The 138815-nt window shown below is 46.1% G+C and overlaps 13 protein-coding genes, 2 long non-coding RNA genes and 2 pseudogenes across 24 annotated transcripts; 8 read left to right on the top strand and 9 right to left on the bottom strand.

Moving 5' to 3' along the window:
- Window positions 1-1006: 1006 nt before the first annotated feature.
- On the bottom strand, window positions 1007-5422 carry LOC120706669 (kelch domain-containing protein 2-like). 2 transcript variants are annotated; one of them, XM_039991360.1, is made up of 9 exons: window positions 4978-5422; window positions 3454-3984; window positions 3043-3108; window positions 2792-2958; window positions 2543-2690; window positions 2371-2461; window positions 1878-2269; window positions 1675-1779; window positions 1007-1601 (listed from the first exon to the last, which is right to left on the bottom strand). In XM_039991360.1, exons 1-9 carry the CDS (start codon window positions 5089-5091, stop codon window positions 1332-1334), a joined length of 1884 nt encoding a protein of 627 aa, XP_039847294.1. In that variant the 5' UTR covers window positions 5092-5422; the 3' UTR covers window positions 1007-1331. The 2 variants fall into 2 exon arrangements, with proteins under 2 accessions (XP_039847294.1, XP_039847295.1); XM_039991361.1 differs by having other exon boundaries at window positions 1013-1601; window positions 2371-2458.
- Window positions 5423-14784: 9362 nt separating this feature from the next.
- LOC120706668 lies at window positions 14785-17338 on the top strand. The gene is made up of 2 exons (XR_005688394.1): window positions 14785-15179; window positions 16874-17338. It is a non-coding gene; the product is annotated as an uncharacterized LOC120706668 (long non-coding RNA).
- A 7278-nt stretch (window positions 17339-24616) lies between these two features.
- LOC120706667 (nodal modulator 1-like) lies at window positions 24617-39535 on the top strand. 2 transcript variants are annotated; one of them, XM_039991358.1, is made up of 27 exons: window positions 24617-24818; window positions 24925-24990; window positions 27761-27847; window positions 28247-28303; window positions 28412-28476; window positions 28566-28732; window positions 29360-29421; window positions 29495-29578; window positions 29719-29875; window positions 30206-30321; window positions 30861-30989; window positions 32337-32408; window positions 32509-32604; window positions 32687-32764; window positions 33229-33357; window positions 33465-33641; window positions 33740-33940; window positions 34027-34140; window positions 34224-34471; window positions 35700-35742; window positions 35825-36073; window positions 36459-36683; window positions 37108-37199; window positions 37738-37966; window positions 38087-38443; window positions 38903-38976; window positions 39066-39535. In XM_039991358.1, exons 1-27 carry the CDS (start codon window positions 24726-24728, stop codon window positions 39169-39171), a joined length of 3573 nt encoding a protein of 1190 aa, XP_039847292.1. In that variant the 5' UTR covers window positions 24617-24725; the 3' UTR covers window positions 39172-39535. The 2 variants fall into 2 exon arrangements, with proteins under 2 accessions (XP_039847292.1, XP_039847293.1); XM_039991359.1 differs by having other exon boundaries at window positions 24632-24818; window positions 29719-29879; window positions 30210-30321.
- Window positions 39536-63785: 24250 nt separating this feature from the next.
- On the top strand, window positions 63786-70054 carry LOC120706666 (ATP-citrate synthase beta chain protein 1). The gene is made up of 17 exons (XM_039991357.1): window positions 63786-63926; window positions 65332-65443; window positions 65523-65625; window positions 65750-65815; window positions 65889-66012; window positions 66269-66403; window positions 66975-67035; window positions 67126-67202; window positions 67580-67735; window positions 67834-67962; window positions 68066-68198; window positions 68341-68468; window positions 68618-68723; window positions 68834-68910; window positions 69004-69074; window positions 69186-69470; window positions 69614-70054. The coding sequence occupies exons 2-17, from the start codon at window positions 65344-65346 to the stop codon at window positions 69687-69689; spliced, it is 1827 nt and encodes a 608-aa protein (XP_039847291.1). The 5' UTR covers window positions 63786-63926; window positions 65332-65343; the 3' UTR covers window positions 69690-70054.
- A 439-nt stretch (window positions 70055-70493) lies between these two features.
- LOC120709745 (probable pectinesterase 29) lies at window positions 70494-71996 on the bottom strand. The gene is made up of 4 exons (XM_039995403.1): window positions 71788-71996; window positions 71305-71476; window positions 70787-71226; window positions 70494-70693 (listed from the first exon to the last, which is right to left on the bottom strand). Exons 1-4 carry the CDS (start codon window positions 71994-71996, stop codon window positions 70534-70536), a joined length of 981 nt encoding a protein of 326 aa, XP_039851337.1. The 3' UTR covers window positions 70494-70533.
- Window positions 71997-77904: 5908 nt separating this feature from the next.
- LOC120709744 lies at window positions 77905-78565 on the top strand (annotated as a pseudogene).
- A 1094-nt stretch (window positions 78566-79659) lies between these two features.
- On the bottom strand, window positions 79660-80346 carry LOC120709743. The gene has a single exon (XM_039995401.1). The coding sequence runs from the start codon at window positions 80344-80346 to the stop codon at window positions 79660-79662; it is 687 nt and encodes a 228-aa protein (XP_039851335.1).
- A 1502-nt stretch (window positions 80347-81848) lies between these two features.
- Window positions 81849-90020, top strand: LOC120706663 (2-oxoglutarate-dependent dioxygenase 11-like). Of its 6 annotated transcripts, XM_039991349.1 has the most exons (8): window positions 81849-82184; window positions 83268-83873; window positions 85517-85539; window positions 85622-85756; window positions 86975-87450; window positions 87600-87847; window positions 87948-88275; window positions 89647-90020. In XM_039991349.1, the coding sequence occupies exons 5-8, from the start codon at window positions 87205-87207 to the stop codon at window positions 89890-89892; spliced, it is 1068 nt and encodes a 355-aa protein (XP_039847283.1). In that variant the 5' UTR covers window positions 81849-82184; window positions 83268-83873; window positions 85517-85539; window positions 85622-85756; window positions 86975-87204; the 3' UTR covers window positions 89893-90020. The 6 variants fall into 6 exon arrangements, with proteins under 6 accessions (XP_039847283.1, XP_039847287.1, XP_039847289.1 ...); XM_039991353.1 differs by lacking the exons at window positions 81849-82184; window positions 83268-83873 and having other exon boundaries at window positions 85189-85539; window positions 86149-87450; XM_039991355.1 differs by lacking the exons at window positions 81849-82184; window positions 83268-83873 and having other exon boundaries at window positions 85189-85539; window positions 85622-85783.
- On the top strand, window positions 83281-83988 carry LOC120706665. The gene has a single exon (XM_039991356.1). The coding sequence runs from the start codon at window positions 83342-83344 to the stop codon at window positions 83894-83896; it is 555 nt and encodes a 184-aa protein (XP_039847290.1). The 5' UTR covers window positions 83281-83341; the 3' UTR covers window positions 83897-83988.
- Window positions 90021-91750: 1730 nt separating the features above from the next.
- On the top strand, window positions 91751-93551 carry LOC120706662 (2-oxoglutarate-dependent dioxygenase 11-like). The gene is made up of 4 exons (XM_039991348.1): window positions 91751-92169; window positions 92267-92514; window positions 92630-92957; window positions 93120-93551. The coding sequence occupies exons 1-4, from the start codon at window positions 91924-91926 to the stop codon at window positions 93369-93371; spliced, it is 1074 nt and encodes a 357-aa protein (XP_039847282.1). The 5' UTR covers window positions 91751-91923; the 3' UTR covers window positions 93372-93551.
- A 1422-nt stretch (window positions 93552-94973) lies between these two features.
- Window positions 94974-97418, bottom strand: LOC120706661. The gene is made up of 3 exons (XM_039991347.1): window positions 97260-97418; window positions 97025-97176; window positions 94974-95381 (listed from the first exon to the last, which is right to left on the bottom strand). Exons 1-3 carry the CDS (start codon window positions 97348-97350, stop codon window positions 95301-95303), a joined length of 324 nt encoding a protein of 107 aa, XP_039847281.1. The 5' UTR covers window positions 97351-97418; the 3' UTR covers window positions 94974-95300.
- Window positions 97419-98138: 720 nt separating this feature from the next.
- LOC120706660 lies at window positions 98139-105273 on the bottom strand. 2 transcript variants are annotated; one of them, XR_005688393.1, is made up of 4 exons: window positions 103591-105273; window positions 98971-99055; window positions 98798-98881; window positions 98139-98562 (listed from the first exon to the last, which is right to left on the bottom strand). It is a non-coding gene; the product is annotated as an uncharacterized LOC120706660 (long non-coding RNA). The 2 variants fall into 2 exon arrangements; XR_005688392.1 differs by having other exon boundaries at window positions 98139-98881.
- LOC120706659 (probable glycerol-3-phosphate acyltransferase 3) lies at window positions 99723-103376 on the top strand. Its single transcript, XM_039991346.1, has 2 exons — window positions 99723-100516; window positions 102230-103376. Exons 1-2 carry the CDS (start codon window positions 99800-99802, stop codon window positions 103127-103129), a joined length of 1617 nt encoding a protein of 538 aa, XP_039847280.1. The 5' UTR covers window positions 99723-99799; the 3' UTR covers window positions 103130-103376.
- Window positions 105274-110891: 5618 nt separating the features above from the next.
- LOC120706658 (putative pentatricopeptide repeat-containing protein At1g56570) lies at window positions 110892-113375 on the bottom strand. Of its 2 annotated transcripts, XM_039991345.1 has the most exons (3): window positions 112823-113375; window positions 111102-112214; window positions 110892-110978 (listed from the first exon to the last, which is right to left on the bottom strand). In XM_039991345.1, exons 1-3 carry the CDS (start codon window positions 113324-113326, stop codon window positions 110958-110960), a joined length of 1638 nt encoding a protein of 545 aa, XP_039847279.1. In that variant the 5' UTR covers window positions 113327-113375; the 3' UTR covers window positions 110892-110957. The 2 variants fall into 2 exon arrangements, with proteins under 2 accessions (XP_039847279.1, XP_039847278.1); XM_039991344.1 differs by having other exon boundaries at window positions 110960-112214; window positions 112823-113374.
- Window positions 113376-116470: 3095 nt separating this feature from the next.
- LOC120706656 (transcription factor JAMYB-like) lies at window positions 116471-117765 on the bottom strand. The gene has a single exon (XM_039991343.1). It carries the CDS (start codon window positions 117663-117665, stop codon window positions 116748-116750), a length of 918 nt encoding a protein of 305 aa, XP_039847277.1. The 5' UTR covers window positions 117666-117765; the 3' UTR covers window positions 116471-116747.
- Window positions 117766-126740: 8975 nt separating this feature from the next.
- LOC120709742 lies at window positions 126741-127697 on the bottom strand (annotated as a pseudogene).
- Window positions 127698-133298: 5601 nt separating this feature from the next.
- LOC120710567 (WAT1-related protein At1g09380-like) lies at window positions 133299-136496 on the bottom strand. The gene is made up of 5 exons (XM_039996215.1): window positions 136118-136496; window positions 135567-135629; window positions 134255-134801; window positions 134017-134168; window positions 133299-133892 (listed from the first exon to the last, which is right to left on the bottom strand). Exons 1-5 carry the CDS (start codon window positions 136291-136293, stop codon window positions 133658-133660), a joined length of 1173 nt encoding a protein of 390 aa, XP_039852149.1. The 5' UTR covers window positions 136294-136496; the 3' UTR covers window positions 133299-133657.
- Window positions 136497-138815: the final 2319 nt, after the last annotated feature.

Here is a 138815-nt window from a genome sequence, read left to right as displayed (position 1 = left end):
CCGTCCGCCTCGTCGTCTCCATTCCCGCCGCCAGTCGCGGCCTCATCCCCGCCGCCCGTCGCGGCCTCATCCTCGCCGCCAGTCGCGGCTCGTCGTTGTTGCCTGTCGCGGCCATCCTCATCCCCGTCCGTCCGCCCCTGCTCTGCTTTGCCCCTCGGTCCGTCTGTCGCGGACTGTCCGCCCGTTTTGCTGCGGCTGCTCAGCCACTGCCCTGTTTTGCTGCTGCTCTATTTTGCTCGTTGCTTGCTGCTGCTACTATCCATAGTATAATGTCATATTTCTGCTGCTATCATCCAAATCGCATTCCATCAGTGTCAAGTCTAGTGTCCAAGTCCAAGTCATGCTTCACATCGTCCAAGCTATGCAGTCCACAATTTCAATGTCAATCAACCAGTCACCCTGTTTGGTTAGCTGAGTCCCGTCGATTTAGCTAATCCTGTCATGTCCTTGATGCGATATTGCCCTCTTGGTCCCTTTCGTAGCTGTCTTGCTACACGTCATGACCAATGGCCGTCTTCGTCGTCATCAAGACCCATTGCTTGCCGTCTTGCAGCAGTGGCTTATGCATCATCCATTTGGTTCGATTTGACGCATCTCACACATTGTCAAGTTGAAAGTCTCCAAAGCAAGCTTCCCGTCGAAGAGTCGATGTACTGGTTTGTGAAGACTTGGTTGTTCACCACTTGTGGAGGAGATCGTTCTACAAGACATGTTCAGGAGCTGCACGCTTCAACGACATCCTTGTTGTTTTAGGACTTTGGATGTATTAGTCATGTTTTAGTGTTTTTCTTATTCTCTTTCAACTCATGTACTTAGTACCACTCTTCAAATGCAACGTCATTGCATTCACGTTGCATTTGAGGGGGGGTGTTAAGGGTAAAATAGTCATTAGGTCTAGTCTAGGGTTCCCCTTGTACACTCTATATATATCCCCATGGGCCTCAATACAATATATTCTTCCACTCTATTTCAAATCGTGACAGCATCATCTGTGGACGATGGCACATTAAACTGAAGTTAATCCATGACAGCAGCAGTATTTCTGCTACTATGACTCTATGAGTAACCTTGTAGACAAAAATGGTTACATGATTAAGTCCAGGGAAGCTCACAACACCAATTGCTCAAAGGAAAACTAGCTGCATTAAGCTAACACTATATTCTTATGGCAAAATCACAGATCAAAGAACCCTAAAATCACCCAGGAAAGATTACATAGAAGATGTTAGTCTTATTCTTCTCAACAGGAGTGTCTAATTTACAAACCAAGCCAAGAGACATGCATCACGCCTGGATTTTCAACTCCTCGGGGCTACTTTCAGGGAGGGGGCTCACTTGCCCCCTCCAGGCCCTCCCAGCGTGAGCACAACGTCGTGCAGGTCGCTGCTGCCTCGCTCTGGTTCGGACTTGACGCCCTTCGCCGGGAACCCTTGCCGCGCGTGGTGGGCGCAGTCTGGCAGCACGAAGCCCGTCGCCTGTGGCACCTGCCGGGGGTGGACCGGGATGGCGTGAGCCAGCAGTGGCCGCTGCTGGGGGGGCACGGCCGAGCTCGAGAGGATTTGGTGGTGCACTGCCGGTCTCGGAGCTGTCACTCCAGGTCCCTGAGATGGGAAAAACGTCAAAAACATGCAAAGCATGTGTGGAGTAGTTAGTTTCCAGGAAGGGTTTACTTACTGGAGCAAAGAGTACGCCTCTGAAGAGTTGGCCATTCACCACGGCGGTCATGAGGTACCCTGAGTCGAATGCTCCGTCAATTGTCCCATGAACCTCTGCGCCAATCTGCAGATTAAGAAAACATGTCAATAGCCATTAAGAAACAGGAATGATACCACCGAACATTTCCCTGTGTAGAAAGTGGTGTGATAAGAGTGGCATACCAGGGGTGGACCGGGAGGCCGGGGCTGCGGTTTGTGATCGGATGAAAGGAACTGCAGTTCCTGCCGATGTTGTGGTGCAATGGTGCGGAGAAGCTGATCAGTCTTCAGAGGCCTCGACGAAACAGCTCCAGGTCCAGGAGCCCTCAGTGTGCCATTGGCACCTCCAGGTCCTGGAGCCCTCAGTGTGCCATTGGCATTGAGGCGAACGAATGGTTGCAGGGCTGAAATGGACGTGTTAGGAGAGGATGAAAGCTTGTGTGCTCCATTCTGCTCCTGGTCAGACTGCGACGGTGAAGAATGTTGGGAAAGAGACAGTGAGTGCTCCTCTTGCTCTGACTCAGGCTCATTTGGACGAGCTTCACCGGTTTTTCTTCGTTTCACATGGCCATTCTCTGAAAGTGCCAATGATGTATATAACGCATACGTGTGTAAGCGTCACAAATATAACACTGACATAATAGAAGCTTTGTTTTCCTTCCCTTTTTTAACTTACCAAGGCCGCGCAGGAATGGGTTCCTTTGCTCGATTTCTGCTTCTCGAGGTTTCTGAACCATTTCTCCATTGCTCACACTTGCATCTTTCTGCTGCATTGTCTTATATGTCAAAATTGGTGCTTATAGAACAAATGAATATCAAAACTACTAATGGCAAATTAAGCTACTCACAGTTTCTGATCTCAGAAATTTCCTTTTCTCCTGGCTCCAGTGATTGCTTAGAACCTTGCACATTGAAATGTTGTAGCGGCCATTTGGATGCTCAGAGCCCAATTGCAGAATGAGAAGCTCATTCAGGGGACGCTCATCTTCACCGCACCTGTATTTTCCAAGGTACATCAAATTGTTTGTTAACTATGATGCACTGGTTTTTCTTTTCATTCCCGAATCCTACAAATGAATCTGTTCCTGCAAACTTACCCTCCATAGATTGCAATGTCAGTATTCATAGCTACCGCTGTATGAGAAAACCGTCCCTGTGGTTGCTGCCCGCATACCTCAAGCTGACTCCACGAACGGTTTGCGACATCGAGAACCCAGACATCGCTGTAGTATTGTTTATCACCAACTCCTCCAATAATATAGACCTACACAGATGTGCTCTGTTCAGGATCCAGTGAAAGAGTTCTCTTGCACAATTTGTTAATGCTGTTTCAGTAACTGATGTTAACCTTAGAACCAACGCTGATAGCTGCATGACCTGCCCTGACGCCAGGCGATGCTCCCTTTACTGGAAACTGCAAATCAATGAAATTAAGTTAGCAACACGATAATTATGCTGAGACGAGCTGCACACTGCACTGAGAAATTCCTGTCTGAGCAGAATCTTAGATAGAGTGCTCGTACTTCTCAAGCTGAAAGAAGCAAATGCATTTTGCGAAAGATGAATACGCATTTTGAAAGTCCGCATGAAAGATGAATAGGCTCCTGGGTATTTTGCGAGAACTCTAATCCTGCAAGTCACCATCACATTTTGGAAAGCGAAAGATAGCGGCAACCAGTCTACACCAGATACATGTGCATCTGGCAGCGCTGTCACATTTCAGCCACGCCACCATACATGACAAGGACGCGGCGCTTACCCTTGACCACGCCATGGTGTCGACGTCGAGCACGTCCACCTCGCCATGGTACCGGTCGCCGCAGTCCCCGCCGTAGACGAAGAGCCTGCCGCCGACGGCCACGGCGCCGTGGCTGTCCCTGGGCGCCGGCGCGTAGTCGCCCTTGACCTCCGGCGTGGACCACGTCATGGTGGGCACGTCCAGCACGTGCACGTCGCTGAGGTAGTTGCTCTCCCCCTCGCCGCTCCCGCCGAACACGACGAGGCGGTCGCCTCCGACGACGGTGACGGTGTGGCTCTCCCGCGGCGACGGCGGCGCCCCCTTGCACTGCGGGCGGGTCCACTCCCCGGTGCGCAGGTCCAGCGCGTGGAGGTCGTTCACCTTCTTGCCGCCGTTGGTGCCCCCGAAGACGAGCATCCGGTGGCCCACCAGGGCGGCGCCGTGGCTGTCCCGCGTGCCCGGGCGCTGCCCCGTCGTGGCCATGGAGCTCCACGCCATGGTCTCCACGTTCAGCGTCAGCACGTCGCTGAAGTGCAGGCCGCCGCAGCATCCCTGATGAAGATCATGCCATTGAACAATTAATTAATCTCCAGTCACATCCAACGAATTACCCCCGCTATTACTGCTACAGTACTACTAAAAAGAACAAACAGATCGCGATTGCAGATTCGATTGACTGATCCGTGATTTGAGTTGGGTGGGTCGATAGTTGAGCAGAGGAACAGCGCCTTGGTCGGTGCAGTAAGTACTCCCGATCGGACGACGTGAGGTGGTGCTCCTGTCAGCGTTGCTCGCATTTAACATTTTCTCTGTGCGTGACCACACCGCCATCACAGCATACCAATCAGGAGGAAGCTTAAACGCCGGGGTGGGGTTGTCCAAGCCCAAGCGGACGGGGGAAAGAGAAAGAAGAGCGAAAAGGCCCTGTTCTTCCCTTTTCCGCTCGTACTCCTGCTGCAGTGCATTTGCCGCTAACTTAGCAGCTCTCAGCTAAATGAGAATGACTGAATCTTTTTCTTTTCTTTTTGTTGAAAGACGAATGACTGAATCTTGGTTCGAAGAAGAAAATTTTGAGAGGTCTCAGTAATCAGAAATTGTTCGTGGGCGGTGAGATGTGAGAAACTGGCAGTAACTCAATTCAACGAAAGGCGCACCCACTTTTGCTTTACCACCACTGCCACTTTTCTCATTATCACGGAGGAATATTACAGCAAGGACCAAGGAGCCCCTCACTTTTGGTGAAAGCTGCGGAAACACTTGATAAGCTTGGTTCACTCGGTTGCTACATCGGCGGGGATCGGAGGTGCAAGCAAGAGGACAAAACGCGGCTCCAGAGAATGAACACCAGAAAAGATACAACTTTTTCTCCAAAAGAATCCCCTCCTCACCTCACCCAAAAAGAAGTAAAAAAAAAAGGTCAGAGCTCATACAGCATGCATGGTGCTGATGAATTCGTGAAAGAATTGTAGGGGCGGAGAGATCGCCGCAGAAGAAGATGGGGGTGACGAAGACGGCAGGGGAGGTTGAGGGGCGGCGGATACGTACCCCGAAGACGTAGACGACCCCCTCGAAGAAGCAGGCTGAGTGGCCCCACCTCTCCGGCGGGTTGAAGCCGACCACCTTGGGGTAGAGCCACATTGCCTTCCGCCGCCGCTCCATCCGGCCGCCGCTTCGCTTCGCTTCCGGTTCCCTCCTGTTCCTCTCTGGATATACTATCTGGACTCTGGACTCTGGAGAAGAGGAAGGAAGGAAGCAGGAGGGTGGTGGAGAGTGGAGACAGAGAGAGAGAGACCGAAGATATGGAGCAAGGTGAGAGGGACCAGGGAGGGAGGGAGGCGTCGCTGTTGGTGATGCGATTTGCCACAAACCAGCAGCAGCCAGCAGCCCTCGGCTAGTGAGGCATCACACGTCAATCAGTCGGGGGAGGTGATGTGGACATGAAAAGATAGGGCCTCTCAAATCATGTCCAAGGTTCTTTTCTCTCCTCCTCCCTCTCCAGTCCAGCGCCCTCCCAACTGTGGGGCGATCCGGGCCGGTCGGCGCACAGCGCTGGCGGTGGTGGTGGTGGAGCGGGGCGGCGGCGACGGCGAGGGGCCGAGGGGGACACGAGTGACCACGCGATGCAAAGGCAGCAGGCGCCCCTGCTCCAGTGGCTCCGCCACTGCTGCGCTATCTCTGTAGTCTCCAGTGTGGTGCCACCGCGTATGCGTGCGCAGGCAGCAGCATCTACTGAAGAAGGGCAGCAGCAAGGGGGTGCGTGCGCGTGGGGAAATGTGTGCGTGGGAATGTTGAGGAGTAAGGGTGGTGAAGGGTACAATATTTTAAAATAGAAAATCTAAGTACCGGGTCTTAAAAGAATCGGACTCTAATTTAATATAATTTTGATCTAAAAAGTTTAAAGATTTTGTTGTGCTGTGAAAAGGCCACTAAGCCCATGGCCCATTACCACTCTCAGTGAGGAGAGTATATCCAATTGCGCACCTACATCTACATGGGCTGTGTTTAGATACGAAAAGTGAAGCTGAAGAGAATTGTAGCACTTTTCGTTTGGATGTAGTAAATATTTTTTCTATCATGGACTAACTAGGCTCAAAAAATTCATCTCGCAATGTACATCCAAATTGTGTAATAAGTTGTTTTGTTTACTCACATTTAGTGTTCTATGCTTCTGTTATTTGTTATATTTAATGTTTCGATATGATTTCAATGTGACGGAAAAATTTAGAAACTTTGGAGGAGCCATGGACGGACGGAGGAGAGGAGCATGGTCAGGCCCGAGAGGGGATTTGATTTGTTTGTCCAGCCAGCCAGCTGAAAATGACGGGGAGGGAGAGAGAAGGCCGCCGGGGACGGGGCGGCATTGGGGCGTGTGGACGTGGTGCGAGTAGGGCCCTGAAACAGTTCTCGCTCCATAAATTCCGTAAACACAAAAAAAAAATCATCGCATCGAATGTTTTGACACATGCATGGAGTATTAAATGAAGTTTATTTACAAAATTTTTTCATAGATGGGTTGTAAATCGCGAGATGAATCTAATGAGCCTACTTAATTCATGATTTGCAATAGTGATGCTAAAGTAACCATCCGCTAATTATTGATTAATCATGGATTAATTAGCATTATTAGATTCGTCTCGCGATTTACAACCCATCTGTGCAAAAAGTTTTGTAAATAGACTTCATTTAGTACTTCAAATTAGTAAAATTTCAACGCAAAAAATTTTTACGCTGGAACTAAACAGCGCCTATGTGACCAGGGGGAGCGGCGTCTGATCGTGTCGCTCGCACGTCCCGCGGGCGAGGCTGCGGTTCCGTTGTTTGTGGGGGTGCGCCACCAGAGTTCACCAAACCAGTGGGAACCGGACCGGTTTGATCTTACCAGTCAAACTGGTCCGGCCCGGTTCCGGTTTGGGCCGGTATCAAACCGGCCCAAATTCAAAATTTAAATTTAAATTCAAAAAAATGAAAAATTCTCAAAAAATTACTAAATATACTTCAAGGTGCGACGAATCTAATGGTGTCAAATTTTTCAAAAATTCGTTCATTTAGTATAGTTTGCGGGAATTTGAAGTTAAACAAAAAAACGTGCATACAAAAGTATGCAAATATAATGTAAAAGTAGTACAAAAGAGGGTTAGAGGGTTCATTTAGACTAAAATATGTTATACAAATATTTATTTAGTATACTTTGCGGGCATTTGAATTTAAACCAAAAAAAAATAAAAAAATTTGATTTTGACCGGTTACCAGTCAAACCGGACGGTAAACCGGTCAAACCGACCGGTAAGCCGGTCGAAACCGGTTGAACATGCGATTTTGAATTTGATTTTGAATTTGACCGGTTTCCGGTCAAACCGGTCCGGTAAACCGTTACCGGACCGATCGGTTTACTCAACCCAGGCGCCACCGCGGCCCGGCCGGAACATGGGTTCCACAATTCATTTAGCGGAGGGTTGAATCAAACCGGCCCGGCCATGTTCGGTTACGCTGTGTATCACGACTTAGATATACGAATGGATGATGGTACCAAACATGTTTCCTGAATTACTTGAACTGCTTTTTTGAAAAGGAAATACGGTACACCAGTGAAATACTAGCAGCAGTTGTACCTGCGTGCTGCTGCGAATAGATGCGGCGCAAAAGGGCCATCAGGAGGAGCTTCCGCCGCCACCTGTTGCACCACACTACTACAGAATTCTATTTTGCGAGGCACTTAAAATAGGCCTCCGAGGTGGGCACATAAAAAAACCGCCTCGGTTAATGCCTTCAATTAACCGAGGCGGTCGTTTTTTATTAACCGAGACGGTTACAAAAAAACCACCTCTTAAAATTGATTAACCGAGGCGGACGTATTAAAATGTCAGCCTCGGTTAATACCCCTATTTCCGGAGGCGGACGTCTTATAAAATTCCGCCTCGGTTAATAGCCGAGCCCAAATGGGCCTATATGAGCCCAATTGCTGAGAACAGCTATATAAGGAAGATAACCCTCGCCTTCTCTATCTCTCCTCTCTCTCTCTCTTTCCTCGTGCTAGCACTCCCGCCGTCGCCCCATTCCCTCCTGCTGATCCTGCCTCCTGCCCCACCCTCCCCTCCTGCGCGTGGGCGCGGCACGCGGATCCTTGCGGGGAGCACGCGGCGGCGGCGCCCGTGGCCCCCTGCGGCGGCGCGGCCCCCCTGCGGCGGAGCGGCCGGGCGCGGGGGCGCGGTCCCCCGGCGGTGGCGCGGTCCTCCTGCGGCGCGACCCGGCCTCCCTCTCCCCTGCAACAGGTCCGGCACGGCTACGGCCGCCTCCCTCTCCCTGCAACATCTGGCGCGGTGGCGGCCATGGAGGCGCACGCGAGCGGCCTTGGCGCCGCCAGAACCGGGCGGCGGCATGGATCTGGTAGGGCGGGCGGTCCACGACGGGCGGGACCTCCCCGGCGGCGGCGTGACCTCCACGGCGGCATGGATCTGGGCAGGCTCGAGCGGCGGCGGATCCGGCCCCCTGGATGGGCTCGGCGGGCCCTGGATGGGCTCGGCGGGCCTGTCCAGGGGCTTCCTATTTTTTTTGTTTTTTATTTTATTAACCGAGGCGGGCAGTCCAACCACCTCGGTTAATGCTGATTAACCGTGACGGAAGCTCCGAGGCGTTTGCAAAAACCGCCTCGGTTAATGCTTTTTGCCCGCCTCGGTAAATATTTTTTGTAGTAGTGCCACTAGATTAGAGTTTAGAAGGATACCTGGATTATGGATGGAGGGTTGCCGAAGTCCGGGGCTGCCGGACCTGTAAGAGGGGGTTATCGGACCGGTGGTGTGTCGATCGAGACAACGGTGAGGCAAGGCTATGTGAGTGCTGCCCGAAAGGACGGTGGGGGATTAGCGGTCAGGTAGGGATGGTGGCGGAGGAGCATTGGAATAGGGAGCTTCAATGACGGTGGTGGATGGAAGCGGTTTTGAAAACTTTGGGGTGGATACCGGTGGAGGTGGATGAGGGAATGGGGAGCTTCGGAAACCTTGGGGTGGTTCTTGCAGGTGGTTTTGTATCTTTTTTCTAATAAAAGTAAAAAAAAGTCTAGTTAGATCTAAAAAATTAAAAGTAATTCATTCTAAATTAGAAAATATGAAACAAATACTATTTTTTAAAAAATATAACCGAATCTTAGTTATTAAAAAGTAGTAGGCGTAACTACAAGCGACAAAATATTATGAATATAAAAAAATTTAGATCCGAATATCATGCCAATAGATAGTTTGTATTTTTAGAAAACTTTTATACCCATTTTGTATTTTTTAACATAAAATGAATTAGTTATGGTTTTTTGTTCAAATTTGAATATTTTTAATTTTCACAAAATGAAAAACCATCTAAGAGGCTAAATTTGTCCGGTTTCAACAATTGGATGGTCTATATTATCCAATTTTGTAGTTGAAAGTTTAAAATAGAACTTTTGTGATAGTCTCAGGGTGCAAACGGGACTTTCCCTTAACAAAATAATAAGGTGTTCGGAAACATTTCATTCTATACTTTTATAACATTGAATTTATTCATGTGGAACCAATTTTATTAGATGGGAACACTACCAAGTATATGACTTTGCTTTTTTAGGAAATTTTTGAAATATTACATAGAAAAAATAGAAACAAAGAAACGTTCCTCGATACATATCCTGTTGACAATTGTTCGACGTATTTCAAAAAGAAACATGAAAATTAGTTTTTTCTTCTAAAATAAAATCCTTCTATCTCTTCAATCAATGGAGACTTGGAGAGATTACTCCTTAGTTTTGCATTCAGTAGTAGTAACCGGGTAAAAGGTCCCCTGATCGTTGAACTGAAACAAACGCCTGCTGACATCTCAAAGAGACGGAGTGATAAATGGAGCAGATACCGGCGCTGTTCATCCAAGCTACAGTACTTTATCCAAAGCGGTTTACAAGCCTTGTTTAGTTCCCCAAAAAGCGTTCAAAATTTTTCACTCACGCACGTCACATCAATTCTTACGATAGATGTATGGAGTATTAAATGTAGTTAAAAAATATAATTAATTGTACAGTTTGGTTGTAAATGACGAGACGAATCTTTTGAAATTAATTATTCTATTGTTTGACAATAATTGCCAAATAAAACCGAAACGTACTATAATAACTTTTTCGCGAACTTTTCGCGAACTAAACACACTCCCCCGGTTCAAGCACAACCACGACCGATCCAGCGATTCACAACGCCTCATCTCATCTGCACGCGTAAAACACCCATCTGACGGCGACAGCAGCCGAGTAAAAGGCCGGGGCGCTCGTGGATTTTTTAACCCCGCTTGCTCAGCGCTCAGAGCAGAGTGTTGTTTCTCTTGCCGGGGTCAATGCTCTGGGCTTGTTTGGTTCACACTATAAACTCCTAGTGCACACAAGCTGAGAAAAGGGCCCGTTTGGTTTTTGTAGGGCGTTAGTGAATAATAAACTTTGACGGTTTATTATGGTGTCAAATAAAGTCAGTTTACAAAACTAACTCCAGAACCCCCGCGCTAGTGACCCTGAAGAATCTAATGAGGCCTTTGACCACGCGATTAGAGTATGGTTACTGTAGCATCACTGTAGCAAATCATCGATTAATTACCGCCATTAGATTCGTCGCGAAAAGTTACGCTCATCCCTAAAAAGATTTTGCAAATAGACTTCATTTAGTGCTTCATGCATGCGAGATTCTTTTTTCGGGAGTGTGCGTGCTAGAATTCTTGCCGATCCAAACAAGGCCAAGAATCTAGCATGTATTCGGTGCTAAATGAAGTTTATTTATAAAATTTTTTCATAGATGGGTATAATTTTTCACGACGAATCTAATGATGGTAATTAATCGATAATTGGCTATTGTGATACTACAATAACCACCTCTAATTATGTGGTCAAAGATCTCATTAGATTTTTCAGAGTTCCTAGTGCAGGTATTCTGAAATTGATTTTATAAATTGACTTTGTTTATCTGTCGCCGTGAGCATAGGACGCGGCTGGCTGGATGGACGTAGGAAAGGGGTTCGTTCGTGACACGTTCGCGTCACGTCAGGGACAGGTCTAGCTAGCCCCCCTCCCGGTGCAGTGTGGTGCCCGTACGTGTCCGCGTGTGCGATCACCATCATGTCATGTGTGTGGGTGAGGGTGAGTGGCCGGCCACACGGCCGGCCGCTGGGTGATCGCGCATCACGTCAGGCTCGAGTGGAAAGGTCCAATCCTGCGACGAGAAATGCCCGGACGGGCGGAGGTAACCCCTGAGTCCCTGACGATGGAAAACAATCAAATCTTTTGAAGTTACAAAAAAAAATCCTACTCATCATATCCTAAGATTCAGCTAACAAGTACTAATTTTGTCCCATTTTTGGATCATTGAAGAATCGCAACTACTGATATCGAATTCATTCGGTCGAAAATATTTTTTAATAAACATGCTGCTGTTAAACAGGGTGGGGATTTTTTTAAAGAAAAATTGTTACCGCACAGGCAAATGTACCACAATCCTTTGTGTACAGGAGTATCAAAAATACATTTGTTAGCCATTGGCACCAGGGTAGTAGTAGTAACACACGGTAGGATAGGACGTCCTAGGACTCCTACCTTACCTTGCCGTTGAAGACACTGTCTTGCACCCGTCCTTTTCCTCGCTCGCTCTGAAAGGGAAACGGCGAGGGAAGGGTACCTTTCATGAAAGGGACCAAGACACTCACCACTGGTGCCTTGTTTAGTCGTCTAGTTGGTCATTTTGTGCAGGGACACTATTTGTTTTTGGTCGCCCAATTAGAGGTCACGTCCCTGTTGATGGAGAGACAGAATTGATAGAAAGGTGATGGCAGAGACTATGTATTGTAGTATCATTTGATGGTAGAGCCGCCTGGCAGTGTAAGGAAATTAACAAAGCACATCCAGGCGCGTTTAGTTCCCAAAAATTTTCACCTCGAAATTTGTGACTTTTCCTTTAGACACATGCATAGAGCACTAAATATAATTAAATAACAAAACTAATTACACAGTTTGGATGTACACGACGAGACGAATCTTTTGAGCCTAATTAGTGCATGATTAGTCATAAGTACTACAGTAACCCACATGTGCTAATGATGCGGTCAAATGCCTCAAAAGATTCGTCTCGCGGTTTCCAAGTGAATTCTGAAATTAGTTTTTTAATTAGTATCCGAAAAGCCCTCCCGACATCTGGTCAAACCGTTGACGTGACACCCAAAATTTTTTTGTTTGGGAACTAAACGACCCCTTATCTAACGCATTCATTATGACGCATTTAAGTCCATACAACCATTAATACAGAACTTCAATAATTGAAAGCAGAAGGTTAATTTGCTTAAAAAAACAGAAGGTTAATTTTTACTACTTCCCATGTGCTTGCCATTGTCCTAATAACCTACAGAGCTGCTGAAATTCATCTTTTTTTTATCTACAAATAACTATTCCGCCAGTATATAGTATAAGCAGCAAAAGAGCTGCTTGTAGTAAAATAAGTTCTTTTTTCTTTTGCGATCGGATATGTGTCCACTCTTTCCTTTATCTCCGTACAGTCATGTGTTGAATTGGAATGTTATGAGATGATGAGACGACATCATAACCTATTTTACTATGTTCTTGTTTATGAAAATTTTAGTCTTTCTGTAAGCAGCAAGCACTGAAACTGGATTAAACCTAGTATCTAAAAATACTGGATGATTGTCATCATTTCTATGAATACAATTTGTGACATACGTCATGGTGTAATTAAAACATTAAGTTTCTTTTTTCAAAATAAAACTAAGTTTAATATGGAGAAATAATAAAGGCAAACGGCATTATATGTTTTTTCTAAAGAGTAAAATATGTGTTTTTTCTTTGAAATAGCATAGAAATTGATATGCCGAAGAAATCTTAGCTAAACAATTCTATAGATAGTGAAAGGGTTCGTAGCCTAGTAGTTACAAGAGCTTCAGTAGCACTTGAGGTTCTGAGTTCGACTCCACATGGGAGCGAATATTTTGGGATTTAACGGCGTTATGCATTCAGTGGTAGGCGACGTTCCCGTCGACAGCGAGGCGCCTGCGGTGACTTCGTCAATCTTGAGAATTTGCCGGCTCAGTCTTCGAAAATGCTCACAAGGGTAGAGTTTACGTACGTGTGTTCATAGGGGGTGTGGAGTGCGCATGCGTTATGAGTGTCTACGCGTTGTACTGTGTAATCTAAAAAAAATCTATAGATATCTTCTTTACATAGAATGATTATTTTTCACAATGACATAATATATCTCGAGAAGCTTCTATAAAGGAATTTCAAAAAAGACTCTAGATAGAATATGTTTTTTGGATGTACTAGGTGCTTTATTCCGATTTAAAAATGCATGCAACCATTTCTTTTAATTGAAGGCTTAGAATATATTTTAGCTTTTATGCTCGGTAAATGGAGATTCTCCATGTGATACATTTATATTGATTTCTGAAGATTACGATATCGGTAAGATTCAACCTAATCCAAGCTCTACATGTTTGTGCTCTTGAAGTCATATCCACAAAATATGACGGCACAAGTAATAAGTCTACGAGATACGATAATAATCAAAATTCTAGAGGTTGTTCGGCTGACCTAGTATATAGTGTTCGGCTGGTAAAATAAATGTACTATGTGAGGAGATAAGCCGAGACAAACCGAAATTGGATCTGCCGAACAACTTGGGCCCTGTTTAGTTGAAACGCAAATTTTTGTTGCGAAAGAATCTTGCTAATTTGAAGTACTAAATGAAATCTATTTACAAAACTTTTTGCACAGATGGGTTGTAAATCGCAAGACGGATCTAATAACGCTAATTAATCCATAATTAGCGGATGGTTACTGTAGTATCACTGTTGCAGATCATAGATTGAGTAGGCTTATTAGATTCGTCTCGCGATTTATAGACCATCCATGCAAAAAGTTTTATAAATAGATTTGATTTAGTGCTTCATGCATATGTCGAAATATTTGATGTGATGCTTTTTTGTGTTTACGGGTTTACGAGGTGGGAACTGCCTTGTTAGTTCTCCCATGCTTTGCCCCCTTGGGATTTGTGGCGTTGCGCAGGAAGTTGGCAGCTCTCGAAGTCCTCACATTCATCTGGGTGCGTGCGCAGCGGCAGGGGCACCCTGGGTTTGTGGGTTTCTGTTTTGTTTACGCGTCGCCGGTTGCGGCTCCAGAGGCGGGTGATGACATCAGAATAGTTAAAACCTACTGCCCTTTGCGCTTCTCTCCGCATCCGGCGCAAAAAAGCAGACGCGTGGCGTTCAGCCGTTGCTTTGGCTACTTTGCAAAAAAACCCTTCATGTTTCTAGAAATAACAAGTAAACCCGTCTCATCCAAACAGTACAACAACCATGTTCATATATTTTTCACTTAGAACCTTGTACTAATATTTATTTTGGCATGAAGAAGAGAAAATTCGATAATGTTGCCGTCTTCACAACCCCCCCCCCCTGCAAGCCACTTTTGCAATAACCCCCTCCCGCAGCCCAAACCCTAGCCTTCTCTCTCCCCTTCCCGACTCCCCGCCGCCCTCTCCCTCTCCTACGCTCCCCGTCGCCGCCCTCTCCTGCGCTCCCCGCCGCCGCCCTCCCCTTCCCTTCTCCCTCTTCGCCTGCCTCCATTGACCCTCCCTGCCGCCGATCCTCCTGCTCTGCGCTGTCGCCTTCGGTTCTCCCGCAGGATCTAGATCCGGCGCGGGGAGCAGCTAGGAGGGAGAGGGGCGCGGGCGCGGGCCGACCTAGGGCAGCGGGCGGCTGCGCATCGCCTGTCCGCGGGCGTGGTGCTTGTGGCCGCGTTGGCTGACGGCTTCCGGCGGATGTCGGGCTCCTCGACCCGCCCTCCGGCACGACGCTGCTGGACCAGCTCGTCGTCAGCCTCGGCGCCGAGGTGAGCACACCACGCGCGCGGGTCTGAGGTGGCCGCGCACCAACTCCTCCATCTCGAGCTGCAGGTCACCACCCCGTCATCTCCGAGTGCTTCGCCCTTCACTGCAGAGCCCCGCGCCGATGTCAAAAGTCACGCCGCGGCTCTATCGGGGGAGCGAAGGTGGCGGCGGAGCGAGACATCGACGACCTGCCGCGGAACAACGGCAACCACATGCCGCTCTGGTTCCTCGAGCGTGCCGCGCTGACCCACCTGGCCAGGGCCTCTGTCGCGCACGGGCCGTGCGCTACACCTGGGCTGACACCTACGCTGCCGGCGCTGCCTCGCCTCCGCCCTCGCACGCCGGTCCGTCGGACACGGAAGCACGGTGCGGCCTCCATCCCTTCCCGTTCCTCTTCTCTGTTTGTGGCTTTCTTCATTGGTGTTCCGACTCTGCTATTTTCTATATGCCTTATCCAACTCTGAGTACATCTCTCATGTAGCTACTGGAAACTACAATTTTAGTAATAGAGGTAGTTCCTTTCTTATTTGCAATCGTAGCTAAACAAGTCAATGGCATCTTATCCTTGCTTACTTGCGTTGTCTCGATGTACTGAACCAGTTAGAGAAGGATAAAGCTTAATAGACTGCATTTTGTTTGTTCAATATATCTAAACTCCACAAATAATTTGGATGGTTAGTCAAACATATGCATGGCTTTTGTTGTGCAGGACAATTGATATACAAGTCGGTTCTTATTAGACAGGTATGTTCTAATTATTAGCACCTACAACCACAATAGATGTCTGGTCTGCAAGAATGAATTTGTATATTTTAGGAAAATACAGCAGGGGAAGTCCCTGCTGTGATAAATAAATTATAAAAGTGTTGGTGTTTTTTCTTGAATTCACAGTGATGAGCTGAGGTCATTTTCATAACATAGCTGCGGTACTCCTACTCCTACTGAGCACCTTAGTGTCTTCCAATTGACATTTTAGACAGCCCAATTGATCTATAATTAGTTGTATTTTGCTGTAAGAAATGTCTTAATAATAATGTAGTGACTTGATGAAGTAACTATCTTAAAGATCCTTTCCGGAACATGTAAAATTTGTGAATTCATTTGCTCAGATTATGCATGTACTCACTATGTTGCTGAAACTGTTGAAAAAATGTGCACTCCTTTTGGCATTCTTTTCATCCATGTTAGCTGTAAATTGAACGACTTTGTCATGCCTAAGTTTCATGATGTATGGCGCTCCTCGTGCATGGCTATGGAATGACTGAATCTTGTGAGATCATATGTTTAGAATACCCAGAAAAAGGACAAGGTCATCAATTTGGGTCAACTGGGTTACTTGTCTCAGGAGTTGAAGCAAAAATTATAGATATAGAAACATTGAAATATCTGCCACCAAATTAACTAGGAGAAATTTGTGTTCAAGTACCAAAAATAACGTAAGGTAAAATTTTGATAGTTGATTGTTTTAGTTCTTTCTCCATATCATCAACTATTAAACAGTAGCAAGCCCAGGCAAAAATATTATACTGGGTTGTAGTAATTGGTAGTATTGTTTTTAGTTGCACACTGACAATAGATCCAAAAGTCCTCCATAATATTCTTCTCTGGAGGGATATTGTGGCCAAAACATTTTCCTACTTATTGAATGTATTAATTTTAGTGTATTTCAATAATGTGCAAGCTACTGAATTTACAATCAAGCAAAGGTGGTTGCATACTGGTGATATTGGGTACTTTGATGAAGGAGGTTAGCATTTTGTAGTTGACAGACTTAACGAGCTTATTAAGTACAGAGGTTTCTAGGTAAAGAATCCCTATTGTTTCACAAACACATATTATTTGTTTTTATGAGGTTTTGCTTATAAACATGTGGGTTGGAAAGTAGTAACTGGACTGTGCTTACTCAAAGCAGATTGCCTCATTTTGGGCCTTTCTGCTGCTAATGTTTGTAGTTCAACTAAGTATTTGGATTCAGACTAATTATTATTCAGATTTAGGACATTGTTAGATTTTCCATCGAGAGTACTTGATACAGTTAAAGCTTTACAATCACTTTTCAGATATAACTAGAAAATACCATGTGTTGTGGCCACCATCTATATGTCCTACACAATATCTATTTGGAAGAATGGAAGCGAAGGACGAAGCTGGCGGCAGAGGTGGCCAAATCAGCAACAGAGATAGACCACAGAAGCAAGGGTAGATTGGACTTTGAAACCAAGTCCGTCTCGTCCCTGTGTCGAGCTGCTTCTTCCAAGACTGCAGAAGTGCTTACATGAATTTTGGATCAATTCGCATTAATGAAAGCTTCATAAATTACCTTAGGACAAAAAGGACATGAAATCTATTTCCATTTGTTTCGTTTGTGCTTGAATGAGATGAATCTTAGCTTGGGATTGTACCTTCTTTTTGAGTATTGGTGTACTTTACTACTGTTCAGAGATGTCTGTTCGTCCAATGATGATAGCAATATAAGCCTATTACCTTCTGACAATAAAGGGTAAAGAATTTGTTGTTTTAAATTTTATTTGATTCTATTCTATCGCTGGATTTGATTGTTGAAATGGTAGGGCGCGCATCGCGTGCCGAATGTTCTAGTACGTATTCAATGCCATGCCAGCGCTCGCCCCGGCTAGCTACGCTGCCAGGACTCCTGGTGTGAGCGAAACAAGATTGCAAGAGAGGCCGCCGGCCCGGCAGCGCACCGAAACACAGCCCGTTCGGTTGGCTGGCTCAGCCACTGGCTGGAGCTTGAGCGTCTGTCAGGTGGGACCGTGGGAGGTCCGCTAGCTGCGCTGGCGACCAGCCCAGCCTCCAGCCCAGCCGGAACCGTCCATCCAAATTTGCTTTTGCTTCGTTGCGTGCACGGGCGGCACAGACGCTGCAGGGGAGTTGGTGCCGGTTTGCTTTTGCTCCCTACCTACCAAATCCTCGTACACATCTCTAATCTTTGGTTGGGCTATTACCGCCTGAATCTCATCTGATTGACCTGGGGGGGGTGCTTTTTGCTGCTGTGCTTGGGGGTGGCTCCAACAAAGGTTGTTGTCGCGGGCAAAATCATCAGGGCCTGCCTGTCAAGGTTCAAATGATTCCCTTTTCGTGGCAGGAGGGACAGGTTTACTGTTGCCGGACAAGATCTGCGAAAAGTACTGTTGTTCTGATGCGAAACGGTGCATCAAACGTGGCGCTCCGTCGTCGGGCTCGGGCAGGCGTTGATTTGGTGATGCCCGTCAACAATCCGTGACAAGGTCAATAAAATACTGCTGCTCTAATACGCATCGATCGAGACAGGCAGGTAGCGAGCAGTACTACTACTGGTACTATAGGAGAAAAAAAATGTGCCATCGGTAGTGCTGTCCGACTAGCCACTCCAGGAGGAGGACGCGCGAGTCCACACGCCTTGATCGGCGCGGAGCTAGGCTACGTAGCCGGGCCTCGTTGGGCGCACGGAATGAGACGCAAGTACGTGATGGCTACGGCGAAGTGCTCCACTACCGCTGCCAGCGAGGGAGACCGGGAGAAGGGGGAGCTCGCGTTCCGATCGATCGGCCGGGGCCTCGGGCCTCGCCGCGTAGACTGCGGGCGGGGCACGCCAAACTCACCGCGCTCCCGGCGTCCGAGATGCCCATGCGGACGCGGTGCCGGCGCGGCGGCATCTTCTTGAGGCCGCCGCGGCCTCGCGCGGCGCGGCGCAGGCGCGGAGGAGAGACACGGTCCCGGACGGCGTACGCGCTCGGGTTCCGAGTGGTTGGTTCGCGGCGCCGAGCCGTTCCCCGCGCGCCCCGTCGCGTCGCGCCTATCGAGAGTGGGAACGGAGCCGCCAGGCAGCGAGCCGAGCCGAGGAACCTAGCGCGGCGGAGCAGAGCAGAACAGAAGGCGGCCCATGGGCCGCTGAGCGTGACACAGCCCACACATAGTGCCCGCGGCGACGCGCGCGGGCGGCGGTGGTCAGGCTCGGACAGCCAGGCGGCGGCCACTCCCGTCGCCCGTCGCGTCCGTAGGTCAGTCACTCAGTCAGTAGTCAGTCCATCGCGCGTCGCCGGGGACACGGGCGGAGGGCGCTGCCGCTGCCGCTGCCGCTGCCAGCGACGTTTTACTGGCCTCCGACGCGCCGCCGTCACATCCCTGCGCCCGCTGGGCCTCGGACAGACCGACGGGGAGTGGGTGGGTGCGCGGCGGCGATGCCTCATGGGCAAAAGCAGGCAGGCAGACACGCAGACACGCAGGTGCCTGTGGTGGGCTCTCCGTGTCTCCTAGGAGACCACAGTCCACAGAGCTTCAAGGCATGGATACGGACATGGTCATCTCGCTAATCTTTACGCTTTGACCGAGTTTAGTTCTTTTGGCGTAAATTTTTTAAAAGAGAATTTTATTATTTTGAAATACTAAATAAAATTTATTTGTAAAACTTTTTGTATGAATAGATTGCAAATCGCGAGATGAATCTAATGAGTTTGATTATAATTTAGGATTTTTTGTCTATAGGACACTCTCAAAACGTAATTTTGTGCGCTACACACTCCACTCCCTGAATTAGTCTGCAACACACTGTGAATGTTTGTTTTTGTGCGCTGCACATTGCCCCCTTAAACAATTCTTTTTCAGTCTAGGAGGCGAGAGAGCAGAGTAAAAGGACCAAAATGCCCCTAGCTATATTACAAGGCCTTTTTTTTAAGCACACAGGAGCACTGGGGAATCATGTAAGAACTTAATTGAACGTCCACGCTGACCGCACACTTAACGCAAATGGACTGTCGGGAAGTCCGAGGACGCGCCTGTCGAGGCTTACACACGCACACACACCACACACCTGTACACACGCGCACACACACGCACCCCGGTACCCCACTGGGGAAATCCCCGGTGCGACACCAGGTTGAACCCCGGCGGGATTCGAACCGTGGTGGGCTGCTCGGCCACTGACGGAGCTAGCCACTGGACCTTTGGTCCGTTCGCATTACAAGGCCTTCTAAAGCCATTTTGGCAGGGTTGCAGCCACAACATTCAACACAATTTATGTAGGATAATTGATAAGCATGTCACAATTGTCAACATGTCACATATTACATCAATTTGGCATGTCAAAATATGTTAACAAGTCACAAATTAGATCAATTCGACATGTCAAAAGATTTAGATAATCAGTTTACCCCACACACATCAGACATTCATGAGATGGTCCAATGCCATTCTTCCATGCACCTCGGCCTCCTCCACTGCAATTTTCCTAGCTCGGCTGTGAAAGAAACAAAGATTAGAAAAAAAATTACAGGCCGTGTTGCGGTTCTTATTGCAGGTGGCATGAATCACATGTGCACCATGCTCCTGATAGTTAAGGATGTGGATGGCAAATCTAAAGGCCGTGTTGCGGTCCGTCCTAAAGAATGAAAAAGAACATATAAGGATGACCCGAAATTATTTATGAACGCTAAAACCTCAATGACAGCAACAAGAGTGATCTTAACTTACCCATTTGGAACCCATGACAAGTCCAACGCTTTCTTCAGAGATCCGGTGCTGTGTAGCCGCCCCACACCACGACGGGAAATTGGGGATGATGCGACGACATCAGATCAGGCGCAGTCGCGGCCTCCTTGCAGTGTCACGGAGGGTGGCGGTGTCGCGGACGGTGCTGTCGCGGGCGGACGGGCGGCCGGCGGCCACGCAGACGCGCGCGCGGTGTCGCGAAAGGTGCTATCGCGGGCGGACGTGCGGCCGACCGCCACGCGCGCGGTGTCGCGGAGGGCGGCTTGGTTGCGCTGTCGCGGGCGGACGCGACGCTGGCGGCCCCGCAGATGCGCGCGGTTCTCGGTGCCAAGGCTGGTGGATACGCATAAGCGCGTGGGCTCCGTGCCAAGGCCGGCGTCGTCGGCGGGGCTCGGCGTCACTACTACAAAAAATATTTATCAAGGCGGGAGAAAAGCATTAACCAAGGTGGTTTTTGCAAACGCCTCGGAACTACCATCACGGTTAATCCAGCATTAACCGAGGCGGTTTTGCTGCCCGCCTCGGTTAATTAAATAAATTAATTAAAAAAGGCGAGGCCCACCGAGCCCATCTCGAGCCCGCCGAGTCCATCGGTGTGTCGCCACCGGATCCGGGCTGCCGCCGCCGTCCTCCGACGCCGGCGCCGTGGAGGCCTCGGGCTGCCGGATCCGGCCGCGTCCTCGCCGGATCCGGCCTCGGCGCTGCCGGATCCGGCGCCTACGGGAGGATAGGGGAGCCGCCGCCCGCGGGAGGAGAGGGGAGCCGCCCCCCGCGGGAGGGGAGGGAAGCTGGCGACGCTCGGGGAGATCCCGCCGTCGGGCCGCGCGAGCCTCGCCTTCGCTGGGCCCGCGAGCCCCGCGTCGGGCATCACCGCCACCGGTGCCGTGAGCGCCCCTGCCGAGCCACGCCTTCGCTGGGGCCGCTAGGTCACGCCGTGACGGGGTGCGCCGTAGCAGGGGGCCGCTGGCCCCCACGCCGGGCCCAGCCGCGCCGCCGTAGGGGCCGCGCGCCCCCGCACCACGCCACGCCGCCGCAGGGGGGCGCGCCCCCGCGCCTTGGCCGCCGCCTCCGGGAGAGGGAGGGCCGCCGGGAGAGGAAGCGCCGCCCGTGGGCTCAGGGAGAGAGAGAGAGAAAGATGGGGCCGGCCCTCGTGGGGTGGGATGAGAGGATAAGTCACGGGAGAGATAGAGCTAATGTTGAAGCAGTTATATACCAGTGTGTTTTCAACTGGGTTTTATGGGCAAGTGGGCTAGATTTAATTTATCGAGGCAGTTGAGTAACAATGACCGCCTCAGTTAAGTTATTTTGCGAGGCGGTTGTCGTAACCGCCTTGATCAATAAAAAATGACCGCCTAGGTTAATAGAAGGTATTAACCGAGGCGGTTTTTTAATGTGTCCGCCTCCGAGGCAATTTTGAAGTGCCTCGGTTAATGAAATTTTGTAGTAGTGCGTGAAGGCTGGCACGCCTGCAGGTGAAGGGCGGCGGCGGCTGTCCCAGCCCCACGTCTCCCTCCTCCACCGTGAATGGATAAGGAATCGAAGGGATAAGGTCCCATTGGAGGAAATACAGTCAAGGGCATTTTAGTCTTTTTGGTTCATGTTCTCTCACCACTCAGATTCAAAATGAGTTTTTTAATGGAGTCAATGTGCCACACTGTTGAAACACTGTTGCAAATTATGAATTAAGTAGACTCATTAGATTCCTCTTGTGATTTACAACTCATCTGTGTAAAAAAAATTTGTAATCAGATTTTATTAACTCCATACATATCTAAATATTTAACGTGACGGATTTTAAAATAATTTTTTTAAATCTAAACCTGAAGAAAAGAAACCTCGAAAGTTTTGCCGAAACTCCTGCCCATGGAAATCAACAACATGTATAGCGCGCCGGCCGGGGCAGGTAACCACCTGTCGTCCCCTGATCGCTGCAAACCTGCGCGGTCCGCGAAGCGCGTGAAGCAACACCGGCCATTGTGGGAGGCGGCGACGTCGGACGCGACGGGCGACGGCCATCCTGTGCGCCGTGACAACGGTGGTGCGAGTGTGATTGATAGACAAGAAAGGAAGGGACGCTTGCCCTGCATGTAGGTGCTGTACGGCAGCGGAGTGGTGTCGCATCCTACGCCTCCCACCACCAGGACCATCCGCACGTTGTCAACTCCGCGATCATGGCTGTGTTTAGTTGCAGAATCTTTCTCTTCAAATTTCACTATTCACCTATCACATCAAATCGTTTGCCTCATATATGGAGTACTAAATGTAGGTAAATAAAAAAACCAATTGTATAGTTTTGATGTACGTTGCGAGACGAATCATTTGAGCCTAGTTAGCCTATAGTAGGATAATATTTATCACAAACAAACAAAAAATGCTAAAGTATCCGATGTAACCCTTTTTACTACTTTTTGCGGATCTAAACACATCCCCCGAGACTTCTCTCCCTTCCCTTCCCATGTCTATGAGGCTGTGTTTAGTTGCGAAAAGGATACGAAAAGTGTTTGTGAAAAGCATTGTAGCACTTTTTATTTGTATGTGGTAAATATTGTCCTACCATAAGCTAACTAGGCTCAAAAATTCGTCTCGCAACGTACATCAAAACTATACAATTAGTTTTTTTATTTACCTATATTTAGTACTCCATGCATGAGTCATTTGCTATATTTAATGTTTCGATGTGATTTCGATGTAATGAAAAGTTTGGAGGAGTTGAGGGGAACTAAACACAGCCTGAGAAATTTTTTTTTGTCTCTGCCTGTATCTGTATGGTGGCGTACCTAGTGGGTTGCCACGTTTGCCATGGCATACCTAAAATTCTAATCCAAGATCATTTACGTATACAATTAACAGCCTACTACCAAGTAAAATATATGGATTATACCAAATTATATATAAAAAAGTTGTTATGGCATATTCTTTTCTAAATCCTAGGTACGCTACTCCGTGCCTGCTGTGAATACAACTGCATGCATGACTGCCGGCGGGATTCAACTCATGGCTGAGAAACAATTAAAACGCTGTACATTTGTAATTAGGAATTTGGACCATAAGTAGGCCCATCGAGAACTAAATGTCTTGTTTAAATGAAATCTCTATATAGATTGCTCATACCGGGGAAAAGTCAGGAATTACCAAACTAGCCCTTAGATGAGCAGTAATTTCCAGATCCATTCAGAGATCAGTCCTCCGGGATCGGGGATCCTGCTTGGTACAAATGGATGCTCAGAAACCCACCCTGCATGACTGCTCGTTGATCGCCTTCACCATGGGTGTACGACTGCTTCATCTTCACCAAACACACGACTGCTTTAAAAATGTAAGAGAGAGACTGCATAATGAACATCAACACTACATGCATTAACTAAGATTGACTGCATCAAAATATAGCGCACTTTGGGCCCTTCGGCACTTAGGGACGAAGCTAGATATGATATAAATAAGCCCTGGGACACAGCTCAAGTAACTTACAAATTGCTATAGGAATATGTGATGCAAATTAGTCCAGTTAAAGGTATTTTCATCTTTTACCCTAGTGCATGGGCATCATGTAAGATCAACATGGCCCCTGTCAGCATCCAAAAAAAGAAAAACGTGGCCCCTGTCGGCACTAGTCCTGAATCGGTATTTTTTTTTATTTTGAACTTTCTCTGGCTCATTTTTTTTTGTCTCTATTCATGTTAGAATATGAGATAAACACAAACATTCACACATCCTTTTCTATAAAGAGATCACCAAACAAATTGATGACTTACTTAGTACATTTTAGAATTATAAAATGCACCATAAAGTATCAGACTTGTTAACAATAGCTTGGCGCACATAGACCTCGCAACAATGATAATAGTGGAGAAAATAATTGTAATGGAAACATCTTTACCTCATGGTTTTCTCCGGTTCCTGTTAGTTCTACTCTTATATTTTAATTGTCCACATGCCTTTTTTTTTACTCAAATTGTGAAGTGATTTCTTATCCATTTGCAATGAAGCTACTGGCGTATGCCCATTGGTTATATACGCTTTTATCACTTTACGTTTTTTTCATTCCCCTTTTATGAGTAAACATAGACAAGAGAAGGAAAAAAAAGAAAGAGCCACTCTATTAGGTTTAATTTAATGAAAAAAGGAGATATTATGACCATTGAAAAATTACAAAGAGAAAATTGGCCACGGCGGGTCCATTCCGAAACCCATTCTCATTTCGCGAAGCCCATTACCCCAAGCCCATACCCGAAGGCCTGCATCTACACCTCAGCCCGAGGGGGAAAAGCCCATTCTGAACGACCGCAAAATCCCCCGAGTCCAAGCATGTGCTAGCAAAATCTCTCAAGTCTCAACTCCTCTGCCACCACCACCGCTATTACTACCCTCGATCTCGTCGTCGTCTCCCCGGTGGCATGCTCCGCGCCCGCTAGATCCGATCTATCTATGGATCGCCGCCGTCTCCCCGTCCTCCTGCTCGCCTTCTTCTCCGCCGCGGCCGCCTCCGACGAGATCCACGGATGTGGCGGCTTCGTCGAGGTCGGTGCGCCTCGCGCTGCTCGATCTCCGCGGGCTCTTCGCTCTGGTTCGCCACGCCGAGGCTGTTCGCACTGATGCGGCTTGGGGTTTTGGGTTTTGGTTGCAGGCGAGCTCCGGCTTGGCCAAGTCGAGGAAGGCGTCGGACTCCAAGCTCGACTACTCCGACATCACGGTACGCCGTCCGCGCCCTCTTGTGGCCCACTCTAGTTGCTGTCCCATCTCGTAAGCTTGTAGTTGCGCTCGGCTAGCTGTTGTTGGTGATCGTGCTGTGGCTGGTATTTTGATGAATGATTGGGGTAGTCTCAATGCACAATTCGCTTGATGTCTTTCACTTGAGCTGGACCTCGTGCCGAGTTGATGATGTCCTGGTTGCGTGATGCTGTTTTCTCGAGTCACTGCCTCTAGTGGAACGAAGTGCATTAGTTTGAATTGCCTCTAGTTTTATTGGTTACTTGGATTCTGCTCCTTATCATCTGTGTTTGCAGTTTTGGGATTTGTAGGGGGTTTACATTCTATCAGTATCATTAATAATTACCATTAGAGGGTTACAAACTTAAAATGTTGTGCTTCCTCGTGTTTTGAGCGCTGCGATTGTGTACATTGTGATCTAGTTAATGGTAGCTTTGGTGATTGATGGGCATCGGTTACACTTGGTTGAGCTGAATGCTCAGATCCAATTAGGCATAGGGCAGATGAAAATTGGGGTAGTTTCATGTATTTGGAGGTTTCTTAATGATGAGAGTGCTGTAACTGTTGGAAATTCATTTGAGTTTTTCTGTAAACTAGCAACGTGGCCCGTGAGGCACGCACATGCTCTTATATTAATATGATTGATGATGATGATGATAATTCAAAATCTAATATCATGAGCCGTGGTGACCTCATTTAAGTGAATCAGTTAAAAATATCTTTCATAAATCATAACATAACGCGGAATTAATGATTATTTAAAGATTCTCTAGGTAAAATCTAAATAGTTTCTACTTTGATGTTTTTGGCTTTGAAGAAAACAAATAGAGGTAATTACCGTCTCACAGACAATGTGTCACGGGCAAACACAAGAGCATAATACCTTTTTGATATGGTCAATGGCATATCACAAAGGCACATGAAAAATGAAGGTATTTAGAAAGATTATAGACTATGTGGGTCAAGAGGTTGAGCAAAGCAATAAACTGACCTTTGTACTATGAATTAATATTGATTCTTGTCAAAATCACCGCTTTGACTTTCTCAACAAAACAATAACTTTGCTGCATTAGCAAACACTGATACAATAAAAAAGCTTTTAAATTTATGTAACAATTATGGAACCAGGCCATCGTTGAACTCTCAGTTTATCACTATATGTATCCAACTATGGAACTACTCAACATTCGAAATAACAATAGTTTATCGCCAGTTTTATTTTCTTTATTAGATTTTGGACCCCCTGCATTTCTCTATCATCTGTCTCTGATCTCTATCTGTCTCGTTCTCTTGATCTCTATCTCTATCTCTGATCTCTATCTTCTCTCTTTCTCATAAAAATAATATTATTCTATCATCACTCGCCACTCTCCTGCACACATGTCTTCTCTCCCTCTGGCTCCTGGGCTGCCTTCTCTATCCACTGCAGTACTGCACTTTCGCATAGCAGAGAGTGCGAGTGTCCCCTCTCGCTTCCCACGCCGCACGACAATCCATCCCTCCATCCCCGCATCCTCCTATGCCAACCTCCTGTGCAGGCCACAAGCCCACAAGCTGAGCGCGAGCAGGCAGCCCGGTGCGGAGCGGAGCCGAGCGGAAGCAGGGTGCTGTCGGCATGAAGCGAAGCTGCGCGGGCGCTAGCAGCGGATGAGCGGCAACACAGCACGGATTTGTTGTGCCTTTCCTTTCCCATCTCTCTCTCTCTCTCTCTCTCTCTCTCTCTCTCTCTCTCCCCCCCCCTACCCCGGATCCGCGGTGGACCGTGCTGAATTGCCCTCTTTTCTCCATGCTTGAGTGCGTCTGCGAGAAGTCCAAGCCAGGATAGAACGTTGTGTTGGGTCTCATGGCCTCATGTGGGAGTTTGGGGCTCGGACGCCGTGGCGGTCTGGAGGATTTTGGGGCCCATGTTGCGGGTTGGCGGCGGCAGCTGGTTGGAGCGGAGGCAGCGGCGAGTGGCTAGCTCATGGCCGGCGACGCAGGAGTATGCGGGCGAGAGGGGTCCTGGATTGAAAATGTTACTCACCAGCAGGTACGAGCGAAGGATGGCGGCGCGATGCGGATTGGGAGGGAGACAGCAGAGATTTTCAAGCGTGGAGAGAACGGAAAGAGATTTTCACGCGTGGACAAAAGGGAAAGGTAAACGATTCGTAAGCAGGTAGGACGGCGGGTACGCGGGTGCGTGCGGTGAGAAAAAACACTTGTTTTGGGCAGAAACACTCTCTAACATGCGATTTTTATGGGTCTGCCCTCACTCCCACCTCCCTCCAACCCGACATGTGGGTCCAGCGTGTGGGGTACGGTGGACCCAGTTTGGGTGAGAAATGTTTTCAATTGTTTTCGATCTTTACAGTATAGATTTTGTGAGGTTCACTTGTAACCATAATAGTTGGTTTGTGAACTGCATAGCCATTCGCACTCATTTTCTGTAAAGGTTGTATTAGCTGAATTCTTTGTCCTATCAAAATTGATACCTGCAGTCTCACCAGGTTATGATCTACTTTTCTTCTTCACTGCTAAAGGTGTATGCTACTGCTATGAGCACAGAGGGATATTCTCGTATCTCCAATAGTGACATATGCAAACTGTAGTCTGTAAAAAATCTTACATTTAACACATGACTATAAATGTAGACGTACTTTTTTTTTTGTTTCTGAGTATATTCTTTTAGTCATATTTGTGCTTGGTGTACATGCTTTTATGTCTGTGATTTGGACTAAGCTTCAAGCTGATTCCCTATTAACTTCCTTTATCAGGTTGAGCTGTGCACTATTGATGGTTTGGTTAAGGAAAGCACACAGTGTGCTCCTAATGGCTACTATTTCATTCCAGTCTATGACAAGGTATCTTTATGTTTGCTGTTAGTTCTGGGTTGTCTTTTATAAGTGTCCTCGTTTTGTTTATATATATAAATTTATGGCGAGTAGAACAAGGGTTAAAGGAAACTACTCCCACCAGTCATGGAATGTGCGACATAAACTTTTTAAAATAGTCAAGCTATATTTGCCTTTGGAAAGTAGTTTCATATCATTACACCATTGACATATTTTGTTATATTTGTACTACTGATTTTGTGACTGGAGGTCTGTTAAGCTCCTAATGAAAATTACAAAACATAAGTTACTCTGTGACCATGTTGATGTTAATCTCATAAATTTGATATTCTCCCATGTTTCCACTAAAATAAGTTTTGATATTCTTCGCTGTTGCCACTAAAAGGCTTGTTGCTTCTTTCATCACAGGGTTCGTTCATGGTCAGAGTTAAGGGCCCCAAGGGATGGTCATGGAAGCCTGAAACTGTAAAATAATGCCTTGACTGAATCTGTCGTTCATTTGTGTTTTGTATTGTTACCAGTACTAAGCACATTTGTCCTTTTCTCGGGTGACATGTTCACCTAAAACTTCAGGTTCCTGTCGTTATCGATCACAATGGGTGCAATGGAAATGCAGATATAAATTTCCAATTCACTGGGTTTGTTTCTTTAGACATTTAGTTCGTTTTATGTATGAAGAAGAGCCACATTGAAAGTTCAGCTGTATTAACATGTGTATACCATGCAGGTTCATGATATCGGGTAAAGTAGTGGGCGCTGTTGGTGGTAAGAGCTGCTCGAAAAGGGGAGGACCTTCTGGTGTGAAAGTTGAGCTGTTGACAGATTCTGATGAGTTGGTTGCATCTGCATTAACATCATCATCAGGAGAATATTCGTTTACAAACATAATTCCAGGTTTTTTCTTGCTGTGCTTTATTTTTAATAAACAATGTTCTGTTCATTTCCTGTATATTTGTTACATACAGTTTTTTGTTAGGATATTCTAGTTCTATCGTACAAAAACAATTATATACGATATGATTCCATTTCTAGCCACTAATGTGATGTTTTGTTTACAAAATCATAAATACTAAGAATGAGTTATTTACTATTTGGGAATACCTGTTTTGCCACTTCGAAGTTGCACAATTTGGAACCTGCTTTGAATTTACCTGAGTTCTGCCCCTGGAAAGAAGGGATACAGGCCTTTGCGACTGTGTACCATGATTCAAATACCCAAAATAAACTTATGCTCATCACCTCATACCATGCGTGCCATCTGATTATTTATGGTTCTCTCTCCCCTCCCCACATCCAGCACCTTGGACCACCACGAGGTCCATAATCTGTCAGCCTCTGACACCGCAAACCATTAGTTTAGTAATGCGAGAATGCTGAGTGGGTTAGAATTTATTTTGTAGAAATTCTTTCTTGAGTTTCATATCCTGTGGCTCTGCGCCAATAGTGACCTTGAACTAATATTGTGATTTTTTTTTGTGCATAGCCCTTTTTGTTCTTTCTCATGCTTGTGCTCTTTTACAGGGCGTTACAGATTACGCGCTTCTCATCCTGATTATGATATTGAGTTGAGAGGCTCACCAGAGGTAAGGATCACATATGATTGACTGATTTAATAATGATCTTATTGTCTTATGCACTACATGTTACTATGTACAGGTTGACTTGCGATTTGGAAATGTTGTGGCAGATGATGTCTTCTTTGTATCTGGATACAACATTTATGGCACTGTGGTTGCACAGGTTGGGAAGAACTGAATGGTTCTCTTTAGATAATAATAACTAACACTGCAACCATATGATTGCACATCCCTTTTGAATTTTGATTTGCTTTATTTAGCAAATTCTTACATTAAACATACTCCATGTATTTTCTTTGCCAGGGAAATCCGATATTGGGAGTCCACCTGTACTTGTATTCAAATGATATAACAGAGCTCCCTTGCCCACAAGATTTCAGTGATGCGCCCAGGGAAGGTGCTCTTTGCCATGCAATATCTGGTGCTGATGGGAAGTTCATGTTTAGATCACTACCTTGTGGTAAGTTGATAACTTGTTTAACCAATAAAACGTCATCTCAGTGCGATGGAATCATTATGTCAAATTTCTTTGTGAACTTTGCTGGGGATTTCTTGTTGAGATGTATACTTGTGATGCCTTCAAGTGCGTCAATACATTAACTATTGTTTTACATCCCTCTGCTCATCTAACTGAAAGTAACTTCTAAAATGAGAAAATATACCACAAACATGATTCCTTGTACTCATGGTGAACACTTTTAATTGTTTGTTCTTATTCGCTGGAGATCATGTTCTGTTCTTTCCAGGTCCTATATAATGTTACCCCGTTATTGTTTGCTATAATATGCAGGTAGCTATGAGCTGTTGCCATACTACAAGGGGGAGAACACTGTTTTTGATATTTCACCATCTTCACTTCCTGTTTCTGTTGAGCATGGTCACATGACCATTTCCCAAAAATTCCAGGTAATGCTTGACATTGCTTCACATCTGTGTTTAATCTGTAGAAGTTTTGGTAAAAGTAGTTTGCTTCAGGATGATAGAAAATGAATATATTTGAGAACCTCATGGGTGTGTGTGCATGAGTGTAACTAGGGTTCTTTACTCTTTTTTCTTCTTAATATAATGATACGCAGCACCCCTGCGTGTTCGAGAAAAAAAATAGAAAATGAATATCTACTATTAATAGAATGTAGGATTATGTTGTTTGGATTTTTCACCAGTTGAATTAGCATTTATGCTTTCAGAATAGTAACTAGAAATGACAATGGATATACAAATAGAAAACTGTGCACGATTCAAGGAGCCAAAAACTCAAAACAGTTGTAATGTTGACTGCACACAAGTTTTAGGGATTTGTGATGGTTGTAGACTTTTTATCTTTCTGCTCCTTAAGAATTCCATTTGATAATTTAATTCATATGCTCTGTTTTCTTATTATCTTTCTCTTGAACTGTTCATATGATCACTAACTTCTTTGCAATTTCTCATATATATTTAATTAGGTTACAGGATTTTCTGTTGGAGGGCGTGTTGTTGATGGTTATGGTGCTGGTGTGGAGGGTGCCAATGTTATAGTCGATGGCCAGTTGAGAACCGTAACAGATAGTCTTGGTTACTACAGACTTGATCAGGTACTAAACTGGTTTTATTTGATAAAGTGAGCACCAATGTTGATATTTGAAGTCTCTTACTCATGTTGATGTCACCTTCTCTTTGTACATTCACGCACATGACTATTTTCTTTTTCCATTACAAAATCACAGTAGCCATTTTAGGACTTGTTTTTTTTCTAGCTATTTGATCAATATGGTCGTTGTGGTGCAGCCTAGCAGGTTGCAAGATGATAGTAATGTTTACACATTCATTTTGAAGGGTGAAAAATTAACATAGTTAGCTTTTGACTGGAAGAGAAAATTATGAACTCAGTTTAGCAGGTCAACATACGGCTCACATAGAAGCTGCAAGTCTGTATTATAAGCTGTCTTATATGAGATGCTCAAAATGGAAGTACCTGTATTTTTTTGTGCTTATCAACAATACTAATAAGCTGAATTCTACTGCGTGTTTGCAGTAATAGGCCAATACTAGTGAGGTGATATCGAATGTAATGTTTCAGTAATTATTTTTTATTATTTCAGCCACAAGTATATGCAAATTAGCTCTGCAAGTTAACGGAAATAACCTACCAATCAGGCAAAAAAAAATGAAGAAATAAATTGTGCAGTAGAACGCAGGCCAAAGTACTAAACATAGTGCTTGGTTAATAACTCCTAAATAAGTGAACTACAAGATTTCAAGCACTAAAAATCACAAAGCCATAAAATTAACTCAATAAGGTTCATTTGGAACATTCAACCAATTAATCGTACCCTTGGTTTATTTTACCATCAATTTGTTTCTTAACACCACTTTTGGCATATGCTCTTGACAAAGCTCCAAACCTGCCATAATTTCCTATCTTTTTCTACATGGCAGAGACGATAAAGCATACAACAGCTTTGGTCAGCTTACCTGATTTTGTAATTATTTTTTCCTGGAAACAACTTTTTTATACATCTTAATTAATGGATGATATTCACCAATGATCTTTTGAATTTGGGGAAAATAATAATTTAGATTCTATGTATGCACGCGCACACTTTGCTTGCATCATATACTCTTGAGGATTTTGCTTGCTGACATGCAAACTTGATATATATCCTGCAATTTAAAATTGGTGTTAGTATTTCATATACCATTTTTCTGTTCAACTCATGTTATGGTATGACCCCGAATTGATACAATGGAACCTTTGAAATGGCAAGGTTCATAATTTTGTTTTCGCGATCACTTAATAGTTACCTAACTTCATGGAAAAGAAAACAAGATACTTCACTTGCTTTGAGTTTGTGCACTGGCTCAACACAACACTTAAATTGAAGTCACTACTATAAGTTTTCCATCTATAATAAATTGTCTTCTGTGCTGGCCTTGTGTAGGTTACATCCAAGAAGTATACTATAACAGCTGAGAAGGATCACTATAAGTTCAACCGTTTGGAGAATTTTATGGTAATGTTGAGTTTGCTTGGGACAATATTATCTTCAGTTAGACTTATATAGCTTAAATGCCTTGGTTTTGCATTTCAACTAAATACATTCTTTCTGTTAGATTTTACCAAATTTGGCCAGCATTGATGATATCAGATCAGTTAGATATGATGTATGTGGTATTGTACGGACAGTAACTCCGAATTCAAAAGCAATGGTACTATCTTGATCTTGATCCCTCTTTATGTTTCACTGAGATTGCTTCAAAAACTATTCTTACAATTTCGATGGGATGGTAGGTGACTATAACACATGGACCTGAAAACGTAAAGCCGCAACGGAAATTAGTGGGAGAAAATGGACGATTTTGCTTTGAGGTTTGTGCCCCCCCCCCCCCCAACACATTTTTTCCTCACAAAAATCATATTATACAGGTACCTAGCAATGGGTAATCCTTTGTGCATTGATAATAGTACAGAAAGCACTATATATATATATATATATATATATATATATATATATATATATATATATATATATATATATATATATATAACGATTGGAGAAGAAGAGTGAACTGTATGATATATTGAGAGAGGCCCAAAGGGCTATATATACATGAGACACACCCCAAACCCTAGATACTAGGATATTACCATTATACCCTTAACAATATATATATATAAAATATTCCAGTCAATAATTTTTTTATATCCTTGTGAAATATGATCTTACCTTGGCAATTTATGATGTTAATAGCTTCTGCACTGCTGCTTGATTTGAACCTTAGATGACATCATTATTAATTAACTTTCTTTGACATCTTCGCTGTACTTTGCAGGTTCCTGCTGGTGAATACCAGTTATCTGCATTACCTGTAGATTCCGAACGGTATTCTAGTCTTATGTTTTCACCAGGATCTATTAGTGTCAATGTAAATAGCCCATTGCTTGATCTGGCATTCTCTCAGGTAAACAAAAAGCGTCAATTTTACCTATCTTTTCGTTAGCTTCCGCCAAGTTTTATAATTTGTTTTAGGTTGAGACAGTATCTCAGAGGATTAACTCTTTGTTGCAGTCCCAAGTCAATGTTCATGGTAAAGTCTCGTGCAAAGAGGAATGCAACCAAAATGTTCTGGTCTCACTTGTTAGATTAGCTGGCGGTGTTGAGCAGGAAAAGAAGACAACTACTTTGGAGCGAGACAATGCCAATTTTGTGTTCACAAAAGTATTTCCGGGGAAATATCGTATAGAGGTGAAACCTCGTGCTACTGCCCCCCACCCCCACCCCCCCAAAAAAAAGGTTACTAGTATTTTCCAAGTCTTTAACTATTTCCGGTACATTTGCTGCAGGTGAAGCATTCTTCATCCGAGGGCTCAACTAAGGATGATTGGTGCTGGGACCAAGATACCTTGAATGTAGACATTGGCACTGATGATGTGAGGGATATTGTATTTGTACAAAAAGGCTACTGGATTGAGCTAGTTTCAACTCATGATACTGAAGCATATATTCAGCTGCCAGATTCTTCTATACTTGACTTGTCAATAAAGGTCCTATCTCACAACTAAAGGAATACATTATGTTTGCATATAATGGAACCTTCATTTAACAACAATCCATTTTTCTTCCCGGGCAGAAAGGATCTCAGAGAATTTGTGTAGAGACTTCAGGGCAGCATGAGATTCATTTAACAAATCCTTGTATTTCCTTTGGGAGCTCATCTGTTTTGTTTGATACAGCTAATCCCATGGTGAGCCTTTTTCCTACTTGGCATATATCTATATCCCTACAAGGTTCAGTTTGACACCCTAACATTGAAAGTTTCCCTTTTAGCCGGTCCATATCAGCGCAAAGAAGTATCTTGTAAAAGGTGAAATCCATGTGGACGTGGGTTCCCTTCAGGAAAACATTGATTCCAAGGATATAGTTGTGGATGTCTTAAAGAGTGATGGCAGCTTTGTAGAAAAGATATCCACCAAACCTGCTCTTGGAAAGAGTAATCAGAATGGCTTTTCTGCCTTTGAGTACTCTATTTGGGCTGACCTCGGGGAGGACTTCATCTTTGTCCCCCATGATTCTAGGTATAGTGTTCTATTCCACTACTTTTGTTTTCTGCAACCGAGTTGTTCATATTAATCAGAATGCTTTGAGTCTCTATTTTTTTTTGGAGCCTATATCTTTATTACAGATTGCTTTATTTATATTTCTTTTTGAGTAAAATGCACCCTAGGTCCCAAAACTTGTACAGCTGTGTCAAGGTCCCCAAACTGTTTAAAGTGGCCCATCCTTGGTCCCAAACACGCCACAAGAGCTCCCAGCACCGACGTGGCATACCACCGTGGCGTAAATATTCAAAGAAGTCCTTCACATCCCATGTCCCCTCTCTCTCCTCCAATATCTCTCGGGCGAGGCCCCGCGGCATGCGAGCGAGACTGCCCCGCTTGCACAGCGTCGACCGCGCAGGCGAGGCTCGGCGGCCAGCTCGGTGGTGGCCCCGTGGGCGAGGCTGCTTGGCCGGCACGGCGGCGGACCTGGGGGCACCGGGAGCCAGCTGACTCCATGGGTGAGGAACGCTGGCTTGGGCGAATCAACTTGTGCCCCTGCCGATGCTCTGTTCGCTGTGCTGATCTGAGGAGTCCTCCCGTGGAGGAGCGGGAGGTGGAGGTCGGCGGACACAGAACCCACTGGTGGCGGTGCCAGAGGCTGAGAATCTTGCTTCTGCTGGCACTGCTTGGAACAGCGAGCGGGCGTGCCACATCCACCATCCCATTCTGGATAAGCTCGTTCTATTGAGAAAGGAGATGGAAATGGATTTTATGCTTGCATGTGGGAGGGGGAGGTCTGAGATTCGTGAGGTGGAGTGGAGCTGGAGCAGCAGCGGCAGGAAGGTGTGGGGTCCCTTTTCTTCGCTTCACTTTCCCCTTTGGAGACACAGCCGGCCTGCTTCTCCCCATCGCCTGAGGGGAGCAAGCTGGCTATGGCTCAGGAGAGAGATTTTTTTTTTTGGGGGGGGGGGGTATGTAGGGAGGAATAAATATGAGAAGATAAGATTCCAGGGGTATTTTTGCATATGTTCGCCCACAAGGTTTTACATGGCGCATTTGAGACCCAGGATGGGCTTCTTTATACAGTTTCGGGAACCAAATGTGCATTTTCAGAGTTTGGAGACCTAACTGACACAGCGGTACAAGTTTGGGGACCTAGGGTGCATTTTACTCTTTCTTTCTTTTTTTGGAGATTGCTTTTCTTTTATCAGAAAATTATTATGTAGATGTTTTATTATACTGACATGATTTGCTATATTTTCAGCACTGGAAGGAAAAAGGTTCTCTTTTATCCAGCAAGACAACAGGTGAGCAATAGTTGATTAGTGAGCTTATTTAATTTTTTTTTTGAAACCATGGTTGTAATTGCTTGTAATCTTTAAACTGCAGTATTCAGTGTCTCTGAATGGATGCCAAGACACTGTTCCTCAAATCACTGCAAAAACCGGTCTGTACCTTGAAGGATCAGTGTCACCTGCAACTTCTGATGTTGATGTCAAGATTATATCAGTTGGAAAGAGCAGCTATACCCATCTGAACAAAGGGGATGTAGCAACAGAGACAAAAACAGATTCTGATGGATCATTCTTTGCAGGTCCCTTGTATGATGGCATAGAATATAAAGTTGAAGCTTCAAAGGTTTGTATAACATTTTGAGCAGATGATTCTATTTTTAATTAATCTTCTACTAAATTACCGCAAGTCACAAGATGCTAGTCTAAGGAATATGTCATTGTTGTGGTGGTGGTGATGTACAACACCTGTAGTAGTGTCAACTCTGAAATGACATTCATTTGTGGTAGGAGGGATTAGTATTCTGTTGCCCCTGGTAATGTATTCATGTATCTGTTTTAAATATCAGAAATAAACTTCTGGCCTCTGCTTAATGAGACATGGCCTAACATTATTAGAAAACTGCAACATTAAGCTACAATTGCAGCATAACTAGGAATCTTTAATCATCAATCGCAAAGGGGTGTTTTATTGAATATCCTATCTGATATCATTTTTTACCTTTGTGCAGGATGGTTATCATCTGAAGCGAACTGGCCCGTACACCTTTGCTTGTCAGAAGCTTGGTCAGATATCAGTCCGGATTTATGGTGAAAATTCGGAGCTGTTACCATCAGTATTATTATCCTTGAGTGGTGAGGAAGGGTACAGAAATAACTCAATTAGTAGCTCTGGTGGAACTTTCATATTTGACAATTTATTTCCTGGAAATTTCTATCTCCGACCTCTTCTTAAGGTGCTTCTTCTTTTATGCCCTCTCTTAATCTTTCTATCCCATCTGCTAAATGATGCAAAAGATCATGAATGTTCAATGTTAATTTGGAACTGTAACTTCAATCATCAGTTCAGTTGCCATCCCACGTTTCCTTAATGTAATTTTATTCATTTCTGACTGAAGTTTGATTAATTCTCTAAGAAATATAATAACAGGTTAAGGAGTTTTTTTTTTAGATTTTTTAATTTTTTTGAATATCCCTGATGTGGGTTGAGTTTGAGCGCTTGAAATCCTGTTGCGACATAAACTTTTCTTAGTTCATACTCGGACGTATTTTAGAAATTTGGAAGCAATACATGGAGGAGCACAAGATGTGTCATCGTGTCATTGCAGAATCATTTTTTTTTCTGGAGAGCTGCTGATGGTTTTGATGTTTCTGCTGTAGGAATATAAATTCAATCCGTCAGCAGTTGCTATTGATCTTAACTCTGGGGAGTCTAGAGAGACTGAATTCCGTGCAACCAGAGTGGCTTACAGGTCTGTTTCATTATTCATTATTTGTTTTTGAGCAATTATCATTGGTCTGTAATATTTCTTGTGTCTATTGAAAAGGAACACATCAGTTTGCAGAAAGTTTGTGGCTTTGTGCCTTATTCATGTTTACAATGAGATTCTGTATTTGCTATGTCACTGTTAGTGATCCGTGGTAGTGCTTTAGTGTCATTCCAGGTAAAGTAAAGTACCACTATATTTGCTGCATGGGCAACCCATGAGTGGCTAACTAGTGGTGTCAAATGGACCCACCACTTATGTTTGTTTGGTTTCATATGCGGTTCAAATGGTGCTTTATTGATAACAGTAGGTCTTGTTACAAAATGATGAACACTTAGCTTAATCTGCTCAGTTGTTTTCTAATAGTTTTGCTGTATGGTTCCCACATCATGTGCACACAAAGTGATTAATGAGTTATGATAAGGTCCATGCTTGATTGAAAACTATTTTTATGTATATTATGCATTACAAAATCTTAATGGTGGCCAATCTTAGTACTAACTTGACCAACATGTCCGTGTAGTGCCATGGGTTCTGTAACACTGTTAACTGCTCAACCAAAGGAGGGTGTTTTTGTTGAAGCAAGATCTGAATCCACAGGTTATTATGAGGAAGCTACTACAGATTCTTTTGGTAGCTTTCGTCTTAGAGGACTTGTTCCTGGATCAACTTACACTATAAGAGTGGCTGCAAAAGATAATCTCCAGTTTGCAGCAGTTGAGCGTGCTTCACCAGATTATTTGTCAGTTGATGTAAGTGTAAACATAATTTATTGAAGTCCAATACTGTTTGCAATGTCATATTCTCAGTTACAGATAACACACTTCTTGTGCTCCTTTATTGTTTATATTTAACAGCATTTGCATTTTTAGGTTGGTCATGAAGATATCACTGGTATTGATTTTGTGGTATTTGAACGCCCAGAAGTAACAATCTTGAGTGGTCATGTGGAAGGTGATGGTATTGATATTTTGCAGCCACATCTGTCTGTTGAAATCAGATCAGCAGCAGAACCTTCTAGAGTAGAATCTGTTCTGCCTGTTCCTCTTTCATACTACTTTGAAGTGAGAGATTTGCCCAAAGGCAAGCATCTTGTTCAGCTTCAATCTGGCCTTCCATCACATACCTATAGGTTTGAATCAGAGTTGGTCGAAGTAGATCTGGAAAAACAACCCCAAATTCATGTTGGTCCCCTTAAATATAAAACTGAAGAGCGCCATCAGAAGCAGGTAATTTCTCCACACACTTGGCATCAGCATTGTGCATAATTCTCTTGACACTGTAACATTTGCATTCTCAAACTTGAAGAGATGAGAACTAGGGCATGAGTTACTTTGCTTAAGAGGGTATGCACATGAGGGGTAGAAAATATTGATCTCGTTTATACAGCACTGACTGAGATATTTTATGTACTTTATACTGCATACAAAGAATAGATAATGGTGTGGTCATTCTCTATTTGTCAGCACCAAGATACTCTGCATTCTAGATTTGCAAATGAAGTTGAAACATGTAATTTACCTGAATTCTTGTTTACATATTCGGGGATTAGAATTAATCCCTTGGGCCTTGAGACTGGTGGGGTAACAGATTTGGTTTAGTGCTTGAAACTTTGACATCCTAGTAAAGTCAAATTTAATTGCATTTTTATCTGTTTTGGAAATCATGTAATTTTTTGTATGATGCAGGAACTGACCCCAGCACCAGTGTTTCCGCTTATTGTTGGAGTTTCTGTGATTGCACTGGTGATCAGTATGCCAAGGTTTGCTGCTCTCTCAGTGCAGATTTCATGGCACAAACTCTGGTAACAATGGGTTAGTAACTATGTTCTTCGATGCTTGATTTGTACAGGTTAAAGGACTTGTACCAGAGTGCTGTAGGAATGACTTCCCTCGGGTCAAGTGTTGCACCGACCAAAAAGGAGCCCCGGAAGAATATAATAAGAAAGAGGGTGTAAACGCCAAATTAGCTTTAATCTTAGGGGTCGAGAAATGAGCACTGACAAAATGAGCACGTCAGGATTAGACGCTAGCTGTTGGGTTTCCCCCGAGTAATTTTGCAGATGAAAAGAAACCTGACAGTTGATCATCCTTTGTGACATTTCTGGCTTCAAATTTTGACGTGGAAGCCCAGCGTGTAGTCATTCCAAAATGTTGTATGATAGCACTTTGTACAGTTTTGCGGGCGCCAGATAATGCCCTCGATTTCCTTTGTTATAGGAGAAACCAAACCACTATTCCACATTTCCACTGGACCTGTTTACAAGTCATCTGCAATCTTATTTACTAAGAGGAGCTCCTATCATCATGCTCCTTCCAATAGCATACTGGTGGCCTATCTTAATCTGAGCAGTCCTGTTTTGATGGAACTGCAATTTGTACCACCTCAGCATTGAGGGTGCGCCCTTGTTCCATACAACATTGTTTGGCGTAACCTTGTTGCAGTGCGTAACTCGAATTGAACAGGTCTGCTGTGACACATTGTTTGCCTTTCATAGTACAAGAAGTAAAAGGTCTGCTCACCAGAGGCTGCGGCCAGCGGGTGTGGACTCAGTGGGTCTGATGAATTGGGCCAGGCGTGAGTGCGTGACCAGTTCAGACTTCATATTCAGAGCTCCCCGGCCTCAAATTCCAACTACCAAGGTCAGAGTCTCTGTACGTCAGATCAGTTTCATTCCGTGTATGTCAGACCATTAGATCAACTTAAGTATAGCATGCCCCTCAAAAAAAAAACTTAAGTATAGCATGTCCATTTCTGACCATTGGCCTTGCTTGCTTCGGCTACGCTGCATCATTGGCTATGTGCTGCCGTTGGCTGAGTAGATTGGATGATCTGACGATGTGTGGCGTCCTGAAGAGGCGGCGGTGGAGGAGGAATAGGACGGTGTTCGAAATAATGATTTTTATTCCTGGGCACACGAATGATGGACGAGACTTTCCTGATTTTGTGGAAATGATTCCTCTGCAGTAGTGAGTGGTTACTGACGTGTGTGTGGAACCGGTCTCACATATCAGTGAGCCAACAGCACTCTGAAGTAAAACAGTTCTGGGCATTGCTCATGCCTCCTTCAGGGAAGTGTGTCATCAAGTGAAGTGCGGAGCTAGCGGTACTTGGCGATTATGCGCCTAGCACGTAGCAAGTAGCAACACAAACGGAACAATCAGGCGCTAATTCCCAACGTCTTATTCTTAAATCAAAGCTGCTTAACTCAGTAACCAGAATCACATCCATTCAGAATTACAAAACTATGTAGTACATGTTCTTTTGACATGTCGCTGCTGCTGCACCGTCCGTCTGCAATGACAACAGCCACCCAACGCTACTACGGCATAACTAACTGATTAGTACTACTATCAATCGTTCTTTTCTCCGTCCCTTTTTGCAACTAACCTCACCTGTTTACTTGCTTTGACTTGAAGGCTCTCCAAAGCATTTTCATCAGAACGAAAAAAGAACACTGATCTGGTAATGCATCTGTGCCATGTACCAAGCTGGTGGAGTACCAACCAGCAGCCAACCAGGCAACCAGACACCCTTTCTTGTTCCTTTCATTCTTGGTATCGCAACAAAATTGATCCTTGCGTGGGGCTGTGGCTGCAGCAGGAATCATTAAGCGACCGTGGACCGACTGCTACACTACGGAGCTATCCGCACGTTGATGCCTGCCTGCTGGTGTGCTTAAACAGCTTAGATCGCGACACCCCGGCCGGCCTGTCGCTGTACATGGATGGCATGCATTTGTTTGGCCCATGCTGCAACTGGAAGGCTAGCTCTCCACTGGTCTTTGATGCAGCCTTTTTTTTCAGAGCATGGAACAATGCACATATTTTATTAGGGGCACGTGAGTAAAACTTACAGGACCGGGAAAAAGGAAAAAGGAAAAAATATGACCTAGATGAAGACCATTACAGGGACAAATAAGAAAAAGAGAAAGACTTTTACCATGAGGGGAAATGCTACATCTTTGGACAATCAAATAGCAAGAGTTCTCTAAAAGCAAATCTTTGCCATTTCCTCAACAACCTGTTACAAACTTAGCATTCTTTCTCGTTCAAAAAACTTTGTGAATTCTCTTGGTTCTAGTTTCAGCCATCATACAGCCCATACGGAGAGTACTTTTCAAGAGTTAGATTAGTCATCAAGAAGTCAAACATCTCTGGTCCGTCTTGGACGGGACCGTGCGGCCGGTGGACAATTACCACCGGCGGATCCGACGAACCCGTGTACGTACAGCTATAAGCTTGGGGTGACACGCCACTTGTACAAGCCTACTCCCTCCTTCCCACGTTTATAAGGCAGGGTTGGAACATGACACGGTCTTCTAAACAACACTTTGACCATTTATTATCATATATGTATATCAACTTTTGATTATTAAATTTATAATCATTGTAAATATATTTGACGTTATGAATCCAATCTTATGAAATTTGCATTATAAAAATAAAAATTTAATAGTCAAATTATTGGTCAAGATGACAAGATTTGAATCTTGTATTACGTGTATGCCTTATAAACAGGGAAGGAGGGAGTAATCCTAACCGTGCGAGCTCTGCCTCTGCCCACCGGGGCCCACGCAGAGACAGCAGACAACCAACCCTCCTCTCCTCCCTCGTTCCAGACGATCAATGCCGCGGCCTCGGGATCTCCACCCGACCAAAAAGCCCACACTGACCCAGCTAGACACCCTCCTCCCCCGCGCGGGACGATGACATGTGGGCCACTTCCCAAGCGTGGGCCCGGCGTCAGCCCCTCACCGCTTTCCAGTGGCCATGTGCCTAGTAGCAGGAGGTACGATCCAAGAATGGGTGCCACGGATTCGGGTGCGCATCTCAACAACCAGTGGCCATCTCAGGAAAAGGAAAAAATAAAAAGGCAATAACCAGTGGCACGCGCCTGATAGATACACCCCTCGCGGCACGAGGGCACGTGCCGCCGCCCGCCTGGCTAGTAGCAGTAGGCGAGTGCTCGAACAGTAGTGGGGCGGATGCCCGCAGGCCTCGTTGCCCTTCGCTCTCACTGCTTGTGGGCCCAGATTGACACACGGTGGGCCGGCAGTCGCCGGGACCGGTTTTGTCGATGCGCCAAATCCGGCTTCGCTGGTCTGCGGTGCGACCTACGTAAACCCCGCGCATAGACCAACAAACACATTGCCACCGGCCAAAGCTTGGATGCCAATTTACTGCGGCCTCTCGCACTCGCGCGCACGCAGCAAAAACAAGCACGTACGGTGGGCTATTTTTCGGCACGCATCTTGAAGTGTCAGCGGGTTTCACGGGGAGTTTTGCGATATTAAATTCTATATCACATCATTAATTTTTACTGACACGACGTCACATCATTAATTTTTACTGACACGACGGGAAGAGAATAAAAAGAGTTTCATGGAACGAGAGAAAAAATTTTATCCTCATAAAACTCATCCGATATAGTTATTTAGTTTTCAGTCTTAGTAAATGTACCAGAAAATTATGCATTGAGACTGGCCTTACCTTTCAGTAATTGTGGAGCCATTCTCTTAGTAGGTGCTATAAGCTAAGTTTGAAGTTTTTACATGATGGTTAGTTTCTTATTGATGTTAATCCCAACGGTGAATGCTTAGTTTTTTCTTGAAGCAACCAGATTATCTCAAAGATTTTAGGTCTAACTTATTTAGGATGGAAAGCGTGCAATATACCTAATGGTTTAAGATCCAACTATAATGGCCCCGTTTGGATCAGCGAGATTGGCTGGGCTGGCTGGGCTGCCGCTGCCCAGGCGTTTGGCAGCAACAGCCCAGCCGGTGAACCTTATGGTGATTGGCGGCCTTGACTCCTTGCCTACCACACTCGTACCGCACGGCCGTCACTTTCTAGCGGCACCGCACGGTGCCGCTAGAAATTGGCACCTGGGTGCCTCCGCCGGCCAAGATGGCACCCTATGACCCTATCCAGCTTGAACAGTGAATTCCAGCCAGCCATCCTATCCAGCAGTAACAGTGAATTCTAACTTCTACAGTATTCCGTCCAGCCCAGCCAACAAATTTGACTTCAACCGAACGGGGCCAATAGCTTTCTGCTTGTAGTTTCTTCTACATAAGGATATGGCAATTTTTTGCCCATGGAAAATGTTGATTGGCTAAAATGCTTTCCACCCCTCCTAAACCCTGACTCCTTCCTTCTAGCTTTCTTTTTATATTTTTGTAATTTTTTGTGATTAAATTGAGTTTAGCTATGAGATTAAATGGAGGAATATATCGTGTCCATTCCCCTCTTTAGTAAAATTATTATAAAATATTTGCAAATATTTTTGGTATTCTGAAGATTGTGTCAATCACGTAAATTCCATTTTGAAAGGTCATAAACAATAAACAATTTTTATAATAGTTTATAAATTAAACCAAAGATGGTGACAGGTATTACAATCCCTTCACACAGTTATGTCTCTAATCTCACTTTAACTAAAAGATTATAAAAGGATAAAAATTTAGTCATTTCACATATAGGTTTATGGGCGGTATGTAAAATATATTTATATAGGCAGTTGATTTATTGAAGCGGTTTCTTAAGAATGTGTTATCGCCATAATTTAACAGTGTAATTAATGGGCCGCGAGTGAGTTGGGCTTAATGAAGAAGTTGAAGGAGGCTTATGAATCGGCTCCTGCGTGAGCATTTGGGCTATGTGGGCCATGTATCTTTAGACTTAGTTCAGATTGAGTTAGAGATAGAGTCCGATATGGACACATTAGTTTAGATTCTTTCCCAAGTCTCCGGACTATAAATATGTACCCTATGGTATTTGTAAAAAAACATCATCACGTTTGCAATCAACAACTCTTGCGCACCGCCACCCCTATTCCTAGGGTTTCATCCAAGTAAGTGACATGCTGCCCTGATCGCTTTTTGCGATCAGGGCAGCGTTGTTCTTGCTTTTACCTTGTGTAAGGATCACCGGGGTGTCCGACACTAAAGGGGGAGGGGTGAATAGGGTCGCTAATCGCTTTCTATCCTAGGGCTCAATCTATTTGCATAAGATAAACCTAACACGTCCTACACATGCTAGTTATGACTAAGGTTTATCTATGCTACTCTCTACTTACCCCTAAAAGACTTGCAACCTATAGCCAATCCTAATCAAACTAACTAGGAAAGTAAAGGTACGCAAGGTAGAGTAAATGCGGAAACATAATACGTAAGTAAAGAGGTAAGGGAGAGAATATGCAAACTCCCGAGAGGACACGGTGATGTAACGTGGTTCGGCATAAAAGCCTACGTCCACGGGACACCGAGGCTCTTCCGATCACCGTCTTGCACTACACCACCAAGGCGCTGCCGGCAAGTAAAGGCAAGTGCACACAAGACACCGAGTCTCGTGCACCGCCACCGTCTCTCTCGGTCACCCGGCCGAAAACCACTACGGAGCTTCTCCACCAAGGAGGGGGTCTCCTCTTCCACCGCACAAAGTGTCGTTGCCTCTCCACACCAAGTCGGAGGGTCACACGACGGATCACAAGATGCTTGCCGCAGCAAGGCTTTCACTCAAGCTAGTTCTCTCAAGAACTAAGCCTAAACAAGCACTAAGCACTCTCACAAGTGTGCTTAAGCCTATATGATGTACAATGAAGCTCTATGGTGGTTGGAGATGATCTTGAACTCTTGTGTGCTTCCTTGGTCTCCAGCAACCTCAAATGAGCCGTGGGGTGGTATATATATAGCCAACACACCCCAAACTAGCCATTGGAAAAAAGGCTGACAAAAAGCCCTATCATCGGTTAAACCGATGCTCCCGTTTTTGTCATCACCGGTTTAACCGGTGAGTGCATTTTCCAACTAACCGTTATATTTCAACGGCTACCTCAATCGACCGACGTAATCAACCGATGCAGCGTCGGTTTAACCGGTGAGTGTAGTTGCTGAAAAACTAACTCTCTGGACAACTGCACCGACGTTCACCAATATCTAGCGTCGGTTCATCCGATGTATAGATTTTGCCTCAGCTGCTGAGTCCATTGCACCGACGTATTCAACTTCCCTAACGTCGGTTTAACCGGTGATACTAAAACTTCCTGGTTTGCTCCAAGTCAATGCATCGACGTATGTAACTTTCTCAGCGTCGGTTCAACCGGTGATACTAAAGTATCTCTGTCTTGATTTCTTTGACTTGGATTTCTTCACGGTCTCTTCACCGTAGGGGCGGCTACGCCTATCTTCTCTGTGTCATCACTTGAACCTAAAAGCCTGAGAATGGTCATCTTAACAATCATATTAGTCCAAGTGTTGTGTGTGTCATCAATCGCCAAAACATTATATTGAAATATGGCATGAGAGGCCATTTTCGCTACACCTTGGTATTACTCGTATTGAAGTGTTTTTTATGGCGAGTAGTGCTAGTTATCCTGATGTTCGTAGCATGGCTTTTAGTAGATTCATCGTGCTTTTTTGCTTACCATCTACGAATATCATGTTGTTTCTGTGCAGCCACGTTTTAATCTTATGCTAATTCTTGTTGCATAGAATTAGTTGCACGGAGACAACACCCTGCTTCTTTTCCATCTAGTAGATCTAATCTGTTACGATTTGTTCTTATACTTAAGAATTGGCGTAATATCTGCTAGGTTAGGCCTTGCAAACGGGTTGGATGATCCGGTGACGTATTAGATGCTTTGCCTTAGTCTTAACAGGGAATTGATCCGGGAATCGGCTTTAGCTTGTTCTTAGGCCTCTATTCTGGTTAAGGTTTAGTTATTCATTATGCTCATTAGGCCCAATTACGTGTAGGATGTTCCGATCTAGCAGTGAAGCTTTTACCATCGTGGATTAGATTAGCTAGATTTAATTGAAGCAGCTTTACAGTTATTTGCTTTATTTATCAATATCCGGATACAAGCAAATCCAATCTGACGCCGGGACTCGATCGGCTCTTTAAAAGCCGATGCAAGAGTCGTCCCGGGGAGCCGACCACGGCTCGGATTTACGTTTCCACGTGTTTGTGTATGCAGGCAAATCGTTGCAAGCACGTTCGCACCTTCCTGATCGGGTAAAATTCCTATTTGCTCGCGAGAGGCAGGAAACCCCTCGACTTCTACCGTACCTAATTAGCATGGCAACTAGTCGATAAAAAGATCCGGGTATCAAACATAGGTACCTAGGGATCATGCATCTAAGGTTTTCGATCAACGCCTAGAAAACTTAAATGCAGAAATAAGATTATTACAACACATTATAAAAAGCTAGATGAATAATAACTTGAAAAATAGTGGGATTATGCACCGGGGCTTGCCTTCTTGGGCACTGTCAGGCAGAAAAACCTCTGGGGCTTGGCCCCGGCCTTGAGATAAGTTAGCACAGTTCAAATTAACCTCTTGATCAAAACGAGAGTCCGCGGGCACCAATTCGTAGTCACCATCCGCGAGATTAACCGTTTCTATATGCAATGCAAGATTAGGAGTTATTCATGGATAACGATTTCTTTCCTTCACGATAAAGTTGTAGGCAAACAAAGTAAATTCAGTGATGATTTCAACATTTCATTTCATGGGCAGTCATTTATAGAGTAGTAAACACAACTATGTTTCTTCATGAATGAGTATGGGGTTTGGTTTTCATTTTCAATATTAAAACATAGCATGCTTTTACTATTTCATAACAACAATCTACTCATGAGCTAGTGATGAAAAATTAAAGTAACACAGATTAGATACTCTAGCATATATGGCATAAATTTCAGCATCTAACCATAACAAATCATGTAAGTAGATTACTCTAGTTGCTTCACCTTTTTTTTCACAGAACGTTTGAAATGGGTTCTAGTGCTACAAATTTTACGAGAGAAAATTCATAGCATCTACTCAGTACTGTAATTTTTCCAGATTTTATATACTTATACATCAGAGGTGTCAAAATGAACAAATTTAGCAAGATATTAAATAAGATTAATTCTACAGAGAGTTATACTATGGATATGGTTCTCAAATTTTTACCAGAGCCTAGACATGATCTAAAAATATTCCATAAAAATTATTAAGCTTCATAACAACAAGATAAATTAGTTATGCATTTTTCAAGGTTCATTTGATCAGTACTGCATGTGAAATTTTTATTATAGCGAGAAAATACTCTAAGTAAGAACATGTCCAAAAATCATGATCAGATATGGCATAGTTTACTCAGAACAAAAATGGTAAATCTAACCATGAGATACTAAGCATGATTTTTATCTAAAGCAATACTCAGTAACTATAGCTCAAAATTTTTAGGCAGGATCACAGAACCAAAATGAGACTTCAAAAATAAATATAGATTTTTCTGAGCATAAAAACTATACATGATGAATTAAGTTGATTAAACAAGTATTAATCATGTTTTATAGAAAATGAACTCTAATAAATCTGAAATTTATGTATTAACACGATTTCAGTTACACATGCATGCAGTAGTAATTCCAGAGTAAGTTTATGTATATGTTTTCCAGTATTAAATTGTGAAAGTCAACAATAGATTAGAGAATCTTATTGTTCCAACATGATAACATATTCAAAAATCAAGGTCGTTTGTTGAGTGGAACTTCCTAAACATGCATGGGTTGGTTTTCTTATTCTTTTTCCTAGATTAAATTTAGTAGAGTTTCTGCAGATTTGACTGTTACAAAACTTGTAGATCTTGTTACAAGGATTCCAGATTAGTTGAGTTTGCATTTTTACGATTTTTCTGTGATTTGTTTAGCATTTTAGAATTTCACTGACCAACACTGGAAATCTTGCAAACACACCCTCGAGCGAAAAAACAAATTACAACTGGGTCCTTCGCCGGCCTTCTCCACCGTTGCATCTTGCCGGTGGTGTTCTGCTAGGCAGGGCTTACCGGGGTTGCAACGGGGAGGCGCGTGAGAGAGGAGGTCGAGGAACACCTACCCAGGTCGGCGTTCGAGTGCAAGGTGACCGGAAACAAGCTCGTCGGCGTCAATGGCAGAGGTGAAGTTCGGGTTGCCGGCGTTGTAGGCGAAGGAGGGCTCGGGGTAGAGGAATGTCGCGCGCACGAGCACCTCGAGAGCGTGAGGAAGCTCCTGGGGTAGCTCTCGTGCACGGTCTCCCTCTAGATTGACCGGTCCGCGGTGAGCCCGAGCTCGCCGGCGGCGGCTCGGAAGGGGAACGGCGACGGGGATGGGTTTGGGTTCGATTCCGCGCGCGTGGAGCTTAACTGGGGTGTGGCGAAGCTGCTGGGGTGGTTGGATGGAGCAATGCGGGGCTGTGGTGGACGGTCCGCGCGAGCTAGATCTCGCCGGCCATGGCGGACGGCGGAAGGAAGGGGAAGGGGAAAGGGATCGCACGACTGCATGCCTTGGGTCCTCTTTATAGGCCGGAGAGCACCTGGGCGAGGCTATTGGCGTCTGGGGAGGTCGATTTGGTCTGGGGCGACTCGACGGAGAGCGGGCGGAGCGAGCAGGCAGCGAGCTGCATGGCGGGGCGGCGTGGCGGCTCGGGAGGGCCTCAGGGGCGCGTGTCCTCTTGGGGATGTGCCAAGGGGCAGGCCAGGTGGTGCTGGTGCGCTCCCCTGGGTCCACTTGGCCGCGGATGCGCCGTGGACGAGGTCCACCGGCGGCGTACGGCGGGCGGCGGGCGAAACAGAGCAGTCGAGAGGAGAGAGATGGAGGTGAGGGCCTTTTTGTGATTTCTAAAAATTCAGGGACCTCTCGATAAACTAAAAATATCTCCTTCTTAGAGGGCTCAAATGAAAAAGTGTTGAATACCAATTTTGCATAACTTTTTATGATCTACAAATTTTGTGTTATGCAAATTTTCATTTGAAACTCACATTTTGAACTATTTGTAAATTTTCAAACTTGCACAAAAGGGCTTTGGTTTTATTCAGTTTTTGGTTGGTTTTTTGCTGAAGTTCAATTGAACACATATCAATTGAAGTACCTCTCATGAACCAACTAATTTTTTGTGCACATTTTTGAATGGAAATCTGAGTAGCTTTCTTTCTCCTTTAATTTTTTTGTATACTTTGACTTTTATTTGACCTCTCCCCTTTGAATTAATTTCCCACATTTTTCTTTTAAGTTTTAATTGGGTATAGTGATCTGTATTTAAGTGTACTGACACCTGAGGTGTCACAGCTGGAAGATCAGTTCCATACCCAGTATCATTCAGAAGCTGCTGAAGCCGGGATTGCTGACCTCGCCCAAGTCAAGCAGAAGCGAGGGGAAAGTGTGTCTGACTACGTGTAACACCCGTATTTACAAATTAGGAACCTCAATAAATTTGATTAGGTTTTTTGTAGGCTCGATAAGGTTTCATTTAATTTATCTGGAATTTAGAGCATTTGTCGGGAATCAAATAAAATATTTAGTCATAAAATAAATATAAGGAAAATAGGTGTGTGCATCTCATGCTGGTTTGCATTTTTATTTGCTTGTTGTTCAACTTAAATTCAAATCCTTGAGTTTGGATTTAATTTGAAAGAGTTGGAGCATTTCAGAAAAATGAAAAGGTCTTCTTTTTCTCCCTCTCTTTCAGCCCAGCCCGTTTTTTTTCTTTTTTCCTCTTTCCCCGCGGCCCGTTTTCCTCCCTGCCGGCCCGTTCCCCCGCCTCTTGGCCCAACCGGCCCAGCGCCCTTCCCCTCCCTGACTCACCGCCAGGCGGGCCCCACCTGTCGGGCGCGTCTTCCTCTTCCCGACCGAGCCGGACTCTAGCTCGAGTCCGACCCGGCCACGCGCGCGCCGCCGTGTCTCCCTCGGGCCCGCACGCCAAGGCCGCGCTCCGCCCCTATAAAAGCAACGCCCCCGACCCCCCCCCTTGAACCCACCAAACCCGCAGCCGCCGCCTCTCGCGCTCGCTAACCCTAGCTCCCAAAACCGCCGCCATTGTTGGAGCTCGGGTTCTTCGCGACGCCGCCGTTCCAACGCGTCCCCGTCGACTTCAAGCCCTCCAGGAGTTTCGCACCGAGGTAGTGAGGCTCATCGGCCTGTTTTTCTTCTCCTTCTTGCTCCGTTTCGTTCGCTTTAGCTCGCCGGCGCCGCCGCTCCGCCATGCGCCGCCGCACGGCCGCTCCGCTCGCTTATGTCCCGCACAAACCCCCTAATCGAGTTCGCGTGCTCGCGCGCGTGCTCCCAGTCCAAGAACCGAGCAAATAGGAGCCCAGATGGCCGTTTTGGCCTACTCCGGCCGTCCCGCCGCCGTGCGCCGTCGCCTAGCTCACCGCCGGCCGCTCCCGCCGCCGCCAGCCCGTCCCAAAAGACTCTAGCCGTCAGATCTAAAACGCACGGCTCAGATTAGATCCCATCCAGGTCAACCAGCCAAAAGAACGGTCAACCCAAGGAAACTTTGCAAAAGAACCCCTCTGTTTTTCCAAAATTAACCCGCCGTCCACTGCTGTTGAAAAGTATTTGTGAAAAAGTCCTTTCTTTTAAGGTTTAGCCCCTGCGTATAAGGTTTATTTACGAATTAGTCCTTAGATCTTGTTTTAGCCATAACTTTCTCGTTTTAGATCCGTTTTCGATGATCTTTGCGCTCACGCGATCGTTGCAACGAGTAGAACAGTTTAGTAACCTCTTTTTGTACTGTTTTTGTTGTTTGGTGTACTGTTTCTTATTGTTTGTACTTGTTTGCTTGCATGTGCGTGTGCGATGCGATAGACGATCCGCAGTTCGAGGAGCAGCAGCAAGATCAAGGCTTCGGAGGACCGAATCAGCAGCAGTCTGAGGAAGGCAAGTGGACCCTTGATCATACTTTTGACCCATGAAAACACTAAATCTATCACATTTACTTTTATGTTCATGCATGAGTCTATAATCTGATGGGAACCGAGTTAAGGACATGCCTAGCATTGTATACCTTATTCTTTGATCAACTTGGGTTTAATTTACATGTTGGGTAGCTATGCTAGTTGCTTTACCTTGGATATGGGTGGATAATGCTACAAATGTTACCTGTTTACTTCCTGTTCTTGATGGCTTAATGTTGTTAATTAAGATCATATGTGTTAATTGGAACATGGAGAACCACCCAAGAAAACAGTACAACCACAATTACTATATGGCTCTGGTCTTGGCTGATTAATTAGAAACTCTAGCTTGTGACAATCTTACCGAAAGGGCAAGAGGGGATGCATTGATGGGGTATAGCTCAGTCCTCTTGGGGCAATTGGTATTGTTTTATGATCCTTTGGCAAGGTATCACCTCATTAGGGCAGTGTTATGACCACTTTGGCTTGAAACCTTAGCGGGTTGTCATAGGTTAGGGAATCTTTGTAAAGGCCTCGTAGCGTCCCTATGCAGTCATACCTAAGGAAGTGTGATATGGTGCTTGGCCCGCACTTGCATGGTTGGGTTTAAAGTTCTTCGGAGCTTTTACGCGGATTGTGGTGAAAGTGTACAACCTCTGCAGAGTGTAAAACTAACCGGTTAGCCGTGCTCACGGTCAAGAGCGGCTTGGACCCTCACATGATAATTGAACTTGAAGTTGATCTAAATCGATGCTTTTACTTATGGTTATGTTGTATATCTTCGTATATACTTATCATATGGGTTTAATGGTATATACTTATATCTAGTTAATGCTTGCTAATAAAATATGACCAATTAAAATTGCTGAGTGCAGTTAAACCATGTCAGCTATTCCTTGAATTAGCCTTGCATATATTATAGTTGTTTCCCTACCACTTGTTGAGTACCAACCATAAGTGTACTCACCCTTGCATACTTGCTGCTCAGACCGTAATAACAACTGCCCGGAGTTTCCAGAAGACTTCGAGGATTTCTAGGCGTATGTCTCCCAGTCATCTGCCTGTGCTGAAGAAGTTTCCGCTGCTACTCTATAGGCGATTAATTATTCGTTTAAGACATTCGGTTTTGTAATAAAGTCTTTAATACTCTCTTTACGTTTGCACTAGTTGTGATATTCACTTTATGTTTAATCATATGTGTGTAAACTGATCCTGGCGCACATATGAGATGCATTCGGTTTGCCTTCATAAACCGGGTGTGACACTACGTCCAGCGCTTCAGAGAAGTTAAGAATCGATGCTACTCATCGCGCATCACAGAGAAAGAGGCAGTCAATTTGGCTGTTCTGGGGCTCGCTAAGCCGATCAAGGATCTGGCTTTTCAGTTGGAATTCACCTCGCTGGCACACATGGTGCAGAAGCTTATGGCGTATGAACACTATCACCCTGAGCTGTATCAGGAAAAATTCAAGCGCCATGTCAATATGGCCCAAGCAAGTGATTCCGATGATTTTGGCGAGGAACAAGAAGTGGCTGTGGCAGAGTGGACCCGGGGGGCAAACCCCGTCTCGTGCAAGTGGGTCAAACAGAAGGGGCTTGTGAAGGGCTTTGACTTTGACGTGGCCAAGGCAGAGCAGATATTCGACTTACTGCTCAAGAAGAAGCAGTTGAAGCTCCCAGAGAATCACAAGCTGCCAACAACGCAAGAGCTGCAGGGGAGGCTGTACTGCAAGTGGCACCACTCGTTCACCCATGCCACAAATGACTGCAATGAGCTACGTCGGCAGATCCAATCGGCTATCGAGCAAGGCCGATTAATTCTGGCCCAACACACGATGAAGGTGGACAGTCAACCGTTTCCACAAGCTAACATGGTGGAGCTGTCAGATTTCAGACCCAAGGGCCAGAACTTAGCATTCCAGATTAACATGGCAGGACCCATGCGCCGTCGTGATGAGCAGAGGAGTGAGGCCGCTTCTGGCAAACGGCCCCAGGATGAAGACGAGTCGGAGCAACAACATGTTACTGAAGAACAAGTGCGTCACATCCGCAATCATCTCCCAGCTTCCAATCGGCTTCTGAAAAAGTACCAGTATCAGTACAAGTTGCGCCGCCGGTTTGAATCAGAAGAGGAGGAGTATGAGCACCGCACAGGGAGGACATTGGGGAGGCGCCAGGCTATACGCGACCACTGGCATTGCCCGTTCTTCAGGTACTGTTGGAATTCCGGCATGAGCCGATTGCCTACTATAGATGATTGCTTAGAGTGCAAGCCTCGGGGACGCCAGCCGGGCGAGACATCGGTGTTCCAACGCTTGGGGCCCAGAACACGTCACGACGACCATGTTAGGCGGCCATCTAGGGATGATCTTGAACCAGAAGAGGAAGATAAGTATCATCATCCACGATGGTGTCCTGACGGGCTCAGCCGCTCACAGAAGCGCAGGGTGTAGCGCCTACGCAATCTCGAAGAGGCAGAGGCAAGGTACCTTGACGTGCTGAGGAAAGCGCGTCCGGATCTCGCAGAGCAAGTCAGGCACCCGCAAAGGGTGGAAAGGCGCCCTCCAAGGAGGGAGTGGCCCAGAAGGATAAGACTCAAAGCTATGAAGTATGTTCTGATAGGAGACGACATGTTCTACAGGACTTTGGAAGGATTGCTGCTTAAATGTTTATGGCCTTTGGAGTTGAATCGGCTCTTACATGAGGTTCATGAAGGAGCCTGCGGTACTCATCAATCGGCTCACAAGATGAAATGGCTGATTAGACAATCGGGATATTACTGGCCTACCATGCTTGAGGATTGCTTTAAATATTATAAGGGATGTCAGGCATGTCAGAGATTCGGCAAAATTCAGATGGTACCGGCATCAGTAATGAATTCTATCATTAAGCCATGGCCGTTCAGGGGTTGGACCATGGATATGATTGACCAGATTAACCCGCCATCTAGCAAAGGTCACCAATGGGTGTTAGCTATCACGGATTATTTCACAAAATGGGTGGAGGCGGTACCCATGAGGTCGGTGGCAGCAAAAGATGTGATCAATTTTGTTAAAGAGCACATCATTCATAGGTTTGGGATCCCTCAGACCATCACGACCGATGGAGGATCGGTCTTTATATCGGAGGAATTTAGAAAGTTTGCCGATGACATGGGGTTCAAGCTGATCAGATCATCCCCATATTATGCCCAGGCTAATGGACAGGCTGAAGCATCCAACCAGAGCCTTATCAAACTGATCAAAAGGAAGATCGATGAATATCCTAGGCGCTGGCATGAGGTGTTGTCAGAGGCTTTGTGGGCATATCGTATTTCATGTCACGGATCCATCAAGACATCACCATACCATCTGGTCTACGGTCAAGACGCTGTGTTACCATGGGAGATCACGGCCGGATCGAGGCGTGTTGAGTTTCAGAATGATCTATCGGCTGAAGAGTATGTAGCCTTGATGAGCGATAATGTGGAGGATCTTACAGAGCTAAGACTTTGGTCACTTGAGAAGATCAAGGAAAACAAGGCTAAAGTTGCTCGTGCATACAACAAAAAGGTCAAGCCGAAAGAATTCCAGGTTGGAGACCTAGTTTGGGAGGCAGTGCTACCATTGGGAACTAAAGACATGAAGTATGGTAAGTGGTCTCCTACTTGGCATGGACCGTACAAGGTTGATCAGGTCCTGCCTGGGAATGCATACATGCTTGAAGAATTAGATGGTGTCAAGTTTCTTGTAGCTGTCAATGGCCAACACCTCAAGAAGTATTTTCCGAGCATGTGGGAAGGCGACTAACAAAGAGCCGGTGAGATCCATCTGGCTGCATTATAATAGGCCAACATTTTGAGTTGGCCAGTAAAAAAAGAGGCAAAAAAGTGAGAGAGGCCAACACGTTGAGTTGGCCAGCAAAAAAAAAAAAGAGATGCAAGGCAGCCGGTGTGTCACCATCGACTTAAGATGTTTTTAATGAGTACAAGTTTCAGGTTTAACAGGCAACATTAAATATTTTCTGAATAGTTCTACTAGCTCAGGAACCCTTCTATGGCATGGATGGCTTCTGCGCGTATGGTATCGGCTCTTACGATGATCGCTTCATCGTCCTTGTCATCTTCTGTTACTATCTGTTGACTCAAGGTGCTTATCTCTGCAAACTCTGCCCGTATCTGCTCGGTCATTTCTTGGGCTTCTTGCTTGGAGTTTGCAATCGAGGCTTTCTCCTCTTGGATCAGTCTTTGGGTGGTGCGGACCTTTTTCTTCTAGTTCCATCAGTTCCTTTTCCAGGAGGTTTAGCCGCCTTGTACTCTCGGAGATGTCAACTTTAGCATCCAGAGTTGCTTTCTTTTGGTTGAGCAGTTTGCACTTCTGAGCAATGTCAGCTTTCAGAGGGATTTGATAATGACGTAATTCTATTCTCTGTTGTTCTGCTTTCACTTCTGCCCGAAAGAAGGGAAGATGGCCGGCTGGCCAAAGCTTGACCCGAAGTGACTCTGGGAGTTGGGATTCTATCTGCTCCAGGATTTTCTGTATTTCTCTGGAGTCATCGACCAGGGTACTGATTGGAGCAGAGAGCAGACCCTTGATGAGTTGAAGCTGATCTGCCAGGTTAGCCGATTGCTGTGGAGTTGGTACCTTTGCTCCAAGGGCAGTCAGACCCATTGTTGCCGGGTCAAAGGAGAGCAAGTCTGAAATATCAAAGCCCTGTGAAAATATTGGAGTTAGTGTGGGGGAAAAGTGCATTAATGGAGTTATCGGCTGATTTAGAAGTGACTCTTGTAGTGTTACCTGTTGTAAGGAAGAAGCAATGGTCGATCCGAGTGTGATCGGCTCAATTGGGGCAGCGGTAGTAGCATCGGCTATGTCGGCTTGTTCGTCACGCGTCTCTATCGGAGCTTCAGGAGTTCTGGGTTGGGCTTCCATCGTCACATCATCTGTTGCAGTTTCTTCGCTGCGAATTTCTGCTTGGACGATGGTTGCTTCTTGCTGTTCAGGGATTTCAGTTGTTCCAGTACCAACTTCATGAGCAACGGTTCTCTGTTGTGATGGGCTTCCAGTGCTAAGGATTTCTTCAGTTGTGTCCTGGAGAAATGACTATAATCAACCAGAGTATATGTGCATATAAAAGGGGAGAACGTTAAGGAGAATTCAGAGAGATGGATTACCTAGTTGGTGTTGGAGTCTGATGGACTTGGAGAAGGTTGTGATGTCTTCTTGATGACCCATCTCGTGAAGATCTTCCTTTTCTTAGTTGGCACTCGGGGGGGGGGGGGGGCAGCACTTCCAGAGAATTGTCTCCGCTTAGAGGCCGACTGGGGTGAGTCTGGCTGAACAGTCATTATCACTTTCTTCATTGGTGGTGATCCCTTGCAAAAGAGAACATTAGGGGCGGATGGAAGAAAGTGGAATGGTTCCCCGTTATTGGCTACAGGTTCTGGACCATCTTGTTGCTGTAAGCAATGTGAGTAAGGATTAGCCAAGAGAAATTGGGAGAGGGGTTAGAAAGAATGAGAGCGTGGATTCAGTACCTCTTCCTCGGGGATTGCATATTCAGGATCAATTTGCTGCAGTAGAGGGCCCAAAGCTCTTCTGAATACGTGAGTTTTCCACATTTCCCACCAAGTGTTAAAGCCGATTGACGAGGAAGTAAAAGATAGATCGGCTGGTATTAGAATGTGGAAGTTGTCAAACATGCTATAGCATCTTGAACTGGTAAGACCGTCAGGTAGATCGGCTCTACTCTCCACCAAGTGGTGAATATGGAAGTGGGGAGGGACTTGTCCTAGGCCGAACTGCCGAGCTGCTATGACTGGTTGATAGGTTTCATAACCTGGTTTGATGATTCTGTTGGAAGTGCTTATGCCGACAGGAAGAAAGCCAGGTCGGATCATTAGAGAATATAGATGCCGAGTGCTGTTGTCATCGGCAAAGCTGTCCAGTCTGAAGGTAGTTGGGTTCTCGAAGACTTCAGATTCAGTGAATGGAAAGAAGAGGGGATTCCCTAGGCCTTTGTAGAAAATTCTGAACCATTTTGCTGTATCTGTTGAGTTCAGTTTACTGCCAGGGAGGCTGAATAAGGCTTGGCCATAGCTGGTGCATCTAATTGGACTGCTATTCTCGTCAGGGAAGAAATTCTTGGCTAAGCTTTGGAAGTTTGGGATCTGATGCTGGAAGTAGAGTTGTGCCCATAACTGAATGAACCACCAGGGGCCTCCAGTTCTGAGTTTTCTTTGGCTGAGTAAGCTAGTTGTCATTAAGTGGAGACATCTGTATGTTTCTCCGAGGAAAAGCTTGCCTAGGCTGGTGTGGTTGCCATGGGCTAGATGGTAAGCCAAAGGAAGATAATTCTTGGTTGGGGCTAAGGAAGGACCACAGAAGATGAAATGTTCTAGCTAAAGATTTAGAAAGGCTGTGTGTTCCTTTTTACTTACTGGACCTTTCGTTTTCATGTGCTGGTTCATATAAGTGCTCCAGTTTGTGCAGTCTGTTTTAGATGAAAGTTTGAAGGGGACTTCTACCATTCTGTGAGCTGCAGGATCAGGAGACTTGATGTCTAGGCCAGTAATCATGGTAATATCCAGCAGAGTAGGGGTCATGGGTCCATGACCAAAGAGGAAACAGTTTAGAGCATCGGACCAGAAATAGCCAATGGTCTTCAGAAGGTTTTCATCTTTGTCCAAGGGAGATAATGATAGACTGAGTGCATCAGCTATGTTCAGTTCTTCCCATAAGGGCATGTAGGCTTTTGCTACTCTGCTATACCATATAGTCCAGCTTTCGGGTGGATTGGGCCAGGCTCTTAAGCAGTCGGCTCAGGAATTCAAATCAATGTTTTGACTTACGAAAGAGATCCTATTTGCTTCACATGAGATTAAATCTGTGGGATTTTCATAAGTTCGTGGGCCAAGACAAAAGGATTTTGGATTGGAAGGATGCGACAGGAGGATGTCTGACACCTGAAGTTCAGAGATTCAGAAATTTACATGTGGTGTCATATTTCAGAGTTTAATTTGTTGGAGGCTTAACGAGCTGGAGAAAGTTAGAAGGCACAGGCTGAATATTACCTTCAGGCCGCAGATTGCCGCATCATCGATTGCAGAATTCGTTGTCTGAGCTGCAGAGTCCGCCATGGTTCAGATCTGCTGACTTAGGGTTTGGTTGTTCTGCGGGTTCTAATTCGAATTCTGGATGCTTGAGGATCTTTGCTTGAACTTATAGAGTGGGATTTTCGAATTGCCCTCGGATTTGGAGTATCTATTTCGAGTTGGGTTCAAAGTAGAAGTAGTATTCTGTTCTTATGCGGGTTGCTTCCAGTTTGAATTTTATCGGCTCTTGGATATTAATAAAGCCTGATGCGGTGCCATCGGCTTTTTGGGGATGATTCAAACAAATGAGATTAAGGGATAATAAACTTCATTAAAAGTTGGATTTTTACAGAAAAGCCGATTTGACAAAGGAAGAATCCTTCGGCTTTACAATACTACTTCTACACTACTACCTACATCTACTGCTTGTAGGAACCTAGTACCTACGGCGCTTGGGGCTTCGAGCCGGCGCATCTCCGCCGTCACTGTTATCGTCATCGTCGTCGTCGTCGCAGGCGCCGTCAAAGGCGCTGCTGCCGCCGTCGGTCTCGGCGTCGCTGCTCCGACCACCACCGCCGCCGCTGCTTTCTTCCTCGCTGTCCTCCTCGGAGGACCCGTGGAATCGGAAGGGCTTTCCTCCCATCGGTTCGTAGCTGCTGGAGGAGGAGCCGATCTCCTCTTCCGAGGAGGAATCGGCTCCATCCCGGGAGGAGTCTTCTTTGTTGCTGCCCTCCAACTCCTCCTGGAACATGAGTTGGAGGTCTTCGCCTTCAATTTGGGGCTCGTCGTCTTCGGAGGCGATTCCAAAGTCGAACTCCTCTGCATCCCAGTGCAGAGGAGCGAGCGCCTCGTACGCCGCCGCCGGGTTGTACTCCGGCGTTGGTTCCCGACTCTCAGGAATGGAGTCGAGGGAGGAGGCAGAGATGTTTGAAGAAGAAGGGGAAGAAGGAGGAGAAGAAGAGTAGCCGATGGAGTTGGAGCCGGAGGAGGAGGAAATCGCCATGACTACTGGCTAATGAAGGTTGGGGTTTTCTGTGCTACTTCGATTCGGGATGAGATTAAATAGTAAAATCGGCAGTTTTACATTCTACGAGGAGCCAGTTGCAGAGACGTTGCGTCTTCCATGGTGGTTGCAGCGGTTTTAATGAGCATTAACGGGAAAATGAAGCGACGGAGTGGTTTTGGAATTATCATTGCCAAAACTAGGGGGCATGTGTTATCGCCATAATTTAACAGGTTAATTAATGGGGCGCGAGTGAGTTGGGCTTAATGAAGAAGTTGAAGGAGGCTTATAAATCGGCTCCTGCGTGAGCATTTGGGCCATGTATCTTTAGACTTTGTTAAGATTGAGTTAGAGATAGAGTCCGATATGGACACATTAGTTTAGATTCTTTCCCAAGTCTCCGGACTATAAATATGTACCCTATGGTATTTGTAAAAAAAATATCATCACATTTGCAATCAACAACTCTTGGCACACCGCCACCCCTATTCCTAGGGTTTCATCCAAGTAAGCGTCATGCTGCCCTGATCGCTTCTTGCGATCAGGGCAGCGTTGTTCTTACTTTTACCTTGGTATTACTCTTACTGAAGTGTTTTTTATGGCGAGTAGTGCTAGTTATCCTGATGTTCGTAGCATGGCTTTTAGTAGATTCATCGTGCTTTTGTTGCTTACCATCTACAAATATCATGTTGTTTCTGTGCAGCCACGTTTTAATCTTATGCTAATTGTTGTTGCATAGAATTAGTTGCACGGAGACAACACTCTGCTTCTTTTCCATCTAGTAGATCTAATCTGTTACGATTTGTTCTTATACTTAAGAATTGGCATAATATCTGCTAGGTTAGGCCTTGCAAACGGGTTGGATGATCCGGTGACGTATTAGATGCTTTGCCTTAGTCTTAACAGGGAATTGATCCGGGAATCGGCTTTAGCTTGTTCTTAGGCCTCTATTCTGGTTAAGGTTTAGTTATTCATTATGCTCATTAGGCCCAATTACGTGTAGGATGTTCCGATCTAGCAGTGAAGCTTTTACCGTCGTGGATTAGATTAGCTAGATTTAATTGAAGCAGCTTTACAGTTATTTGCTTTATTTATCAATATCCGGATACAAGCAGATCCAATCTGACGCCGGGACTCGATCGGCTCTTTAAAAGCCGATGCAAGAGTCGTCCCGGGGAGCCGACCACGGCTCGGATTTACGTTTCCACGTGTTTGTGTATGCAGGCAAATCGTTGCAAGCACGTTCGCACCTTCTTGATCGGGTATAGGTCAGGTGGCACGCCCTGCGTCTTATAAAGCCGCGGCGTGTGCCAGGATTGCGGGCCGTTGACGAGGGAGCTGTGCCTGCCAGTGCCCCGGCGACCTCCCGGCTCTTCGTGTTGCCTGTCGCTACTCGCCGGTGGGTTTTGACCGACAACAGAATGTAAATGTGACAATACATTTTCACATGACATCCATAACCCGAGGCGACAGTCAAGGCATTACATATCCGCAGCTGGCTTATAGTTTGAACCGTGTGTCAAAATGTATGAAAGATGTGCAGAAAACATTTAGGAGTGATGTAATGTCTAAGAGCTCATGGATACACAAATTGTTTTCATAACATGTGATCACTTATACTGCTATACAGACATAATGAGACTTCCTTAAGTATCCACAAGTCCATGTATATACAATTTGCCCAACTATATTGTTGTGTCATGCTACACACATTATGAAGTTCCATGTGCTGAGATCGCAGCAAAATCATCCTTGCTATAATTCCACATATGCAGCCTAGAATAAAATATTTGTCATGCCTATTGTATTATCTTGGTTGCTTATGTAGAGACGACATCTACCACCTACAAAATTAGTATTGTTCAGCCTATGAAAAGTGGGTGGCTCAATGAAACTAAAATTCAACATCTTTTTTTTTTGCGAGGAACTAGAATTTAACATCAATATACAAATCTAGAAAAATGCACCTAGTTATGTCTCAAAGCCATACAAAAGTATTTATCATTTCCCTTCAATTGCTAAATTCCTTTTATTTCACTATGCTAGCTGCAACTTGTTGAAGATAATAAATTCCTTAATATGTATGCTCATTTTCAAATATGTACAACACAATATGTACATATGACTAAAACTGGACATATAAAAATAGCAATGTACAATTATCGCTGCATCCTACTTCCATGCTCACCCATTCTGGAGGCTGCTGCTAAACCCAAAAGTCCATTCCTGTGGATATTGGACCTAGTCCATATGGTATACCTGATTATGCTACCAATCTCGACGAACTATTGACCCGACCAATATATTTTCTAGGCTTGAGCCAAAATTTATGATCCGCAACAAAAATCGAGTTAGGCACTGGTCGAGTTTTTTTTACCCAAAATTTGAAAAAAAAAACCAACCCGCCCAAAAAATTGTGCATAAAAAATTGGGTTTAACCCAACTTGATTCGGCCATGTTTTGGGTCGAGCCCAAGAAAAAAACACTAGATGCATGGGAGCTGGGGGTGCTGGTCTCATTACTCCATACTGCCCCCCATCCTCCACCTGCATTATAAATACCTTCTCTTATGCTTTTCCCCTAGTTTTGCTTTGCCCATTCTTGTGACGTACCCAATTGATCTATCGAGAAAATCTTGCATCGCCCTCCAGCCGCTTCATAAAAAGAGTTTTGGATCTACTTCATAAATCTACTAATAGATGACGTGCGAAGGTCAATCTAAATAGCCACCTGTTGGATATGCAATTGTTGTACCATCTACCATTGCTGACATGTGAAGGTTTTTTTGGGGCTTATTTGAAAATGAAAATATGAAGGTTTTGGTAGGTCTTATTAGGCTGTCTCCAACAGCCGACTCATCACCATATCCAAACCCAAAATGGGTCACATACAGTGTTTTTGGGTAGCAAAACAAGCCTCCAACAGAACATGCAAACAAGCAACGCATTTTGCCTATCCGCCGAGGCGGGACGCAAATGTGCGTCCCCTCTCTCTCCACGACGCAATCGGCGACCGCCGCTGCCAGGTGGGACCGCAGCGAGACGGGACTGCACGGAGCGGCCGGCGCAGTGACGAGCCCGCGGCGCGGCGGGGAGTGGGTCCGCGGCGGCGCTGCGAGAGCCGTCGGAGCGAGCTCCGCTCGGTCCGCCTAGTCACCGCGCAGCCGCGCAGGCGACCTCCGCCCGGCCACCGCTCCTCGTCGCAGGCGGGCGCGCGGCGACCTCCGCCCGGCCGCCGCTCCTCGTCGCAGGCGGGCGCGCGGCGAGCTCCGCCCGGCCGCCGCTCCCACGAGCGCCGCCCTGCCGCGTCCCAGGCGAGCGCCGCCCCGGCCCCATGCGAGCATGCGGTGACCTCCGCCCGGCCGCCGCTCCTTGTCGCAGGCGGGCGCGCAGACGAGCTCCGCCCGGCCGCCGCTCCCACGAGCGCCGCCCCACCTCCACACGAGGACGCGGGCGAGCTCCGCCCGACTGCCGCTCCTCGTCGCAGGCAGGCGCGCGGACGAGCTCTGCCCGGCTGTCGCTCCCACGATTTGGGTTGGCCGATGGGTGTTGGCTGTTGGAGAAGGGACGATTTGGGTGAGTGGGCATTTTGATGTAGAGGACCCATATGATGAAATGGGTCTCATATTTGGGTTGGCATTGTTGGAGATAGCCTTAGGATAACATGTCTGATCACTACCATCCCTAGATATCTTTCAGTGTCATGAAAAACGTAACCTAAGCTTCGTATCTCCGAAACTTTATCCAAGACGAAAACATATGTTGCTAATGTTTTGTATAAATGATATCTGTGATGACTATCATTGTTAAACTTCGCATAGGATGAGCATGTGAACAAACATCATACTATTATGGTAAGTCCTACGACAAATTTATGACTATATTTTTATTATAAAGTACACATCTTTGTGATGAAGTAGGAGTGATCCCTCCTTGCACATCAATAGACAATCCTATATATTACACAATTCTGTTTTTAGCATCGGATGATAATTCTTAATAACGACAAATTTAAGAAATGAACACATGCTAAAACACGTAGCCACTTGTCAACAGTGGCGGAACGTGGAGCCAAACAAGGGGGCAGTTGAACCGGAACTAATCTTGCACGCACTGCACGCCTTAAAAAAAAACTTCCACGACGTGCTAATGTTCAAACATGTACCGGTCCAAAACAGAGTTCGTATGACCAAAATTAAGTCCAAAACAGAGTTTTTTCTTTTTTGACAACGAGTCCAAAACAGAGTTCGTGTGACCAAGGTCCTGTTTAGTTGAAATGTAATTTTTTTTTGAAAGAATCTTGCTAATTTGAAGTACTAAATGAAGTCTATTTACAAAACTTTTTGCACAGATGGGTTGTAAATCGCGAGACGAATCTAATGATGCTAATTAATCCATGATTAATCTATAATTAGCGGATGGGTGTTTAGCATCACTGTTGCAAATCATAGATTAAGTAGGCTCATTAGATTCGTCTCGCGATTTATAGCCCATCAATGCAAAAAGATTTATAAATAAACTTCATTTAGTACTCTATGCATTTGTCGAAATATTCGATGTGATATTTTTTTTGCGTTTACGAGATTTATGGGATGAGAGCCCAAAAACTACATGTACGGCTGCCGCTGACACCCATCCTTGCAGTTCCGGCCAGCCAGCAGTCAATTACCACGGCTCATGGACCCGGTCCAGACAGTCCTCGCGGCGGCGGTGCTCGTGGCTCGCGTGGGTAGATGGGGAGTGCGTCGCTCGCCTCGCCTACTCCTCACCGGCGCCCCCGCATCCTCCACCCGCCACTATAAAATCCCTCTGCTTCCGTCCCAGCTCCGCTCCGCCCGCCCACCCGCCCCAGCGACGCACCACTGATCTCCCGGCGAAATCCCGCCTCCCCCTCCGGCCACGCCTGGCTTCTTCGCCCCCCCTGCTTCGGAAGGTTTGCAGCTCCCACCCCCGCCCGCGACATGCACGCTCTCCCGCTGCTCCTTCTGCTTCCGCTGCTGCTGCTGCGGCTCGCTCTGCGCGGCATTAGGCTGAACGCTCGGCGGCGCGGATCGCCGGGCCGCGGATCTGAGGATCCGCGTGCGCCGCTGGCCGCGGGGTGCCGCGGGGATCTCGCGGCTCGCGCGGGATTTAGTCGGTTCCGGTGGGAATGGGCCTGCCGTCATGCGGCGGTGCGATCTGAATTCGACCGGGCAGCGGTCCCGTCGCGCGAGCTCGGCCTGATTGCTGCGCCGGTGGTAGTATCACGAGGAGGCGTGGGGGCTTTGTCGGGTACTGGTGATTTGGACTTCGGGGCTGCTGATTTTGTATGGATCTGAGGAGATCTCGCGGTTTGGTAGCGCTGGATTTGGTGGGCTTTGGGTCTGGGAATTAGCGAGGGTTTAAATTTGTCGTGTTTCGGAAGTTAACTCTGATACTCGGTTCTGGCTGATTAAGTTGCTAGTGGTCGATTTTGCTCGTTGTAACCTGTTTCGCAAGTGATGACTGGAAGAATCCTGGTATGATCTTGCGGGAATGGTGGCGTTATCGGTACAGGGGGTTTGAATTTGACGACTCGTGGATTCTGGCGTTAAAAGAAAAAGAAAGATTCGGACATCGAGAATAGTAGCATTACCAATACTTGGATTTGAATTTGATAACCGGCAGACTCGATCTTAGAGAAACAATGAGATTTGGACAAATCATATGTTGCAGGTTGTAATGTATTTTTTGCTCCATTTTGGCATTGATGAATAATGGAAGTAACTGGGGGCAATGATGCCAATAAAATGTTCTGGTTTGTCGTACTTTGACGTCGTATTTGCTGCTACGATTTCAGCTCCTTTACGTTATACTTTCGCTGGGATTGTCTGGTGTAGCTTACACTTAGATCTGAGTGCCCTGTCTTGTTAAGTGCTTTTGTCTTTTTAATATGGTCATATTGTAATTGCATAATTTCTTTATAGCTTACTTAGCACTGTGAATGCTTTTTTTTTGTTATAAGTTTTGCCTGCAATTCATTCTTTGTGATCACTGAAAATGATTCCTTGTCTTGATGGTTATTGAGAGGTAGAATTAGCTCTAGTCCTCCAATTAAATATTGGATGTTTAGAAAGCAATTATTGAAAATAATACTTTCTCGAGTAGTGTGTTTTGACCATTAGTGGTTGTCTAAGCATAATAAATATTGCCTGGAAGTTTTGTTTCCCAATTTGTTTAGTCGTGCCATCCATTCAACAGTTCAAGTCTTTGTGCAAGCATTGATACAAGGACTGCGGAGGGGCTTATTTATCATGATTTGAATTATGTGTTCCGTAAACTATTCTTTGTTATCACATTCTAATTCCTTTTTTCTACAGGTGAAGTAAATCATGGCGACAGGCCAACTTTTCTCGAAAACTACCCAAGCATTATTCTACAATTACAAGCAACTTCCGATCCAGCGGATGCTTGATTTTGACTTCCTCTGTGGTACACATCTGGCCTTTATTCTTGTCTGAATTGAATTCCTAATTTACTTCTTCCTTACTGACTCTTTGCTTCTTTATAGGGAGAGAAACACCTTCTGTTGCTGGAATAATCAATCCTGGTTCTGATGGTTTTCAGAAACTTTTCTTTGGACAAGAGGAAATTGCTATTCCAGTTCATCCTACGTAAGTTCTCTAGGTCCTTGTATGACCATTTCATTGAGCAAGAAAATAGTTCTATTTTAGGTGGAGATGAGTCTGGTATCTAATTATTAGCACAACCTGGTAATTACTTACATATCTTTTGTAGAATTGAAGCTGCCTGCAATGCGCACCCAACAGCTGATGTATTTATCAACTTTGCATCCTTCCGGAGGTTAGCTATTCGTTTGCGAAAGAGTGCATGGTCTTGAGTAACTACATGCTAACAATACTTGCTTATTTCGCAGTGCCGCTGCTTCTTCAATGTCAGCTTTGAAGCAGCCAACAATAAGAGTTGTAGCCATTATCGCGGAGGGTGTTCCTGAATCAGATGCAAAGCAGCTAATTAGTTATGCACGTGCTAATAACAAGGTAAGGACTAAGCTTTACATGAACAAACTGCTTTTGTGGACCTGAGGAATCATCTATGGACTATCATCATAAATCAATAGATTCTCATTTCATATCAATAAAGATCACATCCATCTGGAGAAGTTTATAAAATAAAATGGCTTCTGGTTCATCTAGATATTGCTATTGCCTATTGGCACACGCACACTCCATGTCCTATCTGGCATCTGCATATTTGTCCCTTACATTTGTTAAGCAGTTTTAGTATTATTTGTAGGTCATCATTGGACCTGCAACAGTTGGAGGAATTCAAGCTGGTGCTTTTAAGATTGGTGATACTGCCGGAACCATTGACAACATAATTCAGTGCAAGCTTTATAGGCCTGGATCTGTCGGTTTTGTGTCTAAATCGGTAGTGCCTTTATACCCTTCTTTCATTATTTTGTTTACTTGTCTACATACAACAACAACATGAGCAGCAACAAAACCCTTGTTTTCCCAAGTAATCTGGGGTAAGCTAGAGATGAAACCGAACAAGAGCTACAGACACCAAAAAGAGCACGTAAAGAAAACAACAGAAATATCAAAATGGTTCAAGTAATTACAGTTGTAGTAAAAGAAACTAATGTTCTAGCTTGTCAACATGAATACTTAAATGTCTATCTGATGCTAAGAAGGAGCTAATGTTCTGTTTCTTAGCAGATGAAAGTATTGTAGAATGTATATCATGCGCTAAGCAGCTTTCTAGAATTTTGAATGTAGAACATGATGCTTGGCTTTATGTTTAGCTAGAACATGCAAATGTATCATGTATGCAATTATTTTTTGTTGCCTGAACTACTAAGTTTGTGCCTATCCTATTTCTGACTCACTCGCTAGTATATTTCATTTTCATTTGTATATTCTGTGTCATTTTGAATGATTATAAACCATCGCAAACGCCAATGGGGCTATGACAAACTAACATTTCTTTACACCAACAGGGTGGTATGTCAAATGAGCTCTACAACACCATTGCGCGAGTGACAGATGGTATTTATGAAGGTAACACAGTTGTCCAGAAATGCAAATATTTTAATATTTCTATGCTCATGAAAAATGCATGCGTGCTAACAATTTTTTTGATGTAATCAGGAATTGCAATTGGAGGAGATGTTTTCCCTGGATCAACTCTGTCTGATCACATTCTGCGTTTTAATAACATACCACAGGTTCGACACTTGAACTGGTTTAGATCTTTATATGGAAATTAGTGCGCTATGCTTATTCATCAATGATCTTTATGGTGAACTCTCCAATGATTGACTAATTTATATCTCCTGTCTGTGTTGGTGTCATGTGGCATCAATAAACTGTCATTATTGTTGCTGTTTGACTTGGTCACATGCTTTTTGCTCTCTTTTTTTCTTAGACTACTCCTGTACTGTAGTCCTGCACACCTTTACATCCCAACAAAATCTTAGGACTTGTAGATTGTTCAGCGTAAAAAAAAGCTTTCAACTTAATGTTGGACATCTACCATTTGTAACTCATGCATGGAGCATTACTATACCAATAACTTCTTGTACTCCATGTTTGTTGGCTTTAGGTTAAAATGATGGTTGTTCTTGGGGAGCTTGGTGGAAAAGATGAGTATTCACTTGTTGAAGCCTTGAAACAAGGAAAGGTTCAGAAACCAGTTGTTGCATGGGTTAGTGGAACGTGCGCACGTCTATTCAAATCAGAAGTGCAGTTTGGCCATGCTGTAAGTTTGAAATAACTATTTGCATTTATCTTTCCCCTTATTTCTGTCAGAAGGACGGTATATTTACTATTCAGTGATCTTTTTTGGGGATATAATAGGGTGCAAAGAGTGGTGGTGAGTTGGAATCTGCCCAAGCTAAGAATCAGGCACTAAGGGAAGCTGGGGCAATTGTGCCTACTTCATATGAAGCTCTCGAAAGTGCTATTAAGGAGACATTTGACAAACTGGTACGTTGATGAGGTCTTCTGCATTGTGATTGTCTTCCAAGCACTAGTATTGGATAATCAGGAATATGAGAATCAAGCTTTTGAGGGTAAATATATTTGACAGGCTGAGGAAGGAAAGATTTCTCCTGTGACTGAAATTACACCTCCTCCCATTCCCGAGGACCTTAAAACTGCAATCAAGAGTGGGAAGGTCCGGGCTCCTACCCACATCATCTCCACTATCTCTGATGACAGAGGTTAGATTGGTGGTGCCTTTGTGTTCTATTTGTGCTCTAAGTTTGACATTTGTCTGTCTCTCCCCACTTTGAACTGAGGAGGTAATTATCCTCAAAAAAAAAAAACTGAGGAGGTAATTTTGGGTGCATGCTTGCGATGCAGGCGAGGAACCATGCTATGCTGGTGTCCCTATGTCTACAATTATTGAACAGGGTTATGGTGTTGGTGATGTTATCTCTCTCTTGTGGTTCAAGCGCAGCCTTCCTCGCTATTGCACTCAGTTTATTGAGGTAAGTTATGGGCATATATGTCTTACTGATGGTATTATCCTATCTTCTTCAGAGGGTTAAAGTTGTACTAGTGATTGATAATTCTAACCAGCATTAATTTTCTATTCTGGAGTTCATTTGATATAAAAGGGGTTTTCATGTGTCTCCAGATATGCATCATGCTTTGCGCTGACCACGGTCCATGTGTGTCCGGTGCTCATAACTCTATAGTTACTGCTAGGGCTGGAAAGGACCTTGTTTCCAGCTTGGTGTCTGGTGAGCTTTTATTTGATTTCTACATGAAAAACTTTTACCATTTGGGGCACTGTTGCATGAACTACCAATATTTATGGTTGAAACATTAAGATGGAATGCTGTTGTTGCAGGATTATTGACAATTGGTCCCCGTTTCGGTGGAGCAATTGATGATGCCGCCCGATACTTCAAAGATGCATATGATAGGGTGAGCCAACTTAGATTCTACTTTTGTTTATAGCATCTCCATGTTTCTTATATTGATTAATCACTCTAATGGGTCTGTATCAATTGGTTGCAGGGTCTCACGCCTTACGAGTTTGTTGAAGGCATGAAAAAGAAGGGTATCCGTGTCCCTGGGATTGGTCACAGGTATCGCACGTGCAGCCTTTTCGTGATGTTATCATAAAAAGTATTTGCACTGGAAAAATACAAGCAGTTATCCATTTGATCTTGCACTAAGTTCACTTGTCTGTGGATTAGGATCAAGAGCAGGGACAACAGGGACAAGCGTGTGCAGCTTCTACAAAAATATGCTCACACACATTTCCCTTCAGTCAAGTACATGGAATATGCTGTTCAGGTTGAGACCTACACCTTGTCGAAAGCCAATAATTTGGTCCTGAATGTCGATGGTGCGATCGGGTCGCTTTTCTTGGATCTTCTATCTGGAAGTGGAATGTTCACCAAACAGGAGATCGATGAGATTGTCGAGATTGGTTATCTTAATGGGCTCTTCGTCCTTGCACGTTCAATTGGTCTGATTGGGTGAGTCCTGTTATTGATTATTGACATTTCTCTGTGGTTTTGCTATCTAATGATTGTGTATGTTGCAGTTACATTTTTTATTTCTAGTTTTTGGTTTTGTAATCACTCACTTTTCTGAACAAATGCGGCTCTTGGATTCACAGGCATACTTTTGACCAGAAGAGGCTCAAGCAGCCACTCTACCGTCACCCATGGGAGGATGTCCTCTACACCAAGTGAGATAGAATCATTCTTTGTGCACGGAATTATTACTGTCACCTAGGGCTTCCAGCTATCTGTACACTTCGTAAACTCGAGCACAGTTGCATAAAAGTTGGAAGTTGTGATTGATGGTAAAACTAGGAGAGAGAGGAACATCACTAGTCAGCGCTAGCCTGTGTGTTTTATGTGTTGCAAATTCAAGTCTCTAGTCCTGATTTTTGTCGAGCAAAATGAACCGTTAGAGGCCATATGATATTTTCGTTGTTGTTTCACGACAAGGCCTCAGCAAAGAAGTTTTCCCTCAAAATGAAGTCTGGTGCTAGCCCTCTGAGTTGTTTCGTTTATAAATTCATTTTCGGGCAATAGAATTTGGCATTTTGCATTTTTTATGGTCTCTGCTGCGCATGCTGACGGTCATGAGTTGGATTGTTTTACATTGGTTAGAGCAACTCCAGCAATAGCCTCTAAATGTTAAATGAGGTCTGTTTATTTTTTAGGGGCTTATAAATTTGTTTCAACTCCAGTAATAAACCTCAATTTCAAAATATAACAGAGGGTTCTCTAGATACCCTTAGGAATGAAGGGTGGAGGGATTTTGGAGGCCTCCCCAAAATAGAGGGTGGAGTAGATGGTCTGCTGGAGTGTTTTTTTTTCTTAGCTCTCTAAACTTGGGATAAGGGACTGTTTAGAGAGTTTGCTGGAGTTGCTCTTACATTCTCCATATCCCTTTTCCCCTCCCTCTGATTTCCTCATTGCAAACAAAAGATCGATCATGAGGTCAAGCAACACCAGTTACCATTTTCACTGACACAAACGCCAGTAAATTTGCATATCTATATCATCGTTATTGCCGGCCAGCTGACTACCGTGGCTGCGCGTCGAGCCAGCCGTCGCCGGAGATGTAGGAGAGGTCGACGAACTTTGCGAGCTCGCCGTCGCTCAACGCCTTGGTCCACGGCACCCGCTCCGTCCGGTTGGACCCCTGCCCCGTGCACCCCGCCTCCACCATCGTCAGCGTCTCCCTGTAACGAGCAAACCAATCAGACTTGTGGCACACCGCGACCAACCGATCAAACAACACGACCCCGCCGGCCGTGCCAGTTGCCACTACTCACTCCCTGCCCTTGTAGTCCCAGGCGTCCCATCCCTGGCTGACGACGACGCCGGACATGTCGGTCCGGTAGAAGATGACCCTGGCGTAGCGGCGCCAGGCGCGGCCCAGGTACGCCGGCGTGTCGCCCCGCACGGTGCAGCCCCGGAACACGAAGCCGCTCGTGTCGGCCTCGCTCTGCCGGCCCTGCGCCGTGATGAACCCGGGCGACGACACCGGCGCCGGCGCCGTCCGGATGTCGCAGCCCTGGAAGATGGACTGGCCGTCGCCGAAGATGAAGTCCGTGGCGCCCTCGATGTAGCACGCCTCGTAGTAGTGCCGCCCGTCCATGTCGCCCAGCGTGTCCTGGACGCCCACGAAGCCGCACCGGTAGAACGACGACCGGTCGCCGGACACCAGCGCCGCCACCGCCGGCGACGTCCCGCCGTCCCCGCCGTACGAGTTCTGCAGCAATAATCCCATCGCGTGAGCGGCAGCCGCCGGGGAGGTTTGATTGATTAGATGGAGACGACGACGACGGACCTTGAAGGTGATGTCGCGGGCCACGAAGTCGGCGGAGTGCGCGGCGAACGTCGGCGAGTCGGCGGTGCTCGAGTCCCCGCCGGCGTGGTCCGCCCACTCGATCGACGTCTGCTGCCTCCCCTCGCCTTCCAGCAGGATGAAGCTCTTGTTCTGAGGTATGATCACCTTCTCGCTTCGCGTGCATGCGCCATCACCAAACACAGAGGCAGAATTAGCTTCATTACTACTTGATTGAGGATGTTACAGTACACAAGAAAATTAACTGAAAATGAAACATGGATATGAAAATGGAGCGAATCTGGACGGAACGCCGCAGCATATATATAAATCTCAAACTGAAAACACTCGACAAATTCTTGATTAAGATTCAATATCGTGTACAAGTAGAACGAAACAATCTACAAATGCAAGAACACTCTGAACGAAATAAAACCACTAGATTATTCAAACTACAACAGCACGAGGGATGCGTGATTCACTTACTTGTAGACGCCAGCGGCGACGTGAACTCGGATCCACTGGCCGTTGCCGAACGGGACGGAGTCGACGGCGCGCTGGACGGACTCGAAGTCGGCGCTCCCGTTCCGGCTGACGAAGATGGTCCGCGCCACGGTGCCCGCGGCGTCGCAGCGGCCCCGAGGCAGCACGGCGGCCATGGAAGCCAGCACGGCGAGCGCAGCGGCCAGCGCCATTGTTCCGGCAGAGAGAGATGGCCCTACTAGCCGCCGGAGCTTCATGTTGCTGCCGTGATGATGATCGGAAGACTAACCGGCCAGCAGATGATGGGGGAGCAGGGACGAAGCACAAGAGAGTAAATCCGGGGGCGAGTTTGGAAACGTATCAATTCTCGCCATGGCTGAACTACTGCGATTAGGCAACTACTCATTTCGGTTTTCCCATGTTTCCGTCTTTAATCTGTGCGCGAATGCGTATCTCACGTGATTTTTGCTTTGTCCAGGCAGACACTGCTGCGGCTCCTTCGCGTCGTCCTTGCTTTCCAAAAGCTTCATGGAGGTTCAAAAATGTGTCTTTGCATGGTTCTCAGTTTGTAGTAGTACTGTATCACAAGCCACTGATTCAAACTCAAGTCGTGCGGAACCTTGACACAATTTAGAATTTCACCTCCATGATTAATTACTGGCCCGCAAGCTAAGGGGCAAATTTAGGCATGATGAGTGCTTAAATAAAGTTGTCATTCCAGGTTACCAAACAGTAGGTATAAAATATAAGACGTACTGTTGTTGTACTAGCTCCAATCTGTTTTGATTAACGAGATATATTAGGCCAGTCTTAATGGAGTTTTATGAAGAGTTTTATGACATTAAAATTCTATATCACATCATCAATTTTGCTAACATGGTGAGGAGAGAAGAAGAAGAGAGTTTTATAGGATAAGAGAGAAGTTTCATCCCATGAAACTCAGTCGGTACAATTATCTAGTTCTCAATCTTAGTAGTTGCACTAAGACTATTCTTACTCCGTCTTTTTGGAGTATACTCCTAGATGGACTTAAGAATTTTTTTCGTTATGTAATTATTGATTGACTCACTCGGTAAAAGGACGACCAGGGAGTTCTGTATTTGAAAACCGTTCTGCGGAAGTAATAATGAGGTCACCAGGGAGTTGCAACGTTAACGTAACGTCTGATCGCGTAGCCTCTAACGCATGCATGCTTCTAATTTACATTTTGGTCCACTATTTTTCCAGCAGCATCATGCAGTGGTAAAAACTGTGAAATACATATTTTTGTAGCAGCAGTAGTAGCAGTAATTTACTGCTCCCTTCCTCTAGAACTATAGCTACCTTTAGTTTTTTTAAAGTCAAACTTTTTAACTTTAACTAACAATATCTCTAAAAATAAATTATTTCAAATAAAAAAGATTACATGTTATAATAGTTGGTTTCAAGATAAATATACTAACATAATTTTTATGTTATTAACCTCTACTAGTATACTGCGCGTGCGTTGTTATGCGTAATTAATTTTACCCAGACCTACAAGAGACCACCATACTATCAATTTTGTGCTCTTACATTCTGTGTACAAATCGTGCTGTGACCATGCGAGGTATTGATTATCTGGGTTTCGATTGGAATTCAGATTGATTTGTTCAGGTTTCGATTAGTATTCCGATTGGGATTCAATTGACGAACCGTAGAATTATTGCTTGCTTTAAAAATAGTAGAGATAGAGATGATTATTTTTCTATTTATCTTTAAAATTGAAAATGTTTTGCTTTGAAAAATTCTAACCGTACCTATGTTCTAAAACGGAGGGAGTAAGTTATGTGCCCTCTCAATATATAAACGTTGCCTTTTTTGTATGACTTATTTTACCCTCATTATCTCAAAGTCGATGTGCAGCGTTTTTTCACGAATAGTCGAATGCTAATTATACTCCACTAATAAGTGTTCGTCGACTCAGTTGCTTTAGTTAAACTTTGTGACCAGTGCTGGGTCGCTGCCGAGTGGGTCAGCGGAGTCCTAGCGAGCATGCCACCAGCAAGGCCGGCTAGGCCGCTTGTCGTCGGCCTCGACTGCGATTGGAAGCCCACGAAAGACCTTGCGAGAAGCGACTGGATTAGGCCTGCGTCCATGTGGCTTACAAGATTTTTTTTCGCAACCGTACCTGAGCACGTTTTTCATTAAAAGAAAAGTAGTTACAGACAAAATTTTAATGCGACAAAATAGAGTTTGACCAGCACAAAAGCACAAAGGACTAAAAATAGAAAAATACTGGAAAAAACATACACAGAAACGAGAAAATACAACGACAACACGAACAACAGCAAAACAACACGGAGAAGACAAAGTACACAACCCACTCCTCTAACCAGAACCCTACAAGTAAACCTGCTAGCAGAAACAACAACGTCCGGGGGTGCAAAGGTCAACGATCAAACAAAGGTGGCAAAACATCCACTCAAACAACCAACCACGACGGCAAAGCATCCGCCCAAAGCAACATGAACCAACGCGATGATGATGGCAAAGCATTCGTCAGACCGGAACGACGCCAAAGCATCCACCAGCGAAGAGAATCTGACGACCAAGTGCGACCCGGACGATGCAGATAAAACGGAGCGAAGGCAGGCGCAGAAGCAGAAACTCTCCGAGCAGAGCAGATGACCGCCACCAGCAAGACTTCCAAGACAACGCCTCTAGGAAGGAAACAACACCAAAGGCGCCGTCGTCATCCTACCAACATGGTCAAGGTTTTCACCTGGAAGGCAAGCTGGAGAGGGAGGAAAAGGGCGGAAGGATGACGCCTTCAAGAAGGTAAACGGCACCCGAGGGCGTCGTCGTCATCGGTCCGCAAGCGCATCCAAGGCTTTCGCCACCGCCCCTTTCCAACCCAGAGCCGACGGCTGACACACGGCCAGGGAGGGAGTGCCGCAAAAGGCGCCGTCGATGTCCAACCGAGGAGGGCATAGGGGGAGAGAGTGACGCCTTCAACTAGGTAAGCGATGTCCGACGCCCTCGGGTGTCGCCGTCACCGGCCCGAAAGCGAACCAAGGCTTTCGCCTTCACCCCAATCCTAACCTGAAACCGACCGGCCGGGGGACAGGAGGCCACTGCTCCAATGGAGGCCGGCCGCCGGCATCCCATCCCCACAAAAGCGGCACGAGACGAGGCCCCAAGGCGAGCGGCGGTGCGATCGCGGCCCCAGCCACCACGAGGCGGCGGCGGACCGCCCTGAGCGAGCGGCGGCAGCCCCTCGGCCCTGACGAGTCGGCGGCGGCGACGCGGTCGCGGTCCCAGCCCCCACGAGGCGGCGGCGGACCGTCCTGAGCGAGCGGCGGTGGTGCGGCCAGGGGCCCGATCCCCCGAGGTGGCGGCGGTACGACAAGGGGCCCCAGCCACCCGAGGGCGAGCAGCCAAGAGCCGAGTAGACGACGGGGCAGGCCGCAGCGTGCATCGGCAGATCCGGCCATGGGGGCCCGAGTCCGGCCCCGGCGGCCGGCGGCGGCGAAGAAAGGCGAGGACGCAGGCCGAGGGGAGGAGGGAGGTAGGAGAGAGAGAGAGGAGGCGCGGGCTAGGCTGACTTCAGCGCAGCCCAGGGGCCGCCACTGTCGCCGCCCGGACGGTGGCCGGAGGCGGTTGGGGGCGGAGGACAAACGGCGGCGTGGGGCACGGGGGATAGTTGGCTTACAAGTAGGGATGCAAGTGGGTGCCCATTTATGTTATTGTATTTCTTATTTTAGTTTATTTTTTCTCCCAAACTAATTACATAGCATGCCATTTTAGTTCATTTTATCAAATTTATTTGGGTCGACTCACTGACTCAAAAAAAGTGGGACCATCCCTGCTTACAAGATTGGTGAGGCGTTTTCGACGACCGGGAGGTCGCTGGATGCGAGTGCGAGATGTCAGATGTGGCTGCGCGCGGCACGGCCTGATCTGATGGCTGCGCGTGAATCAGGCTTGCGGATCACACGCTCCATGTTGAGGGCGTGCTGTGGTGCATATAGTGGCGGATGCAGCAAATTACCGTGTACAAAATCTGATACCTGTACGTGTAATTACTGCAAAATAGTTGTATGCTTCAAGACAATATATACCAGATCAACACTTAATTACGTTGATTTGCTCTTTAAGGCCTCCTCTGGTGGGCGACGACATCGTTAGTTTGTGCTAGCTGGAGGGGGGAAAAGCCGTGAATCTTGCTGCGCTAGCGTTTGGTTCCCCGTTAGTGCATGACATGTTTCCCGTGGCCACCAAAGAGCGCATTTACCGGAGACAGCAAGATCTGAAGGGCACCCAAGAGAATTCCTCTTTTTTATTATTATCACTTCCCTCCATGCAGGCATACAATTTCGACCGCACTGTTGGAGGCGGCCTAAGTGGTCGAGCCTCCGGTGTGCCTAGACTAAATTATGTCGAGTTTTTTTTTGTCTTCTTAAGCATATATATATATATATATATATATATATATATATATATATATATATATATATATATATATATATACTGAATCCGTGTAACGCGGGTAACATAAATTATGTGTTACTTCTGAAAGTGTCATCAAACCTTTAAAAATAAGACATTTGGTTCCCTTTACAAGAACATGGGGATCTTTAAGATGAGCGAGACTTTATTACTTTTAGAAGACTATATCAATCTTCATTATTAATCTTAGAAGACTATATCAATCTTCAGTTTGTGCACCACAATACACTCGAACTACGAGAAATGCTCCCAAAGACAACACCAACAAGAAATAGCACGCGTGCACCATCGTTGCAAGATATATCTGGTCAAGGTCAAATATGGGGATTTCTCCCTAGAGTCGAGGAACCGATTTCCAACCGAGACCACCGAATTGAAGCCTTTTATTGCTAATCTAGTAACCTTTCTTCTTTCCAATCCAATGTCAACATGCAAAAGGAAGCTACTGTGTTTGCTTGCTACTCTCTCTCAAGGAGCAACCCCAACCGCAACATTGGGTATCCCACGGTACATCTGTGATGCACAACCATTGGACTTGTGGGCTATATTGCTTCAAGTTTGTGGGCTCCAAATTATCCTCCTTGCAGAGGAGAGAGACAGCCAAACATATATGTTCAACATTGGGTTTGTCCTATTTAGTTCCATAACATTGTTTTGTTGTGTTGAGCTCATTTGCCAGCACTCTCTCTAGTGAAGCAGAAATCCGATCTGAAGCAAGCTGAATATATATATTTTCTCCACCACTACTGGAGACGCCCCCCCAGCCCACGGCAAAGGGCACACGACAAAGGGTTTAGGGTTTAAGGTTTTGCCGAGTGCTTGATTTTTGGCACACGGCAAACGCACGTGTGTTTGCCATGTGCCACACTTTCGCTGTGTGTTTCTTCTGCTGGCTCACGTCAAAAGTCTTCATATGCTGTGTGCCTGAGTTTTGCCATGCATTTTGGAGAGTGGCACACGGCAAAAACATCCTTTGCCATGTGCCTGGCCTTTATCGTGTGCTGCTTTGGCCTGCACATGGCAAACACTAAAACCACTGGGCACACGGCAAACGAACAGTTTCCGGTAGTGCACAACACCAAACAACAATTTTCTCTTTCGCCTGAAAATAATGATATTTTATTTTGTAGTTCTTACTGACGAGGATATAACTCCTTTGGATACAAAGACACTCCTCAATAACTATACGCGAGGGTGCCCGATCTTTGGTCACGATAACTCCACCTTTGAGGTTTGCTCTCGCCATGCTAACCCGGCCTGCTTTCACCGCCAGCTATTTTGTGACTTGCTCCAAACATCCATTGGGTGTCCAGCGGCCGGCAACAAATGTGGTATTCGGTCAAATTTCATCTCAACGGAACCGATGAACAAATTAAACCAGTACGACCACACCACAATTTCCGGCCCGTACCTAATTACTGCTTTCGATTCGCTCGGTAACTTAAACGGATCGGAGGACGACTCTTCGGGATTACGCTCTGACGCTCCGAGTTACGAAATGGATCCGAGTACAATGAAAATACATGCCCGTTCCGCACCAGTATAAATACAAGACCTCCATACAATACAATCTCATCAACGAAGCCAGTAGAGCAGGGCGCGCAGAGCGGCTAGATTGCTCTCCCTCCGTAGCAGCTAGCTAGCCACGAGATGTCGCTGCGCTTCGCCATGCCAAGCAGCCAAGCCTCCTCCGGCCCGACCACTCGGCTCGCCGTGCGCTTCGGCTCCGCGACGATCGACACCACGGTCACCCGCGACGCCGCGGCCGCCGACGAGTGGGTCCGCGCCGTGCGCGCCGACCATCACCCGCGCGGCGGCGGCGGCGGGCCCCTCATCGTCGGCCTGGACTGCGAGTGGAAGCCCAACTACCGCAGCTGGACGACCTCCAGGGTGGCCGTCCTCCAGCTCTGCGCCGGCGCCCGCTGCCTCGTCCTCCAGCTCCTGTACGTCGACCGCGTCCAGGCGTCCGTCAGGGCCCTCCTCGCCGACCCCGGCGTGTGGCTCGTCGGCATCGGCGTCGGCGAGGACGCCGCCAAGCTGGCCGCCGACTACGGCCTCGCGTGCGCCGCGCCGGTGGACCTCGAGTCCCGCTGCAACGACCGGCTGTGCCGCTGCGCCGGCGGCGCGAGGCTGGGGCCTGGGGCTCAAGGGCTTCGCCAGGGAGCTGCTGGGGCTCGTCATGGAGAAGCCCCGCGGCGTGACCATGAGCAACTGGGAGAAGCATGACCTGGACGAGGTCCAGATCCGGTACGCGTGCATCGACGCGTACGTGTCTTACAAGCTGGGCGAGAGGGTCCTCGGCGCCAACTAATAACTGTGAATGGATCGGATGGATCAACGGTGCGTGGCTAGCTATCGTCGGATTACCACTGGCATTGTCGTGTTATCTGCTTCGGTCGATCGTGTTCTTTGTTTGCCCTAACTATCTATTTAAATTTAGGTCGCTATATGTATCGGGCTACTAATTATTTTGAGTTAATTAAGGTCGTGCAGTGTGTTCTGCTTATTTGCTAATTGATCGATCTGCAATGCAACTTGGTTCCCAAAATGCTAATTAGAGGTCTGCTTCTAACTTCTTGATGTGCAACTTAATTTAGTTGGTCGCTATTAATTAGTCTCTGTGTTTATCACATGATGTTCTGTGAGGCCATGACATTTTACGGAAAAAAACATATTTTAGAAAAGCTTGGCACTAACGTCGAATATGCAGAAACCCCCTAATGTTGGAGTTGTATGTAGTATTGGATTGGAAAATGCTGGGTAGAAGGTATTTATCTTTTTTAGAAGATGGAAGAAGACATGATTAACCAACATAAACACGAGTAGTCAAAATGTTCTGTTCCTAAATGTGTCATCCACCGATGTTTTGGCCAATAATTCAATTGCTGTGATTTCAGCATGCATACACATGCATCAAGGTCACTCCTTGTCCAACAGTGCCCAAAAGCGATTCTAGAACTCTAGATACCAAATCGATTTTAGTCTATTATCCACACCATGCTGGGCAAAACATATGCGATGCATTCCTGGATGGTGCTAAACTGAAAGTAGTTTGAACGATCCTCTACAAACAAAATGCAGCATAGCGACATTGGGAAATCATCAAAGACACCAAAGAAAATGTCCATCCTTCAGCTTTGAATCTTTGGTAAACAACACATCACAGTTAAACTCGTCAATTCGTTAACCGATCATTTCCCAGAGACTCGAGTCTGTATGTGTGTATATATGTTCCCTGAGCCTGCTCATATAAACTTCCACTGTGGAGCCAAACTCAAAAGCAGGGAATAATCTGACTAACGACGACGAACTGCTCGTCGGTTAGCAAGAGAAGATCACGAAGCGACGGCCGAATTCAGCAGGTAGCAGAACGAACGACGACGGGCCGGCCCATGCAGCGCCGCGTCAGCGGCCCAACAAGACCCTCTCGCCCAGCCTGTAGGACACGTAGGCGTCGACGACGGCGTACCCGACCTGGCCCCGCTCCAGGTCCCGCTTCTCCCAGTCGCTCATGGCGACGGCGTCGGGCTTCTCCATGTTGAGGTCCAGCACCTCCTTGGCGTACTCCTTGAGGCCCAGCAGCCTGCCGCCCCCGCCCGCGAGGCCCAGGTAGCCGTCGCAGGGCCCCGCCAGCTCCACGGGCGCGGCGCACGCGAGCCCGTGGTCGGCGGCCAGCCGCGCGGCGGCGCCCACGACGCCGACGCCCACGAACCGCACCCGCGGGTCGCGGAGGAACGCGCGGAGCACCTCCGGGACGCGCCCGAGGTAGAGCAGCTGGAGGACGAGGCAGCCGGCGCCGCCGCCCGCGCAGAGCTGGAGGACGGCCGCCCGGCCGGGGGCCGCCGTCCACGCGGGGCCGGGGCCCCGGCCGGCGGCGGCGGCGGCGGGCCGCGGCCGCTGCTTGTTCCACTTGCAGTCGAGGCCGACCACGAGCGGCGCGCCGCGCGGGTGCGAGGCGCGGAGCCCCCGCACCCAGGCGTCCGCCACCGCGGCGTCGCGGGTGACGGTGGCCGCGATCTCCACGGACCCGAAGCGGAAGGTGGAGACGGAGAGGTAGGCGTGGCCGGACGGGATCGCCGCCGCCCTCGCCATTTTTTTTTTTTGGTATCTGATGATCGTTGATCGGGGGGCGCATGCATGAGCTGCTGATCGCATCTGCTACTTGATTTGATTGGCGCTTCGCTTCCTTTTGGAGAAGGATCCCCGGCAATGGATTAGACGCTAGGAATCCCAAAAAGGAGTCCCCCATTGGATAAACCCTACGTATTGGCCTGTTCAACTCGTCACGGGGAGTCGGGGGGGGGGGGGGGGGGGGGGGGGGCGGTTTATTTACTGCTAGCTCGCGTTGAAAATGTATTGACCAAAGTCTCTGAACCGACTAAATGCACAAACACGAGGCGTTAGAATGGCGATAGTATTTGTGATAGAAATGATTGCACATGCTAAATGTGGGCGAAATGGTGATCCTATCACCACGAAAACTGCTTGAAAAATGATCCAACCTTGAGCTGGCCCATTTATTTGGCTTCCTGTCAGTTAGCCAACATATCTTGGTTAATATTTGCCATTTAACTTACTTATCATCAAATAACAAAAAGTACTGCGCTAAGTTAAGCACCACAAAGGACAAAACGATGACTTTCCTTTACAGTAACAGGAAAAGTTGCGAAATCCTTTCCTACACTTGACAAAATTAATTATTCATTCCTACGTGTTTACAGTTTATAGCTAAATAATTTTCTACTAACATGGCATAGACTACGTGCCCCCAGTATTTGCAAAGTGGATTTCAAATTGCACATATAGCTATTCTTCCGGATAACAATCTCTACTGCTCGTCGTGAAAGCAAGTTGCCATCCGATTGCAAAAGGTCCTGGATCCCGCTCGAATCATGCATATACAAGTTTTTCTATTTGAACAGCCAACATCGTACAGAAAATTTTAAGCTATCTAACTAGTGTAGTTAATGAAAGTGATTAATGTTGAAATATGCAAACATTTTTATTTGTAATTATATACATGGATATTGTAACACTGTAGTGCTCACGGGACCGGTGGAGCGTAATACTATAATCGGCTTATCGGTGAAAATAAGCGATAATCCCGCCAAACGCCTCGCTTATTTTTACTTCTGTGGTAATCCACTTTAGAGATTTGAACTATAAGAAGCGAGAATGGAGAAGTGAGAAAATCTTTGCTTCGGCCATGCTTTGATTATAAGCTAAGTGAAAACAAACAGAGCCTATGTAGATTGCACATATATGCTAAAATATGTGGTCATTTGTGTAACAAAAAGAATATTATATACTTATTGTTTAGTTAATCTTATTTATTTATTTATTTTATCATTTTTATTATTCATGCTCGTTTACATTTTGCATGAAAAAAATTCATATATTTTAAACTTGAGTGAATTTTTTTTTCTTGAAGAAGAAACATATTACAAACTCCCACGTGGCCTAGAAATGTTTTTGTTTTCAAACTTCCTGAATCAATATTTCAAATTAAATCCACCCAAATTTCTGATGAATCTGGACGTTTTGCATATTCGTTAAAATGTTTTGAAAACAAACCACCGTGGCTCGTCCCCGTTTGCATCACCAGTTCCCCGCATTCCACCAGCCCAACCCACCTGCACCTGCGGTCCTGCTTCAGTTCTCCTCAGCGCTCGGCCGCTGCCGGCGACTCCGCGCCGCCCGCTCTCGCCCCCGCTCGCGTGCTACCTCCGCCTAGCTCCCCGTGCTCGACCAACTCTGGCGACGCCACTCCGGCGCTCGATCTCCGCCGTGACTCCGCGCCTTTGTTGCTCGGCGCCGGCGCCCTCCCGTCGCAGCGGTCCAGATCCGGTTGGGAGGGAAGGCGCTGCAGCGCGCCGTCTCCCTCAAGAGCGGCGAGGACGAGCATGAGCACAAGGTGGTGCCCGATGAAGGTGCGACCCGCTTTCTCTAGGACCACTTATTTTTTTTCCTCTCTCCCCCGTCTTCCCAAAACAACCGCAGCTTCTACAAAGACAATCTGTGTTGGCGATTGGTTGGGGGCACGGCGTTGAAGATGACCTAATTCTCATCACTCGTGAATGGAGACTGGACCGCGGGGGTGGGGGGGGGGGGGGGGGGATGGAAAATGGATAGCAGGCGAGAAGTTCAATTAGTAGTTTTACACAGTTTGAAAACTAGTAATATTATAATTGAACCATAGCAGATTGGTGTAAGTGACCCTTAGGGGCACCAATACGCACCTGTAACAACTTAGCGGGTTCAAGTTGGCGTCGCGTTTAACCATCTCTCTCTGAATGTTGCCCTGATATGTTTCCCATGGATTTGTACTTGCGCTTTTACAGGCAATGAACATTTCTGATATCAGTGATATGATGACTGAAAATTTGGATCCTAACATGGCATGGTTTCCAACAACACTTTGATTAGTAATATCTATATAAACATTTTACTTCAAACGTTGTTAATCTAGCAGTACCAATCTTATGTTGTTAATCTATCAACTATGTGCACTTTTGGATATTTATATGGTCAAAGCCAAAACTGTTTGATCATCAACAGTGTTGGATCGACTTCCATTTGGCTCCAGTGGTAGTGGTTCTGAGAATTTGATTGCTTGGGGATCTTATTAGATTAGAAGATTGCAATTTCTTTTTGTTTATTTTTGTTGATCAAGTTAACTTTTCCAGTGGTCCTTTTTTGTGCTGATAACTCTTGGTGAATTGTTTATAAGCCATGTGAGTCTAAGAGAAAGAGGATTTGTTGAAGCTTGTGGACAAACAGGACTACCTGTATGATTTATTCTGGAGGTTGGTTCTGTCTTAATTTATTGTGGAAGCATGTAGACAATTGGCCTTTTCGGATTAATACATCTGCAGTGGCATGAGGAGAATCTATCCCACTTGATTTTGTAATTTGTGAGAAGTTGGATTGTTACCCCTTTTGATCCTTGCATTCATTTTTATAGCTGGCTGGCATTTGATATGGATTGCCTTATGTCTAACATTTTGCTGCAGGCAGTTGATTGCTAGTTGGGAAGGAGGTCTGTTTTTCTTATATCTTGACCATTTAGAAATTTCCCGTCATCCTAATGGAGGTAAATGAAGTACGTGACCAAGATATATTGGTTGACTTGGAGAAAGGCAACTGCTTGCCATCAAGAGAGGACAATAATGGGATGAAGATTAATACGATAGCTGGACATGCAAAGACAAAGCTGCATGGCTCATGGGATGACCTTGCAGCACGGAAGGAGGATAAGACTCACCACATATCTTGCTGCTCTTCACACTGTCAAGATTTCATTGTTAAAGGTGGAGAGTCTATGACGTCTGAAGGGGAGATTAAGGTTGGGCTTTTGGATAAAGCAGCTGGCGATAAGGAAAAGAAAAAATGGTCTAAGAAGCCACCGCGACCTCCAAGACCACCGACTGCATCACCATTAGACCCTGCTGATCAGAAGCTCATTAGTGAACTATCTGAGCTTGCAGTGTTAAAAAGGGCTAGGATTGAGCGTATGAAGGCGCTGAAGAAGATGAAGAATTCCAAACCAGCATCTTCCATTGGGAACCTGGTAGCTTTGATTATTACTGTTATCTTCTGCTTCTTCATACTTTGGCAAGGTATACCCACTGGTAACCTATGAGAAATGTTTACATTTGTTATGTTGTATTCACAAATGAATTGTTGTTCACCAGCGCTGGCAGCGCTTAGCAATAAATCATCTTTGTTGCTCCCGAGACCTCCTTTATGAGCTAGAAATTTCTTAGTTAATCGCCATTACATTATGCCAGCTGTTCGCTGTAGTTATACTAATACTTTGCAACAATACCAAATATAATGGTGCTTGACTAATTCCTTCAGTGTGCTACTGTGCCTCTGTTGCCAACTAGCTTCAGTCATTAATTGACTTTGGCCAGAGACAACAGTCCTTTGTTACTAGCAATTGCTAAGTGAGAACTGTAGGATATGTGCAAAAGCATTTATTGAGTTTAGTGGTAAAATAATACTGTCTACTCTTAGGGCATGTAGTTTATTCAAGGGATCCCCTTTATTCAATGTTGATGTCTTTCATTTACCACCTTCATTCCTTTCTTTACGAGCAATTAGGGCAGCGACATTGTGTCCAGTAATTGTCTTTGACTTGCTATATGATGGAACTTACCAAAAATGTAATGATATCAATGTACGTTTGATAACAAACCTACTAGTATAATTTCATGTAACAAGTCTAAATACTTGCTATGGTATTTAGCATTACTGTTTACATGTGATGCAGAGTGGACAGTTGCATGAGCTATAGTGACAGCTCACCACAACGCTAGTTATTGGATTCATCTTCCACAACATGAATATCTATTTTTAATAATTTTTTAATTTCCTGAGATAAAAAATTGTTATTTGGTTCTCATCTATTTTCTTATAAGGGCATTATCTAGACTGATATTATTTATATTTATTTAAGGGGGCCTCTAGAGTCTAGATAAGTAAGCCTAATGTGATCCTGTAGTTAAAGAAGATAAGACCCTTACTGCCATGCCAAGGGCTTGGTCTTGGGCTGCCATTCTCCCAATCTAGCTCATAATGGTACTATGTAAATGTGCTGTCAAAATTATAAAAAAGAAGTCTGCATGAAGCTAGGCACCTCCTTTTCATCATTTGAATTTTTTTTACTTGTGAACACTTAAAATGCACAAACTGGCCATCTACCCCGAAATTAGTTTCTATTGCTGCCGCAATAAAATTTTCTTGTCTCCTGTGCTATCTCCTCTTTCAATCTTAGGGTCAACAGAGAGATTGGGCCTTGCACAACATTAAATGATGTAGGAGTGGATTCTTTAGGAAAATGTAGCCATTTCACCTTTTTTTTAAAGAGTATTGTGATGGTGATGCACCCTGATGTCTCGCTCGCAATTTTGATATATAATTGAACCTGATGATTACTTGTGTTTCTTGTTCCTCGTATGTACGTCGATATCTATTCTAGGATCTGGTTCCGCTTCCTCTGTCCATCACAAGATCTCATTTCTTCTCTTCTTTCAGAATTCTTCATTATCATTTTGTCATACACATGTGATTTAAGTTTGTAGTGCACGAAGCGCTGTCCTATTGAAAATACACCTAGTTCATACTTTCACAACATATTCACATGTACCCACTACCCAGTTGTACCAACTGCATCCATGGTTACCCAGTTGTGCTGTGTGTGATTTACTGATGTCTGTGGTCTGACTTCACGATTTATCTGATGTTTTTCAATGAACAGGATTGCTGATGAAATAAAACACTGTAAGTCGTTACACTTCTTGAACCCTGAGTGGTGATGTTACGAGCAAAATTGCCTAAAAACTCATTGCCTTTGATTATACAGGGGTTTTCTCAAGGCATGGGACCAGCAAGCTTCCATAGGCCATCTTTATCATCAGTCAGACCACATGGTGGTCTTATCTCCATCCAGTTCTACAAGAAGAATGTTACAGCTGTCAGCACCTGCAGTTGTTCTAAAGTGTGACATCCCTTTCTTTGTCATATCGTATGATATATTGCTCCTCAGTAATTTTAAAGCTAGTTGCTCCTTCTCAATTATTCCCTGATGTGCCATGAAATGGAAAGTATATCCCACATATTTATTACCTTCTAAGGTACTACGGAGTTGATTTGAAATTATCGTATCATATAGGTTGTTATGTTTGTTTTTCTTCTCCAGTTTATCTTAGATTCGACGTACATATTGGTATGTCTGAAGTATGCCATCGCATACTTGTTGGTTTTTGTTTAATTTTTTTGTTTATTTATTTAGTTATTTATTTATCACACCAGTGTATATATTAGACTTGACTAGCATAGTGCCGGTGCGTTTAGTGTGCATAGCATGACTTTTCGGTGCTTGCTATGCAGAAACACTGGAATGGCTATGAGGCTGGAAACCCATGGCGAAATCACGAGTGTTACTGAATGAGTGTGATGGCTGGCCTTAGCTGTCGCCGTAGCCACGTTTTGTGCCCCCTTTGATTTGCATATGCTCCTCCGAATCACCTTTCTGGCCCTCTTGCCCCCCCCCCCCTGCCCCTGTAAACTGTTGAAACTACCCTTGGCAGAGCACCCCTGTTGTAAATTATTACGAGTTGATTGGTGATATGATGGTTTAAGCTTTATTTCTGTAAGGTGGTTTACAAAAGGTGTGATTCCAGTGAAGGCATTTAGGAAGAGAGATACTGCTTCTTTAAGCTCTGTTTAGTTTCCAAAAAGTTTTCTACAATACCCGTCACATCGAACTTTTGGACACACGCATGGAGCATTAAATGTAGTTGAAAAAAATATCTAATGACACAGTCTAACTGATTAGCACTAGATGAATTTTTTAAGCCTAATTAGTTTATAATTAGATATTAATTGCCAAATAGCAACGAAAGTGATGCAGTGTCAAAATCTAAACATTTTCGCGAACTAAACGGGGTTTGTGAAATGGTTTGCTTGGATGAATTTAAAGAAACTAGACCATCAGTCGCATCGTCTTCGACGTTGTGTGAACCTAGCTGCCTGTCACTCGAAAGAGCCATCATTCAGAATTGAAGACCTGAACTTTGACTAAGAACAGTGTACATATAGCTATTGCTATCACGAAACACCAACTGAAGTGGATACACATGTTATGTTTAGTGTACAATAGTTGCTTAACATATTAACATTTCAAACTGCTTTAATATAGTGTTTGATTTTGTAGCAACTGACATCATGTCCTAATAGAAATCGAAGATTACAATCTTCTTGCTTTCTAAAATATGCCAACAATAATGGAAGAGATAGAGAGGAGTACATGTCAGCATCATTATTGCTCGTCACTTCATCAGTACTTCAGGGCCTCGGTATTCAGCACAAGAAGACCAAGTGAAATATCATCACCATCAACCACCAGGAAGCCAAGGAAGGAGAGAACCAGATCAAGATCAACCAATGGCGCACCCAAAAACAGGTGGGTTTCTGCCGGTGCCTAACGTGCAGGCACTCGCGCAGACTTGGAACAGCTCCGGCGAGCTGGTGCCTGACCGGTACGTCAGGACGGAGGAGGCCGTCGCCGAGGAGGTCGTCGCCGGATGCGCGCTTCCAGTCGTGGACCTCGGCAGGCTCCTCGATCCCCGGTCGTCGGCAGAGGAGCTCGCGAACCTCGGCTCTGCCTGTCAGCACTGGGGTTACTTCCAGGTACGTGAAGGCGTCGGTTTATCAAGATCAACATCAGAAATCTTTCTGCGATCGAGAATGGGATTGTTCATTTCCTGTGAAATCATTTCCATCCGAACGGGGAATTCTCGTTGGTCAGCGCACACCCTCAACACCGGCATGTTCTGCAGCTCGTCAACCATGGCGTGCCGGAAGAGGTGATCCGGGACGTGAGGAGAGACATAGCCGAGTTCTTCAAGCTCCTGCTCGAAGCCAAGAAGGCGTGCGCGCAGCTGCCGGACGACATCCAGGGCTACGGCCAGGGCTTCGTCTTCTCCGAGGCGCAGAAGCTGGACTGGGCCGACATGATCTACCTCAAGCTTCGCCCCATGGAGTCGCGGAGCATGAGGTTCTGGCCCGCCCAGCCTCCGTCCTTCAGGTCACGAAGATGTGCCGTGTGCGCCGGCCGCTGTTCTTTCCTCACCATCTCGATCAGTTGAAGTTATCCTTCCTGACTCCGATTCCTCACGCATGTGCAGGAACTCCGTGGATTGGTTCTCGACGGAGGTGGCGAAGGTGACGTCGTCCTTGCTGCGGTTGATGGCGGTGGACATGGGCGTGGAGCCGGAGCGCCTCCTGGAGAAGTTCGGGGGCCAGCCGCAGACCATGAAGGTGACCTACTACCCGCAGTGCAGGCAGGCCGGCGATGTGCTCAGCCTGTCGCCGCACACGGACGCCTGCGCCGTGACGCTGCTGCTCCACGTCAACGATGTGCAGGGCCTGCAAATTAGAAGGGACGATGGCAAGTGGCACGCCGTTGAACCTCTCGAGGGTGCATTCATCGTCAACGTCGGTGACACACTCGAGGCAAGTACTGGTCCAAATTAATACCTCCCCAGGAGCCATTATTCAGGAAAAATTATAAACAGAAATGCTATTTTTTCTTTAGCAAATTTATCGTATTTCAGTAAAATGTTCTAATAATAAAATAAAAAACTCTAGGCAGAGAAAAATAAAATGTTTCATGAAATCGGAACTAATTTGTACTATTATGGTAATAAATTATTCTGTATAGTAAAAAAATAAAATGTTCAAAACTACAAGGTGCGATTTTGGCACACGTATTCTACAATGGTAGGATGAATCTGTTGTTACAAAAAGTGACCGATTTTGTGGGTGACAGTCTATCAACAGATAGATAGACTCCCTCCTCCAATTGTCAGTTCAAACTACAAAAACTGCCCCATATATGAAAAAAAAGGCAAAAGCCTAATCATAGTTTGAAATTCCCTTGCACGATTTTACCTGATGTTATACCCATTCATTTTGTGGCCTTCAATATTGTACATAGACTATCACAAAAATAGGAAAGAAAGAATGGAGAAGTAGGCAAACCATTGGATAATAAAAATAATAACAAAAACATTATTTCAAACTCTACAGATTACACCAAATGAAAAGTATGGTAGAGCCTAATATATATGCAGTGCTCTCTCTCGTCCTCTTCTGTGCTGGCAGTGTGTCAATTAAGAACTCTATAAGAAGATTAATATGTGGGACATTTGCATCTTGAAAATGACTTCTAAGTGTGGCCAATTGAAAATTTCTTCTTTGTACTGCATTTGATTTCACGATTACTGAGATATAATTTGAAATACTACTCCCTCCATATATATAAGGTGTATTTTAATCAAGGTTTTAAATAGCCGACTATAGCTTCCGCTATAGACCGCTATAGCTTCTAGAGAGGGCGGCCGCTATGGCATTTAGCCCGCTAAAGCCGGCTATAGCCCGCTAAATTCCGGCTATAGCCCGCTAAATGCTTTAACGGCAGCTCTGCCGCTAAACGTCTTAGCCGGCGATTTAAAACCTTGATTTTAATTTTGAAAGTTCAAACTTCGCAACCATTTCATAAGTCAATTATATGCATCTTAGTATATGAAAGCCGAACCCACTAAATTTCATGTTTAATGGAATTTTAAGATGGGGTTGATTTTCTTGCAAATGATTACACATAATTAGAGACATAATTAGTATAGATCAAATAGGCCTAAGGCACTGATCAGTTGCTACAGTACCTCTCCATTTGTAGCAATGGGTAAAATTTTGAACTGCCCCTAAAAAAAATCAAGGTGTTCCTACAAATTGTTTTTGCAGTAGTGATGCATGCTATTCTCTGTACTACTCGCTGCCAGTGCCAGCAATCAACTAGTTTGTTATGGTGATTAATACTTGCAGATGTTAAGCAACGGCAAGTACAAAAGCGTTGAGCATAGGGTCACGGTGCACCCAGACAAAGAGCGCATCTCCGCGGCGATGTTCCACCAGCTATTCCCGAACGCGACGGTTGGCCCTCTTCCGGAGCTCGTGAAAGGCAGCAGCGGGGCGCGATACAGATCGGTGGATTACACGGATTTCATGAAGCACTTCTTCTCGGCGAAGCATGATAATGGAGCGAGCCACCTTGACCACTACAGGATTTAATTTGCTCGAAGAAGATGATGGATACCTTGTTATCAGGTTAATGATGTATCATTTGATGGATGAACTCTGAAAAATAAAAGCACTTGTGATGCATGATAAATATAACAGGAAACATGTTTCTTTTAATACGTCTATGTGTTCTGGTGACATTTTTCAGTTATAATAACTTCAGCTATAGAAATATTTACTAAGGTCCCGTTTGGATCCATGACTAAACTTTTAAGTCTAAAGTTTTGTCCATTAGATGATCCAAACAGATGGATTAAAATCTCTATCTCTATCTCTATCTCTACTATTTCTAAAGTAAGCAATGTTTCCTTGGTCCGTCAATTAGAATCCTAATTAGAGTCTAGACAAACCAATCCGAATTCTAATCGGAACCTGAACAAATCAACTGAAATCTCAATAGGAACATGGACAATCAATGTTTCACATAATCAAAGCACGGTCTATGTATGAAGTGAATGAACATAAAGTTAAAGTATTACATAAGTCTATTATATTATCTGTAGCAATACATAAGCACTATGCTAGTGTAGACTAAAGTTTAGTTCCACCCCAACTAATGTTTTTTCATTAGTCCTCAAAATTCACCTAATTTGAACTAAACCAATCTGCAAACTGCGAAAAGATCAAACTACCTCTCTCACTATGCACAATAATAATCCAAGGGTAAAAAAAAAAGGATATTTCTATATATATGTCCCACCTGAAGTTTCCATGGATCCGAAAGTTTAGTTACCTAATGTTTAGTCACCTAAAGTTTAGTGCGGACTAAAGTTGAGACCTAGGTGATCCAAACAGGGTCTAAAGCAGTTTACCACTGATAATGAAACGAGCTTGTCTACCTATTTGGCTGGAAAATTTCATGCAAAATCCTCCTCCTTTTCTCGGGAAGAAGCATGAGCACCTTGATTTGAAGCGTTGTGGGTTACAGCCATACCTCCACCATTACCTTCACTCTACGCCAAGGTTGATTTTTTTCTAATGAATTTTCCACTTCTATGCTCATACGAGATTTGAGAAATACGAAACAATGATACAAAAAGAAACTGAGACAATAATGGTACAATTATACCTGGTCCGTCCGCATACTCTTTCGCAGTTGTCTGAACCTACCTAGCCTTCCGCCAGTGCCATGACATTTCGTTAGGAAATATTGTCAGAAAATCAGGTTTGGACAAATTTTGGAGTTTGAACGTTGACTGTTTACTCAGACCCATACTACGCCGCATGTAATGGTTCTTGCAGAATACAGAATGGATAGCCTATGTCAGAAAGCGATGTTGCACCTGCCCTCCAGGAAAGTAATATTCGTTTTAATCTCTAGTGGAATCATGTAAATTTTGTCCACGGTATTACTTCCTCGTCCCATAAAAATGCAGTTCTGATTTTTTATAGATTAGTGATGGCGTGAAAAGATTCTCATACTCCTATTTGTTGGCTATATATAGTTAGTTTTAGCATGTAAATCAAATCTGACAACTTAATAATTAGGCAGGTATAATGTTTTAAATAGCGGGCTAAGCCATTTAGCTATCTTTATTCAAAAACAGGCTATAACCGGCTATAGCGGGCTATAGCGGGCTATAGCGGTAGCTAAGAGCTAAATTGTACATGAAAAAACTTAGCTAAATCTCTCTCAAACAGCTATAGCCGGTGATTTAAAACGTCACAGGTAGTTGAGATTCAGTTTTTTTATGGCAAAGATTCAATTTCTTGGATTGCACTCTCAGTTGGATTTCTTTTTCAAACATCAAGATTACATTTTCCCTTGAAACGGAGGGAGTATATTTTAATAATTACGCCAATAATAGAACCTTGAGTGCTTGACCCACCCACATACATGCTTCCCCTTATCTTTCTTTGACTGATCATAGGATTTAAACGTAAAATACATCAGAGAGAAAGAGACCTACTTATTAGCCTATACACGCCCGCATAATCATCCGTAGTTCAAAACACAAATCAGTCATCGGTAGTTCAAAAGATTTAGATTTGCTGCAGGAAGGAGAGGAACCAAATCAGTCAATGGCGCACGAGAATGCAGGGGGGCATCTGCAGGTGCCCAACGTGCAGGCACTCGCTCAGACATGGAACGGATCAGGCGAGCAGGTGCCAGCACGCTACGTCAGGACGGAGGAGGCCGGCGCCGAGGTGGTCGTCGCCGGCGGCTGCGCGGTCCCGGTCGTCGACCTCGGCCGGCTGCTCGACCCGCGGTCGTCGGAAGAGGAGCTCGCAAACCTCGGCTCTGCCTGCCAGCAGGGTTTCTTTCAGGTATGAGGACAGATTAAATCTATTTCCTGTCAAAGTTCTTGCATGCTGGTATCCAAATTCTTCCAAATTGTAATTCTCGCGTTGGAGTCACTCACAGCTCATCAACCATGGAGTTGCGGACGAGGTGATCCGGGACGTGAAGAGGGACATAGCCGAGTTCTTCAAGCTGCCGCTCGAGGCCAGGAAGGTGCACGCGCAGCTACCGGACGGCCTCGAGGGGTACGGCCAGGTCTTCGTCTTCTCCGAGGCCCAGAAGCTGGACTGGTCCGACATGCTCTACCTCATGCTCCGCCCCGTCGAGTCCCGCGACATGCGCTTCTGGCCCGTCCAGCCTCCGTCTTTCAGGTCGCCACTCATAACGTGCGCCGATGGCCGGCCGCCGGCGGCCCACTCCGTTTCTCCGATCTGCTGCAGGGTGCTAATTTGAGAGTGTCCACCGCGAATCCGGATACGTTTGCAGGAGCTCCGTGGATCGGTACTCGGCGGAGGCGGCGAAGGTGGTGTCGCGCTTGCTCCGGTTCATGGCCGTGGACATGGGCGTGGAGCCGGAGCGCCTCCTGGAGCTGTTCGGCGGCCAGCCGCAGACCATGAAGGTGACTTACTACCCTCCGTGCCGGCAGGCCGGCGATGTGCTTGGCCTGTCGCCGCACACGGACGCCTGCGCCATGACGCTGCTGCTCCACGTCAACGACGTGCAGGGCCTGCAGATCCGGAGGGACGACGGCAAGTGGCTCGCCGTTGAGCCTCTCGACGGCGCGCTCACCGTCTTCGTCGGTGACGTAATCGAGGAAAGTACAGCTAACTATGTTTATCCCCTATTAATCCTTATGGTGTGTGTGCTTAGGAAAAGTAATAGATCACATTATTTAACAAGATAACAAGTAAATTAAAGAGGAGGTACTAGCTACTTAGCTAGTGTGTGCTGACTGGTGAGCGATTGCAACTTGCAGATCCTAAGCAACGGGAAGTACAGGAGCGTTGAGCACCGAGCCGTGGTGCAGCCGGACAAAGAGCGCATCGCGGCGGCGATGTTCCACCAGCCGCTGCACAGCATAATGGTGGAACCTCTGCCGGAGCTCGTGAAGAAAGACGACGGCGGAGCACGGTACAAATCTGTGGGCTACGCGGAGTTCATGAGGCGTTTCTTCTCGGCGAAGCTCGACGGACGGAAGAGCCACCTCGACCACTTCCGGATTTACTAGTCGACTTCCGTCCTCCAAGCAAGCGAATAAGATGTCGAACAGCCGAACATGTACTCCGGTCAGAGGTTTATGCTACTGAAAATTTCTAGGCTGGATTTACCTAAATAAAAGTACTCCATGGGGTCTATTAATGTAAGGCACATTTTTATTTTCAAAAGTGAATTTTTAAATTTTGTCCAACCATGAGCCAAATTATATACGCGTTAATTAATGTACAAAAGTTGACCAATACGTTTGTTTCTAATAGTTTTTAAGAAGATATTTATCTTCTACAGCAATTGACAAATATAGTGTCGCAAATTACTTTTCCTCAGTACCTTTTCGAGATCACGCCTGAGCATATTTTTCACTAAGAAGAAAAGAATTACAATGACATGACAACGAGAGAACCCTCGTAGCGTCTCGGTGACTTGCGCCATGGGCTCCTGCAGCCGCCTGACCTCCTCGGGCTCCCATGGCTGCTCGGCCTGCTACAACCGCCCGCCTCGCCTCAGGTTCCGGCTGTCGATCTCTAGCAGCTCGCGAGGCTGGCCAAGGAGCGGCGGCCAAACACCGCGAGGAGGCGGATCACGCGAAGAGTTCGACTACCTCCATTCGCGCCACCCATGGGGTGGGGGGGGGGCAGGTGGAGGAGTCGCGTGGAGTCACTTTTCGATCGTTGAGCTCGAAATAGTTTTTTTTCCAGGGGCTTCTCCAATACAGCCGTCATGGAGCATCCCATATGCCAGGGCTTTGCGTGGAGCCGGATTTGGAGCTGGTTTTGAAGTCTTGCCAAAGGGGCTCCTAGTTGACTCCCAACCCAAGCAGTGGGAGTAAAGAAATGTTTTTTCTTTGAGATGGGGAATAAAGAAATGTTAATTGTGAAGTATTGTGTTATTATGCCCTATCCTAGTTACGAAGAATCAGTTATCAGAAAAAACTTTATGATTGTTCGACCCTCGGGAAATAATAATAAAAACTGCTATGCAAGATGAAATGAAACGTGCATTTGTATCCTTTCATAGCTGCCATGACTCTACCAACTGCTAATGCCGCGCCGAAATAAAGAGAAGGGTCCGTGTGCCTGCCAACGCCTGAAAGCTGCCTGTTTTTTTTTTCCTTTATTTATTTTTGATGGACTGTCACTGGATTAGTTGAAGTTGTCGCGTCCCAAACAAGCACTTTCAAGCCCTTTCCACAGTCACGTTAAAGATAATATTGCTATTTAAAATTATTAAATAAAATCTAATTATAAAACTTTTTTATACAAATGGGTGCTAATTCGCAAGACGAATCTAACCCTATGTTATAATTAGATTCTATCATTAGATTCTCTCCAATTGGCACAGAGGTTCTGCAATTAGTTTTGCAATTAGATTTTTATTTAATACTCTTAAATAATACTACTCTTTGACGTGATTAGCCCTCGGAAACCAAACACCACTTGTGCTTCAACACGTCCAATTTTCCCAAAATGTTCGGACCTTCACATTGATTATATGATTTGTTTACATAAATGATGATTGACAAGTCTAATGGCCAATTGGACAGTGATGTCTCTTCGTTTGCCCCCACAATTTGATGGGTGCTTCGGTATTTGGTTTCAGAAAATGAACAGTGATGGAACTGTCTGATCCAACTCTTGAACACGTTCAATTTGTTTAAAGTACACTCACAAAACGCCAATGTTGTTGGTAAAGGAAATGCCAAATGAAGTGAGAAACTACGGGGATTGAGTCTATTATTGGTAAGGCTTGTTACAAAAAGTGCAAAACAACACCACAGGTAGTTTTTTTTTCCCAGATTTTACGCAATGGTTGCAAATGAGCATGGGCAGAGAACAAAGATTGTGGCCGTCGAAGTACAAAGCAACTAATCAATGTCTCAAACATGCTTGGGGCCAACAACAGCTGATTGTTTTAATGTGGGCATTTCAAGAACAAACCAACTTCATTCAACTTTCCTTGGTTCTGCTCGGGGCTTCCAGAGACCAAGACGATACTTCTGAGCAAAACTCAAGATCAACTTCCTCTGCATTGTAGGAGGGGAATCAGATATATAATAAATTAAGAATTTGGATAAGCTAAGAACAATATTAGAGAAGTAAACAGCTAAACACTATCCAATCAAGAAAAGACTGCTTGTGATCGAGACCTCACGTCTTGACCCATAGTAAATGTTCCAAATAGAAATAAGCAGTTAACAAGAGGTCAACTAGATTTTCTTTCAATGTTGGGTTCAAGTAAAACAAGATTTGGTTAACTTGATTAACAGCCTAGCTGCCAAATCATAGTTTAGTTAGACATATAGGTAGTACCAAACTTGGACATTAAAAGCTATATTTCCTGAACTCGAATAATGGTTTCTCTATGGAAACTAACTTCTACCTGGTTTTCACAAATTAGAAAACTATGTACAAAAACCACTAGAGAGGAGGACAAACATTGTTTTCTCTAAATACTATCCCAACCGAATAAAAACGTATAATTAGCATTTATAGAACTAAAACTCAATATGTGTACTAAACCAAAAACTCAGTAGGCACACATACAGTTGTAGATGATATACTCAGAACATCACTCACACTATTCATCGACTAACCTATAAAGTAGTGGATTTCCATTCTTTTCGAGTATCAGTAGACCATTTCCTAGGAAACAACCTTAAAAAAGAACAAAGGAACGCTCCACAGAATTCAGTATGCAAGAATTTAACCGACTAAAGCTATCAGGCGTTTTCCTTGCAGTTAAAAGTGAGCGCAAAAATGGCTTCTGCCTGGTTTAGAACTCCTTCAATCCAAAATATTGCTGAATGCTGATGCCTTGATGGTGGCTTTCAAATTCTAGTTTAAGTCCCTATTGCCTCAAACAAAATGCATGGAAAATTCCCAGACCGTGACATTGAACTGCGCTTCAAAACTATCATTATGCATTCCCAGACTGGTCATGGTAATGGACATCCACATGAACGAATATTCAGCTCGAAGTGACAGTACAACTACAAAGCATGGCATTCATATATTCCTTACAACATTCTTGAATACAAAATTTGGGTCCTGTGCCCTCTCGAGATCATAGCAATCACAAAAGTGCATAAAAATACTAACTAAAAAACTAAGTGGAGAACTTCAACCCAAAAAATCCACTCTTGGTGATAAGAAATCGCAACAAGTTATCACATTTCCATTCACCATTGAGTATTCACTACAAGTTCTGGATGATGTTAAGATATAGAATAATACAATCCACCAATGAGAATTACTGAAGCAAGGTTTTTTTAATTTCCATAGCATGAAAATCACTAGGTATAGAATATACAATCAAGGGGACACACCATTGGAACAAAATGAACCACTAGAACCGGCCCTAGCCAATTTATCCTGAAAGCATGACAAGTTCACCTCTAAACATGAAAATTACCTAGCATTTTTGCCAACCTGGGTATATGGAGAAAAGTGCTACACATCTCAACCAGAAAACACTGCAGTAACACTCCTCACAAACATTTGACAATGATCTAAAAAATTCAGAGCGGATGCAACAATCCAAGGATTCTACTGAAGCATCACAACACAAGACAACAAAATCCGACCAATGCGGCAATGCCTATGTCCTCATGACGAAATGCTCAAAAAACCAAGGCACTAACACGAAGTAAATTAATTAGCGACTTACATGCTTGCAGGGGATGCCGAGCTTCTTGAGCCTTAGCGTGCGGGCCTCGAGGAGCCTCTGGAGGTCGCCGCCCATTGCCTCCTCCAGCTTCGCGGCGTGCGTCTCCACCCCCTTCCCCACGCCGTTCAGGAACTCCACCACGCCTACCTTGGCTGCGTCCCGCAGGAATCCAACTCCAGTCACCAGAAAAGAAGCGCCACGAGATCAAGGAGGCGGAGGAGGAGAGGGCGTGTACCTTGGTAGGGCTGGGCGTGGAACGCTCTCGCCGGAGCCCCACCGCCGGCGAGGAGGAGGCGGCGCGCGTGAGATGCGAACGCGAGGGCCATGGGATGGGGGAGCAAGGGGGGGGGGGGGGGGGGGATCGGTGGGATGGCGAGACGGGGCGGCGGCGGCGGCGGCGGGCGCCGGAACGCTATTTCTGGGAGGACGAAGTCGAAGAGGTGCTCGACTGATCGAAGCGACTTGGGCTCTAGCCTTTTGGGCCTTCCTAACACCAACTCCAAATTCGGCCTTGATAGGGGAGAAGGCGCGACCTAACCTACGTCAATTGGACCTACTCCAAATTTCCCTTTTTGAACTGAAACTGGAGAGGTCGACTTGCATTCTCTTTTCTGGACCGGCAGGAAAGCAGGGAAATGACTTCTTGGCCAATCTTCACTCTGTTCTGCTAACAATCAGGAACAATGTTTTTCCTTCACACGAAATCAGCACTAGCCACCAGCCACAGCCACCCGAACAACTAGCCACCAGCCACAGCCACCCGAACAGAGCACTTGCCTATGTATCATTTGTCGTGCCAATGATTGATTCTGTCATCAGAACCTTTGCATATCGATTGATGTTTCTTTTAAAATAATTGACTAATCGTTTGAATGCTAGTTACTTCTCTTGAACTTGTCTTTCATATGGACGCCAAAAATGCTTGTCACAGACTCACACAGCTTGACTGTTGGAGCTTGGAGGCATCACTCTGGAGGATCTCTCGTCAGTCGGTAACTATTTGGCATGTCGCTGCTTCCACGCGCTGGCTGGCTAGTGGCTACCAACGGATTTTCTCGGGCGATTACATGCCAGGTTGTTCGGCTTATGAGTTATGACAACCAAACTAAGCACGTTGTAAATAAGGACTCTTGGATGTCATTTACTGGTTCTGCTACAATTTCTTCAGTGTCTAGGCAAATCGTGGCTACATTATATGACTAGAAATCTTGACAAAACAAGGCAGAAACCTAATCTTGCCATTTTGGTGCACTATGCTTATGCCTGAAGCAAGGCACTACTACCATTTGATTCCACAGACCAGGTCACAATAGAATTGCTGTTGCTGATTCTAGATCAATTTGAGCAGCTGACTGATCAGAGGTGCACGTGCACCTACTTATCAGTTATCTCGGATGTACAAAGGAGGTTCTCACTTCTCTTATGATGTGAACACCATCTCGGATGTACAAAGGAATTTTCATTGCCAGGAGCTTGATCACCAACAGGTCGTTCTTCCCATCCAGTAGGAACTCGGTTGCTCATCACCAACCAGCAAGCTGTGCTAAAGAAATGATGGTTGGTTTCTGGCAGATTAGAAGTTGTCTGATGTTTAGCTTGTCATCATTCTTGTTAGCTACTTGGTGGTCTGGTTTTCTTCTCAGGCCATAAATAGTTAAAAGACTCTGTAAAAAAACTTTTCCTTTCTTGCTTCGAAAAAAACTTTTCCTCTTTTGTTTCGAAAAAAATACTTTTCCTCTCTTAATGAAATTAGCAGTGCTCTTAGCCTCTTACCTTGCTCCCAAAAAAAAAGGAAAAGGTTTCCTAACAGATCTCTGCAACATTGGCGATAGTATGTAGAAAACTAAGCTTTTACCTCTGCATAAAAGACAAATTAACTTTGCTGGATACATAAGCAAGAAGCAAATGGCAAGGTGATATCATATCGACAAGGCACAGGTGTGTACCTCGTGTATCTCGATCCTTCGGCTTTTAGGTGAGAGGTCATCCTCAGCTAGGTTTCTTCCAGGGTTAAACAAAGAACAGATATACCTGCACAAAATATAATACCATTTTATTTCTTACAGCCTATGCTCAAATATTACCAGGATGAAAACATGCACTGAACACTGTAGGAAATTGATCCTTGTGTTTCTCACTATACTCCTTGAACTATTGCAATTTCTATTTCATCCAAGCAAAGAGAGTTTGGCTAGAACTCAAACTTTGGCGTAGCTTCTGTATACAGGTATTCAGAATAAAATCAAAAGATTACCCAATTGTCTTGTCCATCCAGATTCAGTAATTTTTTTAAGAAAAGATTACCACAATGAGGAATTGAATGAGTTCTAAGAAAAAGCAAAAAGAGAACCTTTCCTCAAGATAGGTCGAATATTCAGCTAGTTGGCTAGTGCAAATTATTATCAACTCCTTTCTGTTATCCTAGACATAGAATTTGGTAGAGTCGGGTAATGTTTATGTTTACCATCCTTAACAAATCAGCACCCTTAGCTGCTCAAGGAGGCTTAAGCAACCCTGTTTTATTTTTTATGGAGTGCCAGAAACAAAGCTAAGAGTAGCATGTCAAACTAGTCGACCAAGTCAAACTTGTGAGCTACTTTGGCACCACAACTGCATTTTCTTGTAACAATTATATATGACCTTTTCACCCATCTATGAACTTGTTGGATATATATATAGAGAGAGAGAGCAGAGTCTAGGCTTGAAACGAACTAGAATGAACCAGCATAGCAGTATAGCACAAAGAATACTTTGGGTGTCCAAGTGCACGCATATATGGCGTCCAAACCATTCTCCAAATCCTTCTTTGCCTTCTACCGTTTTATTCGCTGGAGACTAGGGAATCCACAAGGCCAGCACCATCATCGACGAGGCACAAGCAGGATACCTACCTATGCTGAGATCATCGAGGGGTGTCCAGTAGCCTCCCAATATGATCAGCATCGAAACCAAGTTCTACTCCTAGATATTGAAGGAGGACTACTAAGGTCTCAATCTCTCTTCCCTTACTTCATCCTTGTTGCCATAGAGGCAGGTAGTTTCCTTAGAGGTCTCATCTTATTATGCCTTTACCCGCTTCTCTCTTGTTTGACACAAGAAGCACAATCAAGGGTCATGGTCATGGTGTGTTTCTTGGGGTTAAGAGAGGAGGAGGTGATAAGGGTCGCTCGGGCAACATTGCCGAAGCATTTTCTAGAGGATATAGGGAAGGAAGGGCTTGAAGTTGTGAGAGGGTTCAAGAGGGTGGTGGGATTCAGCAGGATGATCCCTAGGGTTATGGTGGAGGATTTCCTGAAGGAGTACTTAGGCCTGGAGATGGTGGTGGGAAGGGAGGTAAAGTTGGTGAGAGGGCGTTATGTTGGTCTGTTGGAAGTGGAGCGTGAGAGAAGATTACAGCTGGATGAGCTTGAAGGGACAGAGATGGTAGGGTTTGGAAGCAGCTCCAGCTATTTTAGCCATAACAATCATCACCAGCTCTTCACTTGTTGCAAGGTTCGATGCTGAGCACTGACATGATTTGTCCATGTTTTCCATACTGCATCAATGTCAGTAAAGATACTGCATCATGTCATTTATTGTCCCACCTGATGGGTTTTATTGCAATTTTTGAGCCAATTAAATTCAGTTTGACTGTTATTTATTTTGCATCTGATAAGGGTTCAGTTGTTTGGTACATTTGGATCTAGTTATTTTATATGCATCCACAAAAGGGAGGAGATAAGTAAAGGATCTGTAAATTTATCATCATCTTAAGCATAGCATGATATCAGCTAAAAATACTCTAGCTTACTCTTAATATGTATGCTTGTATGTAAACATATTATCCATGATACATATGTAAGTAACATTTGCATGCATACATGGAATTGAAAACCTAAGCACTAAGACAATCAGTCATGAACTAGAATAATATAACTGAACCAAACTAGTTCACATTTTGTAGGCTCAGAGCAGGGGCGGAGCTGCAGTCATTCAACGGGGTCCGACGACCCCGATAACCACCGGCAAATGCCTTAGCATTACTGTTGTTTCATATGAAATGACCCCATAGAAAAATAAAATTACCCTACACAGACCCCGGTGCTTCGAATCCCTGGCTTCGCCCCTGGCTCAGAGCCACATACGTGCCTCGATTGTAGTAATATTTTTCTTAAGTGTCACTTTTTAACAGCTGTAAACCAGGACCATAAAACATGTACCATATCAGTGCTTATCTTTCTTAATTCAGCGCAGTTACACTTCCCTCCAGCATATATACGTGACATCTTACTTGCACAAGTTAGGTAGGCATTTTTGTACCACTAGTGGTTGTTGATGGCAGGACCACACATGCATATATTCCAAAAGGTAAAATATTGTTAAACTAGTATAAATATGCACAGATCATATACAATAACTTGTGATGGTGCAAGGTGGTGACATCTATGCATAAATGTCCATATCTGGACTAAAATGACTAGACAATATCTAGTATCATTTAGGTTCATTAGCTTTGCAATTTGTTCACATTTATTTACAATTCATCACATGACAATATATGTCTAGTACACATAGAATTTGTTTGATTAGTCAGTTTAACCAAACTACTTGATCAGACACTCAGACCCAAACAAGTACAAGGCACGATTAACTTTGAAATGCCCATTTTCTCAAAGGGGAAAACCCATATCATTAGCTATATATGCTTCGTGCCACTGAATATTTTGATTATAACAATGGATTAAAGGAAATATGTTCCTAGAGAAGGATAAAAAAGGGGGTTCAAATATAAGGGGTATGATTTAAATTTTGATTAATATATGTTCCAGTGAGATTATTCAGAGTAAAATGTTATGGCTCTAGAGGAAGTGAAACCTGCGTCCCTAACACTAATGTTATAAGTGTTAAGCGGCTGCTGCTTTTCACATAAACATTATTAAGTAACCATGAATGCTCAAAAAATCAAAACAGTGTTCCTACTAGAAATGCAGAGAATGTACTTGTTTTAGTTAAGTGATGATCCTAAGCAATTTTAATGTCTTAAAATCTTTGAACTAATTAAGAATTTTATCTCCAATTTAACTTTATTAATAGGAAGTTCATTGACCTTTTGAAACCAAACCATGTTTCATTCTACGTCAGTCGCGAACTATGTACAGACTCCTAAAAATCAGCACAAGTGCTTGGGAGAATGAATGTTAATCAAGTGCCAGTTTTTTTTTTCAGGAGGTTTACTTGGTAACCCCAGAACAAAAGAACCAATGGTCAACCTTGCCAAGAGACCAGTACCCGAGGCCCTTGATCTTCCATGATGGCAGGCTGACTTTCAGGCCTACTCCTCAAGCCACCCTCGCCATGTTCATGTGGCTCCCGCTTTCTTTCCCCCTCACAGTGCTCCGAACACTCATCTTTGTCAACCTTCCGTACTCTATCTCCCTCCCAATTGGGAGTGCATCCGGTGTCATAACCCGGGTCATCAACGCCCCAATCTCTGCCACTGGTAATGCAAACCATGGAGAACTTACCCAACCCAATCCACGTGGTCGCCTGTATGTATGCAACCACCGCACACTCCTTGACCCAGTCTACATCTCAGTGATGCTGAACAAGAAGGTATCAGCAGTGACATACAGTGTCAGTCGTGTCAGCGAGCTCCTGTCACCAATCCAAACCATCCGGCTGGCCCGAAACCGCGATGAGGATAGGAGGAGAATGGAGCACTCACTGCAGAAAGGGGACCTTGTGATTTGCCCTGAGGGTACCACGTGCAGGGAGCCATACCTACTCCGATTCAGCCCGCTTTTCGTCGAGCTCATCGACGAGGTCTACCCAGTGGCACTAATGAACTGGTCCAATATGTTCTATGGCACGTCTACTGGCAGGTCCAAATACATGGACCACTTCTACTACTTCATGAACCCGCACCCGGCGTATGTCGTCGAGTTCATGGACAGGATGCCAACCTCTGTGGTAATCAATGGCAGGAGATGTGAGAGTTATGAGGTGGCAAACATGGTGCAGGGTGAGATTGGTAGGGTTCTTGGGTTTGAACCTACTAAACTAACTCGCAAGGACAAATACATGATTCTAGCAGGAAATGAAGGGATTGTGGATACAAAGAAGTAACATATGACAATCGTGTAAGATGAGAATATATCACACTACAGGAACTTGATGCTAATACGATTCCTAGCTGGGTTTGATAGATTGTTTAGAAAGGTTATATATCTACCCTATCAAGTGTCAACATGTCTGTCTGTCATGTACAGCAGTGAGAATTATAAGTTGTTTAAGTTCTGTACATGTGTATAATGTTACTAATCTCTTAGTATGTATGTGAAGTGATATAGCTAAGTTTTCGATAATTAAGAAACTTATATATGTAAAAGAAGCATGTGCTAGTCTTAATATTATGTATTGCGCCATTCTTGCATCAGTCCTGTTGTTTCTATGTGTATCCCGTGCTTAAAGTAGAAATACAGACCAAGTGCATTCTGACAGCCAACAAGAGCAATGTGCCATACTTTCATATGTACTCCGTATGATTGCATATAGTGAAAGTCCAAGCATAAACCCCTTGCACTTACCGCTTAACTCAGCATATGAGAATGTCAAGCCATGGAGCGAGTGCTAATACGTTTCAGATTGCAGCCACTTCTTCTTTCGTTAGCAAAACAACCACTGGTAATACACTGCAAGCCAGAACTCAAATTAAATAAAACCAGTCTTATATGTGAAAAAGTAGAACATACCAATCAAAATAGCAAGCTAGTATATTGAGTCCCAAGCATTCATCTAAACCATCATTCTCTAGGTCAATGAGTACACAGCATCACATTACATGAAGTTAGGTTTATTCATATTAGAAGGGCACACAAACAATAATGATGGTGGCATTGTACCCAAAAGAACTTACTATAAAAGAATCAGAAAAAATTAACAATAAAAGAATCAGAAAATTTAACTGTAAAAGAATCAGACAAAACCCAGTAAAGTCAAACAGAAGGGATGCCATTGAAACAATATAGTCAAGATGTTTTAGCATACTTACCATAAAAAATACACATGTTAACTAATTGACATTGACATGTTGAATAAAATTGCAGAAATATAACATCATGTTAGTAAAGCTGGTCTTTGAGGATATCAGCCCCAAGTAATTGTACAAAAGTCATGAGCAAATCTCACTACAGGTCGTCATTCCTTGCTCATTTTTACTAGTAATTCTCTTTTGTTCAAAACCTTTCAGATACATGCCCAAAGATTCAGTTATGGGTTCAAAATAAGCTGAAAAAATTATGATAGAAGGGCATGGATATAATCAAGGTTGTCTGTAAAAAATTTGAAAAAACTGTGATTTACTTAAAAATTTATCATACCTGTTTCTTCAGCCTGAAGAACTTTTCAGATATGTAATGCCTTACAAAGCTAGTAAACTGTATAGCAGCATTAGTAATAACAAAAACCATGTTTATCAGATGAACAAAAAATAACATGGGATAGCTTAAAACATAAGATAATATACAAAATACACAGCTCTTGTAAGTTTACTTATGATTACTTCAATCAATGATTTTAAAGCTGTATTTTCCTCTAACACAAAGGAGGGCTGTGTATCTTTGTGATATAGAGAGAAAGAACGGCCCCCTTACAATAGCAACCACCTTATCTCACCTAGGGGATGTGTAGGCTTCTGTACATGTTGCGATTCTAAAGCAGTAGTATGGGGACCCACTAAATATGAGTAAGATCTTTTTCTATCATATATACCACCCGCTCATCACCGCAAATGCCATGATATCATATATACCTTATCTCGAATGTATAGATGCCTACCAACTGATAACTGAAGCTTCACAAGAAGTGATACATATCTGTCAGTGACAGTTGATGTCGACATTGGCTCATAAGTTGGTCCCTTCCTTAAAAAGATGGCCAGTGATACATACCTGTCAATGACAGGAGTATAGACAACCATTAAAACCTTTGGAGACACAGATGAACTACCCTTACCACTGCATTAGGTATCTTAATGGCTTCTGTTGGTGTATATGTGAGCTCATGTATAGAGGCACATCTAGAGGCCCATGTATAAGATCTATATATCCCACTCTTCTAGGGTTTGGAGGAATATAAGCCATTATTCTCTCCATCATGATATCATTAGCCTAGGGTTAGGGTTCCTCTCCTCCCTCTCCTACCCAGCCGCCGCCGCCGCCGGCAGCCATGGCCGGCCGCAGGCCGCCGCCGCCTCCTCTCTCCTCCTTCCCTCCCCTACCCTCCTCTTCCCGCCGTGTCCTCTGCAGGCGCCGCCGCGTCCCGATACGTCGCTTCCGTCGCCGTCTGGACCCCTGCTCCGCCCGGATCCGCAGCCGGAGGGACCCCTGCCGCGGCCGCCGCCGCCCTGGTGGCCCTTGCGCCCCTGCCCGACCCCGCCGCCGCTGCTGGTGGTGCGGGCGCGGGGGCTGCAGGTGCAGGGGCCACGGATGCGGAGGGCGGAGGAGGCGCGCTGCTGCCTGGGGCCCAGCCTCAGGCGCCGCCCGTGCTGCCTGCGCCGCCTGGGCCGCAGCTGCCGGTGCTGCCTGGGCCGCTGGCGCCCGCAGCCGCCGCCCATCGCGCCACTGTCGCGGCCGGCAAGCAGCCCGCCGTCGACGCCGCACTTCCTGAGGCTTCTCCCGCGTGGACTGGGCCCGGGATGCCGCCCGAGGATGTGCCGCTCGCCGCCGCCGCACTCCGTGGGAAGCAGGCCGACGCCGCTCTCGCTGCGGCCCTCCTCGCCGCCAAGTCGGAGGCCGCGGCGGCCCAGGAGCGGGTCCGCGTGGCCGCCCTCGCTTGGGAGCCCGAGCGCGCCACGGCCGACGCTCTCGCTCGTCGGGTCGCTGAAGCAAAGCACTAATCCTCCTCCCCGGCCCGCCGTCCCCTTCGTCGAGCACGCCGCCTCTTCCTCCCACCAGGCCCCGCCCTCTGGATCTAGAGTGCGGTACGACCCGGCCGATCCCATGGTCGCCCAGCTCCACCTCCAGGCCGTCGGCATCCAGAACATCCGGGCCCTGGTCACCGTCCTCCTCGACCTGACGTCCTCCTATGGACGCTAGCGGGACCAGGTCCTGCTCGCCCTCCGCCGCTACGCCCTCGACGACCACGTCCTCCTCGACACACCGATCGAGGCGCAGGACGTGGCGTGGCTGCGCCTCGACAGCGTCGCCATGTCCTGGATCTTCGGGACCATCTCCCTAGATCTTCAGGACCTCGTCAGGACCCACGGCGGCACCGCGCGGCAGGCCTGGGTGGCGCTCGAGGGGCAGTTCCTCGGCAACGCCGAGTACCGCGCCCTCCAGCTCGACGCCACCTTCCGCACCTTCGTGCAGGGGGACCTCTCCGTTGGTGAGTACTGCCGGCGGATGAAGGGCATGGCCGATGCTCTTCACGACCTCGGGGATCCGGTGTCCGATCGGGTCTTGGTGCTCAATGTCCTGCGGGGCCTGAGCAGCACCTATGACCACCTGAAGAGCTGGATCGCCCGCCAGAGGCCCTTCCCCTCCTTCCTGCAGGTCCGGGACGACCTCGCCCTCGAGGAGATCACCAGGGGTCTCGCGCCCGGATCGCCCTCGTCCACCTCCACCGCGCTTGTCGCTGCTCCACCGGCTTCCTCCGCCGCCCCTGCCACCTCTCTCCTTGGTGCTACTCCCGCCGGGCAGTCCGGAGGTGGGGGGGAGGGGGCGAGGACGTCGGCGGCGGGGGGACGTGGTGGTGGTGGCACTGGTGGCCCTGCTTCTGGGGGTACCAGTACCGGTGGGGGCCGTCGGGGCGCACCGACTCCGGCTTCGACTCCCGCTTTTGCCCCTGCCCCTGGAGGTACGCCCTGGCCATCCTTCAGCAACCCATAGTCAGGGCGCATCTCGATGTGGCCGTTCCAGAGTCCGGGAGGGGGGCCTCGTACTCTGCTCCAGCCGGCGGCCATGTTTACTAGCGCTGCTCCACTCTTCGCGCCGTCTTGGACCCCGCCCGCTTAGCCCAGTCAGCAGCCGACCTGGCCTGGGGGTGGGACCAGGCCGCTCTGGCGCAGTCCTTCAGCACCATGGGACTGACGTCGCCGGTCAGCACCGAGTGGATCGCCGACTCGGGTGCCTCGTTCCACACTACTCCTGATGCCGGTATCCTCTCTTTTGTCCGACCCCCACACCCCTCTTGTCCTTCTTCTATCATGGTTGGTGATGAGTCTTGCCTTTCTGTCACTGCCGTGGGTTCTACTCCTCGTCTTCCTAATGTTCTTGTTGCTCCTCAAATGGTTCACAACCTTATTTCCATTCGCCAGTTTACTGCTGACAACTCCTGTTCTATCGAATTTGACTCTTCTGATCTTACTGTGAAGGATTCGGCTTCTCGGCGTCCGTTCCTCCGATGTGATAGCCCGGGGCCCCTTTACACTCTTCGGCTTCCTGCTTCCGCTGCTCCGTCTTCGACTTCTTCGTATACTGCCTTTGCCGTGACGCCTTCTTCCACCACCTGGCACCGCCGGCTTGGTCACCCCGGCCGCGACGTTTTGGCTCAGCTCAGCCGTAGTACCGATGTTCTATGTACTAGGGCTCCTGCTGAGCACTTTTGTCATGCGTGCCAGTTAGGTCGTCATGTTAGACTTCTGTTTTCTTTTTCTTCTTCGCATGCTGCGCATGCTTTTGATCTTATTCATTGTGACCTGTGGACATCTCCTGTACTCAGCATGTCTGGCTATAAATATTATCTGGTCATTGTTGATGATTTTTCTCATTACTCTTGGACTTTTCCTTTGTGCGCCAAGTCTGAGACCTTCCCCACTCTCCTCCACTTCTTTGCCTGGGTGTCCACTCAGTTCGGCCTCACCGTTAAGGCCGTCAAGTGTAACAACGGGCGGGAGTTCGATAACTCCACCTCCCGTTCCTTCTTTCTCTCTCGGGGTGTTCAGCTGCGTATGTCTTGTCCGTATACCTCTGCTCAGAACGGCAAGGCTGAGCGGATGATTTGCACGAAGAACGACGTCGTGCGCACCCTTCTGATCCAGGCCTCTCTGCCCCCGCGCTTCTGGACTGAGAGCCTCCACACCGCCATCTACCTGCTCAACCGCCTTCCGTCCACTGCTTCTCCGGCTCCCACTCCACATCACGCTCTCTTCGGTACCCCTCCTCGCTACGACCACCTTCGGGTCTTCGGGTGTGCATGTTACCCTAACACCTCCGCCACCGCTTCTCACAAGCTGGCGCCCCGCTCGACTCGTTGTGTGTTCCTCGGGTACTCCCCTGACCACAAGGGGTACCGATGCTTTGACCTCACCTCTCGCCGCGTTCTGATCTCCCGACACGTCGTCTTTGACGAGTTGGATTTCCCCTACTCCACCTCCTCCACACATTCTCCTGACCCCGAGCTAGAGTCTTTGTTTCCGACTGACCCGGTGGTTCAACCACCGTTACCTGTCTGTCCTTTTCCTGCAGGTTTTGTCGGCGCACCGGCACCGCTTCCGGTGATCCCTGCTGCGCCGAGCGCAGCCTCGGTGCCCGCGATCGCGCCACGCGCGGCCCCCGGACCTCCGGTCGTGCCGCGCGCGGACCCGGTGTCTCCCGCTGCGCCACGCGCGGCCCCGGTGCCTTCCCCTGCCCCTGCGCGGTACGCTCAGCCGGTGCAGGTGTACCGGCGTCGTTCGGCGTCGACACCGGCGCCACCTCCTGCTCCGGAGGCTCCTGCGACGCCTACACCGGAGCCGTCGCCGCCGCCGCCGCCGCCTACTCTGGCTCCCTCTCGAGCCGAGCCGGAGGTGTACCACCCGCCAGTCATCCATCGGGATCCTCGGCATATTCATCCCATGGTGACTCGGCGGATGGCGTCTCAAGCCGCGACTCTCTCCGCCACCGAGGGAGAGCCGCGGGTCTCTCCGGTACCCTCCTCTGTCCGCGACGTCTTGGCGGATCCTCACTGGCGTCGCGCGATGGAAGAGGAGTACGCGGCTCTTCTTGCCAACCAGACGTGCGACCTCGTGCCGCGTCCGTCTGGTTGCAATGTGGTGACTGGCAAGTGGATCTGGACGCATAAGCGTCGGGCTGATGGCACACTGGAGCGCTACAAGGCTCGCTAGGTTCTCCGGGGGTTCACTCAGCGACCTGGTGTGGACTATGATAAGACCTTCAGCCCAGTGGTGAAGCCCGCTACGATGCGCACGGTCCTCTCTCTTGCGCTCTCGCGCTCCTGGCCTGTGCACCAGCTGGACGTGAAGAATGCGTTTCTTCACGGCACTCTCTCAGAGACTGTCTACTGCTCTCAGCCAGCGGGATTTGTGGACTCGAGTCGTCCGGATATAGTCTGCCGGCTCAACAAGTCTCTCTATGGTCTGAAGCAGGCTCCTCGGGCTTGGTACTCTCGGTTCGCCACGATCTTGCTGACATTGGGGTTCACCGAGGCCAAGTCCGACACGTCTCTCTTCATCTACCGCCGTGGGGATGAGACTGCATATCTGCTGCTCTATGTCGATGACATTGTGCTCACAGCCTCCAGTCAGCAGCTACTTCAGAGTGTCATCTCCTCTCTGCAGTGTCATCTCCTCTCTGCAGCAGAAGTTTGCTATGAAGGATCTGGGTCAGCTCCACCACTTCTTGGGCGTCATTGTTGAGCCTCACCCGTGTGGTCTTCTCCTTCACCAGCGGCAGTACGCACTCGATATTCTGGAGCGGGCTGGAATGACTGATTGCAAGCCCTGCTCTACTCTTGTCGACACTCAGACGAAGCTGTCTGCTGATCTGGGTGATCCGGTGGCTGATCCTACTGCCTACCGGAGTCTGGCTGGCGCTTTGCAGTACCTCACCTTCACCAGGCCGGACCTCACCTACGCTGTTCAGCAGGTCTGTCTCCATATGCATGATCCCCGGGAGTCACACCTTGCTGCACTGAAGCGTCTCCTCCGCTACGTTCGTGGCACTGTGGACCTCGGCCTGGTGCTTCACCCCTCGTCCTCTGCTGAGCTAGTGGTCTACACCGACGCTGACTGGGCTGGCTGCCCGGACACTCGTCGCTCTACTTCCGGCTACGCCGTCTTCCTAGGCGGCAACCTGGTCTCCTGGTCGTCCAAGCGGCAGCCGGTTGTCTCCCGCTCCAGTACTGAGGCGGAGTACCGGGCTGTCGCTAACGGCGTGGCGGAGGCGTCCTGGCTACGACAGCTCTTGACCAAGAGCACGCTCGTCAAGAGCACGCTCGTCTACTGCAACAACGTCAGCGCCATGTATCTCTCCACCAACCCCGTCCAGCATCAACGGATGAAGCATGTGGAGATCGACCTACACTTCGTGCGCGACAGAGTCGCCATCGGCGATGTTCGGGTACTCCATGTCCTGACTACCTCCCAGTTTGCTGACATCTTCACCAAGGGATTGCCCTCCTCAACGTAGCCGGTGGCTAGTTGTGGCTGCGGGGGGTATTTGCCCTTTGTACTCTATTTGTACCCTCTTCTTGTCCAGTCTTGAACACCGCTGCGCCAGTAGTTCAGACTGGGGGGGTGTTAGCTTTCTTGTTGTCCAGTCTTGAACACCGCTGCGCCGGTAGTTCTGACTGCGGAGGGGGGGTGTTGGTGTATATGTGAGCCCATGTATACAGACCCATCTAGAGGCTCATGTATAGGATCTATATATCCCACCCTTCTAGGGTTTGGAGGAATACAAGCCACTGTTCTCTCCATCAGCTTCTAGTTCTAGTAAGAAATACACTTACATTTTCTTTAGGGTCATTTTGATCCATGCCACTACAATTTCTTGAAGTTGGATTTCATGTTGAAATCCATGCCATTGAGTGGCATGATTTTGAACGTGACACCCAATTTCACAGAGTTGTGGTGGCACGAATCGAATTTTCCCTTTTCTTTATGTTAGTCTTGCCTCTGTTAAATTCTCTATACAGTGCATAAACAATTTGTTTAGTTCTGGGCAGGTACTATTAGAACTCAAACCTCCAGAATCAGTTTCTGCAACATTTGATTATGAATGGAGGAACCATTTAAGAAAAAAAATTATCATACAGCTCTGGAAATATTGTCAACAAAATCATTTCCAGTTTCATCCATGTGTTGAGCTAAGATCTGCAATACCTCATCTGCCAAACTAACTTGAGGACTGCTACTGTCAGCTGTGCTAAAGCTATACACCTTATCTTTTACCTCTATCCAACTCAATCTGACCTCCTTACTGCTTCCTGTGCCCCTCAGTAACCTCCTTGTCACAGCATACTCACCCCATTTGCTATCTGCAGCGTATATGTTTGCAAGCAGGACATAAGTCTTCACTTCATCAGGATTAATCTCAATTAGTTTCCTTGCAACTAGTCTGCCCAGATCTACATTCTTGTGCATCTTGCATGCATCAAGCAATGCTCCCCAGACAGGTTCATCAGGAGTGATTGGCATTGTATCAATGAGATTAAAGGCTTCTCTCAGCATCCCTGCACGAGCAAGAAGATTGGTAACACAACCATAAATCTCCTTGTTAGGTTGAATATCATACTCAAATAACATTGACCTGAAAAGGTTCCATCCTTCATCTACTAAACCAGCATGGCTGCAAGCACTGATAAGGCCCATGAACACAACATGGTCTGGATGAACCCCAGCATCGACCATGGAATTGAACAGCTCGATGGCCTCATTCGCACACCCATTCATCCCATATCCACCAATCATTGATGTCCATGATAGTATATCCTTGCAATTCATCATGTTAAATACCTTCTTAGCATTAGAAATGCTTCCGCACTTGGAGTACATGTCTACAAGGGCATTGGAAATCTTTAGGTCATTGTCATAGTTTCTCCTAAGTACAGCCCCATGGACCTGCTGACCACACCTCAGAGCTGCAAGACCAGCACATGCTGATGTGATGCTAGTTAGAGTCAAGCAATTTGGCTCAAGATTCATGTCAACAAGCAGCTGCATGGCCATTAGAGGATCACATCGGCTAGATCCAGCAATAATGGTATTCCAGGTGACCAAGTTTCTTTCAGGCATCTCATCAAAAAGCCTCCTAGCTTCCAGTATGCTTTCACAAGTGCAGTACATGTCGACCAGAGAATTTGCAACAGCAAGATTCACTCCAAGAGCTTTCCTTATGGAGAGTACATGAATTTGCTGTCCAAAACGTAAGTTACCTACTGAAGCACATCCATGGATTGCAATAGAGCAGGTGAAGGGACTCAGTTCAACATCATCCTGCACTGGAGAAACAGCAGCTATTTGATCATGCAAACAGATATGCTCTTTACAGATGTGAGCTACAGCAAAAATTCCACAGGCAAATCTGACTATGACATCTCCTGACACATTTACGATCTAACTAAGGTGTAAAACTGTAAATAATGCTCTCACTACAGATGAGCATGTTAATATTTTGACAGCTGAATACTTTAATAATCATCATTTCCTACTTATATTAGAACAGTTAGCAGCATAGAAAAGTTGATCCAATATTAAAGTTCAACCTAATGAACGACTAGCACATTGTTGAATTCATAAGGATCTAAGCTTTAGGTATAGTTTACGAAGTACAGATGGTTCCTCTGCTTTTGTTCAATAATCATACGAAATCCTGCCTTTAGCTTCAGTTTACAAGGTATACATGATTCCTCTACTGTTTCCTTATTGCTTAATCATGAGCCCGGCCTTTAGCTATAGTTTGCAAAGTATAGATTGTTCTTTAGCTCTCTCCTTAATCATAAAATAAAATAATAAAGTCTATAAATTCGTTTGAGCCTTATAAGCATGACACGAGAAATATTGAAAAAAAAGGAGATATTTAGAAGATGAAGAGATAACTAAACCTGAATGATACTTTTGAACAATTGCAGCCCCGTGTTCTCCTGTCCCAATCGGACATAACCAGCTATCATGGATGTCCACGATGCAGCCGTGCGCCGTCCCTCCAGCGCTTCGAACAGCCTCCTCGCGTCCACAAGGCCGTCCCCGTGGGACGCGTACGCGTCAATGAGCGCGTTCACTACATACGGCATGTGGTCCACGCCCCGCATCACAGCGACGGCATGGATCAATGCTGCGCCGCCGCCGCCGCAGACGCCGCCGCTGCCACGGCACGCGGTCAGGACGCTGGACAGAGTGAACTCGTTGGGGACGACGCCGGCCGCGAGCATGCGCCGGAAGGCGTCGCGCGCCTCACGGTGGCAGCCGCTGGAGGCGTAGCCGGAGAGCATGGCCGTCCACGCCACCACGTCCCGGTCGGGCATTTCGTCGAACACGGCGCGGGCGTGGCGGACCGCGCCGCGCGCGCATAGGGATTTGATGAGCGTGGTCGCGTGTTTCAGCGACATGGGCTTCTTGTGCGTGTTTCGCTTCGGGCTTGGGCTTCCTCTGCGGATCACTGGGTTACTATGGAAGTGTTGCCAAAAAAAAAAAGAGGCTGGGGGGATGGGGAAGTTTTTTTTTTTTGAAACCTTTCATCTGGATACAGCTGTAGCATCTGTTTGTATACAGACACACACCTACACCACACACACGCACACCTTACACACACCACAAGTATACAACCAGACCTACAACTATACACAGATATCAAGACGCGTCCTTAGAGAGATCAATAGAGTCATCGAGGCTCCGGCGACGGGCGCATCGCAGCCCCTTTGTGGCTCCACGCGTTGAGAGGCTCATCTGAGATTATTTAAGGAACATACTGTTCCCGGGTGCGAAATCCGCGTCGAGCGGCGCTCGAACGCGGACGGCGGGCGCTCCACCGAGCGGACCCAGCCAACCGAGCTACAGCTCGTTCGCGGGGAAGTTTCAGCAGGGCCAGGCCTTCTGAGTTCTGACCTTTTTTAGTTTACACAACATCAAGAAATTCTTTATTTTTGTATTTTTTTATAAGATTTAGTGTATCTTCATATTTTAACATGATGCAAACCTTTTGAAATGCGCAAGTATGATAAAACAAATCGATGTATATACACCTGCCAAAAACTATGGAACATGATGCGCCCACCACCGAGATCGTAATAAGGGGCATATAAGGGGAAATTTTCTATTTTTAACCTATTTTTAAGTTTTATTTCAAAAATAACTCATCCAAATAAATATTTGCAAATCTAATTTTTTTTGTCGCGTCAGTCCACGTGACATGTCAAAAATATATTGTCACACCACATGCATTGGCGTAACAAGGTGTGCCGCGTTGACACGCCCTAGAGGTAAGGTAAGGTAGCCGATTACTAACAAGCCCAGTTCGCGTCCAATCCCCCAAATACAACAAGAGGTACCCCCAATTCCCCAAGGCACTCAGCCTGCTGCTGCTGCGCCTCCGTTCAATGTACCACGCACGGGTCGAAACCCAGCCAACACCGGCCAGCTGAACGCATGCAACAGCGACAGACCAATCTGCCGGAAGCACACCGCATTTCCTTCCCTTTCCTTTCTTGCTGCCTCGGGCGATCAAGGATCGGAACGCATTGTACTACCAGCACGTGCCGTATTACTTGTCAAGCCTCTCATACTACTACTAGTCTACTACTACTGTTCAGAGAACAGGTGCGCGCGGGCCGCGTTTTGCTGGAGCCACGGGTGGTGGCGCTCGCCGCTCGCGCGCACTAGCGGCGGCGCTCGAGCCGCCCCATCGCAGCCGCTGGATCCGAGGCTCGGACGGCCAGGATCGTCTTCGCGGGCACCTTTGTATGTGTTCCCTAATGCGCGTTTAATTAAATTAGCTTTCGGTGGCCCAGGCCTAGCTAGAGCGAATTAAGAAAGTGATTGGAGTAAGACGGGCGGGGCATCGAGCACGTGGGGCCAGCCAGAGAGGCTGCGCGGCGCACGTCAGCCGGTCTTCACGTTGACGGCTCGCTGACCACCGTTTGACCGGGCGACCGGAGACCGGCGACCACGTCTGACCCCGCGGCTGGGCTGCCACGCAGCTCGTTTGGAGTGTGGACAACTGGGCCGCGTAGCCTGCTGGCCTCCCTGCCAGGTCACCCGCCTCGCTGGAGGCAGCTGATAAAGCTTGTGTACATTAGTAATCCAGGATTACTAATCCTTCGTCAATTAGTAGAACACAAGAGAGGCATCTCTGCTTCAAGCAGGTCCAAGTAGGTTGTGACAAAATTCACAAAATGGGTCACGGGGGCGGCACGCATGTATGTCCTATGTATTCTCTCATTCTCTGCGCCCTGCATTAAAATATTCATATGCTCATTGCATACTCCTTCCTCTTAAAATAAATACTTGTTTTGCCTTCAAATTTTATTCCACAAAAATATTCTTTTAGATTATAGTAAAGCACATCTAACTAAAGCACTATCAAATATCATGACAAAATTGTATAGAGAACGGTTTGGAGCCAATCGAATGCTTAAGTTTCTGGTTCCAATACATTTGCATTTATTGAGTATATAGGGAACCAAATAAACGGCATAATTTTTAATCACAACTGCTATAGTTAATTAGAAGTAATATGGTTATTTTCCACCGCTAATAATATGTTTGAAATTTTCTAACCGAATACTTGTTTTGGGATGGAGGAAGTATACGAGAAGCCATCGACCCAATAGCGGAGTAACAGAATTCGCCACCTACATCTTCTTCAGCTAAGAAATAACCTATGGATGTCCTGTAGTAAAAACTTGTATCATCTCACTTATAAACAGATAAATTACATTCAGGCGGTAGGAAGTTAGTACTCGTACCTCTTTCCTGCAGCTCTGCAAATTCCCTATTCGCGTTCACTCATTGTCCTAATTCCTCTGTTAGTTTTTTTAGATAGCCTTTATTTGTTGAATGAAAGGTACTACGACACTAAAAACTACATATAGACACGACGATGCGAAATAGGGATGGATTTGTGTTCATAGTGGAAAATTAATACAGCTCCGTTTATATTAGGTTTCGTAAGAAATTAAATAAAGAAATTACGAAGGAACACACACAGTCCTCTTCTTCACCTCGAGTTGAGTGAATGAAGTGGATCATTGAAATCAACATGGAAACCTTGTACAGTTAAGGTCAATATCAATGGTAGTTTTATGGCATTAAATTCTATACCACGTCATCAATTTTGAATTGGAGAACGTACACTTGTTAGAATTTAATGCCATGAAACTACCATTGTGATTGACCTTAAATTGATAGTTTCATTGAATTGGAGAGTTCCCCAATCCTACTTTGAAATACTTGTTCTCCAATTCAAAATTTGATTCATTATTTTTCGGAAAAGACGTAAATTAAATCAATTTCATTAGTTTAGTACTTGGTAATTTTCCTTTCACTAAGGTCAGTTTTCCTCTGCTCACATATTTGCGAAATTTCTCATTGCCCCCTCAACCTTTCGACTTTGAATTGGTAGCTTTCTTTCGTCTCCCTCTTGTCATAGAAACAAATGTGTTGCAGCAACATTTGAAAGGGTTTTTGCTTCCAAAAAAACACATTTGAAAGGGTTTGAACATACAAACATACCGCACGTACAAACACGAGCCATCTCCACACTAGGAGGTCATCACTCATCAGTATTACACTAGGAGATCTCATCTTGCTCGCTGCACATTATTACAGGGCAACTGTACATGCTCGAAGAAGATTCACCCTAATGTTTTTGTTTTCTAAAATATATAAGAAGAAAAAAAAATGCTCATAGCGAATCGTTCAATTAAATGGTTTTTATTTGTCATAAGTCTGCTGATTATTAATCAATTGTGTCAATCAGATAACACTACAAAAAAGTTGGGTCACTAGTACGTAGCAGCATACGTATATCGATCAGTACAGCGGTTGCTGCCAGATATCGTCCAAACTCCACAAACTGTCTCCAGTTTCTTCAAATAATCCGAAGTCCGGCAGCCCGGCGGAATCAGCGTCGTCGTGGCTGGCGCGCGCAAGAAGCTCGGACCAGCTCTCTCCGAACATGTCACCGCTCGTCGTGCTCGAGCAGCCGTTTTGGCATTGACTGCTCGTCTGGAACTGCGCTGCCGGCGACGTCTCCCACGACGACGGCGACCCGGTCACGCACGACGCGGCGTCCGGTGAAGTTGCGCGTGCGCAGTTGCTGATGATGGGTGCAGATGCAGCAGCGTTTTGGTACGCTGGTTGGGATGTCGGCGCGTGCTGCGCTGGGCTCGCGGCGGAGTAGTAGTGCGAAACGTCACCGGCGGCAGCGGACTCGTCGGCGTGGATCCTCTCGAGCAGGCGCGGCATCCAGAGGTTTCTCATGGCGTCGTGGAAGCGGCCGCTGCCGACGTCGCAGCCGAGCTGCTTGGCGTGCTTCTGCACCCGCGTCCGCCAGTAGTTCTTGACCTCGTTGTCGGTGCGGCCGGGGAGGTGCGCGGCGATCTTGGACCAGCGGTTGCCCCAGCGGGAGTGGAGGTCGAGGATGAGCAGCTGCTCCCGCGGGGTGAAGCCGCCGCGGCGCACCCCGGGGCGGAGGTAGTTGAGCCACCGGAGGCGGCAGCTCTTGCCGGTGCGGCGCAGCCCCGCGGCGAGAGCCAGCTCGTTCCACCGGCCCTCCCCGTTCGCCGCCACGTAGCCCGCCAGCAGCGCGTCCTCCTCCGCCGTCCACGGCCCCCGCCGCAGCTCCGCCGCCGCCGCCGCGGCCTCGTCCTCGCCGACCCCCGCCGCTGGCGACGGCAACCTGATCATGCCGCCGCAAGGAGACGACGTCCACAGCGCCTCCATCTCCATCGACGCCGGAGGCCGGAGCGACCGAGTGAGTGAGTGAGTGAGGGAGTGAGCTCGATGTTGAATATGGGAGCTGTCAGCTGTGAGTGTGTGAAGGTGCGGCGAGGCTGTCGATGGGGAGAGGGGCAGGGTGGGCGCGGGGGGTTATATAGTGGGTGGGGGTGCGGGCCGGCGACGGCGAGGCGCGTGGTGGGGTGGTCAAACGGGGAAGGAATAATCGAGCATGTGGCCGCAATGGCGATAGTTTAGCGCGGCCGCGCACAGGAGAGGAGGAGGCGGTGCGCGTGCTGCCGGATTGGATTGCATCAGTCGCCGACGAGGCGGGCGAGTTGTTTAATCGCGGGGGCAGCGTGGCGGGGGTTTGAACGTTGACCCGGTGCGGCGACCTTTCTCTCATCTCCGGCGACGCGCGGCGGGAGGGATGCAGCTCGCCAGCTCGGCTTTGTTCTTTCTCGCCCGCTTTTTGGATTTTTTTTTTGGTGCATCGGCGTGGTTTGGTCGTCGTCGGGGTGATGAGGAACAGGGGGCTGTGGCTGGCTGGCTCAGCCCACCCGGGTTAGTCAATTTAGTGCTGTGGAATCGATTCCGCTCCAAACTGTTATGGATCAACTCACAGGGGCGACGTCGTCGTCGCTCTTTCCATCCTAGTGTCCTCAAATCGAGCATCCGCAACTCCATTCCGTTCGTGCGTTCCGCGAGGGCATCTCCAATGTACCCGGCCTCTAGTCACAAATATTAAGTGGCATTTTCATGCATCAATATTTTTTTATTTTTAAGATTACACAGTACAACTCAGACACTCACAACGCACGCACACTCACACCCTACGAATACACATATGCAAATCCTACCCCTATGAGCATCTTCGAAGACTGAGCCGGCAAATCATCGAGATTGACAAAGGCATCACATGCGCCTCGCTGTCGACGGGAACGTCGCCTACCACTTAAAGCACAACGCCGTTAAATCTCAAAATATTCACTCCCACGGGAAGTCGAACCCAGAACCTCAGGTGCTACCGAGGCTCTTATAACCACTAGGCTACAGGACCGAGGCTCTTATAACCACTAGGCTACAGACCCTTTCGCTTCATTCGTCAACATTTGCTCTCAAATAAAACATAATTTTTAACTAGGAACTTTTAATAATTGCAGGGCATATAAAATTACATTTTAATGAAAACTACTACCCGCTATTGAAAATCTAGCGGTACTAATTTTAAAAATTGAGACTCTATACATAAAAAATAGTAATTTCCATCAAACTTTAAATGATTTTACTGCACATAATCCAAGACGACGTCACTTGTTTGCCGTGGAACCAAGTAGAAGTAAAGTTGGTCCAAAGAGGAGAGAGCACTTGAGGTTAAACTCATGAATATATGCCAATTAAAGATCGATCGTGCGTGTGCTCTCTGCATCTATTTGGCATTCGTAATGCATCAAAATTAAAGTACTACTTTGTTTTTTGTTTCCCGGGTATGATGCTCTACAGATTCCCTGATATCCAGACGAGAGTCCGGAAGTGAGGTGTGCTTTAGCGATATTTTCCACATGAGAATATATGCTAGAAAAATGTGTTATGTAGTGCGTGAATTTTCATATGGATTAACAAAGTTTAGGGTTTATTTTGGCGTGGGCACAAGACGCTCTATGTTTTTAACGAGATGAATCAATATATAGTCCAACTCCTTTTTAATACATGGGCCCTGTTTGTTTTCGCTTTGCCTATAATCCAAGCGTGGCCCAGAAAAATGAAGATTTTCTCGCTTCTCGTAGTTCAAATCTCTAAAACGGATTACCAGAGAAACGAAAATAAGCAAGGCGTTTGGTGGGATTATCGATTATTTCCACCGATAAGCCGATTATAATCAGAAACAAACATGGCCTATAGACGTGTGCTTCTCCTGCGTATTTTAGAGAAAACCTAGATTTTTTTTTGTTTGGCACAAACATGTAATGATATAACTAAACCACATAGTCTTTCAACTTGAACACAGACAATAATCCAGCTGCAGCAATGGAGTTTCTACAAAAATCGGAACAAGATATGGACGAGTTATTAGCAAGAGAGGGGTAAAGTGGCGATAGGACAACTTGCCTATGCACACCAATAGTACCGAGTTGGTGTGGAAAGGCAAATGTACCACGGGAGGAAAATTAAAGTTCAAACGACATGAAAAATGAGAAGAGGGAGATCAAGGACACACGCATGTTTTCTTTATAGTGCCAGTGAGTCGGGGTGGGAGCATCAGCAGTCCAGCGGTACTAGAGACAAAAATGGCACCCAACATCCATCACAATTGCATTGCCAAAATTTGCCATGAGGCCGCCTTCCATGGTTGGGGCAGGTATCTGCCTGCTCTGTGTCTCTCTTTTTAGAGACGCTGGAGCTGAGTTTATAGGCATTAATTGTCTGAAGTGCCAATGCAACCATCTTTAATTCCATGCGAACAGACCAATCCTCTCAGTTGACGCTAAACTAAACAATTAAAAAGAAAAGTTTGAGAAACCAGGACGGCAGGACCAATACAATATCACGTTCAACCTGACGACCTGATGAGATTGACTTGTCCCATGCCGCCATACAGTTGGTCTTCGGCTCCATATATCTACCATATCGTTGTCCCTTTCTGTCTAGCTAGGCACTAGAAGGTACAAACCAAACGTGCTTCACTTGGTCTAAACTTTTTCTTTTGAACATCCCTCCCCAACACAAACATGATTAACGCAGGTCTCAAACCGGGCCAGCTTTAACGTAAAAGTTAAGTGCTTTTTCAATAGTGCTGCACCGGTTCATGCATCTAGTTTAACTTCTCGCAAGCTAGCTTATTGTTTAGTAAGTCTCAGGGTCAAAAAAAGAATGGAGAGGATAGAGGACTTCCGAGAAAATAATATCAGAAGATGATGGAACTGTCACATCAATCATTCTCTGTCACACTCCACTGCAAAAACGGCTGGTACAGTGCACGATCAACCATTTGCCTCTGAGAAAATGCGACATCCATCGAAGAGAACATTTAGATTCTGAACTCTTGGTGTAAATTTAGGGGAAATTCAGTCTGTCAGCATGTATAACATTTACTCTCAGCAATTTCAGTGAAATTTTGCTATCATGGGTCCACAAAGTAGTTTCTACTAAGGTCAATGTTGCTCTCACACTTCCGGTTCTAGAAAAAGTTGCCTTCATGCTTCTGGAAAGACGTTGCAACGTGAGACATGACAAGAAGCATATATACTTTAGCGACGAGCTGGGTTCGTTGAGCTTTGCATATGATGGCAGTTTTCGCTGTGTAAGTCTTTACTTCAGAAAGAAAAGGTTTGAACGGCGATTTTGTTACTTCTTTTCTTTTCCTTTTCGATCGAGCTTAGCCAAAATTTGAATATATGAAAAATGAAAGTTAGTCGGACCCACTACTTACTCCTTCCACAAATCGTTGTGCCTTTTTGATATAGCAGCTTATACGTTAATCAGATTTGGTTGATGGGAAATAAAAGAGCTTAAATTGCTTAGGTTAAGATAAAGCAGAGGGGTAAAGAACTGAACTCGAATGGTTGGTGCAAGTATCACGCCTTGGGTGATCGAGCGAGAGAAAGTGACAGCAAACAGATGTGCGTCTGATCCGAGGCCCAGACTTTTTGTTAACGCGTAGGAGATCTCGCCTACCCTGTCTGCTCGTAGCCGCAGCTTTGTCGACGATCCGCAACGGTATGCGAATCAAGATCGACACGGTAAGTTCACTAATCAAACATATAATGGTAAGCCGATCCATGACCAGAAGCTAAAGGTAGATCTTCCAAGATGCTAAGTTAACAGGAGCTACTTAATTAGCTAGGAAGAGAGAAGGAAGTTGAAGCTTGCAAGTACAGACGACTTGATTTCAGTCAGCTAGCTAGATTGACATTTGGGAACATGGTTTTACTGTTACACAAAGCTTAATCGATCGATTATTCTACCTAACCTTGTTTTGTCAGAACTTGAGGAAGGTTATTAGCCTTATTTTTTCAAAAACTTGTCTAATCAATCATTTTATTGAGAGAGAAAAAGTAAAGAGAGTTTTTTTCAAAGCATTACACAACCACAAACTGAGAAATAAAAGGGAAACTGCAACACAAGGGTAAAGAAAAAAAGGGCATTTGTGTTCTTACCCCTATTTTGAAGTGTAATTGTAATTTCGCCCTCATTTTTTTAACTTTGTGATTTTGCCCTTTATTGTTAACAATTCAGTGCGATTTTACCCCTAGCTAATGGTCAAAAGAGGGGTAAATACGCAAAGATCAAGGGTAAAATCGCAATTACTTGTGAAAAATAAAGGGAAAATCATAAAGTTAAAAAATAAAGGCAAAATCACAATTGCACTTCAAAGCAGGGGGTAAGAACACAAAAAAAACAAAGAAAAAATGACTTAGGAACAAATTGACCATTTGGACATACAAAGAGTGACGGATCAACAATACTTGCCGCAATCCAACACCTTGCTTCATCCATGAAATCTTTAATCATATGGGAGCTAAGGCCTAAGGGCCTTTGCTTTGAAGACACTATATTCTTCCAATAAATTGAAGCTAAATTTTCCAAATTGTGAGCATGAGTAGAGAGTTAAAATCCTTCATAATTGATTTTGCAATTAAGTTCCAACCTGTTAGACACCAATTCCTCTCCCGAAGAGTAGCCTACAACTCGATCAATCTGAGGTGTGGGAAAAATGTATGCCTATGCCATATAAGTTGTCTTACGTATTTGGAAAAAGTTCAGTTTACAGTCTGAAACAGATTAGCAAGTTCATGGACCGGGATGAGAACTCGGGACAAGTTAAGGGACCTAGACGTGCATTTTGAGAGTACCGGGACCGGGATGAGAACTCGGGACAAGTTCAGGGACCTAGACGTGCATTTTGAGAGTACTGGGACCGGGATGAGAACTCGGGACAAGTTCAGGGACCGCTGGTGAAATTTACTCTTTTATAAACTTAGTGTTAAAGAAATTTGGTCTAGGAATAAACTAAAACACACTATATTTTGGAGTGGGTTTTACAACAAATCAAGCCTCTTATGGAAAAAGATCACCTATAAAATTACTCTCTCCATCCCAAAAAAAAAATTCATCCTAAAAATTATAGAATAAATTAACAAAAATGTAAAATGACCATATTTGCCCCTATTTATTACCCATATTTGGCGATTCTTGCATGCATATGCACTTTCTAAATATGGCAAGATGACTTATTTTTTGGGACAAATTTTGAATCTTAGAATGGCTTATTTGTTAGAACGAAGGGAGCATGATAGATTCAAAGTTCAGACTAAGCGAAGGTACGGTTTAAATGATGTCGCATCAGTGACGTGCTTGCGCCGGCCGAATGGTTGCCAGCATGGGCCATGACTGCAATACATGTTACAACCCAAGATATAATCAAAGCAGAAAAAAATATTGCTATTGCAGATCTAGAAACAATAATTCAACAACAAAAACCAAACACGTTCAAATGGTATAGTATGCAATACATGATACCACGTTGGACACATAATACAACCACAATTTGAAGGGAACCATTATGATGCCGTTCAAATTTGAATCCAAAACCCTATAACAGAATCAATATATGAAATAGCATCCGATTAATTTAACTAAACAACCTACTTTTCATGTTCAAGCTTATGAAGCCAAACTGTAGAAACTAGAAAAAAATGCATATTACATAAATTTCCCAATTTACAAGCATCTTCTTTCATTTTTGTTTGAGATAAACTATCAGCACATCATTTTTAAGTATCAGATAAAACCAATTTCTTTATTGTATGCTCAAAGGGTACAAAAAGGATGTTGGAGAAACTCCACGAAAATAAAAAATTATACATGCATAATGAACAACATTTAGCACACTGCACACAACATGGCACACAAATAGGCATATATCAGGAGCAGCCAAAATTTAACTGTTGAATATAGTTTCTGATGAAATTGTGGATTATTATACCACACTATCCTCTCACTCACTAATATCCATCATAGAACATGTAAAGCTCCATATCCATATCGTAGAAACCAAAAAGAGCACAAAACTAGAAACCTGATCTCATCTAGCCAAGCTCTACCACCTGGTCATAATCTCCCCGTTCTACACTCTACAGGGGTAGACCAAAGGAAAAGGATGGACATCCAAATCCATGCAGCAATCCTAAGGAGCGCGTGGACCAGATCAAGGGCAATTAGTTAAATTAACAAATTCAGATCAAATAGTTGGATCTGACACTAGGGAAGTGACTGATGGAATAGAAGAAAATCAGCCAAATAACATATATCAAATCAGAATCTCTACCTAACGAAATCTGCACCAGAGACTCTCGCCCCTCACTCGGCCACATCACTTGGCATCCACGACCATCAAATCTCTGGCCTTGTTTGATCGAGCGGTGGAACCAGCAGTGCCTCAGCCCTCAGCGCTAGAGCATCTTCGCGATAGTTCCTGACTTCCTCGGGCCTTTGGCCGCTGCTAACTCTCCGACGTGCTACCATGCTCAAGCTGCTCCTAGGACGACACCCTAGGAACTAATTAGCTGGGGCAGATAGCCGTGACGAGCGAGGCGCAAGGAAGAGATTTGACGATCACATAGGAAACTACTCAAGCTCGCCCTCACGCAAGCCATCATTGACTCACTTCCCCAGCAATCTGTCTGTTGCTGCGGCCTTCCATCGAGCTAACCGTGTGCTACCAGCGCCAGCGCCAGCACCGCCACTAGTAGCTACCAGACGTTTGCCATGGCCGCTGCTCACAACCTGTTCAACAAAATGCTTACCCCATGCTTGGCAAGATATATTGTACACGGAGCTCCAGCAAAGTGCCATCCTGATAAACACAACTTCTTAGCCCTTGTCTTCATTTGTGGTAAACTCTTCTGAAGGATGAAAGCAGAGCCACAACAACAACACTTGCTTGATCTGTACTTTTGAAGGATGAAAGCCTCTTGTTGACTATGGAGAAATAGAACACATTCTCAAGGCTTTAGCATACTACATATTTATACTAAAATGAATCATAGATGGTTTCATTAAGAGAATTTGAAATATGCAAGATTTAAATATTCACTGTTCAGCAATGTTTCATATTAAGCGAGAACACCCAAGTCTTTTCAGGTACAAAAAGATATTTTGTGAAAATATAACGGGTAGTTAACATATATTCCCAACAATCTCAGTGATTGGAAATATCCCTAGCATCAGCACAACTGTCTCCTTGCCCTACTGTGTGTTCACTATCTCTACTGGATTCTCTCTACTTATAGAATATTAATACCATTAAATGATGGGAGTTAGTTACAATTTTAGATTTATCACTCACTGATTCTAAATTTGTGATGTCCATGATTTGCATGTTTTGCACAAATATGCAAGCAGTTCAGAGAACCAATAGACGAAATTTCCTTTAGCTTTAGAGAACATAATAATGGAATGTGAGCCTGACATTGGCTAGATTTGTTCTCATAGGAGTTAGAACTCAGGAGTGTTTTTTGACTTGTGATGGAAATTAGGATATGACTGTCATCCGAATTCTATCTATGACAGTCATTCATAAGTATGAATTACAAACTTTCTTCCATACAAAGTTTGACATATATACCCTTTGCCGTATCTGAAAATTTCTATAAAAAATAAGTAATCAAAACACAATTGACATGGTCACATAACTATGTTCATATCTTAGTGTAGCGCAAATCAAATGATAGATCACAATGGCGCACCTAGATTTCTAGTTTATAACTAATTTGCGCCAATGAACAAAATTAAAAGAACCCTAAATCATAAACCTAAGAAAATACTCTGATGTCAAACTCTATCCGTGAAATACACAAAGGTTGATTACACCCAAAACAGTCTTATTGGGTTTAGCAAAGCCACAACTGCCCAGCATTTAGTCCAACACAAATCAGATTTTGTTCAAGGCTGGGAGTTTCAATGCATGATCCAAAACACACAAGGGTTACAAATTTCTGAAAGGAGAGTTACCTAGAATCAGAGCATACCTCAGAATGATGCAGATATATTGTGTCGCATAGCTTTGCGGAGGTCATCATCTGACATGTCATCGAGTCCCTTGAAAAGCGGAGGTTGAGTTGAGGGCATCACATCAGAAGAAACTGAGCATAGCAAATTGTTAGTCGTGGGTGAAGTAATGCTTTTAAGGACAATGACAACAATGAAATTGTATAACCTTTGCACCCAAGAAGAGTCGCATGCTTGAGATGGTCTCGTATTTCCTAGTGCAACCTCTGCATGGACGACAGGGAGACAATCGCATCCTAAACTGTCCTCATAACAAGGAGCAGTGTTTAAAATAGCAGGCTAAAGTATTTAACGGTCGGTGTTTGTAGAGACTAAGAAAAGATATAGCGGGCTATAGCCTAGCTAATCTATTTAACAGTTCTGTAAATACCATATGTTGAGAAATTGGCACCCATAACCTTACACCAACTTTAGAGAAGTGGTACCAAAGTCAATACCACTTCTTGCATAGACCCTGTACCTACACTACAACAAGAAGACCTTCACCTAGACAATTATACGAGAAACCAACTCTATATGTGAACTTAGCTCTTTATTCACCATAACTTAGTACAACACAAGACTCTTACACTTTTATATGACTATCCTACTATGAGATTAATAAACTATATGGCAACCTTGCTATCTCCTACATGAGATCTCTTATGCCATGGTATGGCAAGAGAAGAGGGGAGCACCACTATTTATAGGACTATATGTCTCATATGGTTTTGCCATATGCCCATCTTCTACACACATTTTTTTACCAAATATCTGACTCTAGAATTTTTCTCCTGCTTATCTAACCATACAAATATCTAATTTCTAGAGTATTCCATATTTCACCATGAAACATGGTAACCATGGTTCTAGAAGCTTCTCACAATTGCATTTCTAGTTCAACATCATGCAAAAATCTATGAGTAATTTTGAATATAAACATGAAATCAAGAAAATTTTATGTACTAAAGTACATGTTGAGCTTCATTTCCTCGTTACATCGTTGACGAAATACTATGTTTTGTAAATGATTCAATATTAAACTAACAATAAATAAAGACTAATTATATGATTTAGCATGTGATTAGGGTTTAGGGTGATCGGTCCTTCAAGTTCCACAAGCTCACGGCGAGCCTGCTCAAGAGAAAATTTGAGAAACTTGCACATCTCCATCTGGACCCCAATTTCACGCATCAGCTGCTGTAAGGCAATGTTTGTACGGGTGTCTCGCCGGTCCCGCTCAGCATCTCCATGGTTGGGCAGCTCAGTGCAGGGATCGGAATGCTTGGGGTCGCCAAAGATCGTGTCGTGAAGTTCTGGCGCCAGTCGGAGTATGGTGTAGTGCATGTCTTCAGCAAATCCCGCTTCATCCGCTTCAAAGAGCACTGCTAAATGTACAGCAAGAATGACCCGTCGCCTCGCTTCTGCGGAAGCGGCACATTTCTCTTCCAGGTCCGCCCCCCATCTGGCGAGCAGATTTTCAGCTGCAGTGTTGTCCTGTGGGACGCCAACATCATTGTCCTCTTCCGCCCTAGGATCAGAGCGAGCTGGCCGCGTCGGGCGACCAGCTTGTCCAGGGCATCCTCCAAGGGGGACCTGAAGCTCATCCCACACACGGAGAAGCTCAGCATGGGCAGCCATCTTTACACTGAGAAGGGGGTTGTTGCATATACGAAACCTCGCATCGCCGGCAACGAGCATGTACACGAGTGCCGCGACATCCTGAAGGTGAGGTGCAGCAAGAGATAGGCGTCGATGGTAGGTGTGGGGGGATCCATTTCCTGAAGAAGGGCATCGAACGCGTAACTCGAGTACACAGAGCATCTTGGATCCCCCGACTGCACCTGCCGCAATGGTGTCATTGGCTGTAGCCAGCCCCAGAGGCAAGCCGTACTCAAGGGTGGAGAGGGTGATGAGGCGGCGCTTGTCAAGGAGGGCGGCCTCCCAGGCGGAGGGCATGGCTCGGTCGGGCCGACGATAGCCCGGTACTTCCATGGCTTGCAGCCGCAGATGGCTATGGAGGAGTAGATGGGGAATGCCAAACCCTAGAGGAGTAGGTGGGGAATCAAGAGGGAAGGCCCTCGAGAAGAGGAAGAATAGAGAGATATTTTGGGGGCGTGTTCATGCCTGTGTCTAGCTCCGCACATCCACCCTGAGGCCTCGAATGACTCTCCTTTTTCTTTTTCCTTTTCTTTTTATAACAGTATACAACATCCTAACTGTCTACTTATGAATTGATGAGGACATCCTCCACTATTACCCGCTGGCAAAGATGCAACAAAAAAATGGGCCAAGTGGCCCAGTTGTAGTCGGGCGGCGACCGTGTGAGCCTCATAATCCCACCTTGCTTAGCTTGGGAGGAGGAAGTCACCTTAAAAGAGAGAGCCACCCTTCCCCTATCAAACTAGTCTTTTAGGGAGATTGAGCCTTTCCCCGAGTGGGTGCACTAGTCTTTTAGGGAGATTGAGTCTTTCCCCGAGTGGGTGCGCTGGAGTGCGGTGCTAAGATTGCCGAGGCACAACAAAAGGCCCTAGTGGCGTTGTAGGCCAGATCGGTGCGTCGTAATTTCGGATGCCGGTGCTAAGATTGCGGGATTCGGGGAATTCGGATCGGTGTGTCGGGCTTTTCATCCAACCCCACTTGGGCCGGATGCATCATGAACAAACTGGACATTGGAGATGCAAAGAGCGATGAATCAATTATGCTTTTCACGATTCAACACACTTTGCTTCATTGATAAAATCCTTAACCAGACGGGGTTAAAGGGCCTTTGCTATGAAGACCCTCCCTATATTATTATTCCTCTAAAGCTGATTGTGAGCATGAGTAAAGAGTTAAAATCCTTTCTGACTGGTTTTGCGACTAAGTTTCGCCATTTTAGACACCAATTCCGATCCTCTACCAAAGAGTAGCCTACAAAGGCTACAACTCGCTCAATGCGTGGTGTGGGAAAGATGTATGCATAGGACATATAAGTCGTGTCTTACCTATTGCTTTCACTCATCATCTAGCACGGCATGAAGATGAGTGCTATGCTACTCTGCGTTTCAAACATAGGCCATTTTAGATTAAATCTTAAATCAATTTGATTTACAGTTTCTGTAAACAAATAAATACACTGCCAAGATTTATTTTGTGATGGATTTGATAAAAACTAATTTAATGCTGTAAACGTTGGTATTTTTTTCTATAAAGTGATTTGACCTAGGAGTAAATTAAAACGCTCTATATTGTGGAGCGGATTCTACAAAATTCAATAATGGAAGAAGGCCACCTAGAAAATTACAGTAGAGACAAAGTTAGGACTAAGTGAAGCTACAATTTAAATGACGTCGTATTAGCACCGTACTTGAGTTGGGAAATGGTTTCTCCTACTTTGGAGCATCTTTATTTTGATCACTGACGCGTGGGGTCAGACTCACGTGTCAGTGACCGTGACCAAAGTCGTAGATAACGTATCCGTTATGTTGAACCCTTCTCGCGCTCTTTACTTTTATCACCCAGCCCAACGGCTGCCAGCGTGGGCTGTCTCGAAAGGGTTCTCTACCTACATGCGCCCCTACCTTGTGCATGGATCCCCACCTCCTTAACCTCGACAGCCCTGCCGTGGGTATGCATCGGGGACTTTAATGAGGTGCTACATCGATCGGAGCATGTGGGCGTACAGGAGTACGCCCAAGTTGCAGGTTTCCGTGAGATGGTTGATGTTTGCGGCCTTTATGACCTGGGGTACGAAGGCCGCAGCTGGACATTCGGGAAGAGGGTGGCAGGTGGTTCTTACTGCCAAGTCCGTTTGGACAGAGCACTAGCTACACCGGAGTGGAATTCTCGTTTTCCAGATGCTGTGGTTCATCATTTGACGGCAGCTGCTTCGGACCACTCGCCAATTCTCATGAAATGGCGACCGGACAGGCGCCGCAAGGCAAGGGGAAAAAGATGTTTAGATATGAAATTATGTGGGAATCACACAATGATTTTGCCCCATGGATGATTAATACTTGGCAGGAGGGAGGGAAAGCTAGTACGTTGCAGGAGCTGCAACGGAAACTGTCTGGTGTGACGGGAAGGCTTGACGAGTGGGGAAGGACAACCTTTGGTCATGTCCGACTTGAATTGAAACGCCTAAAAGAAGAACTGGAATTGTTGCAGGCTGACCCAGCTAGGACTGGACCGACACACAGAGAGATCAAAATTACTGACCGCATTGTTGAATTGAACCATAGGGAGGAAATTATGTGGCAACAGCGGTCGAGGATCCGATGGTTAGCAGCGGATGACAAGAACACTCAGTTTTTCCACCTGAGAGCGAGCCAAAGAAGGAAGAAGAATATGATCAGGTGCCTCGAGGCCGGACGGGCAGGTAACTGAGCTGGCACAAGAGATGGGGGAGTTAACCTGCGCTTTCTACAAGAACTTGTACACTGCAGAGGGTACGACAAATATGGATACTGTGTTGAACACGGTTCCAACCAAGGTAACTGCCCAGATGAATGATCAGTTGCTAGCTCCTTTTGAGGAGAAGGAAGTCAAGGAGGCTTTGTTTCAAATGTTTCCTACGAAAGCACCAGGACTGGATTGACTTCTGGCACATTTTTTTTCAGCGCCATTGGGATATCTGTGGAGGGGAGGTGATGGAGGTGGTGCTGAGGATGCTGAGGGGCCAGGATGATCCATCCTGTGTTAATGACACTTTAATAGTGCTAATCCCGAAGGTGGCTAATGCAGATGATCTGAGTCAATTCCGTCCGATCAGTCTATGTAATGTTATCTACAAAATTGCTTCAAAGGTGGTGGCCAACAGACTGAAGATGGTTTTGCCTATGATTATTACTGAAGAGCAGTCGGCTTTTGTCCCAGGTCGGCTCATTACTGATAACGTGATCACGGCGTATGAGTGCTTGCACTTCATGAAGAAGAAGAGAGCGCGCGAGTCTTGCTGTTGTGCTCTAAAGCTTGACATGAAAAAGGCCTATGATCGTGTGGATTGGGAATATCTACGTGCTATCATGATCCACCTAGGATTCCATAGCCTATGGGTGAACATGGTAATGCAGCTTGTCTCTACTGTTTCTTTCTCAGTTTTATTAAATGGTGAACGACTTGACTCTTTTAATCCAACAAGAGGGATCCGTCAGGGAGATCCGATCTCGCCTTATTTGTTTCTCTTAGCAGCAGAGGGCCTTTCATGCCTTATAAACTCAAGAATTCAATTATCAGCACTTAATGGTATTAAGGTGGCTCCATCAGCTCCGGTGGTCAGCCATCTGCTCTTCGCGGATGATAGCCTGCTGTTTTTTCAAGCAAATATTGCGAGTGCTCAGGAGATCATTGATGTGATGAATATTTATTGTCAAGCTTCGGGTCAGCAAATCAACATCGACAAGTCATCAATCCACTTTGCTAAGGGAGTTCCGAACAACACTAGGGAGCAAATAAAAAATATTTTGGCTGTCCAGAACGAGTCTCTTAGCGAAAAATATTTGGGTATGCCCTCTGATGTTGGTGCCTCGACCAATGGGGCGTTTAGATACCTGAGGGACAGGGTGTGGAAGAGAGTACAAGGATGGATGGAACAATCTCTCTCAGCAGGAGGGAAGGAAGTGTTAATCAAGGCAGTTGCACAAGCCATTCCAACGTACTCTATGTCTTGTTTCAAGTTACCATGAGGATTGTGTGAGCACTTAAATGACATCATGCGTGGTTTTTGGTGGGGCAGTAAAGAGGGCAAAAGGAAGACATGTTGGGTGTCTTGGGATACTATGATCAAGCCCAAGAAGTGGGAAGGCCTGGGGTTCAGAGACATAGAACTCTTCAACCTGGCATTGCTTGCTCGTCAAGCCTGGAGGATTCTGAATGACCCGGCTTCCCTGAGTGCTCGCATCCTGCGAGCAGTTTATTACCCCGGAAGCGAGTTCCTAGAGGCGAGTCTGGGTGCTGCACCATCTCAGGTATGGCATGCGATTTTGGAGGGGAAGGAAGTGTTGCACCAGGGTATCATTAGAAGGATTGGGACAGGCGAGTCAACGAATATTTGGAGCATGAATTGGCTACCAAAAGATGGTCACCTCAGGCCACTGGCCTGCCCACGGCCAAATCCACCACAAATGGTGAGTGAGTTATTGGACCATACATCGGCGTCATGGGATCGAGGGAAGCTTCAATATTTCTTTACGCCGATGGATGTGGATATCATCGGCTCTATTCCTTTGACCACTAGGAGGCAGGAGGATTTCTAGGCATGGCATTACGAGAAGACGGGCATTTTCTCGGTTCGTTCGGCCTACCGTATGCTGGTGCAAAATAGAGAAACAAATAGAGCTTGGCTAGAGGGTATCTCCAGCAGATCAGATGTACGGGCCGATGAAAAGGAATGGACCTCTCTATGGAAGATCAAGGTCCCTTCGAAGATCAGGGTCTTCCTATGGAGACTGGCGAAACATTCGATTCCGACGGGAAACGTCCTCCATCGACGGAATATGGCACCAAAATATGTTTGTCAAATATGTTGTGCACGTGATTCATGGAAGCACTCCCTGCTTGAATGTAACATGGCCAAGTGCATCTAGGCGCTAGAAAAGGAGGAGACAATGGAATATGTGTGCAACCTTCACGAGCAGAACGCAAAGGCCTGGCTAGTAGCAGCAAGTTCATCTTTACCACAGGAGGAAACCATAAGAGTAATGGTAACACTATGGGCTATCTGGCACGCCAAGAGAAAGGCGATATATGAGAATTCCTTTCAGAGTCCGTTATCAACACGTTGCTTTGTGGATAGGTTCATATATGATCTCTCTCTATCAGGGACACGACAGGAAGTAAAAGAGCGACCAGTACTCAGCTCTCCAAGATGGATCCCCCTCCACAAGGGTTGATGAAAATTAATGTAGATGCTGCTCTATCAAAAAATAAAGTTTTCTCTTCTGTAGCAGCTGTTGCAAGAAATGAAGCGGGAGATTTTCTTGGAGCATCTTCAGTGGTTATAGAAGGTATTACTGATCCAAAAACTATGGAAATCTTGGCATGCAGGGAAGGTCTAGCTTTAGCAAATGATCTTTCCTTTCGCCGAGTCCAAATGGCCAGTGATTGCAGCAATGCAGTGAGAAGCTTGTCGGGCTCCACACTGGGGTCTTATGGCCATATCATAAAGGAGATCAGGGAGGGAGCGGCTTCTTTCCAAGAGATGGTCTTCGTCCATGAAAGGAGGGAAGCTAATCAAGACGCACACATTTTGGCAAAAAGTTCTCTGTATAACTCGTTAGGTAGGCATGTGTGGTTCTTCGATCTGCCGGATGGCGTTTGTAATTCGTACTTTGTTCCTAATTAATGGAAGCTTTAGTACTCCTCAAAAAAAAACCTCCTTAACCCTAAGTGTGCTTCATGGGCCCACAGAAAACTAGACAGAATTCTACTTGCCACTCCCGTTCTACTTGCTGATGATTCGCTTTTGCTACGATTTGTTTCTTCAGAATCGTGTGCTTCAACTAGGAGGGTTTCTTGGAAAATTTCAAAATTCAGCTAAAATTTAAGGTAAAGCCTAAGGAGTGATATGCAAGAAGAGGAAAAAAAAGACTTCGAATGGAGCAAGAAAACAAGTCCTTGGAGAGAAACAAAATCAGATCAGAGATCACCCAAGTAGCACATGCCCACCACGAGACCAAGCTAGCAATCCTCCCACAAGTACAGTCTCCTATTCCGTTTTCTGACAGTCCGATCCATCAGGCTGCCGAAACGGCAGCCGTATACATGTATGCTAGCTATATGTCCTCCGATCATCGCCGCCGGCGTCTCCCGGTTCTCCGATCCGCTAAACTACTTCGCCTTATTTCCCACCCGCACCTCACCCCTCCCCCAAGATCTCTGACGCGTCCAACTAACACGCCGGCCGTCAGCCGAGCCCAAACACGACGACGACAGCAGCTTGAGCGTCGCCGTCGCCCGTCACGCGCGCCGGCCGGTCAGTTGCTGCCGTTCCGGGGCGCGCCCTGCTTGGGGTTGGTCGCGGAGAACACCGGCAGGCTGACGGCCTCGACCCGGTTGCTTGCGACCGCGGCCTTCCCGTTGAAGGCCAGCCCGGCGCCGGCCTCCTCGTCGCCCTTGTCGCTGTCGAGGCCCGGCTTCTTGTCCATCTCCCTCCCCTTGCCCCAGAGCACCATGTACAGCCCGGCAACGATGAGCGCCGACCCGATCGCACTGCGGCAGTAGCGAACAGAGAGCGTCGATGAGCGATGGGACGTCACGGTTAACGACTCTCTGTCTGCATCAGAGATTCAGAGGTCGCCAATTGTCAGAGAAAAAACAGACAGAATTTAAGCACCTTCCGACGTGGATCTTCTCGCCGAGGATGGCCCAGCCGACTATGGCGACGACGACGAGCAGCAGCGGGCTGAACATGGACACGTACAGCGGCCCGCGCACCTGGATGCACCACGACATGATCGCGAACCCGATCCCGGAACCCACGATCCCCTGCATTTTTTTTGTTTGAGAATCCAACGCCAATTTTTCGTTTCTGTGCTTCAATCCAAGAAGGAGGAGGGCAGGATCGAGCTTACGATGTAGAGCACGGAGTAGAGCCTGATGTCGAAGCCGAGCTTCCAGACGGCGAGGCTGCGGTCCATGGCGGCGCTGACGCCGGCGCACTGCGCGCCGGCCATGACGCACATGATGGCCGTGCTGGTGTAGGGCGCCGAGAAGCCCTCCGCCATCCTGGACTGCATGATGAACCAGACGGCCCAGGCGACGCAGCTGCCGATGATGAGGACGTCTCCGGCGACGGCCCCGGCGGAGTGCCCGGCCACCGCCGCGGCGGCGGGCGCGGACGCGGGCGACGCGTGCTCGGCGAAGCGCCAGCGGACCGGGGACGCCCAGAGCCGGAGCACGGGGCCCTTGTAGAAGGGTATGATCATGGAGCCGCCCACGCAGACCGCCGTGCCGACCAGCTTGGCCTGCCCCGCCGGCGTGCCGGGCCGCACCGTCTCCATCTTGAGCGCCGCCGCCATGACGAAGGTGAGCGCCGGCAGCGTGTTGGTGAGCGCGCACGCCACGGTCGGGGTGGTCGACTTGAGCCCCACGAAGTAGAGCACCTGGTTCAGCGTCGCCCTGCAGACGACGCAACAAGCACGGCGAGCGAGCGAGGTCAGTACCAGTGACATGACAGGTAACTGGACATTTGGACCCTACCGACAAGTTTGAAAAAAAAATTGTGTCTGGGTTTGCAGACTGAACTTGCAAGTGTCATTCATTCGAGCTCTGAATCTTGTCTGTCTCGACCAGGTCTGACTATAATGTTTCGATGGTTTACGCACTGGTAAGACCCTCCACTACTACTACTACGACGACGACCTGTGTTGGTTATGTGTGGTGGATTATCGACCAAGTGTCACGTCACCTCCGGAAACACCCCCAGAATTTCGCAGACACCCGTTTCATCTGAAAAGCGCTCTGTTCACCAGCACTCTCTGCAATAGTTTCCCCTCGGTTTGGGCTGATGAGCCGCCGGGCCGGCCTAGGCGATCATTTCGGTTGTGGCTGAGCGTGGCAACGGCAAAGCCAGCGCGACACCGAAAGCAGGCGTGTCCCTTTTCCCCGGAAGAAGAGCCAAGCCCGTGTACCGCACAAATGTGGCACGCGGGAGCAGCAGAGAAACTGATTAGTCGCAAGCAACGCAACTGGCCTGGCCTCCTCCTCCCTCACGAAACGGACTCGGCTAGGCCGCTGGAGCATGGCACTTGACACTTGCAGGGCCGGCCTTGCCTACCCAATTCCAGGAGGTCGCGGCGGCAAGCGGACACCGTGAACCTGCAGCGGCGACACGGAAGGGATCGAAGGAGAGGAGGGCGAGCGCGGAGGAGGTGAGGTACGTACCCGAAGATGGAGGAGACGAAGATCTGGAGGAGCACTTTCTTGGTGACGGTCGCCCCGCTTCTCCTGCACGCATCAGTGGGTTGGAGACGACAAGGCACAGTTAGTGGCGAGCGGCAGGACAGCTAGTCAGCTACTCAGCTAGCTAAGACTCGATCGCATTCACAGGCAGCAGTGTACATGCGGAAAGAGAAGCAAGCAATCTATTCCTGGCATGTGTAGATCGAGAAGCCACCGATTAACCCTATTGTTTTCCAGCGAATGCTGAATTGCTGATGAGATCAATAACTGTTTCTCTCAAGTAGCACCAAACAGAACAGCTGATCAGTGGGATGAGCAAGCAACTTCTTTTTCTTAAAAGGAAAGGAGAACGGCTCGATCTGAGAAAGCACTGAAACGGCCGGTGAACTGAACCGAAGCACTACTGGAGATGTCCACAAGACCTCAGCTGAGCAGCTGATTAACAGAACACGCGTGCGTGCATCATGACACTACTGACATCACTCAAATCAAAACACGACCGGCATGCAGAGGGACCTCATCGTTGTTGTTACCTCTCGAGCAGGTAGGCGACGGGGGCGATGAAGGCGGCGGCGATGAGGTTGCGGTAGGCGATGAGCACGTAGGGGCTCATGCCGGCATCCAGCGCCACCTTGGACACCACATTCATGCCGGCGAAGCCCAGCTGCACGAGCACCATGGCGACGGGGGGCACGCAGTCCTTCCCCATGGCCGCCGACCGATCAATCGAGCTTCAATTCCCTCCTTCTCTCTCTCTAGATTCCTGCTAGCTCACCGACGAACTACCGGTGGTGCTACGCTGCGCCAACGTACGGTAGCTGTTCTTGAGAGGTGGGATTTGGGGGGCGGTGGTGGTATTGATCACTGACGAGCTAGAGACCGGGAGGCCGGCCAGCTAGCTAGTGGTGCTACCAGCACCACTAGCGAGATAGGCGCAGTGAGTGAAGTGCAGGGGAGGGGAGAGAACGCGTGCGTATATATAGGTGGTGGTGGTGGCCAGAGGGATCGATCCGGGAGAGATAGAGACTAGAGAGGTGGTGGTGGTGGCGATGACTTGCCGCAGTGAAACCTGCAGGTGGTAACCGAACAAGGGACGAGCCCGCAAGCGAAGGAAAGGGACGTCAGCTAGCTAGCTAGCTAGCCTGTGGTAGTGGTCGATAGGCGCGCAGCTGGCCCTGCTTAATTGTCACAAGCAATGAGCAAACGTGTGCGGCCGATCCACCCGTGCAAGCTGTGCCGACCACCAGCAGCTAGTGTCAGTGATGCCGCCGCCGCCGCGTGCAACGCCCTGACCTGACCTGGCCTGGCCGGCGGCTCCGTTTCGCGCGTGCCCACCAAGGCTCTTGAATTTGTTTCCGGAAAACATGCGTCACGAAATCTTGAGGAAGAACGAATCATTCGAGCTACGTAGATCATTACGCTCTTCCATCTAAACTAATAAGGCCATGTTTAGTTCCCACCCCGTAAACACAAAAACACAAAATTTTGCGAAGGAATCTTGCTAATTTGAAGTACTAAATGAAGTCTATTTACAAATTTTTTTGCATAGATGGGCTGTAAATCGCGAGACGAATCTAATGAGCCTATTTAAGCCATGATTTGCAACATGGATGCTACAGTAACCATCCGCTAATTATTGATTAATCATAGATTAATTAGCATCATTAGATTCGTCTCGCGATTTACAACACATCTGTGTAAAAAGTTTTATAAATAAACTTCATTTGGTACTTCAAATTAGTAAGATTCCGTTGCAAAAATTTTTTGCGCTTACATGCCAAGGAACTAAACACGGCCTAAGATTCATGACAGGTAATAATCAGGGTTACTCAGCCGGTACCATGGCCGGAAAGATCAAGCAGAAACGCGCCATTCCTTTTGCCAAGTTTAGGCCGTGTTTGGTTGCAAAATTCCAAATTCCAAAAAAAATTTTCCGGCACCTGCATGGAGACTTAAATCTAGACGAAATAAAAAACGCATTGCGACTGCTGTCTGTAAATGGCGAGACGAATCTAACAAACCTAATTAGGCTGTAATTAGATGCTAAATTGATACAGTAATGCTACAGTAAACAATCTCTAATGGCGGATTAATTAGGTTCATTAGATTCGTCTCGCGATTTACAGACGAGTTCTGTAATTATTTTTGTGATTAGTTTATGTTTAATACTTTAAATATAAAAATATGTCTTTTCAAAAATTTTACGAGAGGCAACCACACACGGCCTTAATTTGCTTCCTTCCTGCACATCGTACACACACATCTTCAGGTTTCTTGCTCGGCTCTCCGACTGCGCGCCGCCCATCCAGTTCCAAACGAACGCGCGCGCGTGCTCTGTCAGGGGTCGGGGCAAAAGCCCTTTTGCCACGTCCTCGATCATCATCAGCATCAGCTCGCGGCAACCGAAACCGTTCGGAAAGGTAGCCAAGAAGCCGGCACGGCCACTGGTTCCTTCTCTTCTTCCTTCGCTACCCCGCCACGCGCGCGACATAAGATTCCTCCCCCAGCTCTGAAACCTCTCCATCCTGACCAACGAGGGACATAACGCACTAACTGCCACCACTACCATTGCATGCACTTCACCCACGCATCTACCGGCGTCGATCATGATCTGAGCTCTCGATTTGGAAGCAGCTGGGTCCTTCAAAATGGCCTGGACGATCCAACTGCGCTGCAGTTCAGCCTGCAGAATAGATCAGGAGTACAGCTACTAGCTGGGTTGGTCATGCCGTTGCTGCGATCTCCCTTTCGACCTGAACGCCAGAGGGAAAGCAGCAACCAAAGAGGGCATCATGGATTCTGTTTTGCGCCTGCTATATTCTGATAACGTACACGATCGAACTTAATTTTCTTTTTAAGAATAATAATAATACACGCGGCGGTGGCGTATAGGAGTAGTTTCTGTGTCCAAACAAATTTGAGTTGGATCCTAGTCGGACGGCCTTTTGACCTATAGTTTTCACGTAACTGAAGTAGCTAGTGCGCAAGGTTCGGTTTCTTGACGGCTACCAGCGGGATCTTCGGTCACAAAGGGGCCGGGAAGGAAAAGGAAACCCTTCAAAACACATCCGGCGGCCTTGAAGCAGGAAAATCATGGTAAAACTCTACTGCCAGAAATGGTCTCATTTATAGTACTGTAGTACTTGTAAGTAATTACTAAAATAGTACACAAGTTTAGCACGCTTCCATTATGGCCACTATTGAATCATCTATGAAATTTAATTAATTAAT

This window comes from Panicum virgatum, chromosome 5K (genome assembly GCF_016808335.1).
Source record: "Panicum virgatum strain AP13 chromosome 5K, P.virgatum_v5, whole genome shotgun sequence".
NCBI classification, from domain to species: Eukaryota; Viridiplantae; Streptophyta; class Magnoliopsida; order Poales; family Poaceae; genus Panicum; species Panicum virgatum.
This window is presented reverse-complemented; position numbering and strand designations above follow the sequence as displayed.

Coding starts and splice junctions, on each gene's coding strand:
- LOC120709743 (XM_039995401.1), bottom strand. CDS start 80,346: ATGGCGAGGGCGGCGGCGATCCCGTCCGGCCACGCCTACCTCTCCGTC.
- LOC120706665 (XM_039991356.1), top strand. CDS start 83,342: ATGGAGGTAAATGAAGTACGTGACCAAGATATATTGGTTGACTTGGAG.
- LOC120706661 (XM_039991347.1), bottom strand. CDS start 97,350: ATGGCCCTCGCGTTCGCATCTCACGCGCGCCGCCTCCTCCTCGCCGGC. Junction 97,177..97,259: donor CCACGCCCAGCCCTACCAAG/GTACACGCCCTC, acceptor TGCGGGACGCAG/CCAAGGTAGGCGTGGTGGAG. Junction 95,382..97,024: donor TCGGCATCCCCTGCAAGCAT/GTAAGTCGCTAA, acceptor CCTACAATGCAG/AGGAAGTTGATCTTGAGTTT.
- LOC120706658 (XM_039991344.1), bottom strand. CDS start 113,326: ATGTCGCTGAAACACGCGACCACGCTCATCAAATCCCTATGCGCGCGC. Junction 112,215..112,822: donor TGTTCAAAAGTATCATTCAG/GTTTAGTTATCT, acceptor TCTCCAGTGCAG/GATGATGTTGAACTGAGTCC.
- LOC120706669 (XM_039991360.1), bottom strand. CDS start 5,091: ATGGAGCGGCGGCGGAAGGCAATGTGGCTCTACCCCAAGGTGGTCGGC. Junction 3,985..4,977: donor GGGTCGTCTACGTCTTCGGG/GTACGTATCCGC, acceptor GATCTTCATCAG/GGATGCTGCGGCGGCCTGCA. Junction 2,691..2,791: donor GACATTGCAATCTATGGAGG/GTAAGTTTGCAG, acceptor TGGAAAATACAG/GTGCGGTGAAGATGAGCGTC.
- LOC120710567 (XM_039996215.1), bottom strand. CDS start 136,293: ATGGGGAAGGACTGCGTGCCCCCCGTCGCCATGGTGCTCGTGCAGCTG. Junction 134,802..135,566: donor TTCGTCTCCTCCATCTTCGG/GTACGTACCTCA, acceptor CGTCGTCTGCAG/GGCGACGCTGAACCAGGTGC. Junction 133,893..134,016: donor GAGAAGATCCACGTCGGAAG/GTGCTTAAATTC, acceptor CTACTGCCGCAG/TGCGATCGGGTCGGCGCTCA.
- LOC120706662 (XM_039991348.1), top strand. CDS start 91,924: ATGGCGCACGAGAATGCAGGGGGGCATCTGCAGGTGCCCAACGTGCAG. Junction 92,170..92,266: donor GCCAGCAGGGTTTCTTTCAG/GTATGAGGACAG, acceptor AGTCACTCACAG/CTCATCAACCATGGAGTTGC. Junction 92,515..92,629: donor GTCCAGCCTCCGTCTTTCAG/GTCGCCACTCAT, acceptor ATACGTTTGCAG/GAGCTCCGTGGATCGGTACT.
- LOC120706666 (XM_039991357.1), top strand. CDS start 65,344: ATGGCGACAGGCCAACTTTTCTCGAAAACTACCCAAGCATTATTCTAC. Junction 65,444..65,522: donor TGATTTTGACTTCCTCTGTG/GTACACATCTGG, acceptor GCTTCTTTATAG/GGAGAGAAACACCTTCTGTT. Junction 69,471..69,613: donor CGTTCAATTGGTCTGATTGG/GTGAGTCCTGTT, acceptor TTGGATTCACAG/GCATACTTTTGACCAGAAGA.
- LOC120706667 (XM_039991358.1), top strand. CDS start 24,726: ATGGATCGCCGCCGTCTCCCCGTCCTCCTGCTCGCCTTCTTCTCCGCC. Junction 29,422..29,494: donor AGTTGAGAGGCTCACCAGAG/GTAAGGATCACA, acceptor TACTATGTACAG/GTTGACTTGCGATTTGGAAA. Junction 34,472..35,699: donor TTTGTCCCCCATGATTCTAG/GTATAGTGTTCT, acceptor CTATATTTTCAG/CACTGGAAGGAAAAAGGTTC.
- LOC120706659 (XM_039991346.1), top strand. CDS start 99,800: ATGGCGTCCAAACCATTCTCCAAATCCTTCTTTGCCTTCTACCGTTTT. Junction 100,517..102,229: donor AGCTCTTCACTTGTTGCAAG/GTTCGATGCTGA, acceptor TTTTTTTTTCAG/GAGGTTTACTTGGTAACCCC.
- LOC120709745 (XM_039995403.1), bottom strand. CDS start 71,996: ATGGCGCTGGCCGCTGCGCTCGCCGTGCTGGCTTCCATGGCCGCCGTG. Junction 71,477..71,787: donor GTCGCCGCTGGCGTCTACAA/GTAAGTGAATCA, acceptor ATGCACGCGAAG/CGAGAAGGTGATCATACCTC. Junction 70,694..70,786: donor TGGGACTACAAGGGCAGGGA/GTGAGTAGTGGC, acceptor TGCTCGTTACAG/GGAGACGCTGACGATGGTGG.
- LOC120706663 (XM_039991349.1), top strand. CDS start 87,205: ATGGCGCACCCAAAAACAGGTGGGTTTCTGCCGGTGCCTAACGTGCAG. Junction 87,451..87,599: donor AGCACTGGGGTTACTTCCAG/GTACGTGAAGGC, acceptor CATGTTCTGCAG/CTCGTCAACCATGGCGTGCC. Junction 88,276..89,646: donor ACGTCGGTGACACACTCGAG/GCAAGTACTGGT, acceptor TAATACTTGCAG/ATGTTAAGCAACGGCAAGTA.
- LOC120706656 (XM_039991343.1), bottom strand. CDS start 117,665: ATGGAGATGGAGGCGCTGTGGACGTCGTCTCCTTGCGGCGGCATGATC.